At 39.7% G+C, this 144,179-nt stretch overlaps 1 protein-coding gene across 1 annotated transcript; it reads right to left on the reverse strand.

The window, feature by feature from the left end:
* Window positions 1-74,029: 74,029 nt before the first annotated feature.
* On the reverse strand, window positions 74,030-118,165 carry LOC137255990 (uncharacterized). The gene is made up of 3 exons (XM_067793626.1): window positions 117,314-118,165; window positions 83,127-83,239; window positions 74,030-75,361 (listed from the first exon to the last, which is right to left on the reverse strand). Exons 1-3 carry the CDS (start codon window positions 117,375-117,377, stop codon window positions 75,092-75,094), a joined length of 447 nt encoding a protein of 148 aa, XP_067649727.1. The 5' UTR covers window positions 117,378-118,165; the 3' UTR covers window positions 74,030-75,091.
* Between the last annotated feature and the right edge of the window lie 26,014 nt (window positions 118,166-144,179).

The raw sequence follows: 144,179 nt of genomic DNA on the forward strand, positions 1-144,179 counted from the left end.
ATGCTACCGAAAAAGAAAGACTACGCTTTAAACTATCCATCGAATAACCTATTTTTGTGCTTCATTCTTAGCTACCAACGTGCATAAGGTGACAGTTTCCTTTTCGGCATTTCAATCCAACACACTCCCGTCATTCATTTCAGTCCATACATCTGAGTAGGTTGAAATTCCTTTTGCGACTTCTGCTTGTACTTCATTTAACTCGATCGTATGACTAATTACGGTTGTTTATCCGAAAAATACATTTAAAGCAGAAAAATCAAGGGCAGACAAATCCAACCCTACTCCATCATTTTTCAAGAGGGTCATTAAGGCCGTTGGGTCACACAAAATGTTATTGAGGAGGTAGAAAAGGATAACGCATGTCCAATTAGTGCGCACTGAGAAGTCAGATTCGGTCTCCGGGTGTTTGATCTGTACCTGATTAGTCGTGTTTGAGGCGCAGCCATCAGAATGTCAAGTCCCCGGTTTGAACAGGATAAATATCAAGGACAAAAAGCTCTTGTATGAAATGGGCGAAAGTTCCCGAGTGGATGATTTGAAAGGCTTGTTACTTGGACACCGTGATTATTAAGAATGCTGAAAACAGAGCTTGCATTACTAAACACATGCACTTGGAAACCGTCTATCAAGAGCCTGATTGCTGGGTCAGACTACTCTAAAACTGGGCCAAGATGCAATCTGGCGGGATAAAGGCTCCCAAAGTTTGCTAATTTAAAGTGCTGTCAATAGGAAGACCCCCTAATGATATTTGGTAACAGCGAGAGTTTGGAAACGAAAATAAGTAAAATCCGTGTCGCCAAATGACCATCTATTTTCTTGTCAGTCATGAATCCATATTCCAATGTCGTCATTCGTCACAAGAACGATGAGGGATTCCCGAGGTGAAGAATAAAACAGATGAGGGATCATTAACCGAAAGTGCCTTTAAGCCTTCAGAATATGATGCTACAAAACCAAAGAACAATTTGTGTGGAATATCTGTTTAAACACATTTCTCGACAGAAATAATCGTGTTTCTTATTAGCCCGTTATTGTTTGACTAATTTTAATAAAAAAATGTTCTAAAAGTAGAGTCGATCATAGCATTCCAACCTTATTGTGAGTAGGTGGTTTTGAATCACTTTCAAATAATGGGAAAACCCGATGTTCTCAAAACAGTGGTCCCATCGGTTGTACAGATCACAAACACATCCACGTACGAACAATGGTTCAGCAAGAAAACATCCAGGGAACATCCTGTTTGTTGCTTGTGAGACAAATAAGGATTTTCTTCTACGAATGTCAAGATTAAGTACTAGGCTTCAAAATTACGAAACACAAAGTCATCAGATGCAATGTTAAATACAGTGAAGGTTGTATTTTCACTTTGAAAAACATCTCTGACATCATATATTTGTTTCCGCAATCTATATGTTTTTTCTCATTTGATGTCAGTTTCAAAAGCATGCAATCTTGAATGAAAATTTCTGTTATGAAGATATGAAATTGACGGAACACTTTTTCCAGTTTGCCACTGATGTGGACGATGTGAAATTATATTTGAAAAGAGGTGACGCCAGCTTGTCGTGATTCCCTATGGCATGAGGACGTGTATAAGTTGATTCGAGCTACTTGCAGCACATGATGGAATGGCAGGAAATTAACAATTATTTTCCTTCTTTTGCCCCACCCCCCCAAAAAAAACAACAAAAAACAAAAACAAAACAACAAAACAAACAAACTGCACAACAGTTTTTAATAGAGCATAAAATAAACGGGAAATTTATCAACTTTAATGGTGATGTATTTCAAAGTCGTCATAGGACTTTTTCTTACTTATCAACAGTGTTAGGTATTTTACGTAGGTCTGTCAATCTTTTATTACACATTTCTAACACCTGTCGCAATAGTGTTAGACCTTGCTTGACTCGCAGAAGGCTGAGTGTCAACACTCGCTGCAGTATTTAGGAAAGAAGTACTTTGATCGATACTATTTTGTTAATGTTGGGCGAGCAATAAATAAAATACTAAACAATGTCCCGTGTAATACCACATTTATGAAACTCGTGAATGGTATTGGTAATTATCTAATCCGCTGTCGCTTGTTAGATACTGAGAAAGTGCTCTTTCTCACCATTAAGAACCCTTAAAACATAATAAAATAATAGTTAAAGATGAGGAGTCGCTAATGTAGATTTTACAGTTTATTCTGGAAGTGTGACATAGGTTACACACAGACCCGACTTTTGTAGGTCTTCGCAGCTAAGGAAACTACGTCAGCAGACTCAGTTAAGTTATTTATAATTTAGACATTTAACTTAACAATTAAACCTAACTACATGCTTTTGTTAAACAATGGCATGGAGAACTATGAAATAATACTAATTAATTGAATTGGTGGTTGACAAGGTGAGCTATATTAAATACAAGCTGTTTACCTGGCAACTACATGTTGTTAGATGAATAATAACCTGCCAAGCTTGAAACTTATGTTACAATAAAAGTGGACAATATAAATATATACGTAAATTATATTAAATATTACAGTAAAATACTCTAAAATACGTGTGTGTAAAATATGAATAAAGGTACACATTTTGTCACTGGGACAATATCAAACAATTCACATTTTTCATGAATATGGTATTACACGAGACATCGTTTAGTATTCTACATTTCAACAATGTTACAGCTGTACGACATTGTTTCATACACAATATGACTACACAGTCCTGTGAATGTCACCGTGTGATACAATGACAGAGAATGAGTTTGTGAATCACATTGGAATACATCAATACGTTATTGTCCATGATTTATTAATCAGTCGGCACGTAATCTACAATCTATATCCCTTTGTCCAGTAGTCTAGTATCACATTAAATCGTGTCTTTAGAGGTTGATATATAGTCCGGAATATCAACTTTCTCGAGTTCCGTTGTCATGATTTACCACTCTGGATTTTCGTAACAACGAAGGGCAAGTAACTCTAAAGTCAAGCAACGATAACTCTAATTTCACAACGACAGTGGCTCAGATTACAAAATTGTACAAATGACAATGTCTTCAGTTGACTAACCCGTCAATCACCGCCACAGGTCAATTGACCTTTTCACGAAGCTTTGGCAATCAGCTGCACATGAAAATACGAGGTAGAATAGGCTTTCAGCAACCATAAAAGGCGACTGTTCTTAAAGCTTGTCGTAAGAAACCACTAACAGGATCGGGTGGTCAGGCTTTCTGACTTGGTTGACACATGTCATCGGTGATGTTGTTGATCACTGGATTGTTTGGTCCAGACGCAATTATTTACAGACCGCTGCCATATAGGTGGAATATTGTTGAGTGCGGCATAAAACTACACTCACTGCACATGCAGCAATGGGTTCAGCTCTCTGTCGTTGGACCCATTGACAAGCAATCATTTAGCATGACTGTTGTAACCCAGTGCTATATGTGAAAACATCTGCTTTTTAAAACAAACCTCCTTTGAAGTCCCAAGAGTCGGTATTTTTTCAAAAGATGAGCATGTGACATGTCCTTGGACGTGTTTGTTGACAGTGGCAACCATATACGCAGGATACGTTTCAGCATTGGGCGGACATATGATTTCGTCACTATTTGATACTCGTTTATAAACGTGTTTCTTAATTAGTAGGGATCGTGCTTGAGATTTCAAGTGATCACGGAAACAATGTTGCTGCTTTGACTGATTGAAGATCCCCTTATATTGAACTGCGGAAACATAAACTCTATTTGTGAAGTTGTGAACGCGCCTGAAGTATTGCTATATTCTCCACATAAACTTATTTTCTTTTCCCAAGACATTTCAAGGTAAAATCCAATTACTGGCTTTATCTATTGTGCACTTTGTACAACGCGTTCTCTTTATCCTTTCTTCATCTCATCAGCAGCTCAATTTAGAGACACAACTTTGTGAGGAATTTGTGTTCTGATGAAACTGATTGTCCATGACCTGAAATGGATCGCCTTGTGAACACTACTGCCATCAATGTCCCATCAATGCACTGATCCATCCTCCTTGTGGATTCTAGTATCATGTCTTGCTGAATGATTAACCAGCAGAACATTGAGATCATTTGCTCGCAAGGAGCTTACATTTTATGGCCTGATTGATTAGAAGTTGTGAATTGAGAGAGACAACAACGATAGTGTTGGTTAAATCGATCAACTTTACAAGATGTTTTAATGCAGTCATCAACTTCATGACGTCATAGCAATTTCTGGGCATTGTACAAAATGTACTGTCAAAATTCGACAGATCCAAATTACTAATAGTCAGATTTATGTCAGTGATTCAAAATAGCTATGTTAACGACATTCTGGTTTTATTTTCAGGTACAATTTATACTGCCGGGCAAAAGAAAGTTCGCACAGCTTATCTGACCAAAAATGTACAAAAGTTGTCAAAACAGTACAAGCTGAAGACAGCGTCAAACCCAATGGAATATGTTTCACAATAGTACTTCAATGTCCGTTTCTGATTTATCACCATCTAACAACAATAGGTTAAATATAAGTACTATATACTTTCCTTTTGCGGACAGGGGGCGACATGTCTCACGAGCACCACTTGATTATTGATGCCATGGTTTAGTCGTCCACTAACACAAACACAGTGTTTGTAATCTCCACCTACACGCATAGCAGTGCAAGGCGGTACATCTTGGAGCGGATTACATTCCGAACTGTGATGGTGTAAGTCCAACTAGGGTCCGTGCAAGTAGCTAAGTTATTGTAAGTCCCCATGGTCCACAGTATGGTGATCTACCGTCGGTTGTTGGCGATCTATAGCCTGATTTCATATTGTATTGTCCGAATAGTGATATTAGTTTTAACTTTCCTCGCTAGTTTTAATGATAATTGTGATATTCTAGTTGTTTTACTGTCCTTTGTCGACAGGTTTTTATAGTAGACATATATTTCATTTCAGTATTAAATGCTCTCGTCACGATATGGCTGCGATATTGCCGAAGTGACGTTAAATATTAACTCACTTGAGTATTATGGAGCCATGGATAACTCTCTGATGGAAGCATTCACGAGGCCTCCCGAGGTGGGGGATTGCATTATAATTAACATAGGGTATACAATTAGAAAACACTTCCAGTAATTTCACCGGCGCCTGTATTCCTAAGGAGCAATAACTCGATGTTTTCTGGGTACGACTCATTAACTGGCCATAAGTTTGGAGTTCAGCCTTGGACAGTAGTTTTTCCACTTTATCCTGGCGGTTTGTAGCTAACTGACCATGACAACAAACTTGTGCTGATATTCTGAACACGCTATGCCATCGGTGTGCGATCCCCCTAAGAAATGATGACAACACACACTCTTGAAATGTAACCATATATCTGACACTCACTCACTCACTCACTCACTCACTCACTCACTCACTCATAGTTTACTTTAAGGACGTCAGTACAGGTTTTATTGTGCATGTCAACTTGACATTCCATGGCGACATGCTACATTACCATGCCATATTTTCACAAACTACTTTCTTCAACTTTACGCTAACAACGCCTATGCATCTGCACGTATTTCAAAGAATTTTGCTTCTGATGCTGACTATTACGTCAGGTTTACATTTTCAGTTCTTTAAACAGTTGCCGATTCAAACCAAAATATAGACCAGCGTCTTAAGTGTCACATTTAATAAACCCATTAAGTGAAGAATGTTTGAAAGCAATTTAGTTTTTTGAAGCCAAATTGAGGAAAATGCCTACTGCTCACATTAAAGAATTCCTTTGAGGGATAAAAAGAACATTTCTATCAATTTGCGTCGAGACGTTCTAATGCCTAACAGCGGTAGACGTCTGTTTTGTGATCAATATCACGTATTTTTAAAACTACTGGCAGATGATTTGTGCCTCAACACGAATACTGAAAACTTTCGGTGAATTTTGACTTCTGATTAATTGTGATCAATATCACGTATTTTAAAAACTACTGGCAGATGATTTGTGCCCCGACACGAATACTGAAAACGTTCGGTGAATTTAGACTTCTGTTTCAGTGTGAGCTGTATGAGTGAGTGAATTTAGTTTTACGCCGCACGCAGCAAGTTCCCATCTATATGGCGGTCGTCTGTAAATAATCGAGTCTGGACCAGACAATCCAGTGATCAGCAAAATGAGCATCGATCTGGGGATTTGGGATTGGAATTGGAACCGATGACATGAGTCAACCAAGTCATCGAGTCTGACCACCCGATCCAGTTAGTCGCCTCTTACGACAAGCATAGTCACCTTTTATCATGGCAAGCATGGGTTGCTGAGGGCCTATTCTACCCTGGGACCTTCCCGGGTCGTGAGCTGTATGATAAAACCTCTGATGTCTGAAACATATTTAAGCTGTTTTTCTTGAGGAATATTTGTAGCTGCTAACAATAGACTTGTATGTGTGTCCCTTTTCGCCTCGATTGTCATGATGTTCATGAGGATTTGGGGGTTGAAGTGGTGGCAAATACAGGATTGATGTATTCAGATTATCAGTAATACAGAAAGGAATGATCATCTTCGATCATGCAGTGTATCTCCATCTTGATGTTTTCAATACCACGAATACCTCTTACAACAAAAGCACGGGACAACGGTCAATAATACAGTAAAGGTGGACCGTCTTCGATAATATAAGCGTATTATTTCAACCATGGCTTTTTGAATACCCTCATCCTTTCGGTACATGAGCTAGGGTAGGAGGTGACTTCTACAGAGGTGAAAACATTGGATCATTTCGACACCATAAATTGGGATAACAGAATGCTAATACAATAAAGGTAGACCATCTTCGATAGTGCAGTGTATTATGTCCATCATGTTTACTGGAATACCCTGGATCCTTTCCACACAATAAGCTGATGTACAAGGTTACTAATACAATAAGGGTGGACCATCTTCGATAGTGCAGTGTATTATGTCAACCTTGATTATTGGAATACCCTGGATCCTTTCCACACAATAAGCTGATGTACAAGGTTACTAATACAATAAGGGTGGATCATCTTCGATAGTGCAGTGTATTATGTCAACCTTGATTATTGGAATACCCTGGATCCTTTCCACACAATAAGCTGATGTACAAGGTTACTAATACAATAAGGGTGGACCATCTTCGATAGTGCAGTGTAGTATGTCTACCATGATTATTGGAATACCCTGGATCCTTTCCACACAATAAGCTATGGACATCAATCAACGCAATTGTCAAAAAAGTCAGCAAAACTAACCACCCCATCCCGAATTCAGGAAATAGTGATTAATTATATGTTCAGTTTGAAATTGTTTAAAGTCGTCTGAGATTTCGGTAGCGATTGTATCAAAAGTATATTGTATCACAGGAAATTAGTCTCCTCCCATTCAGATGATTAAGTGTCATTTGGTTTTGTCATTAGAAAACGAACAGCATATTGTATTCAGAATTAGTTGTCTAATGTTTGTCAAATGATAATACGAAGTTCAGTGAGAATTTAACATTTACAAGAGGAGATTATAACAAGGTATATCTACTCAAATATACGTGATAAGACGAGAATACTAATTTCCGGTTAGAATTCTTAGCCTGGATATTGATAACGATGCTATGTTTGTGTGTAAGTTGATACTAACGCATTGTCCCGGCGTGTAGAGACTGTTCGATGAGTCAAGTGTTGATGTCGCTGTAGACATCGTTGTCGACGTAATGAAGACCCTGAAGACGTATGCAAGTGATAGATGTTAATTAAATCAAAGAGTGCGAGTTTGTCTCGCAAATCGTTGAGGTTGTACTGGTTACCTGACACGACTACAGAAGTATTTGTTAATCTCTTCCACCTATCATTACATGCACGGATCCCGCTAATAACTTTTAATGTTTGGCACAGTCAATAATTACTTAAGTTTGTAGTCGAATTCTGAGAATGGTGTGTGGTACCGGTCAGGTAGCACATGTTGAGCCAACTCTTGTCCCATCACTGGTTCAATCACATATTATCATTTTCTGTCTACAGTCAAGATTGGCTACTCCCTCGTTGTGTTAAGGTTGTATGTTTATATTGATTGATGATGATGATGATGATGCTGATGATGATGAATACTGTCAGACTGATTGTTATCATGGTAACGAAGACGTTATGATATCAAAACGATCAGGCTGTCTTATAGTTAAATGTATTAGTCTTACTCCGTACCCATATACCAAGATTATGTTAATCCACATTTCAATAACGAATTATTCCATCTGAGCATGTTGACATAACTTAATCTGGCCAACACATCGCCTTTGCCCCTATGTATCGCCTTACCGATAACAGATCAGATGCTTGATATAACATAGACCTATTGTTGCCATGCTACATCGGGGCCTTGTACAGTGTACTCTGACGTTTAAGCTGTCTAGTAATGCCACTGCATGTGAAGCAGGAAACAACCCTTCTCTTGAGTGTGTTTTATCGATCACTTCCGTGTAATGCAGATTTTTGAGACCCTTGTGGATATGGAACTCGTCACATTCCTGTACGTAGTTGGTTTTGGAAATGAATAAATGGACGAAGATGCCAATGATCAAGGTGATGATTATGCTTTTGATACTTCTTCCTCTGGTGATAAGGATGCTTCCTACTAGACAATCATTTTCGACTACAGTGTTCAAATTCGTGGCATTTTGTAAAGAATATGGTGAATTCGAGACTTCCATTATGGAACATGAAGTACTCTTGAACACATTGGTGATGTAGCTCGTGTTCGTTCCTTTGTGACCTGTGGCCTTCAAACAACAGTCCAACTGAAAAACACGAGCAAATACTATTATAAGTAACAGCGTCAATTTCGATAAACAAATGTTTGACAATCTAATATACTGAATCTGAACAAACATCGCCTCTGTCCAAATGTCACCGTGATCGATCAACGTCTGCTGTAATGGCGTGTGTAATGTCTTACGCAACGCATTTCTTCAATCGGATTCATGAGCTTTTCTGATAATTTTTGAATGTTACTTCAAAACCTGTGCATGTCGTTCACAATAAGCAACTCACCCTTTCAGTCTGCTGTGATGACAAAACTTACAATATATTTACTGAAGTGGAAATACTTGCGGGGGTGGTGGTGCACTTCCTCTAATCACAGAAAGATAAACGCGTGTAATATAATTTAACCCTCAGTAAAGCAAATTTGTCCCTTAGGGTAAACTCTAACATTTCCCAGACACCCTTATAACTTCACGCCAGCCGTAACGATCATGAGCATCTTTCACTGACAGGTATTGTAACATAAGGCTGTTGGATACTTCCACTGATGGGGAGATTATGCAGACTTGATTTTCTCTGACAGGTACACGAGGCTGTTGGACAGTTACATCGACGGAGAGATTTTGTAGGCCTTCTCCGATAGGTACACAAGGCTGTTGGACAGTTACATCAACGGATATTTTGTTAGACTGTATCATTGGTAGACCTTCTCTGGTAGATACAAGACCTTTCTTACAGTGCTGTACCGGTAGAACTTCCCCGACATATACATGATGATCTGATAGTATTCTACTGCCAGGCTGTATCAGAAAGATACAGAGCGTGTTGTAATAGTAGAGTTACGCACGCCAATATCCCAATTTATCTCATGTCAATAGACTCTATCAAAAATATGAGAACGACTCACGTACTCACTTACTCAGTGTCTCCTTAGGTGCAATGTTGACATTTCAACATATATTAAAGTCTTAAATTAAAGTTTACATCTTAACCAAACTCTCAAACACTTCAGTGTCTTAGAGATATTAAGAAAACCTATATCGATGCGCTGTAGAAAATGCCCATTGTCAGAGAGTCCTGATAGATCAGTGTCTAACACAGACAGGAGGTCGCTTTGCTAACTCATTCCTCGATAGCCATTTGGTTTGGGAACAGGCTTGGCTAACTGACGCTGATACCGGTTCAAATCTCAATTGAAATCAGTATCCCTGATCAGCTGCCAACGGTACGACACTTTGATGTCATCCCATCTAATGAGACATTCTGACTGACACCGACTAGACGAATTGTGTCCTTGACCTGTTCCTGACCCTATTGTGATCGCGTTCCTCTAATTCTGCAGCCAACTGACCGACTCCTGATTGCATTATCCAAGTATGTACTTAATCAGCAGGGATGCTCTTAACTTGCAAGACATGGGCGGGGAACTGATGAGTGTTAATCAACCTGCTGCGTTTTCATTATCCAGGCCAGCATATTTTCATAATGAGTTGTGTGCAATCCCTGGGGTCAAGGTCAGAGACGTATTTACAGTATAACAACGTCAAAGTTAAAGCGACCTACCCAAATAAACACAACGTGACGGTTCATGCGTTTTGAATCAAAGTTCAAGAGTAATAAACGCTTATAAGAGTTATTATATATATGGAACCAAAAATAACTTCTACAGATGATTAACAGGATTTACATCTCTACAGTGACATCTTCACTATAAATGTCATCCGTATCATCGAACTCATTTTTATTTACATAATACAACATTTGACGTAGTGTCGTATTTAGGTGTACTTACATCTTACACTAATCTGCATATGAATGAAAGGGTGACTTCGATTTTGACAGAATATCGGTAGCAAAGACTGATTCTCTTAAAGCTATGCAGGAAAGACAATGACGTTGGCAAAGCCTTCAATGTTGAAGGGTTCATGTTTGATAATGTCCTTGCTCGCGTGGATACAATTACATGTGCCTTTTGAAGTCTGGTTCACGATGATGGGAGTCAAATACAGGTATTTAGCTTACTTCAAATACCCTCAATAGCACATGGACTTATGACAGTAGACACGAAGGTGCCGTTTGGTGTCTAAACTCGATGTAATTGATTTTGGTGGACCTTGATCAAAGTATCGGTTTGAATGGCTTACTACACGTATCACTGCTGCAAACTGGAGACGTGTCAAGCTCAAAGGGCATGCTGTCCTAAACCAGTTTTCAAGAATGATTTATGCCCTGAGGTTGCGGTGATGATCAATCATTACTTTACAGTTGATGTGGAGATTTCCTGGTGCCGTCCAACCTGGACATATACAAATCAAGCTGACAAATGCACAGTAGAATCTGGCCTGATCAGACTTCAGCACAGCTTCCTGAAGTTAGATATAGAGGATATTGTAATGACCCAGACATTGGACTGGTCGGACTTGACCTTTAGCAACCTGTTGTGGGAGACCGGCTCACTTAGTTGTAACAGTTGCATGTCTTGGTACCCCATCTGCGTAGATCGAATATCATGATACCCGTCTAGTATCGGTACCATTTGTTATGTCTTATTATTTACCTAGGTATTAACATGGAATCTGTCCATATGTGCGTGCCTGCGTCCGTTGCCACACATTCGTCTCTTCAAGAGCAGAACATTGAAGTCATCCAATATTTCTTTGACCAATGACGCACATATATAGATCTGTTAATGAACTGATGTCGTTAGGTGCGTTTGGGATTTCTGAAGAAAAGATGTTTTGCATTCCAATGTCAAGGATTGAAATCGGTGGTTGTGCTTCTTAAAAAACCTTTAAATACTCGACACTTCCACTCTGTGGACATACAACCTAATGACATTAATCAACAGTAACGTTATATTTCAAGCATTAACATAACTGAGACACATATCAAAAGCTGGAAGCACTCGGGCAGTCTGTTGTTCATACAAGCACGCTAGGATATGAACAGTTTACATATTTATCATTGATTAGATCAATGTGAAGAAGAAAGTTTGTATTGTCTTACAGATTTGGATTTATGTGTACATGAAGACACAATTTGCCATAACCTGTTCACATATTCATGAAGAGTATTTCATCACTGCAGGTGAAATTGATGACATTTTGTGAAGGTAGTCATTTTACATGAAGAGAATATTCCCGACTGTGGTACTTTACTGTAAACGGGTTTAAATACTGGGCAAGGCTATAAAAACATTCTGTAAACTTGTGTGGACGTTCGCGGATCGGAACCTCTATATTATGTCATCACATTCCAGATCGGGAAGTTCCTCTCTTAAACGACCTTTAACCATGAACGTAATCCAATCCCAAGAACAGTCTGACCTTCATACATACCTCCTACAGCGTCTACTCATGGATCGATTTGACAGCGGAAGTTTTACAACATAGCCCCGGTACGCAGTCAACGTCTGCTATTACAAAACGTAGATTGGGTAAGAGAAGTCTTTCTGAGAACCCCTGAGAGTCACCGACACACAATAATGTCATGTGGCATTTGACTCCCTCAACACTAAACAGACAATCTGAGATACGTTCCCTAATTTGAGAAAGGTCAAACCTTCCCTTCAGCGAAGAATAATAACAGCGCTAGATCTACTCTTACTGTGTAATCAGTCATCTGACACGTAACGCTTAACGTGGGCGTACTGACATCATTGTGATTTAGCTGACGTCGTCGCTGTTTCGTGGAGATTGATGTAAACCTTACATGTAGCGTGTGGTTGGAGTTATGGACTTTTCTTTCTTGACTATTTGAAGTTGGTGTGATATCTAAATGATTTTATAAATAATTTTATATTAAATTTATTTTTATTATTGTGACCAACAGTATGCCAGGATCTGTTGGAACACTCGTTGATAATATCATCCATGTTAGTGATTAAACAACCGCAGAAACTTCAATAACAATTAAGGCATTTCACATTTTCAATATTACCAGTAATCACCCAAATAAAACGATAGAACATGTGGCCAGTTGCACCACTACTCACGGAAGTACAGGTAGATATTAGCAACAAAGCCGTTTTCGCATATTTACATGACTAAATTAACTCCACTTCACCTTATACAAGTTAAAATCACATTTGGATTTCTTACTAGTCTATGATTTTCACCAACAATATTAATTTCCAGAGACACAGTCATAAACTATGTATTTAAAATTATAATCCTAATTGTCACTCCATGTCTGCATGCCATCATCAAATAACAATTTTTGCCGCTATATTAAATCTATGATAGTATATACTAAACAATGCAGTGAAATAAATTGCAATGCATTGGTACATGGGTGGGAATGAATGTGTGGCTCCCATTTGGTTCTATATCATTTCATGGAATGCTGAACTGTATGCGACACTTGCAATGTGTTCACTTACTTCACGGAACTGTCATCCACTACAGTCAAAGCGGGAGACCAACCAACTGGCCTGCCTTCAGTCATGATTCCCGCATGGCGATAGGGCGGTAAATGAATAGGGTGGTACAACTAGCGTGTGTGAAGTCCAATATGTCTGACATTAAAATGAAAATCACTTCAAGAACAGCAAATATTGCTCTTGAATCCTTTACGACAGGCAATGCCGGTTGTCCAAACTACTTGATAGTTCCTAATACGTAAATATCCTTGAAGTACATAACACTGTCGAAAAGGTTACTTTTTTCGTGAAACAATAGTAAAGATACGTTGCTTCTGTGCCATATTGGAGATGTTGTATGGCTTGGGAAAACGTTTGACTTCAAAAGCATTATGTTTAAACACTGTTGAAAAAGGCTCTTGGTCTTGAAAAGAAATGAAGCAACATCGGAACAGACATGAAAAAACAACAACATTAAATTGGAATGATATTCATATTTACATAATTTAAATACTATTAAACCCGAGCAGAAAAATCCTGGCTGGCTAATTCTAAAGGAACATAGACCATGGGTGTTGAGAAGGACTGAAGTCTGTCCAGCTCTGTTACTCGTTCGCAGTCATCTTAGGAGTATCTACTTGACAGTATTCAAGAACTGACGGGGACTGGTAAGGTGGCCGAGAGGCACGATACGAAGGAGTGAAATGCCAAGGTAGTCACAACAGACCATTTTGCCGATATCGACTTCGGGAATATTTTCTATGTATCTCCCATATAGATTCAATGCGTTTGTGGGAACGAAAAATGACCTCCTAAAAAACAAATTGGGAGGTATAAATAAATGTACTGGTAGCAGTGTGGTGTATGCAAGGTCTGTCAAAGACATCGATGTCACGGTTTGCATTCAGTTAAAAGTTTCCGACTGAGCTTACCGAGCAGTAACGCTATATCACCGTTCTGACCTCAGAGTAGTTGAATGTGTTTAAAGCCATTAGTTTTAAAGTCACATCGGCAATATTTCAGCCATATCGTGACCTCCTCAAACAGACGACCTTATCAATTCCAACGACACCATTCTTCAAACAAGGTTAAGTTGGTGGGGTGGCCAATGACCTGGTTCGATTCCCCACATTGGGTACAGTGTGTAAAGCTCATGTCTGCTGTCCCCTGCCGTGATATTGCTGGGTTGCTGTTAAAAGCGGCGTAAAGCCAAACTCTCACACTCATTCAAATAAGGTTATATAATTTGACCATATTATTCTATAAGGCAAAATGGTTTTTTCTTGGAATGTTTACAGATGACGTAACTTCATGGTAACTATTATCCAGACATTTAACTATGCAACTCCATAAAGTCAGCTTAATGCCAGTGCCATTTTGAATGGAGCCAACGAAAGCATTTCATGATCATTTTTTGTTCGAAAAACCTAATCATAAATCATTATTCCTTAAAAGAAGTTATGGCGAACGTGAAATGGACGCGTTACAATAAAATGTCTGCGCCCAGTAACAAGTTGACGCTCAGTCTCTGAATATAAATACATTTGACAGAAACAATTAGTTCGTTGTAAACTGAAAGGAGCCACAGTGAGGTGGGAGATTCAGGACCTGATACCTTAAAGTTTCGGGATTTAGCATTGCAGAAAGTGAAATCCAGTAGGAAAACATGTGCTGCCCAGTATGTGTGACAGGCCGACTGGAAATGTGAACACATAAATCTTGAATAATTCTATCTTCACCTTATCAATGCCAAGGAAAATATATTCTACACTAGTTATATTCTTTTCGTGAAATGCCAAAGTTACTGAAACTATACCACCATTCTTCAAGAACGTTATAAAAGACTGGTGATGTTATACAGTAAGGAAACGGATTATTTCTTGAAATATTGACGATCAAGGACCTTTACGTTACTTTAAGGTAATGAATCTCTAAAACTTGAAAATCCTTAAAGGCAAAATCAGCTTAATACTAATACCGAAGTCCCACTAAAATGCATCTCAATGCCATCTTTACCCAGAGCTCTTTATAAATCAATCAGTATTTCTTCTAGGAAGCTATTGTGAATGTAAGATGGCCTCGCCAAAGTACCTGCATGTAGTGACATACTGTAGGATGGATACAATGACTATTCAACTCATTGGAGATATTTAAGAAAAAAAGTAACATCGACTCACGCTATGTCCATGGTTGAAAGAAAACCAAGTATCTGAAGTGTCTAGCTTCTAACGCGAGGTCGAAATTAGTAATACACTGGAGTTGTGGTATATCTCTTATAATACCGCTGGTAAACTCCGTTTCTGTTTTGAGGCTCTTCCTCTAACGCAGTACTGGGGCCAGCATTTCGTACCCGGCTGAGGATAATATTATTGAAGCTGTTCCCGAAACTCGCTTATAAAGAAATTTCTGGAGAAGCATGATATTGAACGAATGAGAGAATGAATGTGTTGTGACTTGAGATAATTGTTTAGCGCAACCTTTCAAAAAGAAAACATTCACTTTCTGTGTTATGGTATGCCCTGACTTAAATACAGGAAGAGGACTATCTGTCGTGTGCTAAGAAAATCGTTCAGTACAACGTATATTCAACACCTACTGTCTATGGCTATTGGTTTGTTTTCTAATAATATTATAATATCTTTCATTTCCAAGGTTCTATTCCGATAAAAATACACGTACTCCAAGGTCATGAACTTTTCTCATTAAGAATCATCCACAAGAAAGAGACATCAAAGTTGCTTTCTAACAATCGATAAATGCTATCTACATCAGATCTCACAACAAATATTTCGCCTCTATTCTTAAGCGTACTGATGGACATTTCCGATCAAGACAGACCCTGGACGCTTGCTGCATTTTCCTACAGTCTACAGAGAGATGTTCTGGAGCAGACAGAGTCATACGTTTTTGAACAGACGGAAGTTAATGACTGAAAGTGTTTCAAATTTACTCCTTTCATACCCTTGATCTCCAGTATTGCCAGCGATTTCGTGTCTCTTTTTAAGAAAATACACTAATGATGTTTTGCTACTTTCGGACTTTCTTGTCTGGAATGGCTAGGTTGAGTGACTCTGCCTTTCGTTCCTGAGAGGAAGGACCCCTGAGGATCTTCTAGGATTGGAATCCCTTTGCCAATCACAGATCAGTCTTCACTCAGGAAGACATATCATTCAGACTGTACTACGCCCAAAAGTAACTTATTCCATATCATTATCCAAATTGAAAAGTTGACCTGTCTTTTAGGTGCTGATCCAATATGAAAAACAATGCAGTCTCTTTCATTCTCAATTATGTTTCCCCTTCAACTACTTGGGACTGTTTTTATCGCCACTGCCTGTGTGTTATAATCATACTTGTGACTCTCATGGACTCCTGAAGTGTTAACGTCAACATCTCCGGTCACGTTTGTCTGCTGGCATTAATAGTCTTGGTGTTGTCAGAGCCATGTAAATGCTCTTAATAATCTTCTACACCGTAGTGTTATTGGTATACTTACATAACTACGGAGAGCAATGTGTCAATACTGTTGATAGAAATTACATATGACAAGAAGCTAAAAACATATTACTATGGCTAATCCTTTTCCTCTTGGCAAAACTAACCAGCATGACATTACAAATTTTAGGTGCTCTTCAACATAATTTTATAATGCAATAAAAAGGAATAAAGAATATAACTCAAACCTGAGTGTAGCTGAACCCCAAATCCGCATCACACACTCCCTTGACATGTTCAGATCAATACTAATTGCCTGGAATACCTTAATGAAATATGGCCATGTTTCACAGAATATACACAGACTAGTAAATCATACGCGCCCCTTCCAATTTGCCTGTAATTGAATCCCGCATCATTGCGGCAAATGGACAACGGGGAGAGTCACGACGTAACCCCTATTTTTCTGACGATGCCATCGCAAGTCTAATACAAAGGATACCGGTTGCCTGACACTGGCAGGCCTTGTCAATGATAAAAAATCTTGTGTCTGGTCAGTTTGTTTTGTTTTTTTTTCTTTGTGAACTGATGAAGGTGTAGTTCTTCAATGCTGAAGACATGGGTCACGTCAATATGTAAAAATAATAAAACATTTGTAAATATAATATAACATATATATATATATATATATATATATATATGCTGCGCTTACACTAGCCAACGACAAGCCACAGTTGTGACGATCCGAAGCGAAAATAATATCGTAGTAGATATCTTCATGATCATTGAACGTTGTGCTTCATTTCCCCTTTCTTGACGATCATTTACGGTTTCATATGTTCTGCTTGGATCTGATACCCATTCTTACGACTGGACGTCCGATCAGTTACACTTCATGAAGATGCGAATATTTGACGATAGGTAGCGAATGTTTCTATAATTACTGTTAGAGTAGATGATCTATCTCTTGATACGTTCTTAACAATCTGTTACCTTCCGTCTAGGGCGATTACACACGACTGCGGCACTCTTCTCAGCCAACATGAGATACTTTGGATCCTTTTCCTTTGTCCTTGACCTCTTTCGTTACATCTCTTACGTTCTACAATGAAAATGACGAGAAAATACTCTGATACGGATTGCAGTTGAATCACAATGAATTTCCTCTGGCAGCGTGACACAATTTAAAGGAAGACACATCACACGCCTCAGAACGTGTCTCAGCACAAGGGAGCTTAGTAGATCGCTGGCGATAATCGTATGAAGTTCAAAGAAATTCATTGACTCGTATTATATCGCGATAGATTTAGTATAATGTGACAAAGTGCAGGACATCTAAAGAGAATCATAATAGATAATAATTAATTTGTAACAGAATAGCAACAGATCTTGGTAGAATCGTGGGTCAATGGAGACTTACATCTCACACTCGTCATTACGATGTATTACAATCAAGCTCCATTGCGCTTTTCCACTCTTTCTCGTGTTTTTATACGATTTGTTCACATGCCCACACTCGAGTATGGAGTTATACGTTCTCAAACTATAGCTCAAAAAGGCATGATGATCGAGGCAAAATGTTTGTGGATGGGAATGTCTGTCAAACACGTAACTAGTCACACACAAGCGTGTTCTCAGGTCTCACGTTTTGTTTCCATATCCCTACCAGTTATAATTAGACGCTTGCAACCACCTACAGATTTCTGTAATAACTGATACGGTGATGTAGAGTTTGCGTAGAGTGAGTGAGTGTATGTGTGAGTTTAGTTTTAAGCAACTTTTAACAACACTGCAGCAATATCACGGCGGAGGGACATAACAAAATTGGACACAGGGACGGTTTAAAAAATTCCCAGTGGAAATAGTACCAGTCTTTAATGCGATAACTTGTTTTCAGAACGCTTCTCTGTCACCCTCTCTTAAATGTCTGCATTATCTAAGCTTCGCTGAGGTTTTACCCAACGCATTTGAAGTCAAGCAATGTCAGCTGAATGGATTGGAAACACTGTCTCCGTAAAGGCAGCCCATGTCTCCAGGTAAACTGTTCCGTGTCTACGCCATTATAGAACTCTGACAATATGTGCATTTAGTGAAAGAGGCTTTCACGGCTCAAAACGCAATCGCAGCAGTAAAGAAGATCGACTGAAGTCTTTTTACAGTGATACGAAACATCCCCATACATGAGGTATGTCTCAATGAATGATTATCTTGCAATGATGTTGCCACGTGTTCGGAAAAAGGTGACAAAATTCATGTATGCATTGTGGTTTTGTACTGAGCAATACTGAATGTGAAAATACGTTTTCTATATTTTTTCTAGTTTTCTTTTTTAATTACCCAAAGGCACGTTAGCATGACCTTATTCCTAGTATGTCAAAATCCCCATTATGACAATCAGGATTAAGATCGAGGTATAAAATCAATTCCAAATATATTTCTTGCACTTCATCGCTTTACGCTATTAAATTGCAACTTTCTTGAGACAGTTGACTGATGCTTATGGTAGAATCTGTATTCGATTACATCAAGAACGGATGTGTCAACACGAGTTATTCTGTGATCAGATCAACAAAGGTCTTTGTACAGGGTTGCTGTTTATTTCTGTAAAGTAGAGTTCTAGGTTAGTTTATTATGTACTATAGTACATGGCGTTCTGCCTAAACAATTCACCCATGATCAGATACAACGGTGCTTCCACATACACTGATGTCCAAAATAAAGTTGAAAATACTAGTCTACTAAATTATTATATACGCAGTAATACTAAAACCTGACTTAGGTGCCTAATAAAAGCGACAAAGAAAAGCCTCAAGACCTTCCTTCTGACAGCACATTGTACGATTCCGGATGTTTCTATATCTTCATGAATCCCTACAGGTTTTAATCACATGTGTTTTGTTAGAAACGTCGGTCAGTTGTTTAACATTTGTTACTCTAATTTTTTCATTCACTCAACCTGAACTTCAAACTGAACAACATAAAGGACTTTTATCAGTGTTGGTCGTTTGAAACGGTTACGAGAATAGAGCAAGACAAATCGTAATTAAATATTGCACTATGCTTCGAGACCAGAAAAGAGAGTTGACCTTTTCTCATACAGTGAGATGACCAGACGGTATGATATTAAAAAGATCGAGTGGCCTTGTTTCATCCGTATATTCTTTCAGCATAACTGATAATTCCTTCTGGCTTACTGATTTTTTGAGTGAGTGAGTATAGTTTTACACCGCAGTCAGCAATGTTCCGGTTATATGGCAGCGGTCTGCAAATATCCGAGTGTGGACCACACAATCCAGTGATCAGCAACATGAGCATCGATCTATGCACTTGGGATACGTGTCAACCAATACTGATTTTTTGTGCCTAAGTCCGTCTACATTCTCTCACAGAAAGGCTGTAGGTTCCACCGGTTCTCTTTGGCAGAAAAACGCGATTGTTGCTGCAGAAAATAATTATTGATTTCTAATTCCCAATATTTCATCCTTCTCAAACTGAATAAAAACGTTTTCACATGAGGATGTAATTGGATAGAATGCAACACATGTGGTCAGATGTATTGAACTGAAAATCAAAATTCCAAGACCACTGTTCTTCAGAAACACATCTTTGTCAGCGTTCAGTGGACCCTGTGAGCGTTCAGTGAACCTTTTTATTGAAGGTATTACACGACTACAAGAGTAATTCACCGTGACACTTTTCCGAGTTGCGTTACAAAAAGATTTTTCCGAGGAAATCGATAGAAATAGCTGTGGCACTGACCCAAAGGTCATGGAGTCCTCAGTTTATCTGAAGATACCGAAGATGTTCGACCGCAGCCTTTTTATAACGTATTAGTTTAATGAAGCCTCTAAACAGATTCTTGTGACATTTTCCCTCTATAAAGTAACAATGCCTTCTTATTGATTCAGTGAGTCTTTGCTGATCTCTTGCCGTTACTGCTGTAATTGTGAATGAACTAAAGGAGACATGTGCTGGAAAGGCGATAATGAATTAACAAGACCTTCCTTATTTTCGCTCTTTCGAGGCGGTCGATTATAACGTAATCGTGGCTCTAATTTTTAATGTGATAGAGGAAACCGAAGGACTGAAGAAAATCTCACTGGCTTCAGCAGCTGGATTCCACTTTTTAACTGCAAAAATAAAAAAAAAATCACTTGTCACAAACCTTTGTCTCCATGTGTTTATGATGACTGTCACTGATGAGGCAGGACATGCTCATAGTTTCACAACTGTATCAGCTCCATTCATTGTGGTTTAGGAACAAGTGATATAACGTCCATCACCGTTTGTCGTTATCCCAGTGTCAAATGTTTCTCGCTTAATCAAGACAGGATATTTTTATTGGCAGGCTGGTGCAGAATAAACGAAACCCGATTGTAGTTTAGAATGAAAATATATTCACAATCCATCTGTATGTCGTAGTGATAAGCTGAGATGACACGCTTTCTGGAAGTTATTATTGTACCGTTCATGATGTCCATGTTGGCAGCTTAAACACGACGCTGACAGCCTACCCCAATTGCGTGATAGCATCAAGCAGCATTGAGTGGATCGGAGAGTAGCATACAGAATCAGCGTTGGGTCAAAAAGTCAAGTTCAGAGGTGGCATTGCACAAGTGAATAGCTAATGAAAGTGGTGCGTAGGAACATTAGAGAGGATTGTCTGAGTAGCGGCATGTGGGGTGTGGTGAAATGGAGTGTGGGGAAGTTGATTGTTTTTAACAAGGAGTGGGATGAGGTTTATCAAATACATGGGTCTGTGTTTCTGGCCTGCACCAGTAAACAGAAGGTGTCACGCAATTATTCTGAAGTGGAAACTTATCAGGAAAATCATTTTTGCTGCAATTGCTTATGGAAACTGGATTTGACGAAGAACATATATATACTACAGTCAATATATTATCTCTGAACTTTTCAGTGATAATGAAACCGAAAACGTTAGCTGAAAAACAAACAAACAAACAGTAAAACCAGAGATAAAAAGAAATCAAAACAAAGCAAAATAGTTGCTGTTGATAATCAGTAAAGCACTTATGTTTGCATAAAAGCAGAACTGTATTAATGCCACCTTTATTAGAGAATTTGATTAACCGGACGGACCTACTCGAAATATTATAGCAATTACCCAATCAGAGCTGACGCTAAGTATCTTAGATACCTTGAGTGCTGATGTATTATGCTGATGTGAGTTAAATGGTTAACCACAGTATACTTCGACACAAATCCCTTGGCATAAGAAGCACTCAGATCCACTCGGCTTATTCCGTTAACAAGATAACACTGCCAACACCGGAATAGTGATACATACTCTGACTGGAGCCACTTAACCACAAGATATTTGAGCTGAGTGTATGTATGCATAAAGGAAAAGGAAACCATGTACTGACAGTTTTGTTACACAGAGTCGCAATTGCAGGTGAGTGAAACCTGTTGTAAGCAATACGTTTATGGGCAGCAAGCTAAAAATAGTCGGGGCTAACCTGGACTCCAAAGCAGGTTTGCGCCATGCCTTATGGGTACAGCTTTATCAACACACACACACACACACACACTAACACACACACACACACACACCAAAAACAAATCTAAAAAGCAACCCCAATAAAAAAGAAAGAGAAAAAAGAAAAAAGACTAAAGAAAACAAACAAGCAAACTAAACCCAACAAAAAACAGAAAATAAAAATAAAAAAAAGAAAAAGAGAAAAAAAACCCAACAAAATGAAACAGAAAAAACTCCAAAACATTCAGTTTGATGGAAGTTAAAATGTATAAAGAAACATTTACTTATTTACAAGATTTTGCAAGGGTAATATCTGACGTAGCGATTAGTAATATTGACCGTATTTGCCGTGTGAATGGTGTGCCCAAAATATTGTTGAATAGATTGTTTTGTCCTACGAACGAACAATCTGACTTAACCATTGTCTATGTCACATTGCGCAGCGCTACATGCATACCGGTATGTGGACGCTTACGTAGTATTCTCCTGGGGATAGAGCAAGTGGCATTCAAGTGGTAAAATGTATGGAGGCATCAAAGAAATAAGGCGACATGATCGATAACCGGGCAATTACGCACACATCCATCAATATGGAAGGTATTTTAAAGGTATCAAAAGTATCAAACTTAATATTCTCCATATTTGAGAGGTGTGTAGGTGGCACATATACAGGCTCCCCGTGGAGATGTATTTGTTGGTTGATATTAAATCGCCAAAGACCGAGATGTATGTCATGTTACGTGACAGCATGATCATTGAATCAATCTACAATGTTGATCCAAGGAATCACGTCTACAAGGAATCTGCACCAGAGCAGCACTCTAAAGCTGAGTATGAGATGCATCTCAAACCATCAAATATAAATCTAAAAGCTTATGGGGGATACCCCATCAAATAGTTTGGAACATGACATTGTGAAATGAACTGTTATTATAGAGATAAGTCAGCACAGTGTGAATTCCACGTGACAGAAGCCAAAGGAAAGACAATGCTTGGACTACGAACGGATTGTGATTGTGAAACTGAACTGTGAACATTCTCATTGCAACACAGGTCATGGAACTAGCAACATTTCAGAGGTTCATAGTGACACAAAGTATGGCAAAAAATGTCTATTCTTTGGGAACAAGACTGGAGATCCAAAACAGGATATGTTGGATAAGTTTGCAAAATGTTTTCAAGGAGTTGGAATATTTCCAGGTGACTATCACATTAAGTTATGAGCTGATGCGGAACTAGTTATTCATCCTCCAAGACGCGTTCTAGAATCACTCAAACCCTGACAAATGTCAAGTGAAACAGGATAGTGTGATTTTTTCGGCAATGTGATCAGGAATGATGGTCTGAAGCCAGATCCGGACACACTCTCATCAATTATGAATGTGGATGCCCCGAAATCGGTCAGCGAATTGCAGTCATTCTTAGGTACAGTAAACTACCTAAGCCGTTTCACACCAAACCTCGCAACCATCACAGCACCATTTCGTGACCTCATAAAACAGGACATAGAGTTCATTTGGGGTCCAGAACACCAAAAAGCATTCCAGAACCTGAAAGATATTCTTCTTTCCACTGATGTATTGACCCACTTCGATAAACTAAAACCAGTAGTTCTACAATCAGATACAAGCAAACGAGGACTCGGAGATGCTATGTTCCAAAATGGACGACCAGTAGCATATGCCAGCAACAGTCTGTAACAGAAAGCAACTATTGCAACACTGGGAGAGAAGTGCTTGCAAATGTGTTTGGACTAGAACGCTTTCACCAATATGTTTATGGCAGACATGTGGTGATCGAATCGGATCATAAACCCTTTGAAACCATAAGGAACAAATGCTTGGCAAACGCTCCTCCAAGACTGATGAGGATGCTGCTACGCATACAGAGATATGACTTTGAGGTGAAGTATGTTCCTGGCAAGGACATACCAATTGCTGACACTCTATCAAGGATTTCTGTCAGCGGGGTGGAAATACCAGATATTACCATCCGTGAAGTGGTCAATGTCTCCCGGTCAAAACTGCAACAAATCAGAGAATGTAGTGGCCAGGACTCAACACTCGTAGCTTGGAAGAAAACTGTTATGGCTGGATGGCCAGCATCAAGGAATCAGTGTAGTGCTGACACACAAAAGTTCTGGAACTGTCGTGACGAAATCGGTATCTATGATGGCATCATTCTGAAAGGCGACCGGGTTATCATACCAAACCAACAACAGTCAGAAGTTCCTGATAGAATACATGCTGGTCACCAAGGCATTGAGAAGTGTCGACTGATGGCTCGAGCGTCAGTAGTTTGGAACTGTATTAATTCTGACATTGACATGATGGTCAAGAAGTGTTCTGTTTGCCAATGTAATCAGATATCACAACAAAAGGAACCACTGATTCGAATTGACGCAGCACAACCATGGACAACTGCTGGTTCTGACCTCTTTGCCTTGAATCGAACCAATTATTTGTTGCTCGTCGACTACTACAGCTCTTTCCCTATCATTCGCAAGCTGAATTCCACTACCTCAACAAGTGCCATCAGTCACATGAAATCTATTTTCTCAGAATATGGAGTGCCAAACGTACTCATTAGCGACAATGGACCGCAATATACTTCCAAAGACTTTGCCAGTTTCAGTCAAGCATATGGCTTCAAACATGGGACAAGTAGCCGTCATCATCTTCCAAGCCAATGGTAAGCCTGAACGTTATGGTGAGGTAATAAAACATACCCTACAGAAAGCACTAGAAGCTGTAGAAGATCAGCACATGACTATTCTATGTATACGTACAACTCCACTCGCTCCAGGAATTCCATCTCCAGCTGAACTGTTTTTCAATCGAAAACTGCAGTCAAACCTGCCGGTGGTGAACAGACAAGAAAAGAATGAAAACACAGTCCAAAATTGTCAACAACGGAGAGATAAAAGTACTTGCTAACCATGATACTGCATGCGGTCTTATGTCCGAACGCAGACCTGGGCAAAGTGTAAGGATACAGGATTTCGCGCTAAAACATGGAAGTGTAACCTGGCTACGAAGATTAATAGATTACGTTTGATGGAATTCAGCTTATCATTTAAACAAGGACGAATTACACAAAATCAGGTCGTTTCCTCCACGTCTTGTTCATTAAATGATTAATTAAGTTTACAACAAGCTGTTATGATGCAAGTCCTTAAAAATAGCACCTTCCTGTCAATTTGTATAAAACAAAATGAAACATCCTCTAAAACACAAGTTTGTTTTGTGTTCTTTGCTATCGCAAAACACTTGAAACCAAAACAAAACTTTCATCACTTTTTAAATTTGTCAACACAGAACACTTTCATAGGGCCTGGTTTTCTCAACAGGTCTTAGTCACTCAACGTCGGGTCGTGTACTGATCGTCTGTGCAGTTCTCAAAGTCGTCGTTCGAGTCACCTTCCCCGGACAGTCGACTTGTATTTGGTGTTGTGTGTTGGGCTGTAGATCTCTATAAGTTCCCTCTGAAAAAGAGAAAGATCCAAGTGAGTGTACTGGAACATTCTTGTTCCTCCAACAAGAAGAGGAATATTTATCGTTTTAATATGTGTAGAATCGTGCTGACAATGTTCAGTAGTGTTCCATTTATATCATGGATACGACTGTATACCTTTGTAATTGCACTGTGGAACGTGTGGCCTAAAATACGGAATATACTTGACATTTAATCGTGTAAATAGAAGGAGGGAGAAATCCCAAAGCGATGCAGGTCTCTAGGCTGACAAACCAACAGACACTGGAGAACTGGGATTCGAACTGAAGATCATAGGTTTCTTGCGTGTCCAGACAATACAAACTACAGAAAGGAGTGTTAAATTGATTATGACTGCATGAAATGTTTAAATGAAAAAAGTCATATAATGACTGGTTTCGAGAAATTCTATCACGGATCCGTCGAGGATTATGAAACCCATGGGTCCTTCAATTTTGGAGTGCGAAAACAGAGAAGGAGATTAAAAAGCCTTTGTACTGGCGGTTGTAACGATGACAAAACCCGGTGGAAAACATAAGAGACTCATGAGCTATGTTATCCTATCAATATTCATGTTTCTGACAATCATGCTGCATGTTCTTATACACGTGAGTCATTTCTTCAGCTTTAAAGAACTACATCTTCAGCTGTTGAAAAAACCCTTGTTTTTCCAGTTATTGTTCTCACGTGAGCAATTACAAAACACATGCAATTCGTCACTGACAAGGCCTGGCTGGGTCAGGCAACTGAATAAGGTATCCCTGGTACCAGACATGCGATGGCATCGTCAGATTGACAGAGGTTATGTCATGGCACCCCCTGTGGTCCCGTGATGGTGCGGATTCAATTACAGACAACTTGGAAAGGTCATGTGTGATTTATTAGTCTGTGTATTATATAATGTTTAACATGGAGATGTTTCATTATGCTGTGCCGGGCAGCTTTTCAATTAGTATTGATCTGAACGCATAAATCTGTCATGGGTGACTGTGATGAGTTTTTGGGGTTTAATCACACTTTAGGAACACCTGGAATTTCAATATTATAAAGGTTTGGCAAAGATTACGTATAGTGATATGCTTTTGGCTTCTTTTCTTGCCTCTTTTATTGACAACAGTCAAATATGACTGAGGATGTTCACGTCAATACTTGAGTTCAGTAAAGTGAGAGAATACAATGCACAGGCGATGGGAATGACAACAGACCCAAGTAGATGATGCCACTACCAAAATTAGACCTCTAAAAACTGCATGCTTTCATCACAAAACTTCCGTAACTGTTAATTTGGTACATGTACCTGCTAAGCAGTAACAGTAATTTACCCTGAATTTTTTCGTCTGAAGGATGTACATGAAACGTGAAAGCCGTAATCATGACACTGAACTTAATCAATCCAATTATGGCTACGCGCATTTAGGCACACGATGAATAATTACATCGGATTGGTTCCTCTTGGGCGAATACAGCTTCCCAAAACAATACTCAAAATCTAGTAACAGTTCTCACCTACATAAGGGTATTATATATCAAAATTATATAAGTTACATCGGTTCAAGGGCCTAGTGGTGACACTGAAGTAGAAGTTTTCCTCAAGGACCTAAGAGGTACTTGAGAGGCGACAAATGGATCTAGGTCTGTGGGTCGTTGTTGGCTGGACACACGAAATAAGTGCGTGCGTGCGTGCGTGCGTGCATGCATGCATGCATGCATGCATGTGTGCTATATCGATATGTATTACGAGCTAAAACGGGACAAGGAAGGCCGTGTTCCCTCGGAGGCTGTACTTTGTTGCTCAGGCTTGTGTCCCTTGGGTGTGCTGGAGACATTTTGTTTCTGAGTTGGAATCCAGTCTAGATCTGGTAATGATTCTGAGCTCTTCAGCACCACCCCCAACTCGTGGCTTCCACCTAAGGCACAAACATTTAAGAACTGTTCCTCTCCTAGACCTGCCTACCTAGCTATTTTTGACGTACTCTGTACGATTTTTCAAGTATTGAATTACGATTATTGAATACGAGTGTACACCCACATAGCAAATTGTTCGCCAGTCGAGTTATATTCATCAAAAATAGTTTCATTCCATTCTATAGTTCAACGTTTAGTAATAACCATAGTTGAGAACGTCCTTGTCTGTTTTCCATCACTGTTTATGAATGCCATCAACAAGCATTTCTGATTCCTACCGATATACCCCGACTGCTTACGAATGGGTGCAGCATGACTGACCGAGCCACTGAGAATTCTAACCAGCGAGTCCCTTTGGTAAGAAGTTTATTGAGAAATACACTTCCATCTGCGGAATAAACAGGCCAACGATAAAGTATGTTTATTGTAAATATTACCGTGCAGTTCATATTGCGCGTTCGGGAGACATTCTGAGTGGAGTCAGATTCTATTCCTTATAAGAGTGTACACTTTACATCTCAAAATACACGTTTTAGCCACAACCAATACACTTTGAAAGCAAGTGGGGTAGGCAGGTCTGCTCTTTACCCATCAAGGTTATTGGATGTGCTTTCCAAAGCGTAGACTGACCTATGATTGGTGAAGGGTGTCCAAGTTTAGAGTTTCCTTGCGGGTCCTTCCGCTCCGGAAAGGCAGATGAACTCAGCTTTCCATTCGAGTCAAGAACCTTCAAGACTGGCAAAGCATCGTTTCCGTACTTCCTCTTAAAAGAGACATTACACCGCTGGCATTACTGGAGATCAAGGACATTAAAGGTTTAGATTTGAAAAGCTCCCAGTCATTGACTTCCTATATACCGTAAGGTTCTGTATACTCCAGAACATCTCTCTATAGATTGTAGCAAACTATAGCGAGCATAAAGGATCTGCCACGATCAGAAATATCCATCTATACGTTTAGTAGTAGGGGCGACATGTTTCTTGTGGTGCTAGATGTAGATAGGCGGTATCGATTCTTAGGAAGGAGCTTTTACTTCTCGTTGTGGATATCTTTTTTCAATGAGAAAAGTTCATGACCTTTGAATAGGATTGTTGTCTAAATTGAACTAGGATAATAACAGTTACATTAATAGGATAAGTAACCGCGGAATAGAACTGGTTCCATACACTGCATACTACAATATGCTTTCTTTTCGCATCTGGCACCAGATGACCCGTGAAGGTCCCGGGGCAGAATAGGCCTTCAGCAACCCATGCTTGCCATGAAAGGCGACTGTGCATGTAACAGGCGAGTAACGGGATCGGGTGGTCAGGCTCGCTGACTTGGTTGACACATGTAGATCGATGCTCATGTTGTTGATCACTGGATTGTCGGGTCCAGACTCACTCGCTCACTCACTCTGGCACTAGATACGTATTGCATTTACGTCTTTGGCATAATCTTGTTACTAAACGTATTACAAAATTAATGCATTATAAAGTGATAGTATATTAGCTTAAAAACTGATTTTGTTTGGACCATAAAGGCTTGTCCGTCAGTACATAGAATAATTTTGAGAGGCCTTGGAACCCACAATTAACATTACAAGATTAATAGATGTCATTCTGGGATGTGATTAAAACGTATCGGTATGCCAAACTCACAAGCTGACACCAATCTCACCACGTCTAATGACAAAAGCTAACTTCTTCGTAACCACCAGGGGAGATGAAAGTTGACCTTTTTTCGCGGGACGAGTAAACACAAAACTATCCCAGAACCATAATTTAAATCTCTGAACGCATTAATACACATTTCCATGGACGTTAAAACATTTAATTAAAGTGGTGTTATTGCATACTGACTTTCCATCTGATGTTCCCTGCACTACTCTACATGTGGAGGATGACACATGCTGACTGAAATAGAAAACAAAGAACGTTTAAAATGAAACGTCACTGACTGTGCGCATGGACAATCCTGATCTACTCAAGGACTGTGAATAGACATTTGTGATCTGATCCCGGGGAGTGAACAGGCAGCCGGGATCTAAACCTGCGGTTTAAGTTCCCCAGAACACAATATTGTGACCTGAACGATCTACACATTTCTAAACAATCAGTCATTTGTACAGTGATTTCGTTTTGAATGGAAACATGTCCTCTGACCCACAAGTATTTGTCTGAATATCCAAGTCCCAAGAGAAGTTTCTTTTTTTATTTTTGAAGACTTTCGGAGACAGATCATAATCGCTACTCCCCTCTTCAAGGGGATACAAAGTACTGATCCCATTACTGCAATAAAGATACGTCAAAGAAAATAATAACTACATTTCAAAGAAACGCTGTTTCCCTGTCAACTATCTTGACATTGTTAACTGTCTTGTTAGAATTAGGACACTCCGATCCAAGTTTTATCAAATGTTGACTTGACGTAAGAAGCTGCCAAGCAGACACTTCATATACATGGCTTTCTTTCAACCACGGACATAGAGTGAATCGATGTTTTCTTTTTTGTGTTTTTTCCCAGATGTCTCCAAGGAGGTGAATAGTAATTGTATCCAGTCTATACAGTATGTCACTGCATGCAATCAGGTTGGCGGGGCCACGTCGTATTCACGGTAGCTTCCTTTGAGAAATAATTAGTGATATATAATTAGCTTTGGGTAAACATGATCATTATTCCCAAGTTTCCTTTCAACCATGGACAAAGAGTGAATCGATGTTTTCTTTCTTTGTGTTTGTTTTTCATTCAAATATCTCCAAGGAGTTGAATAGTAATTGTATCCAGTCTACAGAATGTTACTGCACGCAGACATTTTGGCGAACGCATCTCGACTTCACAACAGCTTCTTCAAGCGAAAACGATAAGTGATTAGTTTTTGTAAAAACAATGATCATGAGATGCTTCTTTTGAGGGGCCTTCGGTATTAAGCTGCTTTGCTTTCAGGGAGATACATAGTTTTGTGTCATTACAGACTAATTACCATAACATGGCATTAAGATCGCCAGTCGTAAATATTCAGAGAAATAATACGTTGCCTTATTGAATCAGATCATCATTTTTTAGAATCCTATTTGGACAATGGCGTCGTAGTCCCAGTAAAATTGACAGTTGTGTAAAGGAAAGCTGAAGCAGAATTGATTTTGCTGCTCATTGATAAGGTTAGTGTAGAAGTATTTAACATTATTTATTAATGTGTTCACGTAGCCAGGTAGTCTGTCTCCCAGTCCTTGAACCATGTGTTCCCTTCTGGAGACATCTTTGTACAAGGTTAAGAGAAAAAGTATGTTTGGTTTCAAAGTAAATGTTGCCTGACTTTCAGTCTTCCGACATTATGACAAAATATGAGTAATACCAGTCATTGTCTTACCACACACATAAAAGTCTCATTTTGAATGGCTGAGCGCTCCTCTATTATTTGCATTGTGCCCTGCGATGCACCCATGGGTTGATGTACCCTCGATGTCTGTTTATGTTCCAACAGAACATAAACAAACGTTGAGGGTATGTCAATCCATGGTCCCCTCGTGACCATTTAACACCTTATATTGACTTTACATGGTACTCTGCTATCTATAATTCATTCACGACTTAATATCACCAGGAAATAGTAAATGTTGATCAGTAAGATTTCGGACACATAAGAAGCGTAATAAAGATACTCTCGTGTAAATTATTTAGGGCGAGAGACGTTCTTTGCCTGCAGGATCTGGTAATACCCCACAATAACCTCAATGGAAATATCAGAAGATAAGAGGAAGTTGAGACAGTGTTCATATCAGTTCGCTCACGTCGTGGAATGTTTCGTTGGCGATGTTCAAATAGCTGAAAACAACAAAACTAAGGTTAGAACATTTGTTTTCAGTTTAGATTTCATTATGCATTTTCGATATTGTGTATCCAGTGGATGCAAAATACATCTTGACTTCAAACAGTATCATCCTTAACTCAATATATATAGTTAATTATACAATGGATCGTAACACTCCATCCAGATAGCTAGAAACGGGTCATTATTATCTGTGGTTGTAGAAAGCGGCATTTTGGTTCGATTCCTCAAATATATGTATATGCTCTATGCGAGTCTTTTTCTTGTAGTAAGCGGCTTTCGTTCTCTGTTGTTTAACACTGTACTCAACAATGACTATAGCGATATGGCGGTGGTATGCAAATAATCGAATCTGGAGCAGGCAATAAAGTAATCAACGTTATAAGCATCGGTCTACGCAGTTGAGATATGATGGCATACATATATATCACAAAGTCAGCGAGTCTTACTATGTAATCCGTAAGTCGCCTCGCACAACAAACATGGGCTACTAAGGACCATTTCTAACAATTACTACCCCGCGGGACTGGAATGCGACTGAAAACGTCGCAGAACGTCCCTCCTCTACTCTATACATGACTTTCCACTAAGCTTTCGGATTTTTTTACTGTATGATATATCCTTGCTGGGAGTAGCTTATTAGATCATGTAGGTACAATTTATTATTGATGACAAGCCATTGTCGCATAAATTAAGGATGTGGGTATGAAAAAAACATCAGGACTCTCAAAAGAGAACCGACCGACGCAACAGTGGTACCAATCTGTTTGTGGACAGACCCATTCATACTGCGTCTTAAGGCTTAATCGCGAACGAGATGAATGCAAATACTGACATTAACGTCTAAGCTGAAGCCTTTTATGCATCACGCCTCTTCCACTCTGCCTACCAATGCAAATATTTTGTCTACTCAATTCGTATTGGGATTTGCTAGTGATTGTAAACTGTTCATTTTGGCCCTTAACACGCATTACGCATGTATCATACCACGAATCGTTTCAAAGTAGGGAACTTTCGTTCCCACAAACACATTGAATCTATCTGGGATTACATCTGAAGTGTCCCTGACGTTTCGATGTTATCTATTGTGATTAACTAACATTTCATTCCATCTTGCCGTGCCTGGCAGTCGCATTGGACACTCCTAGGATGAAAGTGCTCGACCAACAGTTCTGGACAGATTTCAGACATTCTCAACACACATGGTCTATATCCCTTCAGAACAATTCAGCTATTTTGTTGACATTTCTATGTACTTCAGGTACATTTACGTATTTGGATAATTTTCAATGCCTGCCGTGAAAGGATTCAGTAATTGCTGCTTTTGGAGTGTTTTTTTTATGTCAGAGATATTGGCAAACGAACGTGCTGATGTCGTGCCGACAAATTGATTATCAACCTCACGCATGTTGGGGATTGATCGAGCGTGAAGGGGGACAGTTCAACACCAGGCCGCGTGGTTCGCCTACCGCTTTGACTGTTGTGGATGATATTTCCATGAAATAATAACCACATCGCAAGACTGTCATACCAATAGTATCTCATTAAATGGTCTGGCACCTAATGGGAGCCACACATTCACTTCACTGGTGTACTTTTGGAAATAGACAAAAAAACTTTTTTAGTCTGTTACTCTGGATTCTTAAATTTTACGTAACTGCAAATAGCTTATGTCGCAATAACCCATAACAGGCAATAAAGCCTGCATGCTTGCAAAATCTGTCCTGAATAAATATCAGTTGTACTGGCACAGGAAGAAACTCTTGAACCAAGAACGGTTCCTTTGCTCGTTTTCATTTGATTAATTATATGTAGTAACATTCATTTATAATTCTTATATTGTTTTTGTTGGTCATTGGTAATATTGTTAATTGACACAGATTCGATTGTAAATATTGATAATTTGAAATGATTCGACTTTATATTCGTCAAGTTAATGCCTACGCACAGACATTTGACGGCTCCGATTGTTTAATTTGTGTAATATCCCTATGATAAGAATCCATAGGGCTCAAATGCAACATTTGCATCAAAATGTCTTGAGTCGTTCAGTTGTTATGGTTAATGATTTGCCTTGACAAACGGTATAAGAAATCCCCTATAAACCAGAAAGATATAACACTGGCAAGTCTAAAATATTCAATAGTATATATTGGCCAAAGAGCAACATACAATGATTCACAATACAGGTTTCTAGTACAATGCAGCTGAGTCAAATCTAAAGTAATTGGTCACAACATATAATATCATCTTGATTTTTAGTGAAACAACTATACTAAATGTTACACGGAGAGCGGTTTGTCTAGGTTGTAGGTCGATGTTGATAATCAGACGAAGAGGTAGACCGATGTAGATAGGCCGAATGATGACACAACTCCAGTATAACTCTGAGGGTAGATCCGTGTGTGTGTCCCATCAACACAACAACCAACCTTTATATACACAGTCACTGATTCTTGAGCATTCCAGCCATGTATGGAACCTTCGCGATCGGTCTCATGTTTACCAACAGTCAAAGCAAACACCAGAGGGAGGCAAGTCTAAAGCGCTACCTTAGAGGTGTTAGAGGCAGAAGAGCGCCCAAAGGGAGGCAAATCTAAAGCGCTGGCTTAAAAGGCGTGCCGCTAAGACACTACTGCCGTGATACGAAATGTGACCCATAATATCAATTACTCAAAACTCTAAACATTGTGACCTAATAATAACTATCACTTAATCAATAACAATACAACGTACAGAAAATACACTCTCGTAACACAGTAGAAATAACTAATGACACCGAAAGAACCAAAAGTTAGGTGCTGTGCTCTACTAACAATAATATATTTTATGATGAAAAAGCAATTCAAATGGTGTACCGACATGTAGTAAACTGAGAAAGTAGAGTCGTTGTACATTTCCCCCTCATGCATTAGTCTCCACGACACTGCTACAATGCCAGGTAAAACGCAACGACGTCTGTACGTCCACGTCAAGCGTTACGTGTCAGATGACTGATCACACAGTACGAGTAGTCATCTAGCACTGTTACTGTTGTACGCTGAAGGGAAGGTGTGACCTTTCTCAGAAAAGGAACATATCTCAGATTGCGTTACGTGTCAGATGACTGATCACACAGTACGAGTAGTCATCTAGCACTGTTACTGTTGTACGCTGAAGGGAAGGTGTGACCTTTCTCAGAAAAGGAACATATCTCAGATTGCGTTACGTGTCAGATGACTGATCACACAGTACGAGTAGTCATCTAGCACTGTTACTGTTGTACGCTGAAGGGAAGGTGTGACCTTTCTCAGAAAAGGAACATATCTCAGATTGCGTTACGTGTCAGATGACTGATCACAAAGTACGAGTAGTCATCTAGCACTGTTACTGTTGTACGCTGAAGGGAAGGTGTGACCTTTCTCAGAAAAGGAACATATCTCAGATTGCGTTACGTGTCAGATGACTGATCACAAAGTACGAGTAGTCATCTAGCACTGTTACTGTTGTACGCTGAAGGGAAGGTGTGACCTTTCTCAGAAAAGGAACATATCTCAGATTGCGTTACGTGTCAGATGACTGATCACACAGTACGAGTAGTCATCTAGCACTGTTACTGTTGTACGCTGAAGGGAAGGTGTGACCTTTCTCAGAAAAGGAACATATCTCAGATTGCGTTACGTGTCAGATGACTGATCACACAGTACGAGTAGTCATCTAGCACTGTTACTGTTGTACGCTGAAGGGAAGGTGTGACCTTTCTCAGAAAAGGAACATATCTCAGATTGCGTTACGTGTCAGATGACTGATCACACAGTACGAGTAGTCATCTAGCACTGTTACTGTTGTACGCTGAAGGGAAGGTGTGACCTTTCTCAGAAAAGGAACATATCTCAGATTGCGTTACGTGTCAGATGACTGATCACACAGTACGAGTAGTCATCTAGCACTGTTACTGTTGTACGCTGAAGGGAAGGTGTGACCTTTCTCAGAAAAGGAACATATCTGAGACTGCGTCAGATGACTGATCACACAGTACGAGTAGTCATCTAGCACTGTTACTGTTGTACGCTGAAGGGAAGGTGTGACCTTTCTCAGAAAAGGAACATATCTCAGATTGCGTTACGTGTCAGATGACTGATCACACAGTACGAGTAGTCATCTAGCACTGTTACTGTTGTACGCTGAAGGGAAGGTGTGACCTTTCTCAGAAAAGGAACATATCTGAGACTGCGTCAGATGACTGATCACACAGTACGAGTAGTCATCTAGCACTGTTACTGTTGTACGCTGAAGGGAAGGTGTGACCTTTCTCAGAAAAGGAACATATCTCAGATTGCGTTACGTGTCAGATGACTGATCACACAGTACGAGTAGTCATCTAGCACTGTTACTGTTGTACGCTGAAGGGAAGGTGTGACCTTTCTCAGAAAAGGAACATATCTCAGATTGCGTTACGTGTCAGATGACTGATCACACAGTACGAGTAGTCATCTAGCACTGTTACTGTTGTACGCTGAAGGGAAGGTGTGACCTTTCTCAGAAAAGGAACATATCTCAGATTGCGTTACGTGTCAGATGACTGATCACACAGTACGAGTAGTCATCTAGCACTGTTACTGTTGTACGCTGAAGGGAAGGTGTGACCTTTCTCAGAAAAGGAACATATCTCAGATTGCGTTACGTGTCAGATGACTGATCACACAGTACGAGTAGTCATCTAGCACTGTTACTGTTGTACGCTGAAGGGAAGGTGTGACCTTTCTCAGAAAAGGAACATATCTGAGACTGCGTCAGATGACTGATCACACAGTACGAGTAGTCATCTAGCACTGTTACTGTTGTACGCTGAAGGGAAGGTGTGACCTTTCTCAGAAAAGGAACATATCTCAGATTGCGTTACGTGTCAGATGACTGATCACACAGTACGAGTAGTCATCTAGCACTGTTACTGTTGTACGCTGAAGGGAAGGTGTGACCTTTCTCAGAAAAGGAACATATCTGAGACTGCGTCAGATGACTGATCACACAGTACGAGTAGTCATCTAGCACTGTTACTGTTGTACGCTGAAGGGAAGGTGTGACCTTTCTCAGAAAAGGAACATATCTCAGATTGCGTTACGTGTCAGATGACTGATCACACAGTACGAGTAGTCATCTAGCACTGTTACTGTTGTACGCTGAAGGGAAGGTGTGACCTTTCTCAGAAAAGGAACATATCTCAGATTGCGTTACGTGTCAGATGACTGATCACACAGTACGAGTAGTCATCTAGCACTGTTACTGTTGTACGCTGAAGGGAAGGTGTGACCTTTCTCAGAAAAGGAACATATCTCAGATTGCGTTACGTGTCAGATGACTGATCACACAGTACGAGTAGTCATCTAGCACTGTTACTGTTGTACGCTGAAGGGAAGGTGTGACCTTTCTCAGAAAAGGAACATATCTCAGATTGCGTTACGTGTCAGATGACTGATCACACAGTACGAGTAGTCATCTAGCACTGTTACTGTTGTACGCTGAAGGGAAGGTGTGACCTTTCTCAGAAAAGGAACATATCTCAGATTGCCTGATCAGTGAAGAGGGAGTCTGTGACATTATTGTGTGTCAGTGACTCACTGGGGTTTGTGGGACTGCAGTAACCCAATCCACGTATTGTAATTCTAGACGTTGATTGTGAACCGTGGTCGTGTTGTAAAATTTCTGATGTCAAATCGATCTATGAATAAACCCAGAACTATGTGAAGGTCAGATTGTCCATGAGGCAGTTCTTTCGTGTTTAGAGGTCGTTTTAGAGAGTAAGATCTTGGTCTTAAATGTGATCAGTGTTTTGTGCACATGTTGTAGATTCATCCGAAAGTAAGGTGTTCTCTGATTGCCTCTATTTCTTGTGTTAATGCATACCTGTCTTCTCTTCATCATAATCATCATCAAAACTTCGGAATCAAAGCATTAGGAGTAAGCATTAAGTTCTGATTTTATGTATGTAAAAATCCTTCTTAAAGGATTACAGATTCGACTTATTCCAATTATCTCTCGATCCTCATAAAGGATTGCTTGGTTTTTATGGTTTTTAACTACCCAGACAAAGGATAAACGGATTCTGTTATAGTCGTATCTAGTATGAAACATCTTCACAACATTACTGGAATGACATATTATATGTACGTGCACAAATGGTTATTGATTTGTAGAAAAAAAGGTTCAGTTTGTACCTTACTACTCGAAAATATATCTTTGTAGTTGTTTAACGCCGAACATGACAACGTTCACGGTATATAAAGACATAAAATCGAGTCTAGTCCAGGTACACCAGTGATCTAAATCATGAATTTATATTTGCTACATCGGGATGCCATGACATGCAACAACCAAGTACGCTATCCTCTCACAATAGGCATGGGTTGCTGAAGATGACGTCGGATCATCAAGGGCCTTATGCGAGGTCACCATGCAGTAAATGTATGTTACCTGAATGTACGTATTCCAATCTGTATCTGACTTTATAAAGGGGAACTGGAGGCATGACTCTCTTTGTACGTACCTTAACAAAGGAATCCGATGTCTGGGCCAGTCTTATCTGCATACATACAACCTCAATAAATGCTATCGACGTCTGGCCTGGCCAGATTCAACAGTAAATTCATCAGCACGTCCAGGTTGGAGGGCACTAGGGAATCCAAACGTCGGCTGTTAGGTATGATTGATCATCACCACAACCTCACAGCCTAAATCATTCTTCAAAATTGGATCTTGACAGAAGCCATTTGAGTTCAAGTTTGCAACGGGGATATGTGTTGTAAGCCATTCAAAACGATACTTTGATCATGGTCCACCGAAGACAATTACGTCAAATTTAGACATCAAACGGCACCTTCATGTCTACTCTCATGCGTCCTTTGCCGCTGGGATATTTGAAGTAATATAAAAACCAGTATCTGACTCCCCACATTGTCAAGCAGCTTTGTTCGCGACTTCCAAATGTATCAGTCTCTATTACATGTAATTGCATACACGCTAGGTAGGATGCAAGTGAACGTGAATCCGTCAACATCTCAGACGTTGCCCAAGACGTTGCTTTTCTTGCTTTGACGATCGCAAATGACATAATTGGTGTTAAAACTGATTCCGTCTTTCTCCAATACAATGTGAGAGACTTGTGAAATCAGCCTATGTTCTTCATGCAATGTGGACATTATTTGCTTCTTATCTGTTTAGTACCCGTGAAGGTCCCAGGGTAGAATAGGTCTTCAACAACCCATGCCTGCCACGAAAGGCGTCTAACGGGATCGGGTGGTCAGGCTCGCTGATTTGGTTGACACATGTCATCGGTTCCCACTTGCGCAGATCGATGCTCATGTTGTTGATAACTGGATTGTCTGGTCCCGACTCGATTTACAGACCGCCGCCACATAGCTGGAATATTGCTGAGCGCGGCGTAAAACTAAACTCACGCACTCAGTCACGTATCTGTTTAGATCAATCCTTTCTGGCTGACATTTTCCTTTGGCTTTCCGGGGTGCTAATATTGCTACCGACTTTAAGTGTCGTTATTTAATTTGTTTATTCCAGGTTTAGAAGAATCAGTATTCCCTACAGATTTTCTGTCAGAATCAAAGTCACCCTTCATTCACGAGCAACGTAGTGTAAGATTTTTGGACACTGAAATAGGACAAATATGTCAAATGTTGTTTTACTCAAATCAAGTTCAGTTAAAAATGCAGATGGTATTTAATTGAACTCGAAATATGTATGTTTGTCATTTTAACTTCGACACAGGGGTGTTTTATTATGAATGTGTCTCTGACCCTGACCCCGGGGATTCCAAATAACTCAATAAGAGAATATGCGTGCTTGTATAATGAAAGTACAGCAAGTTGATTAACACTCATCAGTTCTTCATCCATGTCTCACACGCTGAAAGCATTCCCCATAAAATATACATACATGGATAATGCAGTCAGAACTCGGTCAACTGGCTGCTGCATTAGAGGAACGTGATCAAAAGGTCAGGGAGAGGTCAAGGACGCACGTCGTCTAGTCGGTGTCAATCAGAATACCTCATTAGACAAGATGACATCACGCTGACACCTCGTTGACGGCTGATCGGGGATACCGATTTCGTTGAGATTTGAACCGTTATTAACGTCAGTTAGCCAAGTCGGTGCCCAAACTAAATGGTTATGAGGAATGAGTGAGCAACGTGACCTCCTGTCTGTGTTAGATACTGATCTCTAATGGATCTCTGTCGACTGGTATTGTTTATAGCGCAGAGATGTATTAGGTTTGAACATACTGACTTGAATTAAGTCGTGGACCTTCATTGAAGATGTTAATAAAAGTTTAACTGATAAATATTAGACTTTGAGGAGGAGGATTCTAGCGAATCACAGAAATATCTAGTGAATTGGGATAAAATAGGGTATACGCATATATAACTATTATAACAGCGCGTATAGCGCGTGTCTCATTCTGTGGTTAGAGAACAAACTTACCACCACCCCGCAAGTATTTACACGTCAGTAATATATATTGTAAGCTCTGTTGATTATCGCGGACTTCATGTACGGAGTTTTGAAGAAACATTTCCAAATGGTCAGAAAAGGTCATAAATTCGTTTGAAAAAATGCTTTGCCTAAGACACTGCAAAGTCTGTTTCAGTAGTCAGTCTACCGGGAATGGTGCTGTGTGCCCAGAACCAGCGTGTGCACAGCTTCATTTGTATTGTCCGGGTTTTTTTCAAATAGGTCAATAGTAAATCTCTGTTTCATACAATTTCTGCTTCGGGTTACCCAAAATGAATTGGCCACAATGTATTATGTATCAGAATGTGGAGTAATTCCTCGTGTATGACAGTGTTGTGTGAAGCTCAAAGGTCATACAAAACCGTTACGAAAAAAACCGCGATAAAATAGCTACATCACCCGGGACAAAAGATCTCATCTTTCGCAATTGCAATCTCGACTTCAGCCTATCTTTTACAAATTGTTATTACTTTGATTAATATGTTTCATGTATTTGTAAAAACACTCAATACGGAAATGATCGTCTTGCAGGAAATACTGTGAAACAAATAGAATCGATTTTTGGAATAATTAGATATATTTATGGAGTATGAAAGAAACCGAATTTCGGTCGAAGACGCATTCAGGGACTTACAGTTCTCGACAATATATTAATTGCTACTCATAACGTTTGCTCGAAGCATGGGCAGCGATTCTAAAATCTCCCGGCATTACATGTAGTGACATGACATGTTGTCCCGACATGTTCTTCAACATTACATTGATATACAGGTTGTGTGTCAGTGAAGTCACGCCCGGCCTTGTTATGAAGACTCTGCTGTATCTTCGGAGAACTAAACTGTCATATCATCATCAGTACCCTCCTCCTTCTCACTGCCTTAACTTCATCTTCTTCTTTATCATCTAAATCATGAACAATGTGATATATCTAAGTATTTATTTCAAATAGGAACATCCTACAGGAATGTGACGAGTGGCCATACTAATTAAGGTCTCATGAATCTACATTACACGGAAATGATCGATATAACACAAAGGGCAGATTCTTTTCTACCTCAAAATCAATGGCATTACAAGACAGCTAAAGTACACTGTACACGACCCAGGTGTTGTGAACCAGGCGTTGGAGCTGCGCTGCATTAGATCATCTGCCATGCGATGAACATTGTGACAATAAATCGATTACCAATCAGTTGACCTGTGATCGTTGTTTCATTACGTCAGGTAATAGGTAGGGTCATGAATGGGTCACATTCAAAGGCGTCATGTTGGTCAGGTTAAGATATGTTGAGTTGAGTTGGATTTTATATGACAGCAATATTCCAGCCATATAGTGACGAGGTCAAGTTTGCATTCATGAGCTCGGAAGCCATTATCCCGCCAGATTGCATCTTGGCCCAGTTTTACATTAGCGTAGCCTGCTGCTGCAAGCAGGCACTTGAGACGGGTTTTTCGTTCTAAATGCATGCGTTTAATAATGCAAGCGCCTTTTTCAGTGTTCGCAATAAACGCGGTGTCCAAAAAATGGTCTTCGCGAGAACTTTCTCCCATTTGCTACAAGAGCTATTTTGTTCTGATTATTCATGCTGTTCACATTGATGACCTGGCACTCTGAAGACTGAGTCTCCAACACAACTATTCAGACACAAATCAAACACCCGGAGACTGAATCCAACTTCTCAGATCGCACTAATTGGACAGGCGGTATAATTTTTCTGCCTCTTCAATAACACTTTGTGGGACCCAACTGCCTTAATGGCCCTTAAAGAGATGTAGCAGGGTTGGAGTTGTCTGTCCTTGATTTGTCTGCTTATTATAATACGTTTTCGGTTACACAACCGTAATCAGTCGCAAGATTCCTGTTACATGATGTGCAAATGGGAGTCTCAGAATGGTCTAATCCAACTTACATGTCAGGACTAAAATGAAAGATGGCAATCTATTGGGTTAAACTGCCGAAAACGGAACTATACCCCTTTGCATATTGATAACTAAACCAAGAGAAATGTGATGGATATTTTCAAAGGGGATCATGTTTTACATTTATCCCAATAACTATGTTGAAATTCAAAATCAAAGTTTTTTTTCCATTTAGCGTAGTGCAGTAATGTGTTAGGTAGGTGTAATACTATGGGTGCTCTGCATTTGACAGCGTTAACGCGACTAGAAACGTTTTTGACATTAAGACCGAGTGAAATCCAACCCGAGTGAAATCCAACCCACCGGGATAACCAACGCTTTCAACAGGTGTGATGCCCATTATTACATGCAGATTTGTGATCATTCCATCCAATTTCTTGGGGAGTCGTGTCTCAGAAATTAACATACTTTGCAGAAAATCCGGACCTGAAACAGAAACCAAACAAACACCTTCCTCATTTTCAACCTGAACCTGTGGTAATCTGGAGTTGCAGCATATTCTGCACTTCAAGAGGGTATGTTAGATATACATATATATACACATACAATAAAATACACATTTTTGTGAGTTTAATAGACACTTCAAACGACTTGTTGGCAGTGATGCAACTGATTCAATATTCGTTGAGTTTGAGTGAAATGAAACATTGTCAAAACATTGAAAAACAAGGGTGTTGAAACACGCCAGCACCCTGTTTGATTGAAATGTCCAAACACACGAGACTAGTGCTTGTCGATACCAGACAAATCATCAGTTCAGTGACTCACATTATCAACATTGAATTTGGTTTGCGATGATACTGATTAACTCAGCAAAACCACACACCCCAATCTGTTAATCCCTTCTAAAAAGACCGCGTTCCTGAAAGTTCGAGCTTGGAGATCCGCGTGTATGGATTACATTTCAATTTTGTACTTTCTGACATCTAATCTTGCACTTTCAGGAACGCTATTTCATACACGATGTCTATAACTGTCGCGAAAGACATTTTGGTTGCTGGATCCAGGTCTGTAAATATAGGCAGTCGATATTCTGGTTCATATTCCAAATGGAGCCGTTATCAAATTGAAACCCTTCTCTCAGGCTCTCTGATATAATTAACATTAAAGAATCCATCCAAACGGCGACCAAACCAAAATACATCAGCAATGAAAATGAAATTCGGTCTTCTTGTGCTTTAATAAACCTGAAATTAAGCCTCAGAAGAGATATATTAATAGATATTGGTGCGTTCTGCCAACGGCCTTGTAGCTAATTACACGGAACAATAGCCTGAGAATTGAGTCTCAATGAGAGACAGACTCTGAATCCAGTACGAACAGTCCACCGTCAGGCTGTAATACCTCACTGGAGCACGCAAGTATAGATGATGACATACCATACACGTGACAAGGAAATGTCAAGAGTCTTGATTCTTTGGAACAACAAGCATTAATGGTTATTCTGTCTCCTTTGGGTAGTTTAGAAATTATGATTCAACGTTCAGGGATAAAACGATGTGAGGTCCAATATTCTCATCCTTTCGAACACATGTCCACACGACATGACAAGAGATCCTCTGAAAACCCACGTTTGCCATAAGACTGTAGGGATCGTATGGTGAGGTTCGTTGCCGTGGTTCAAACAGTCATGCCATCATATTTCAACTTCATCTGTTGAAGATCATGGTGTTGATTAATGGATTGTCTGGGCTAAACCCAATTCTATGTTGCTGCAATGTTGCTGGGCCCGACGATAAACAACAAACAAAAGAGAACTTAAGAGGGGAGGCTTCAACTTCAACCTTCAATCATAGATTTGATAAATGATTTCTAAACAGCTACATATTTGATGATTGGAAGTTTGAATTAGTAACCGAGATGGTTACTGGCTGTATCCTCGAAGGGGGCTAAAGTATCGTGAACGTATTGTCCCCAAACTTTCAAAGCTAGATTTAAACTCACCAGAGTTTCAAAACATAATATTTTTGTTCTTTTAATTTTGGTTCATATTATTTTTTTGTTACAATCGCCAGCAGCTGAAGGGCTGGTGGTTCGTAGTATCTAGATCTACTTCCCGTTGTTGGCTATCTATAGCCTGTTTGTATACTGTATTGTCCAAGTTGTGCTATTAGATTTAACTTTCCACGCTAGTTTTACTTCTTATTGTGATATTCCAGTTGTTTCTTACTGTCCTTCAGGTTTTTATACCATTCATTTTTTCCATTAGTATGTTTTATATGTTCTCGTCACACGACGTTAAATATTAACTCACTCACTCACCTTTAAACAGTTAACTCCATCATCTAGCGACTTTGGGTCTTCACTTTACAACTGTATCGTGGAGCATGCTCTCTTCCGATGGTTTCAACATTTGCCTTGCCGATCGTAATGGTGATCTGTACTCTTTTACACTGCCTTTATTTCAGCAATATCTCGACTGGAATCCAGAAATGAGTTTCACTTATTGTACTCTTGCTTGGAATTGAACCCTGTCTTTGGTGTGACGAGTGAGCGGTTCAAATGCAGAGCTCAGCTGCCGCTCTACGACATAAAAAATTGTTTCATAAACAGCAATCAAGGTCACAGCAAACCTTTCGAAAAGTGCTCATGGAAAACATGTAATGTAATCTCTAGACAAATCAAGTACTAAAGTAGCATCTGATACAATCCCAAGATAAAAATATAGCCACCCTGTCAGTTTGATCTCATTTGGTAACTGAAGACACCTGCACTATGTTGCACGGAGAATTAAATATCATACATTCTACCCTTGCAATGGGTTTGTAAATCCGGCGGTTTTCAGTACAGCGTTACAACAGTAAACCTTACAGTTGTCTCAAATGCACAGTAAACCTTACAGTTGTCACAACTGCAATCAAAATATGTCGATGAAACGTTTAGGCTTTAGATCAAGACCGTCACTACTATCATAGAAGAACATGAAACTATTCTAGTCTAGCCATAATTTGATATTGGCTTCCAGGGACGTTGTCTGTGTCGATTTTGTAATGAATGAAGACTTACAAATGTTTTGTATTAGTAATCTCGTTTTTTCAAAAGAAATCTGACATTTGCTATAGTGTACTACCGAGATCCTGGATATGACTCAGACACCTGTGTTTGGTAATCCGCTGCAAGCATGAATATTGACGTCAGTCTTGAGAAAGGCTTTGTGACATGAGCAAAACTGAACCTAAAAAATGTCTGTGATACATGCTGGATGATTTGACTCCGATGCCAAATCTAATGAGAAAGAAGTACCACGACACTGAGAATCTCTCTTGAAATAAGAGCCAGATAGTTGAGGCAGTAGATGTCTCATTGGGTCTGGTCAAATGCGTAACGCAACTTGCACCTTCGTAGACGTGGGAATGTTCTATACCTTCACGACTGGCCTCAGTGACTATGGAGATAGAAGTACAACGACGCTATAACAACTTCTTGTTTCCACTTGCTTGATCGATCTGTTGCTTTCCTCAAAAACAATTAACGTATTGACGACTGATAGATCAATGTTCTTCCAGGTCGCTTCCATTGGGATGTGTTTTACCAGTTTCTCTCAGATGGAATCAAGGATGTTCTTGGTTGCCCAATAACAAGTCTTCGAGGATGCAATTACAATTTACATCATTATCTACACGTAGTACTTTGGACATTTTACCTTCAAATATTGTGTGGTGTTTTTCATGCCACACACAATCGGGAATCTTTGAAAGACGTTGTGAGTGTTATCTGGAGAGAAAACATCCCTTCATTGTTGTGCAGAACTGCAATCATTCATATTCCGTCTATATGGCGGAAATCCATGATCAGACAGTTCATTGGTTGACATCACTACGTAAAGAAATCGATCAACTGAGGAAATTGAGACGAAATAACATGCATCGACCTAGATAGCGAGTCTCATCACCCTACAATATTTGTCTTCTCTTGCAACTGAGACAAGCATGGTTGGTGAAGGTCAGTAATGGACATGGTGGGTAGTGGCCAGTTTGCGTTTGTTGGTGGAGTTGGATTACAAAGTTTTGCTACATTTTTCCTTTTAGTGGAAAGGACCATGCAGCCATTTACAAAAGCTAAAACGTGTTACCGCTCAAAGGGGATATTACTGTATACAGCAGGGATTCTACGTGCCAACCGTTTTTACCCACCAACAGAAAGTATATTAACTGCACAAATGTGGAATGACAGGTGTCTATTATTTGTGTCGATGAAATCTGGAGCCGTCCCCGAATCCCGTACTTCACAATGTCAATTATTACCACCAACAGAAATTGAAAAGGGGTTACACGCATCATCCCAGCTTGCATATTAGCACACGTGAATACACGCTTTAGCGTCAATTTTGTCAATTCAAAATGTCTTTTGGCATCCAAAATCAAAAGCCACAACATTGGTCAAGCTATAATTAGCGTGACCATATTTTCTATCCAAAGATGCAGGTGAAGATTTTGGCAATGAGATCAAAACCAAGTCCAGGGCCTATGTATATCAAGTGTGGGAATGAAGAAAAGGTCGCTGTACATTCACTGCTTCCAGTCAAGCCTCCAGCGTCCGAGAGCAGGCCTGTAAACGAAGATATGTGACAGAAAAGTAGACAGGTACTAAATAGGTTTAACCGGTTTTGCATGAACGAAATGATGCTGTTCCAATGGCAGATATAAATTTCAAGGTACCGACCCTTTGACTTGGGTTACAATGTCATGCACTGTAGCATTGCTTTATTATCGGTTAGTTGGTGTGCTTTGTACCTTCATAATCTGGTTTGAAATACTGAAAGTCAGCATATGTCACCGCACTCGATGGGGAGTAAATGGGCGCTGAATATTTCACTGCCTGCATCTGTTTATAGTGTTGCCACGTATAGAAGTTATTGGTCCAATATTCAAGGGCATGCCTTTGGGACCGTCAGTTTATGCAGACCCAGCGTTTTATCTGAGCGTGTGGAGAGTGTCATTTGTTAATGCAAAACATCTGGTAGTATAACACATCACAGAACTCCAATAGACAAAAGAGTGTTCTTTAATAATATCAATGTACAAGAAACTTGTAACTGGAAACTTGTTGATGTATCTGGCCCCGATTTCTCGAAACAAACTTGAGTCTGAATTTTGAGTTAAGTTCAAGTTTTGCTCAGATCTGAGAAAACGCAAGAACATGCTTTTTGCAAAATGAACGGAAATTGGCACCAAACGCAAACTTAGTAGACAGTTTGTGTTTGGTGGACATATTTTTTTAGTTGTTTGGACTTTTTTATTTAAACAAATGCGACTGAATTGAAAAGTCAGCTGTTTCAGATTCTCAAACTCAGTTTGAGATTTGAGTGAAAGCTAAAGTTTGTTTCGAGAAATCGGGGCCTGGTCACTAAATGCCAGTTGTTAACATCAACCCTTCTTTAATGTACACAAATGTAGATTCTATCAGGACGTTTTGCTTCAAAGGTCTCAAAGTGACATTCGTTTACTTCGCATGTGCCTTTAATGAATTTTGAAGCGTTCAGGTAAGTGACAAGTTTTAATCAAACGTTGTCTTGAATCTCTTGTGTGAGAAGGTGTGTACACCAAAGGGCTACTGGGCACTTAGAGGGGTTATTTATCTGTCCATAAACCAGGTGTCTGATTTGTTTTGATAATGTGTATGGAACGGCGTGTGTGTAAGTAGCTATGAGAAACCATGAGTGAATTGAGCTTTTTTTCACACTCTGTAATATTATAATTGAAAGGCTCTAGATGATTGAGACAATGCAGTGATCATTAAAATGTTACATCAGTGATTCGTTACATCGGATGTGAACTTCATAGGGACGGAATGCCGAACGCGGGTGTCAGACCTTTACAGCTATGGCGAAACGGGAATGAGACTCACAAAACCTAGAAACACATACTTGAATTTTCATAACCACTTAATTTGTATTCACCGGTACGTGGCTTAGTAAGCTAGGACTGGAAACAAAAGAAACCCAAAACGTTTGCTGAAAAAATACCTTCCCAAAGGAAATTGATACGAAACAACACAAACCAGGCAAAATAAAGACAAAAAGAACCAATAATATACAACAGGAACTTGAACTACTTTGCATAAGAATGTCAGTCCAGTTCTGTCTTCTATTTCCTCGCATTGAATGCAGTGATTTCTGTTTTATGCGATGTATGTTTGTAATTGTAGTTCTCATTTTAATCGTAGTTCTCAATGAATGACATATATATATATCCAAGACGAGTCAGTCACCATGCCTGTACTGTTTGACATACATCAGGTACAGTGTTTGTGGATCAAGACAGAAATGAATAAATGTCAACTATACAAGAGAATTTGATTGACGTTGACAGATCCTGTCGTAATATTATCGTAATTATTGACTCAGAACTGCTCCTGACTAGAGGTCTTAAGCGCTGAGAGTTTAATGGTTTGAGGGTGGGCAACAACTTATGACGATACTATGATAGATCCTCATCTTATTGGCTGTGAGCATGGTGTGACATAGGACGTCAGAGCAAGTATCATGCAAAATCATTCATAGTTTTCCCTGCGAATGCTCAGTCTCCAAGAAATCTGTCACATTTCACACTGCAGCATATCAAACATGAATATCAATATCTAGAATGTCTCACTTCTGTTCGATTCAAGAAGTAGCTCTGAAATGTGGCAAAATAGAATAAACGAAGTTGTTAATGTAATAAAGTGTCATGTATCCACAGTTATACAGTCTAGAAGTAAGAATGATGTTTGATAATCTATCATTCATTTTATTAACGAACTGAATATGTGTGCATCAACTGAACTAAAACTGATGGAACGTATAAAAATGTGAATATTAATTGCAACGCAAAGAGCCTGATATGGCGCAGGGTTTATTATAATTTGTAGTGACTTCATGATATGGATCAGTAGAACATTTAATGATTCAAACTTCGCACTCCATCTCCGACAATGTATGATATTCTTCATATAACGAGCTTCTAGAACTGATGGTTTTTGAATCTGGGGAACGAAAATAAGTGTTTTGTGCATGTTAGAAGAACCACAGCCTTAGATTGCAACGATATCATTCTACTCAATATCCTCCTTGACATTGTACTTTCTTTAAATCATTTATTGCTGATGTTAAGAAATTCAAATAGTTTCCGTTTCCGAAGTCGTTAGTAATGAGTGAGTGAGTGAGTTTAGTTTTACGCCGCTTTTAACAATATTCCAGCAATATCACGGCGGGGGACACCAGGAAATGGGCTCCACACATTGTGCCCATGTGGGGAATTGAACACGGGTCTTCCGCGTGACGAGCGAACGCTTTGACCACTAGGTTACCCCACCGCCCAAGTCGTTAGTAAACTATGTAGTAAATTACCAAGAAATAAATTAGAGTTCTGTAAAAAATTATCCCACATTTGTCTCAGTAGGTATAAAAACATATGACCATCTTCTGAAACACATGTCAAGTTCGTCATGTTATCTTAATAGACAATGAAACATACACACGAGAAATTTCTCAACACAGAACACTTTAATCAAGACACTCGATGACTTTGTTCATAGACAACAAAATTAAATGCAACTTTCCATATGTTAAAGACAGTCATCGCAATGTCATCACTGCATAGAAAAGACCACTGAGGAGAGTACGCAAGCTGTCATCTACGTACGATATCCATTCGCCGTATTACACAGGTCCTGGTCATGACAACAGTTCTTAGTCACGCAACCTGTACTGATCGTCTATGCAGTTTTCGAAGTAGTCGTGAGAGTCCCATTCCCCGGTACAGCTTCGAACTGTTGACTTGTACTTTGTGTTGTCTGTAAGGCTGTGCATGTCGAAAATCACCTTCTGAAATAGACTGAAATCCAAGTCAGTTTACTCCAACGTTTCCAGAAGAGGTTCCGAATAACCAGCATAACAAACTGATATGATATCCATACAATCCTGACTGCGATGTTTTCAGTGTTTTTTTCAAGGAGAAGATCCCAAATCGATATAGTCTCTGATATGTACAACTTTCCTGAAACACACGAGCACAGTTATGGTCACGACAAACATGGAAACACGATCGGGAAGAACTGGGATTCGAACTTACCATCTTTGGTTTCTGGCAGGCTGAGATTCCAACGTCACAAAGAATTAAGTTGATTATGACTATATAAGATATTTAATTAATGAAGTTATCTAATGGTTTGTGTCGATCAATTCTATCAAAGATCCTTTCAAGAAAAGCCTAAATGTGGATTTAAAAGGGGATGAGTATGGATTTCGGAGCTATGTAATCATGGGGCTCCTTTCACAAAGCAAGCTTTACTAAGGTTAACCTTACGTTGCATTCTTTAACACTGCATTAAGGTTACGTTAGGCTTAGCTGCTTTGTGAAAGGAGCCCCTGAATAATATCCACGTTCCCGAGAATACGACAGCTACGTATTGATGTGAATTGCATTTTCAGCGGTTCAAAACATATATTTGTTTTCCACTTATTGTTCCCCCTTGTGCTATTAATAAAACAAATGCAATTTGTCACTGACTACCTATCCAGACATGCAATGGCATCATCAGGATAATAGCGTTTTGTTCATGGCACTCCCCGTGGTCCCGAGATGGTGCAGTATTCAATTACAGGCATCAGGGAAAGGTCATGTATGATGTATTATTCTCATTATATAATACCGTGTATGATGTATTATTCTCATTATATAATATGGGATTCAACATGACCATATTTCATTATGGTGTACCAGGCAACCAGTCGATTTGTATTATTCAGGATACATAAAACTGTCATTGGAATTCGTGATTGATCTTTTAGGTTTCAATTGTTGCATTGTCGATTATTTCCTATTGTATGAATACGTCATAAGTTAAAAAGCCACCTGATGGTTTAAGACTGTTACGATGGCTATAGAGAATTCGCTGCAGTAATAGCGAATCCCGTGTCTTTAACTAATCTTCTTTTCATATTTATCTTTGATAATTATAGAAGAATAGGCAAACGTATACCAGTGACCTCCTTATTGTGATAATAGTTATGAATATATATAACACTGGCAACAGTAGCAATAAGTGTATAAACGACGGCAGTCCAAAGCAGCAGAGGATTATATGTTTCACATGTATCAATACTCATGAAGTAGCCATATGTTTCGGTACTGATGAAGTAGTCATATGTTTCAGTACTCATGAAGTAGCCATATGTTTCAGTACTCATGAAGTAGCCATATGTTTCAGTCCTCATGAAGTAGCCATATGTTTGAGTACTCATGAAGTAGCCATATTTTCAGTACTCATGAAGTAGCCATATGTTTCAGCACTCATGAATTAGCCATACGTTTCAGTGCTCATGAAGTAGCCATATGTTTCAGTCCTCATGGAGTAGCCATATGTTTCAGGACTCATGAAGTAGCCATATTTTCAGTACTCATGAAGTAGCCATATGTTTCAGCACTCATGAATTAGCCATATGTTTCAGTGCTCATGAAGTAGCCATATATTTCAGTGCTCTTGAAGTAGCCATATGCTTCAATACTCATGAAGTAGTCACATGTCTCAGTCCTCATGCAGTAGCCATATGTTTCAGTGCTCATGAAGTAGCCATATTTTCAGTACTCATAAAGTAGCCATGCTTCAATACTCATGAAGTAGCCATATGCTTCAATACTCATGAAGTAGCCATATGTTTCAGTACTCATGAAACAGCCATATGTTTCGGTACTCATGAATTAGCCATATTTTCAGTACTCATGAAGTAGCCATATGTTTCAATACTCATGAAGTAGCCATATGTTTCAGTGCTCATGAAGTAGCCATATGTTTAAGTCCTCATAAAATAGTCATAGGTTCCAGTACTCATGAAGTAGCCATATTTTTCGGTACTCATGAATTAGCCATATTTTCAGTACTCAAGAAGTAGCCATATGCTTCAATACTCATGAAGTAGCCATATGTTTAAGTCCTCATAAAATAGTCATAGGTTCCAGTACTCATGAAGTAGCCATATTTTTCGGTACTCATGAATTAGCCATATTTTCAGTACTCATGAAGGAGCCATATGTTTCAGTATTCATGAAGGAGCCATATGTTTCAGTACTCATGAAGTAGCCATATGCTTCAAAACTCATGAAGTAGCCCTATGTTTCAGTACTCATGAAGTAGTCATATGTTTCGGTACTCATGCAGTAGCCATATGTTTCGGTACTCATGAAGTAGCCATATTTTCAGTACTCATGAAGGAGCCATATGTTTCAGCACTCATAAAGTAGCCATTATTTCAGTACTCATGAAGTAGGCATATGTTTCAGTGCTCATGAAGTAGCCATATTTTCAGTACTCATGAAGTAGCCATATGTTTCAGTACTCATGAAGTAGCCATATGTTTCAGTGCTCATGAAGTAGCCATATTTTCAGTACTCATGAAGTAGGCATATGATTCAGTACTCATGAAGTAGCCATATGTTTGAGTACTCATGAAGTAGCCATATGTTTGAGTACTCATGAAGTAGCCGTATTTTCAGTACTCATGAAGTAGCCATATGTTTGAGTACTCATGAAGAAGCCATATTTTCAGTACTCATGAAGTAGGCATATGTTTGAGTATTCATGAAGTAGCCATATGTTTGAGTACTCATGAAGTAGCCATATTTTCAGTACTCATGAAGTAGCCATATGTTTCAGTACTCATGAAGTAGCAGTATTTTCAGTACTCATGAAGCAGCCATATGCTTCAGTACTCATGAAGTAGCCATATGTTTCTAAATGTCTTTGCCCTGTCTTGTTTTTGACTTCCTTTCCATTTGCATTGACGCACTGTGATAAACCTGACATGCACAGATTTGCTTGTCACAGCTGACACACATGTGACACATTCTACGTCGTACGTCACATCAACGGCCTCGGGAATACATTTCTGCTTGATGACATGAATCAGTGAGTGAGAGTGATTTATCGTCGTTTTGAGAAGTATTCTAGTGACGTGACTGTGATTTCGTGTTTTCATACGTCGCAATTACGTAGGGAGTATTTTAAACATACATTTCTTTCTGAAAGGATGAGTATGACATGTCAGCTGACCCACATGACATTATTTCTCTGAATACCCAGCATGTCAAGTGACTTCTTTTTTCGTTGACATTATAGGGCAGACTATAACAACCCTACCCTCATCTAGTCTTATTAAAACACAATCCAAAAACCCCCTAAAGACCCCATTGTTACATTTCCCTGAAATTCCGTTTCCCTAATCCCTCAGGATTTCAACTGTTGTTATTTGGCATATGAGAAATACCGTAACGCAAATACAAGAAATGACTTGACTTCAGAAGCTATCAGCATTTATATACATGGTTTCCCATCAATATCACAGCGAGTGGGTGTTTTGTTTTCTTCGAAATATCTCCAAAGAGTTGATTAATACTTTTATCCAGTCTACAGTATGCTACTCCATGCACACATTTTGTTGAAGTCATCTCACACTTTCAATAGCTTGTTAGTTATAATGATTAATTTTTAGGTTTTTGCAAAAGCATTATCATGAAATGCTTCTGTTGGTGGGTTTATCAATCAAAATGTCTCCGATATCAAGCTGATTGGGCCTTAAGGGAGTTTCACAGTTCACACTCATTAGAGATGCATTACCATAAAGTCACATCACGGGTCGCCAATCATAAATATCCCAGGAAATAATCCGCTTCCTTGATGAATAATATCAACAATTTTTATAACCAAGAGGAAGAATTATTCAAGCATTATTTGTCAATATGAGTTCGGATTCCCAGTTGGTCTGTGTCCATGAACCACATGGTCCATTCGTCAATGCAATTTGTGCGGTGCTAAAGGGCAAAACTTTCGAAATCTCCAATCTCACTTTGGATCCTTTATAATTAAAAATGAACTATAAGTTGTGAACCTTCTAAGAAATAATTCTTTGCGTTATTGCAATCTCACTGTGGTATTATATCTATCTATCTATCTATCTATCTATCTATCTATGTGTGTGTATGTATACATGTGTATGTATACATGTGTATGTATACACACACACACACACACACACACATATATATATATCTTTACAAAGATATGTAAATACAAATTGTGTGGATCATATTAAGGAAGTTAGATCAAAACGTCAATAAAAAAGCAAACAAACCAGGAACATGTTATTTTATAGTTTCATGTCGATTTGTAAAGAAAAAACAATTTTAGAAGAAATAATATAACGTGGTTCAAGTCATGCTCTGATGTTTTACTTAAGTGCAATAAGTTGTACGATCATAGTGGGAAGTAGTACATAGTCGGCCAACATTGCCATGGAGATCTGTCAACAGTGATGGACATGTTACCATTACGAATCATTATGAGATCTAACCTGAGCACTCCTTTGTACTTTCCCTCCATTAAACCAGCCTACTCAGATACTAAAAAATAATGTATGTTGAATTTCTAAAAAGAGCACCTCTGTTGACTATTTTTTCATTATTTTTTTCAATATCACTAAATATCAGGAAACTCATATGATTTAAATGAATAACTAAAATAGAGTTTAGAAATACTTTTTTTCCAAAAGGTGATCGTTAAAAATAATTGAACTCTGTTGAATAAATAATTTATCATACTTGGGGAATTGCATAATTATGTTCTTAAATCTCATTTTGATGTGCCTTTTACCCTCATAGGAAGGTTCTATTTTCCAGAACACATGTTTTTTTTCACTTTTTTAGAGGGGACCTCTGTTGATTTTTTGGTTTATTTATTGGTGAAATATCATTAAGAATTATGTTTATTAAATGATTAATTTAGGCTTTTCCTCAAACCCTCATATGGTACTATGAATTGTGCTTCTCCTTTCTTGAAAACGCACCTTGTTTGATTTTTCAAAAATTGAATTATTTGTTAAATCATAAAATAGAAGTAAATGTATATTAATGAATAAATTTTAAGAGAGTCTTTTTAGATGAAATACGGATATATCTAATTTCCTCAAATAGTCAGAAATCCTTCATCATGATCTTTACATAAGAACATAATAAACTTATTTACCATATCATCTTGTTTTGTCTGTTTTTCTTTTGTCTGTTTTTTTTGTTTTGTTTTGTTTGGGTTTTTTTAGATGTACCGAATATTCCTCGTTAGCACATTGGTCAGTGTGTTTTGCTTGGAGCCATGTCTTCGATTAGAGTTATAAACTGGAAACTGTGTTGCCTGTGTCAGCTGGACAAGACCAGTGACGTACTGCAGATTCTTAAACAAGAGGGACTTTAGGAATGTGAATCTTGCGAGAGATCTACAGGATTTAATATCTGTAAGTGACAATGCTCTTCCTGCTGGTATCAATATCACAATAAGTCAACATTCTGTTCGAGGACAGAGATGTGATTCAGCTTTAGACATACTGCTCTTTGCGCTCAGTCTAGAACCAAGCTTAAAGGAATGCAAACAGTTATATTTATGTCCATGCTAAAGTCTTGTATGCATGACATTGCTTCCACAAAGCCCACCAATGTAAATATTTTCACAGCCCAATTCGTCTTGTGCTTCTCCAATGCCCATAAACAGTTCAATTTGGCGCTTATCGCGCATTGCACATGCATCCGACCACAAATTGTTTTCAAAGCGGTGAAGCTCCTATTTCCTCAAACGCGTTGGATCTATCTGGGAAATACATGGAACTTATTCCTAAAGTCGCTATCGGCAGTATTCAAATGATCAGCTGGGCCTTTCGCTCAATCTTTATTGTGCCCAGCAGTCATCTCGCCTTTGGCCCAGTGTTTGAAAACTGTCGCACAGGTTATTCCTTCCATGACTGCGCGCAGCGCTGGACAGATCTCAGTTCTTGTTCACGCAAATGTTACGTTGTTTTGGAATGAAAGCGTTCAGTTAGAACGTTTCTGGTTGGGTTTTCGAATACGTAGCAGCACAATTATGAATATTGATATGATAATTCCAGTTTCAAATATGTTGGTCTTGATATGTTCCGATGATTCTTCATTTTGTTTAAGGACCAACATGTATTTTCAACAATTTTTCATTTTTCAACATTTATTTTCAACAATGCTAATGCCAACGCCAGATTGATAACTATCGTACCTCTTATATTTATCAAGGTACAAAGTTGAAATAAAATATGCTTTCTTACGTTTTCACACATGAAAAATGCAATGCAATACTCAATTTCATGATTTAAACTGTAGAAAAAATTCTTTATTTGTACATCTTTAGAATACATTTTTCGTTCAGTTAATAATATCATCCATAAGATTGATATGTCCTGCAATGATGTATAACATGTGTGCAGATTTGTTTGTCACTGCACATAGATATACGCTCAGTAGTGATAGTCTGTCCTGGAATATTTGGCTTTCGAAACTTTTTACATGATAACTTTGCAAACGACCTTGCAAAAACTCTTTATGTGGTATGGCTGATTTACCAGTGGCTAAAAACATAACCGAAAGCACAAATCAAACTCGAAAAAGGCTAATTCACTGGCAACACAATTATGCATTGTTTGCCAGAAAGAGAGCAAGCAAGAGCTCATGACAGTCAGCAGTGATGGTCATCGGCCAGTCATTGCTATTAGACAATTAATAAATTACAATATGACAATGTCGGTGAAGTAACTGATCGACTCACGCAAATACTCCAAATGAACTCACCTCAGTCAATCTTATGGCATAAGGACTGTCGATCTAGTTACGTGAGTAAATCAAAAGTCGAAAGGCTGTGTAACGCTGCATTGAGAGAAGCAAACAGCGAACCCAGTGTGGTTCCTCGAAGCAAAACATCCGCCACTGATTGGAAGAAGTGTATCTTTTGTCAAAGGAAAGAGTCACTTCATCTCAAACAAGAATCCAAAGCATCAGAGTACTGGAAGTAGCAAAATATGACCAGTCATTTAGTGTTCAACTGGCTTGTGTAAAATGTTACAGCTGCGGATGGAGCTTATTCGGACGCAAAACCAAGCAGATGGGTGAGGTGTCCCCACAAGGCACAGATATGGTCTTATTCTGGCTTTGTCAAGAATTTCAGTAATTAGCAAAACATGCTGATATCGTTGATCTCATAGATGCATGGAACAGGCAGTGTTGCTGAGTGTGGCGTAAAACTAAACTCACTCACTCAAAAAGAATGCTTTATACAGCGGATTGTCCCACAACAAAAAGGGCACACACAGCTGACTTGACCTTCATTGTGTCCAGGCCATCTCATATACCAATGCCCACATGGACATTCTACAGTCAAAAGGCAAGTGGAGCCAAACAAGAGAAAAATACAGTGGGTTCCGTATCTATCATATAGGCTCCTGCACCTGACCTGGATACCTTGAACACAGTTGTTAAGCGAATAATCCATGTAGCCAAGTCTGTGGGGCAGCAGCCGAGTCTGTGGGGCAGCAGCATGTTGTTCAGACTGTGGACGAGGTCCTTTATCCGCAGCTGTTGGAACTGAAGTGGTCGGTAGAAGAGTATAAGAACATGCTCATACCTTGCCTTGGAGGACTTCACATTGCCAGGAACTTTTTTTCAGTATAATTGGACGACAAATGATTGGGTGCGGTCTCTCCGAGTTAAGGATAGAATGTGATGTATTGGGAACCACTGCTGTTCAACATGTCATGTGAGGAAAGGGATATCCACGTGCCATTCGCATGCACAAACTTACTTTCCAAGCTCTTTGGCTAATAATCCAGCACAGACTAGTACTCCTGCCTACATGGAAGAGGTAGACGCAGCTGTGACAAGTGAGCTCGCCGATCTGTTTATGTCCTTTGATACTAGTCACATTGCTGATATGGTTGACAAACTAACTACAGACAGATTTCAACAGCCTCTGAAAGAAGTGCACATCTTGTAACTGAATGTTGCTTTCTGGTGGGAGTTTCAGACGGACAACTTTGTTGTCAAACGAACTGACCGACGTTTCAGTCAAGTTTCAGCAGACCGAAGTAGGGTTCTTTGAGGCGTAGAGATGAACACTTGGGTGAATATTGTATGAATCAATAAGTCCAAAATAACTAACAAAAGTTTAGACATGCCTTGCTGTACTGACAATAAATAATACTTATGACAGAGAAAACCCATGTATTGTACCAGTTCGCAGTTAAATCGAGAAAGTAGAATTATCATCCCATATGTTAGGCATATAATAATCTCTATCATACTGAGACAACACCTGGCAAAACACAAGGAAGTCCGAATGCCAATGACAAGCATTACCTGGCAGATGACTGACCACACAGTACAAGCAAAAATCTAGCTCTGCTTCTGTTATACGCCGAAGGGAAGGTGTGACCTTTCTCAGAAAAGGAAGTTGTCTCAGATTGCCATATTAGTGTAGATGGAGTCGAATGTCACATGACATCTTTGTGTGTCGGTGACTCTCTGGGGCTTGTAAGGATGCAGTTACCCAATCCACAGAGTGTAATGCCAGACGTTGACAGCGTACGGCGGCCATGTTGTAAATCTTCCGCAGTCAAATCGATCTATGAATAGACGCAGTGGGAACTTTTTATGAAGGTCAGATAGCTCATGGGATTGCATTTCGTCCGTTCTTAAAGGTCGTTTTAGAAAGTAAGATCTTAATCTTAAATGTGAGGTGAATAAATTGTAGCTTCCGGTCCGAGCAGGTTCGTGTGGATAAAACACTGCAAACTTCCGAACGTCGTAGGCGTAATGTGTTTATTTGGGAGTTCGCAAATTCAGATCACATTGTCTCTATATTTAGTTGTGTGTATGACTTAATAAACGATAAATGATTTCAGTGGCATTTTCGCTGAATTTTATTTGCATTAAAACATCGATCTTGTCACCGTTATCAAAACTTCCGAATCAAAGCATTAGCGTCAAGATTATATTTGTTAAATGTAGCTTTAATCTACGATGAAAGGCATGCAGAAGGATTGCTGTCATGTAATTTCAGTGTCTATCCTCTTAAAGGATTACAGGATTTAATTATGCTTTTATATATCTTCCAAACAGAAGTCCAGATTCTCTTATAGCATTATCTTATCTAGTATTCAACCACCTTTACATCGGATCACTGGAGTGTGGATAACCTCATAATGTACTATTCCTATCATATCTTCCTTGATTTTGAGAAAAGTTTGATTGGGTAAAATCGATAGCGTTCACGTTTTAACAGATGGCGTTCTGTAAATAATCGAGTCTGTGCGAAACAATCCAGTAATCAACATCATGAGCATCGATCTACACATCGATGACCAAATCCAGATCTTCAATGACCAAGGCGCCCGATGTCTAGGTCAGTCCAGTCGCGATAATATCTAACCACAGTAGGCACTGCCGAGGTCTCATGAGGAGAGACTCTACAGTACATTTATCAAAAACGTTTGTATGTGTCCGGGTTGGACGGCGCCAGGAAATCCCAACATCAGGTGTAACGTCTGATTGATCATCAGAACCTCACAGACTAAATCATTCTTGAAAATTGGTTCTTGACAGAAACCCTTTGAGTTTGAAAAGTCTCCAGTCTGCAGCGGGGATAGTAGTAAGCCATTTAACCCGATACTTTGATCACGGTCCACATAAGACAATTACGTCAAATTTAGACATCAAATGGTACTTTCGTGTCCACTCTCACACTTTCTTTCGCAGTTGGGGCATTTGATGTAAGGCAGAAACTGGTATCTGACTCCCATCGTCGTGAAGCATGTTCGTTTGATCGCCATGAAATTGTGTCCACGCTAGGTGTGATGTAAACGAACATGCTGACGTTGCCAAAGTCGTTGCATTCCTTTGTTTTGGCGATTGCAAGTGACATAATTGCTTTACAAACCTATCCTGTTCCAAAGTAAAAGCTGATTCCTGTCGCTCTCGTGTACAATGTGAGTGCCTTATCAAATCGGGTTATGTTCTTCATGCGATGTTTTCATTGTTAGCTTTTAATGCTTGCAGGTCAGTTTCCCTTCCGGTTGACACTCTCCTCTCCTTTGGCGCTCCGTTTTCCTCAGTGCCATTGTACAAGTCATCTCTGCGCCCTAACTGATCTATGCCTTCCTTTGGCGCTACGTTTTCCCCAGTGCGTTTGTACAAGTCATCTTGGCGGCCTGACGGTTCTAAGCCTGTGTTTAGGTATCTGTTTTACTTAAGGCTTTGTTTGGGTATTTGTTATAGATCTGTGTTCAGGTGCTAAACGGCGCTCTGCAGCGTAACTAAGATGAATTATGAACAAATGTTGACAAATTCCACTGTTCACACGCGCGTGCGAAATGACAGATCTTATTATCAACCCAATCTGTGGAACAGCTACAGCTTGTTGTCTTTCTCAGTTTATTGTGGAACACACAACAAGGCAAGTAGAGTGGAAATCGTGTGCTATATAGTTCGGTTATGCCTGTCAGTGCATTTCTTGGTGGCCCGTATATAGTTGTCTTGTTTGTAATACCAATGAAATAACTGCCCATAGTTGCCCTTTGTTTTAAGAAGTAAGAGGCTAATTCCTTATGTATCGTCTAGAGTGTCCCGACATGTTTAATGTACGTGTGGAAATACGTCTTCCTTTCAGACTGTGGTTCCAAACGTTAAATTAATTCGGCATGTAATCGAACCGAGTAAACTAAACGTCTTCATTACTGAAAATATAACGATACCAGTGTTAGCGGTTTCATTCCGTTATCGACCATGACATTTATTTGAAGGGCACCTGGCACAGCGAAAGAAAGTGCAGGAAAGGATGAAGTAAATGCAGAAAGGATGCCAGCTGTCAGCTTTAACTGCCGTTTATTCTAGTCTTCAAAGGATCAATATTTCTAATGGACAGTAACTTCCGTTATTTAATTTTGTTTATTCTAGCTCCAGAAGAATCACTATTTCCTACCGATTTTCTGTCAAAATCAAAGTCACCCCTTCATTCACAGGGAACGTAGTGTAAGATTTGTGAACACTGAAATACGACACTCATTATCAAATGTTGTTTTATATCAATCAAGTTGAATTCGATAATACAGATGACATTTATAGTGCAGGGTAGAGATGTAAATCCTGTCAGTTATCAGTGTAAGGCTTTTTTTGTGTGTGTGGAATTCAAACAGAATGCTTTTAAACTTCAACTTTTGAGTTTTAATCAGAAACGCCTGATTCGTCATTGATGCCCTTGTTCATTAATTTGTACAATTAACCTTCCCCAATGCATGCGTTATTAAATTCTTTCCTTGAAAATATGTCTTGAAAATATGAGGCACATATTTTGTTTGTGTGGTGCACTCAGTACTCAGAGTTTGGACCAGAAAATCCAGTAATCAACAAAATTGAGATCGATCTTTGCAATTGGGATTCGACGGCATGTACCAACCAAGTCAGGGAACCCGACCATCGGATCCTGTTAGTTGCCTTCTACGACAGGCATGGGTTGGTGACCAATTCCATCTCGTAGGTTTTTTTTACATATAAACACCCGTTAGAGACGCAATTCTGAAAGGCAATTTGTTGGATCCCAAGATCCAAGATTACTCATTGAAATATTGTGTGTCTGTGGGTAGAAGAGTAAGTGCTGATTATATGCGCTCACTAACTATATGCAGGTGGAAGCATCCCATTACACGATGTCGGTGGTGATGATGCAACATAATTTATCATACTCAGATTAGCCACAGATTCTATTACTCTGGAAGACTTAGCACACTTTGACCGACACCTGTTCGCCAACTCACAAAGTCATCGATAAAACAACCAAGCGAAAACCGCTTCCACAAACCTATAGTCTTAGATCATGTAGTTTGCGCATCCCTCTGTGAGGAGCAAATGTTTAACGATAATGACAGGTTACTTGGCAGCACTTGTTGGCTTGACACACCTTCTTAGTGGCCTTATAGTTCTCCGAGGGGGTCATGTCGCAGTTGTCCGCGAAGGAAACTTTAACATTACCGTATAACATGTAAAGTATGTTTCTTGTCAATATTCGCACTCACGCATGCATGATACTTACACTCACAACCTCACAAGTCTATCCATTATAAAACGCAAATACATTCCGAGCATTTATGCTAACTAATTTGTTCTTCAAGATCCAGTATCTCGTTTATATGAAACGAGTGGTTTTTTATTCACGTTTTCATACCAGCATACATCTCAAGGCATTCCAATAAACATCCGCCGTTTTGCAAAGGCCAATATGGAATAACTCCACCATTCAAATGTTTTAATTTTCTTGGACCTAGGTTAGGCCCAAATCTGATTCAGTGTAAAATATTGCTTGCATGCTTTATTTTGTGCCCATTAATGTGTTAGAATATTAACTGATGCCATCAAGTAGTGGACGGTACTGCTAATGTCGTCGGTGTACAGTAAAACCTTGAGACATTTTTGTCCGTATGTGAGATTAAACGACAGTGTGGACAGCAATTATATTCAGGTGTGTCAGCTGTATGTAGGATTAAAGCCCAAAGTGATGTACTTCGGGGTTGAATTCCACTTTAGTAGAGCCTTCTTCCTGACAGATCATGTTAAAAGTCGGGCCAAACCTTTTCACGAAACTGCCCTATGGTTTGCCTTTGAGTAAAATCCACGATGACGTAAGTTCCACCCATTCCTCCCAAAAACTAGATAGTCCGACCCTTTTAGACGAGCACTGAGTATGTGAAATCTACATATTTTTTTAAAAAAAACTTAAGTTGTCATGAACCCAAACCTGGATATTTTTGTTTGAGAAACTGCAATAATCTAAACTTGTAAATAGATTATAGTCGCATTAGCTGCACTGGATTCATTTGTTTCGGGATTTGTTTGACAGACTATGTTTTACCTGATAACGTATTTCATTAGCGTCGAAACTGCCATCAGTCTTAGTTATTTTCTTTTGTTAATCCGAATCTTCAAAGAGTGTGACAATTGCGGTTTACTGAAGACCAATTCTTACAACATCTACATGATATGCCAATTAATCAGGCACCGATATGGGCGGGAAGCTCACCCCTTGTGTTATTGTCCATTCATTCATTCATTCACTCATTCATTCAACAAACCTCTCCATACTGAGAAGTTGTGACATTTCTACATATGATCAGAAATGGTCATGGATTCGTTGGCCGAAGTGCTTTAAGTAAAAAATTACTACCGCTATTCCAGTAGATAGTTTATCGACTACGGTCATGCCATGCGTTTGCAGACCCAATGCTTGTACAGGTTCATGTGTATTTTCTCAGTTATGCTTTTTGCAAACTGTAACTGTCCAACAGCCTTGTGTACCTAGCAGAGAACGTCTACGGGATCTTTCCATCGACGTAACAGTCCAGTAGCCGTTTATACCTCTCACAGAAAGCTTGGCGATATGTCATAATGGCTGGTGTGAAGTAGGTATACGAATGTCTGGAATCTGCTGGAGTTTACCAGAAGGGGCACTATTACTGGACTGGGGATTACACATGTTTGTCATCCTGTGATCCTTTGATTGGAATACAAACTTATCGTTAGGTATTCCCCAGGCGACTGCACCGCGAACCCCGCACATCTGCCCAGAACCCACGGGTATGCATAAAACATATAAATCTCTGTCTCATAACGTTTCTCATGCGGGCTACTTGAAATGAATTGGCTGCCATGAATCATGTAACTGAATCATTGATACAGAGTAATTCCTCGTGTTTGGCAGTTTGAGTGTCTTGTGAAGGCAAAGGTCATACACAAAGAATTAACACAATAAAAAAGGTATATCATCCGGGATGATCCCACAATAATATTTAAAAAAATATTTCCACTTCGATACTTAATATCTCGAGGGCACCAGACCTGTTTCAAAGTGAATCCTGAATTCGACTGATATACTTGATATATTTGTGAAAACACTCAAGCCGGAAATTATTGTCTTGCAGGAAAGTGTGAAAAAGTCGAATCAGTTCAAAGAATAATCAATAATTATGAAAGCTTATTTAAGTATGAAATAAGGTCAATTCAGGTCAAAGACCATGCTACTCATAACCACAACACGGGCACCAAACTTAAAAAATTCTGGCATTACATGTAGTGTGTTGACATGTTCTGTCGACATGTTGTTTATTACTCGCCCATGGAAGATACTGCAGTGTAATAATATTACGGCAATATTCGACTAGTGTAATACCGCTAGCCGCATGACGTCATAACGCTTCACAGGGTATGGACCCGTGAAGGTCCTGGGGTAGAATAAGCCTTCAGTAACCCATGCTTGCCACAAAAGGTGACTAACGGAATCGAGTGGTCAGGCTCGCTGACTTGGTTGACACATGCCATCAGTTCCCAATTTCACATATCGATGCTCATGCTGTTGATCACTGGATTGTCTGGTCTAGACTCGATTATTTTCAGACCGCCGCCATATAGCTGGAATATTGCTGACTGCGGCGAAACACTAAACTCACTCACAGGGTATGACCTCACAATGCTAATGACGCTGTCACAATGGCACTTGACCTTGCGTGACTCGTAAAGATGGGAGTCTTCAACCAGTTGCTTTCCGATCATGTTGGCAAGCAATAAACAGAGTACTCCTGTGAAATACCATTTAATTAAACTCATGAAAGATTTAGTATCAAACTCGGTTTGGCCCGTTTGATACCAAATCAATAACTCTTTTAGTAATATTGGTATTACACGGACTGACGTTTAGTATCCTTTATTTAGTATTACAGTGATATACGTGCTGTGTGTCAGTGAAGTCACACCTGGTCTTGTTATGCAGACACTGCGCGCTGTATCTTTAGAGAGCGAACCTGTCAGTGAAGACCTTGAAATGTAAAGCACAACTGACAAGTCAATAGAAATAGTTATTACATGATTTCATATTACATGATTCAACATTGGTCAAATTTGTGCTTCTCCATCTGTCATTTTTAGCTGGAAGTATCATCGAGGGCATCGTCGAAAGCATCACCATCATCGTCTTCCAACACTACATCATCTCCACGTCATCATCAATATTCTCATTATTGTCATCGTTATCCTATTCAAACAGTCCCTCATCTTCACCTTCTAATTCATCAACTTTAACATCAACTACATTGTGAAAAGCATTTCTGCTTTATCACAATCGCCATCTTCAGGATTTATTCTGAAACAGAGTAATCGTCATCTCGTTGTCGTTTGCAGCCAATAATAATGTATTCATTCAAATACGAACATCCGACCGGAACATTATAGAGTTCCATAAATCATAAATCTACATCACAAGGAAATGATCGATGCAATACAACCAAAGGAAGGATTCTTTTCTATTTCACAATCAAAGGTATTACCAGACATCTTATTTGTCAGAACATGATCCAGGTGTTTGTGACCCTGGCGTTTGAGGTCTGCAGCAATAGATAATCTGCCAGGCGATGTATCATTGTGGCAATAGATCAGTCACCAAGGAACTGATCTGTTATCGTCGTTTTATCACGTAAGATGAGTAGGGCCATAGACGGGTCACATTGAACTGCGCTGTATTTACTAGATTAAACTATGTCATGACTCTTATCGAGGGCATCGTCGAAAGCATTACCATCATCGTCGTCGTCTTCCATCACTGCATCATCTCCATACGAAACACTATTGAATTGTGGATGGAGATAGTCTTGGTTAACTGCGTCCATGGATGTGGAGTATGTGTGTATTTGTTTGCAATACCTTTCAACCACTTTGACAATATAATTATTTTCTTCAGCATTCATCATAACCCTCAACATAAACATGCAACCGCAATCCATAAGAATATCCTGTGTTAAATATGGGCAGAAAAATTTGCATCGTGGGTAAATGTGCAAACTAGCTTTTGAAAATGTATGATTGAACTAGTAATGAGAGATGGCTTGGTAAACATGTCCTACCTGAATGGTACGCGCCATTCTTACACTAGTTATTGATCGTACCACTCTTGTAAAATAATTTACGGGATCTGTACATGTGATGAAGGGGGAATGGATCAACAAATACCTGTAGTCGTGTCAGCTGATACAATCGGAACGATTTGCGAGACAGAGTCGCACTCACGGATAAACTTAAGATCAGATATCACGCACGTCTTTAGGGACTTCATTACGTCGACAACGATGTCTACTGCGACATCAACCCTTCACTCCTTGAACAATCATTACACTCCGGGACAATGTCTTAGCGTTATGTTGCCCTCATAAGTATCATCCTTATCAATATCCGGAAGCTGAGAATTCTAACCGGAAATAATTATTCAGATGTTATCACGAATATGTGAGTAGATATATCATTTTGTAATCCCCATTTATAAATGTCAGTCCCGTATTGACCTTTGTATTCTTATTTGAGAACTAAGAGAGAACTCATTCTGAATTCATTATTCTGCTCTTTCTTAAATGACAAAACAAAATGACATTTAGACATATGAATGGAATGAAGCCAATTAATTGAGAAAAAAACCGAAATGATAGATTTCCACCTAAATAATTTCAAAATGGGTTCCATTCAGTCTATGAGCATTACAATATAATCACACATATCATTCCTCACACTTTACTGAATTCAGGACCGGGTTAGAATTGGTCTGCATCAATCCATGCTTGTCGTAAGAGTCGACTTGGTTGACAATTGCGTAGATCAATGTTCATGCTGTTTTCTGGATTCAGACTCAATTATTTACAAATTGACAGACATATTTTTCAAGCCATTCTTCAGTCGGTGTGACAAATGCACGATTTTAGAAGCTTGTCTACAATTCTATCGGCAGTTGTTTTAAGAACTGAGAATGTAAGTCTAACGTATCAGAAACAATGGGGAGTGAGTGATTGTCAATTGTCAAAGGGCATATTTCAAGCGAGTGAAGCTTGCACGTCAGTCTTCATCAGTTTTCAGTATAGGCGTACACCAGTGGCATAGCATACTCAGAATATCAACCCCAGGTTTGTGTTGCTAAGGTCAGCTAGTTCCATACCGTCAGGATAAAGTTGAAACACGACTGGTCGAGGCTGAACACGAAACCTCTGACCGGTTAAGAAGCCGTATCCAGATATTTAATGAATTGTTGCAGTCGTCTGACCAACACAGCGTCGAGTTATTGCCCCTTCGGGATACAGGCGCTGGTGAAATTACTTGTATTATTTTCTCTTTCCAAAAGTTAATGATAATCCTTTACCCCATGTGAGAAGTGGATGGTGTGATGTGAGGGTTGGGGGAGGGGGCGTCAAGAATGCAAAACGAATGCGTAATGCGGGGAGGCATATTACTCATATCTGGAGAGGTCGATATTCCCAAAGTGAGTTATCATTAACATTCTTCGGTGTCGTCTTTGGCTCAATTTGGAATGTAATCCACTCTAATTGTAAATATACAGCCTTGCATTGCCAATATGTGTGTTCAGAGATTACAAACAGCGTTAGTGGACGAACAAAAACGGCATAATTAATCCTGAAGCAAGACTCTAGAGACATGTCCTTAAGTAGTTCCATTCGTCAATATTCCACCCTCTGGATAGGTTTATGCCAATCAAGCAATTTCGTGGATGTATAACCATTTCTTGCCTGTTTCATATTTTGCCTACTTCAGCCGTGGGTGCGTGCGCTCTTTGGTCTTGCAGTTTATTACAACTGTGGTTCTGTTAAATTTGCGCAAGACATGAAGGCCTGTTTCACATCAAGATAACTTCAATCATTCTCAGAATAAAGTTATTTATGCGTCCTTCTCAATAAAACCACACAGAGAGAATCCCCAGTTAGAATTTGTGGTTGATCAGTTTTGTATTTGGGATGCCTCTGTGGAAATTACAAGGACCATGGTATTTGCTTCAATCACATATCATCTCACAAAGAGCACGCTGTCCACTATGCAAGAGGGTTTGTTCTCTAAATGAAATCAGATCGTTTTGGTAATCATTGAACTCTGTGTGTGTATGTTTAGTGATTAGAATTGAAGGTGGCATCGACTGTTCTGCAAATAATTTCCTGTACTCACATGAGCTTACAGACTTAACTGCAGGTCGTGACGATCATGTTCTGAAGCGTTAGTATGAAGACGTTTCATCTCTGGTCGTCCTAGATGCCAATTTGGTGGCGGTATCTTGATCGTCAACGTCATGCAAAATAAAGTCGTTCCGGGCATCTTCGAAGGCAGCTCTGTTGGCAAGGTTTTGCAAGCTCTTGCAGTTCTTGATGTTCCAGTAATACCACGACGGTCACACAAGTCTGTCTGTCTATACACCGAACCCACACAAAGGGAATAAACTGTAACTACAGTGTAAGGAGTAAAGTTTGATCTGAAAAGATCCTTCTCCTAATGGGTATCATCCCAACCTCAGCAGTCTGTACGTGAACTATATTGCAAATATCACGACGGTCACACAAGTTTGTCTGTCTGTACATCGAACCCACACAAAGGGAATAAACTGTAACTACAGTGTAAGGAGTAAAGTTTGATCTGAAAAGATCCTTCTCCTAATGGGTATCATCCCAACCTCAGCAGTCTGTACGTGAACTATATTGCAAATATCACGACGGTCACACAAGTTTGTCTGTCTGTACACCGAACTCACACAAAGGGAATAAACTGTAACTACAGTGTAAGGAGTAAAGTTTGATCTGAAAAGATCCTCCTCCTAATGGGTATCATCCCAACCTCAGTAGTCTGTACGTGAACTATATTGCAAATACCACGACGGTCACACAAGTCTGTCTGTCTATACATCGAACCCACACAAAGGGAATAAACTGTAACTACAGTGTAAGGAGTAAAGTTTGATCTGAAAAGATCCTCCTCCTAATGGGTATCATCCCAACCTCAGTAGTCTGTACGTGAACTATATTGCAAATATCACGACGGTCACACAAGTCTGTCTGTCTGTACACCGAACCCACACAAAGGGAATAAACTGTAACTACAGTGTAAGGAGTAAAGTTTGATCTGAAAAGATCCTCCTCCTAATGGGTATCATCCCAACCTCAGTAGTCTGTACGTGAACTATATTGCAAATATCACGACGGTCACACAAGTTTGTCTGTCTGTACACCGAACCCACACAAAGGGAATAAACTGTAACTACAATGTAAGGAGTAAAGTTTGATCTGAAAAGATCCTCCTCCTAATGGGTATCATCCCAACCTCAGTAGTCTGTACGTGAACTATATTGCAAATATCACGACGGTCACACAAGTTTGTCTGTCTGTACACCGAACCCACACACAGGTAATAAAACGTATCTACTGTTTAAAGAGCTGGAATAACCACCTGTCCTTCTCTCGATGGTATGGTTGACATCCCAATCACAGCTTTCTGTGCTCTATTATTGACATTGTCAGGTAGATGTGCCCAAAGTACAATATTGTAAACAATCAACCTAAGGCCATGAAACGTCAGATCCATGATATCGATGTTCTTGTGACCAATCTTTCAAGATGATATGCCACTGGAATCGACAAGCTGGATGGATCAGTGCATTGATGTGACATTGATGACAGTAGGGTTGTCAAGGTGATCTGTTTCAGGTCATGGACAAAGAGTTTCAGCCGGAGGCAAGTTCCTTTGAAATGTGTGTCTTTAAATTGAGCTGCTGATAAGATGAAGAGGTAATGATGAGACCTCTTTGTACAAAGTGCTCAACAGAGAAGGTCAACAATGTGATTCTAACTTGCAATGTCTTGCAAATATGAAATAAGATTCTGCACGGAAAGTAGCAATATTTCAAACGCCTTCACAGCTTTACAAAGAGATCGTAGGACAGGTATTTTCCCACAGTTCAATAAAAGCGACCAAAGTCTAAGGTTCGATTCCCCACATGTTTGCAGCCCAGTTCAGATGCTTCCCACTGTGATTTTACTGGAATATTGCTACAATTGGCGTACGGTTAACTCAATCAAAGCAGTATAACTCCAAAGCGGTATAATTGTAAGGGATAGTGACATCCTAAACGGGCAATCCATCAACATGTTGTTCAGTATGATTGGTAGTATAGAGAACTAAACTTGGATGTGTAAGAGCTTTTCTTTGTTGCACTTTTCTTATCACAGGAAATAATGTTGCATTTCAAAAGCGTCTTAACAAATTCCAAGCTGACAAACTAGTAAAATAATCAAAGATGAACTTTATCATAAGAACGTAAGGACTTGCAAACTTCGAAAAAGGGTACCAAGATTATTAAAACTGTGTAAGGCTGAACAGTAAAAAGACAGAACGACCCATGGCGATGTAAAACTGCACCATCATAAAGGAACTGTATCTTGTTTGTTCCATGTTCCATCAAACACTGCTGTACACTTTTTGGAGGCAAAAAGACGGCTCCAGGAAAATAATAGTTAATTTCCTGCCTTTCCATTATGTGCTGCGAGTAGCTGAGACCAACGTGTACACGTCCGAATGTCATACGATAGGGAATCCAGATCTAGACAAGCTGTCGCCAAATCTTTTCCAACATAATTTCACGTCGTCCACGTCAGTGGCAAATCGGAAAAAAAGTCTTCCGTCAATTTCATATTTTTATAAATGAAATTTTCATTTAGGTTTCCATGCATGAAACACTGACAACCAACGGTAAAAGTTATTGATCTCTAAAACAAATATATGACGTCAGAAGTGTATTTCAATGTGAAAATACATCTTTCGCTGTAGTAGCTGTATTTAATCATCATATCCGATGACTCTGAGTTTGGCGATGTATTTTAAGTCCGACTGAAAAAAAAATTAACAGGACGCTCTTGGAAAAAATCCTGATTTGTCTGATAGTAACAAAACAAATCACTTGTTCTTGATGTTTCCTTGTTTTATCGGTGCACAATTGACTTGTATCTGCATGTGTTTGTGATCTGTATAACCAGTGGGGCAGGGCACACATGTTTTGGTATCATATTTATTTCACTAAAGGTCGGAATGCTATGATCGACTCTACATTTAGCAGATATCTATTATACAATTGTTGATACCAGTACACTAATTGCAGCCATTGTCTGGTAAACATTAGTTTAACAATCATGATTACACAATACATGATTATTTTTGGATAGAAATATATTTCAATAGACATTGCACGCAAATTGTTTTTTGGCATTGGCAGTAATTTTTATATATATCCTCAGTGATAATCACTACTTGAAAGCAGTTTATGTTAATGATCTCCCACTTTGATCTTCATCTCTTCAAGTCCACATCTCTGTTGTTGAATCGGACTGAGACATTGGATATGGATTTTTCTTGACAAGAAAACTGATAGCCATTTGGAGACACAGTTCCTTCATGGAATCGGTTCCAATCCCAAATAGCAATAGAGATCCTTCCCATTGACTGCACTTTAAATTACGCAACTTGTCGCTGTTCAATAGCCATTATCCCGCCAGAGAGCATCTTGGCCCAGTTGTACTCAAGAGTATCCTGCCCCTGCAATCAGGCTCTTGAGAGAGGGGTTTTGTTTCAACTGCACAATAATGCAAGCGCCGTTTACAGTATTCTCAATAATAACCGTGTCCAAGTAACAGGCCCTTCAAATGATCGTCATGAGAACTTTCTCCCATTTGGTACAAGAACTTTTTCTCCTTGATATTTATCCTGTTCAAAAAGACGACCTCGCATTCTGACGGCTGCGTCTTCAACACGACTAATCAGACACAAGTCAAACACCCGGAAACCCATTCTAACTTCTCTGTGGGCAATAACTGGACAGACAGTAACATTTTTCTACCTCCTCAATAACACTTTGTGTGACCCAACTTCCTTAATGACCCTCGCAAAGATGATTGAGTAGGTTTCGAGTTGTCTGCCTTTGATTGGTCTGCTCTAAATGTAAATTGCACATAAACAACAACTCAGTCGTATGATCGAGTTAAATGAAATACAAATAGGAGACTCAGAATGGTATTAACCTGCTTAGAAGGGTGGAGTGATTTGGATTGAACTGCACACAACATAACAACACCATATGCATGTTAGTAGCTAAACGTGAAACAAACAAAACATGGATTGTTATTTCTAAAGGGAATTGTTGTAAGTTTAGCGATAATTCAATAAATAGCTTTTTTGCAAATTTACAAAAAAGCAAGGAAAAAACCGAAAAATACCCATACAAATCCCTTATGTTTGTAAGCAGAATCTTTCTTTATTGTGGTAGATATTTGAAATAACATGGGTGACAATGGATACGGGCATCGTACTCCTGCTTTGCACAGTAATTTGGCATCGTGTGCGACTAGGATCATTTTCATATTACATCTGCGTGAAATCCAGCCCGCTGGGAAGACCTGCACTTTCGACAAATATGAACCTCATGATCCAATGAAGCTTTGTGTTCATTTAGTCCAACTTCGTGTCTCAGAAATTAACATACTTTACAATTAAAAACCGGACATGAACTATATCGAATAAAGTGAAACGGCGTCCAAACACTCTCTGGATTTTGAGCCTGAATCTGTGGTAATCTTGTATCGCCACATATTCTAGACTTGCATGGGCTAAATTTGCTGTATATGTTTTAGAGTCTGTTTTATAGACTATCCATAATGTTTCATTGGATTGGGTGGGAATTTTATTTCATGAATGAAAACCCCCGAATGAATGACGAGATACATTGCGCCCCAGAAACGGATACATATTTAACATGCTTAACTTGTACATATTCAAGGCTCGCAGCCAATGCCATAAGAAATACGACTTCACACACTGTATCTGTGTGGGGAACAAACCCAGGCGTTATGTCCAATCAACGAACGCTTTAATCACCATGCCTCCTTTAACGCCCAAACCTCATACTCCCGAGCAGTAATGTTCTCACATTAATTTTGTATCATTTTTTTCCTTTTCAGATTCTTGTAAGAATTTCATAGAATGATCAAGTGCCCCAGTGATTGACACCATCAGCAGCGGTCTGCCCATTTGGTTTACGATGACATTCATTTTCCAAGTTCGGGAACCAGAAAACCCGACCTGCTTCTATCAATACAGAAATGCTAAAGATACGGAACTGGATTTTTCATGTCTTATTGAACAATATTGGGATCTGCAGTTATATGCTCTGGAATTGAATGAGGCAAGGAATACTATATTATACAAGTAGTCTATAAATGTTGTGCACATGCAACATTTTATAACTGCAAATGATTTTATAATTTTATAATTGTCCAATGACATGTTCGATACAGGCCTGTAAATATAGTAGTCGATATTGTGGTTCATATTCCAAATGGAGCCGTTATCAAACTGAATCCCTTCCCCCACGCTTCCTCCTCTGATATGATTAGCATTGAAGAATCCATCCAAACGGCGTCAAACGAAAATATAATTCGGTCTGCATGTGCTTTTAACAAACCCAAAACTAAGCCTCAAAAGAGATGCTAATAGACGTTGATGGGCTCTGCAATCACCCTGTAGCGAATTACACGGAACAATAGCCTGAGAATTGAGTTTGGATACCAGATAGGCAGCCCCTGCTTCGAGGATGAACAGCCCACCGTCAGACTGTATTGACTCACTGGAACACTTCCAGTCGATCACGTTCCATGGACATGATACGTTGATTCCAAGGGTCTTGGTGCACTTCTTTTATTGGATAATGCGACTGAATAAACTACAGTAATTGTTAATCTGTGATCTGTCTGGATGCGAGGACTGGTCAAAAGGTTCTAGGGCGACATAATTTCTTAGACTGGTGACACCAACTAATCTTATGAATGTTGCTGGACAGTGTTCTTCATCAGCACTTCCAGTTATTTTACCAGATAGATCAACTAGTTCGAAAGCAACAGATCTTTGAAACATACTGCGGCATACACACGAGTACAGCAGATTTGAGCTCATCATTACCGCATAGCGTTTTCCACAGAGATGTTCCTTCAGTTTCGGAAGGTGAAAGTCGCTTGTGGTCAGGTCAGGTGGATATGGAGGAAGAATAAGTTCTTCGAAGCCATATTGGTGTACTGCAGACTTTGCCAGTTGAGAGGTATGAGACGAAGCATTTTCATGTAAAATCAGAACTCCAGCCCTCAGCATCTCTCAGATTGTACACGTATGTATACCTCAGTATGCTTCAAGGACCTGAAGTAGTTCTCAGGGAATGCTGAGTTCATGTGCAGAGATTCTGCAGAATACGTGCTCAGAAAGAGACCATTTTTTCACAACACAAATCTGGATGTCAAGTAACGGGTAATTTTTTTCAATCTATTCTGTGCAGCATGGTAATTTGTATGGGTTAGTGTAAATGATATTCAAACCGTGACTTTTTATCGTCTGTGATCGTGCATTAACTGACGGAATGAAGCACCACCAGAGAGTTACGAAACTCCTTCATAATGTGTCATGCTGACGGAACGACTGTTTGTCCAGCGAGTTTACAGCCAGCGAAGTCCGCCCGGAAAGTAGCAGGGAATGCATGTGTATATGAATGTAGCCATCTGTCCAGGCGACAGACAACTAACATTATGTGATTTTACTGCTTCGTGACAATTATAGTAGTGAGCATGAGTTATTGTCGCTTTTTGAAATATTCCAATGACATGTCTGTAATGAAGACCGGAAATTAGTTTCGTACATCGTAATCACTTTGGCATTATAACGATTCATTCATTTTCTTAACGAACTGAATACGTGTACATTAATTGAACTAAAACTGCTGGAAAACACCAACAAATTGTGAATATTCATAGCGTGCTTACTCCGTTTTCGCCTCTGAAATATGTTAACACAATAAAATAAATCGTTATCAGTTATGATGTGCCATGCGTGCCTAGTTGCACGGCTATAAGCAAGAATCGCGTTTTATAACCCATCATTCGTTTTATTAGCGAACTAAGTATGTGTACACCAAGTGAACTAAAACTGATGGAAAGTGAAAAAAACAATGTGTATATTGACTGCAACACAGTTAACCCGGAAATATCACCGTTTAGTAAGCATATGAAATAGACACTTTGCTGAAAATAACAGCGTTATGATTAAACAAGGTTCTGCTAGGCTCCAATTCTGAAGCTATTCCATCAATCCATTGTCAGCTATAGTGCAGGATATAAGGTTATTTGTGGTAACTTAATGATATGAATAATGTACACTTAATGACTCGAACTAAACACTCCATCACCGATATAATTCATGTCTCAACATGTTCTCCATATACGGAGTCTCTAAATCTGATGGCTCTAGAATCCTGATAACAAGCATAAGTGTACTACACATGTTACAGGAACCGCAGCATTGCAACGATCACATTCTATTCAATATCTTCCATAATTGTGTTTTTTTTTCTCAGTCATGATTATGTATGGTTGATGTTTGAATTCAAGGAATTTGTCTTTTCCTCCACGTGTTGTTCATGAGTAAGATAAAATGTAATCAAACCAGCAATTAATGAAAGTCCTGTAAAAAATATCCCGCATTTCTGTCACTGAGTATAAAACATATGAACATCCAGAAACACAAGTTTGTTTTGTGCTGTTAATAGAGGTATTTCAAGACACTTGAAACCAACACATATGTTTCATCACAATTTGTCAACACCGAACACTTTAATGAAGACACTTGATGACTTTTTTTTCACTGTGAGAAAACTCATACAAGCTTCCATGAGTTCACACCAGTCATCGCAGTGTCACCACTGCATGTATAGAAAAGGCCACGGAGGAGAGTACGCAAGCTGTCATCCACGTACTGTACGTACGATACGCATTCGCCGTATTACAAAGGTCCTGGTTATCACAGCAGGTCTTAGTCACACAACCTCGGGTCGTGTACTGATCGTCTGTGCAGTTCTCGAAGTCGTCGTGCGAGTCGCATTCCCCGGCACAGCTCCGAACTGTCGACTTGTATTTAGTGTTGTCTGTTGGGCTGTACATCTCGAAAATCACCTTCTGAAACAGAGAAAAATCCAAGTCAGTGTACTGTAACGTTTCCAAAAGAGGTTCCGAATCCGAATGCTAAACATATGGATAACCACGCAATCCTGACAACGACGTTATCGGTGGTTTATTTTTACCGTCTATCAGCCCTAGCAAAGGAGAAGATCCCAAACTGATAGAGTCTTAGATATTTACAACTTCTTTGCACCCCACGAGCACAGGTGTGGTGCCGACAACCCCGGAAACATGATGAGGAAGCACTGGGATTCAAACTCACCATCACTGGTTTCTGAGAGACTGAGATACGAACGGTAGAAAGAATTAAACTGATTACAATTAAAGATATTTATTTGATTCAGTTATCTAACGACATATGTCGAGTAATTCTATCGAAATTCCTTTGAGTGATAAGTCCCTAAATGCGAATCTGAGAGAGAATGAATATGGACTCTGGAGCTGTGTTATCCTGAAAGATATCCATGTTCCCGAGAACAGACATACAATTGGTCACTGACAAGCTATTCAGACATGCAATGGCATCATCAGGTTAATCGAGTTTTCTTCATGGCGCTCCCCATGGTCCGAGATGGTGCAGCAGTCAATTACAGGCATCAGAGAAAAGTCATATATAAAGCATTATTCTCATTATATAATATAGGACTGGACATGGTCATATTTCATTATGGTGTATCAGGCAATGTGTCAATGTGTATTGTTCAGGTTACATAAAACTGCCATAGGAATCTGTGAAAGGGTTTTGGGGTTTCGATTTTGAGGAAGTTGCACTGCAGATTCTTTGCTAATGCAATGAATGTGTCATAAGTTACAGAGTCTCCTGATGTTGTCAAGCCATAAAGGATTTGCAGTAGGGATATCAAAATATCATATGCTTTTAACTTGTTTTCTTTACATACGTATTTTTTATGACAGTATATAGAAGAATTGAAGAATCGGCACATTGCTTGGCACCGTTTCTTTATATATGTAGGTGCAAGGATACAATTGCCCATTGATCATAATAGTTATGGTTATGTTTGACACTGTCGGTATTAATATAATGCCCATGAAGGTCCGGGGTACAATAGAAATCATGCTGACCATTGTCAGCGCGGCGTAAACTCACTCACTCACTCACTCACTCAATCACTCACCCGGTACATTAACGTTTCACAATCATGAAGCACCCGAAGTAAGTTTAATCGTCTAAGATCTGTAGACAGATTTCTTCCCCTTTACACTGAAGTCCCGGGCAAAAAAATGATACGCACGGATTTCCTTCTACTCACAGCTGACAGTCTAGGACGTGAAGAAATGTTGTCAAGTAGTTGTCCATTTCACACACGGAGACACTTGTCTTTACTTCTAACGTCACATTAATAAATTAATATATACAGAAAAAGAAAGACAGAATGAAAAAAATCCTCACCAGTCTGACAAACCGTATAATTTATGCAAGAATGCAAGTTAAGTAAAAACAAAACAACATTTTTTAAATAACAGCCTACAATGACCAGTGCCCTAGCAGCTCTTACCCTTTACTAACAACACTACCAAACCTCGCTGTCCTGTTAACACTTGCAATCCTCGCTTTTCTGCTGCAGCTTTTACAATGTTCGGTATCTTAACAACCCAAATTATCATAGCTTTCATTACAACCCTTACAATCTTCGCTACCCTAAGAGATGGTGATGATGTGATAAACCTATCGGGACCCACCAACCCACCAACGTTATTGTAGTAGTATTCTGTTTGAGGACAGAACGGCGATACAGCTCTTTAAGCTCAGTCGTGAACTCCGAAATGAATGTTAAAACTGGCATTTATGTCCAAGCTAGGCCCTGTATGCTTCACATAGTTTCCACTAAGTCCACAAGTGTAAATATTTACACTGCCCAATTCGTATTGTGCTCCACAACAGCTTGTAAAGAGGTTAACTTGGCGCTTATCATGCATTGCACATTTATCAGATGGCAAGCTTTTATATTCTCAAACGCATTGAATCTGCCTGGGAAATATATAGAACTTATTCCCGAAATCGCTATCGGCAATATTCATATGATCTGTTGTGATTAACTGGGCATTTCACACCAACTTTATTATGCCTAGCAGCCACCAATGCTTTGCCCCTCAGCGTTTGAATGTGAATACTGTCTCACTCTCTGCTGGACTGCACGCCACCAGCACTTCTGGAAAGACTTCAGTGTCTATTAACACTCATAGGCTATGTCCTTTTAGAATGAAGGTTTTCGGCTACAAGGTTTCTAGTTGGATGTCTGAATATTTTGCACTAGAATTATGAATATAATATTATTTCCAGTTTCTGATGATTCTTCATTTGGTTTCAGGAACAAAGTATATGTACAACAGTGTTAAAAAACCATGCTTTTGGAATGAAAAAATCTTTGTCAAAGTCATAAAATAAAACCATTGTGCGATTCCGACTCTTTCGGATGGAACATGCTGCGACGGTTCATGAATAGTGTAAGAATTGTCCATTGGTTAGGATTGCTTGTTGTAGGATTAAAAGTTGAAAGTAAGTCTGTTTGTTTGTTTGTTTGTTTGTTTTTGAGTTTGTTTGTTTTGCCAGATTTGTATTCAAAGATCATGGCGATATCGACATGTTTATCTACTCCACAGAAGAACCGAGATACAGGTTAGATCAAAACACAGGCCACTTGGCACATCTTCCTCTTGGACTGTATTGGATGGCAATTTCATAGATAAAGATCTCATACTCATCAGCAGCTCACGAAATGACGGGGAACCAAATGTACTATTGTTAGTTTACAACATTTTTTATTGTAATTATTGGGTTATTAGTTGACATTGTGATAAACTGAAATGCTATTTTGCATTTTAATATTGAGACGCTAGACCGCTCCGATTGTTTTAGCTGTAATACATCCAGGCTCGAATATCTATGCAGTAGGAATCTATGAGGCGTAGAAAGCAACATGAATATGAATCAATTAGTGAAACCAACTAATGACACAGATTGTTCTGAAGGGTTAGGCATGTTCACCTCTACTGACAATAATGTATTTTAAAACAAAAAAACCCCACAACAACAAAAAAAACAAACAAAAAAAACCCAATCTAAATATTGTACCGATTTGCAGTTAAATCGAGAAAGTAGATTCATCATCATACATGTTAGATTTATTTTAATCCTCACGACACTGCGACGACGCAAACCGACGTCAGTACGCCCACGTCAAGCGTTACGTGTCAGATGACTGATCACACAATACGAGTAGGCATCTAGCACTGTTACCATTGTACGCTGAAGGGAAGGCGTGACCTTTCCCAGAAAAGGAAGTTATCTCAGATTGCCAGGTTAACGTGGATGTCAAATGTCACATGACATCTTTGTGTGTCGGCGACTCTCTGGGGCGTGTACGGATGCAGTTACCCAATCCACAGAGTATAATGTCAGACGTTGACAGCGTACGGCGGCCATGTTGTAAAACTTCCGCTTTTAAATCGATGTATGAATAGATGCAGAGGGAAGTATTTATGAAGGTCAGATTCTTCATCAGAGTGCATTTCGTTCGTGCTTAAAGGTCGTTTTAGAAAGTAAGATCTTGATCTTAAACGTGATTTGTGGGTTTTTTGTGAATAGATTATAGCTTCCGGTTCGTGCAGGTTCATGTGTATAAAACATTGCAAACTTCCGAATGTCGTAAGCGTAATGTGTTTATTTGGGAGTTCACAAATTCAGATCACATTGTCTCTATATTTAGCTGTGTGTATGACTTAATGAACGATAAATCATTTTTCAATAGCATTTTCACTGATTTTTATATGTACTAAAACACATCGATGTTTTCATCGTTATAAAAAATTCAGAATCAAAGCATATTTGCTAAATTTACCTTTAATCATCGAAGAAAGGCATGCTGAAGGATGTCTCTTGTAATAATATTCCAGTACGTATCTATCCTCTTAAAGGATTACAGGATTAATTATGGTTTTATATCTTCCCAAAAGATAACCGGTTCTCGTATAGCTTTCTGGTATTCAACCACCTTCACAACGGATCACTGGAGTGTGGAATAGCCTGATCATGTAATTTTCCTATCCTATCTTCCTTCACAAATGTGAACTGATTTTAATAAAAGATTGATTTGATAACGTCGATAGCGCTCAGGCTTTAACAGATGTAAACAATTGAGACAATCCACTAATCAACATCATGAACAACGATCTATGCATTTGGGTTCTCATGACATGCAACAACCAAGCAAGCTAGCCTCTCACGTCGAATCCAGATCTTCATGAGTCCTTCACAGAGCACTACTGCAGCACTGATCTAGTTATTTCCCTGGGTTAAATACTCCAATATCTAAGTCAACCTCTATAAAGGGGTACTGAAAGCACATTATTCTGTTAATATCTGGTACCGTAACAAAGGAATCCGATATCTGCCTTAACAAAGAAGTCTTATATCTACATTACCAAAGGCATCCGCTGTCTGAGTCGGCCCAGCTACGACTTTATCTAACCTCAGTAAGCTCTGCTGAAGTCTAATCAGGCCAGATTCTATTGTGCATTTGTCAGCATGATTTGTATATGTCCAGGTTGGACGGCACCTGGAAATCCCCACATAAGCTGTTAGGTTTGATGTATCATCACCGCAACCTCACAGTCTAAATCATTCTTGAAAATGGGTTCATGACAGCAAGCCATCTGAGCATGAAACGTCTCCCATTGACATCATGGAAAATAGTAAGCCATTCAAAGCGAAAGGTTGATCACTGTCCACCAAAAACAATTACATCGAATTTAGACTTCAAACGGCACTTTCGTGTCTACTCTCATAAGTCCTTTTGCTGTTGGGGTATTTGAAGTAAGCTAAATACCAGGATCTGTCTCCCATCATCGTCAAGCAGTCTTGTGTGATCTCCATCGCATGAAATCCACGCTCGGTGGGACGTCAATGAACATGAAAGTGTCAATATTGGTGTCGTTGCTTAAGCCGTTGCGTTTCTTGCTCTGGTGATCGCAAATGATATAATTGCCCTACGAACCTTGTATGTTTTCAAGTTAAAGCTGATCCCTGTCACCCTCTAGTTCAGTGTGAGTGACTTGGGAAATCGGCTTATGTTCTTCATGCTATGTTTTCAGATATTAGCTTTTGATCCGTTTGGATCAATTTTCCCTCACGGTGGCATTTTCCTGTCCCTTGTTCCGTTTTCCTAGGTGCTGTTGTACACGCCAGCCTTGCTACTCTGACTGTCGTAAATGTGTATTTGGGCATGCGTCGTTAGCATGTGTTTAAGCATGTGTCATAACTCTGTGTGTGGGCAGCGGTAGTTAAGTATGTGTTAAGATATGTGTCACTAACTCTGTTAGGACGTGTGTCCAGGTCTGTGCCGGAGCATGTGTTGTAAATTTGTCTTTAGGCATGTGTTGTAAATCTGTCTTTGGGAATATACCGTATGTTGGTGTTTGGACATGTGTTGTAAATCTATATTTGGGCGTGTGTAGTAAGTCTGTGTCTGTGCGGTTTACTCCCATTACGCAGGCCTCCCAAAGCGTAGGCCTTCCAAAATGCAGACAGAAATAACACAGTAAATATTTGTGTCATGCTGGTCACCCAGAATTAACGAATGGGCAGGTCCACACTTTAGTATATATGGAGAACTGCAAGGAGCTAAGGGGACGTCCATGTCTAACACCAGTGAAGCATTAAAAAATATCAATTAGGTTATCGCCTTCGCCGACTACTACAGCAGACTTCACATAGTCATGTAAATAGTTTTTTTTATGGATACCAGTTCTATAAAAACATAAATAATTTGGGTTAAAAATGTCGAAGACTTTCTTCTAAGCCATGAAAGTGCAAGAAGAATCTACCTTTTCTGCCAACTTTGCTTTTGAACAATAGCTTGAAGAAAGAATATGTTGTCAACTGTTGAATGATGTTTTGAGTTGTTTTAACGGGCCTACGTTTTTGGAGGTCTGCGGTTAGGGAGAATACAGTCTGAGCATGTGTCGTAAATCGGTCTTTGGGCATATGCTGTAAGTCTATGGTTGGGAATGTGTCGGAAGTCTTTATTTGGGTATGTGTTGTAAGTCTGTGTTAGGGGGCGATCTGTGGCATAACTAAGATGTTAAAATATAGAAATATATGGACAAATGCAAGTTTAGAACTCTTCAGACGCGCCCACACCATGAGTGACCTTATTACTTCAGTCAGTGGAACAGCCGTCTTCCTTGTTTTCTTTCTGAGCTGAATCACACAACGAGGCAGGTAGAGAGAAAGACAGGTGCTTTTAAGTTTAGTTATGCTTGTCAATGCATTAATATGAACATCTTAGTGGTTATAATATGGGTTTCGTGATTGCAATACCAATCAAATAATTACACATAACTGCCCTTAAGGTAAGAAGGGAGAGCTTCTTTCTTGTCACAAGTGCCCCAACAATAGGTTCTGTGTAAGTGTGGAAATGTGTTGGCATTTCAGACTATGGTAACATTTCTGACAGAAGATGTCAACAAAACGTTACATCGTTTCGTAATCGAACCGACCAGGCCTCATTGCTTAAAACATAATGACACCAATGTTAACGGTTCTATACCGGGAACGACTATGACATTGATTTGAGGGGCACTTGTCACAGCGAAAGAATCTGCAGTGAAGGACGAGAAAGGCTTCAGCTTCTGCTGTCTCATTTGTTTATTCAAGTCGTGGGCGAATCAATATTTCTAACCGACTTTAACTTTCGTTATTCAATTTATATATTCTGGCTCCAGAAGAATCAATATTTCCAACCGATTTTCTGTCAAAATCAAAGCCACTCTTTCATTCATAAGCAACGTACTGTAAGATGTGTGAACACTGAAATACGACACACTATATCAAATGTTGTTTAATATAAATCAAGCTGAATACCATAATTCAGAAACGTTTAGTAGTGCAGATGTCAGAGTGGAGATGGCAACCACAATCAGTACAGATCGTTGAGTGGGGGTTCATATAAGAACCCTTCTAAACTTGAACACTTGAATTGTAATCAGAAACACCCGATTAGTCATTGATGCCTTTGTTCATTCATTTGTGCAGTTAACTTTCTCCAGTGGATACATGATTAAATTCTTTGCCTCAACATATGCTATAAATACATTAATCACATGTTTTGTTTGTTTGGAGCAGTCAGCAATCGGCGGTCAATAAATGATAGAGTCTGGACCAGACAATCCACTGATCAACAACATGGATATCGATCTTGGCAATTGGGAGAAGATGACATGAATAAACAAAGTCAGCTAGTCCGGCCGCCCGACCCCGATAGTTGTCTTCTAGGACAAGCATGGCTTGCTGATGACCAATTCCATCCCGGAGTTCACGGGTTTTATTGGCATATAATCACACATACGGGACGCACCTCTCAAACGCAATTTGCTGGATCCCATACAACAAGGTTAACCATTGAAAAGTTGTGTGTCTGTGGTTATAGCAGCTGACTGCATGTCCTCACCAACTATTTATTGGTAAACGCATCCCCTTACATGGTGTCAGTGGTGATGACGTAACATAACATATCATATTGGGGTTAGATTCTTTCCGATTACCCACAGATTGTAGTTCTCTTAGGGATTCGGAGCATCAGGATTCGATTCAACACTTTGACAGGCACCTGTTCGCCAGTCCACAAAGTTATTGATCTAACAATCTAAAAGTGGCTCCGACAAACCGGTAGTTTTATATCTTGTAGTTTGTACACTCTCTCTGAAATGGAAATCTTTAATGATTACGATAATGATAGGTTACCTGGCAGCACTGGTTGGGTTGACACACCTTCTTTGTGGCCTTGTAGTTCTCCGAGGGGTTCATGTCGCAGTTGTCTGCGATGCAGTGCCAACACTGGAGGGCCACTACCATGTCTGAAAATACGAAGTACACTTTACCATTACCGTATGACATTTTATGTATGTTTCTTATCAATATTCGCACGTACGCATACATCATATAAACGCAAATACATTGCGATTATTTGTGCTAGGTTTGTTATTTAAACTCCGGCAGCTCGCTGATACTAAACTGAAGTCATCAGCGTACGTTCTAACGATATTTGTAGAGTATGTGATTTTTCATTTACGGTTTAGTACCAGCACACAAGACAATAGCGCATTCCAATAAACATCCGTCGTTTTCCAAAGGCCAGTATGGAATAACTCGACTGTTCAAATGTTTTAATTTTCTTGGAAATACGTCTAGCCAAAATCTAATTCAGCGTAAAGTATTGCTTGCATGCTTTATTACGTTTTTCCTAACTCATCAATGTGTGGTAACATGTTAGGATATTAACTGATGCCATCTAGTAATGAAAGGTATTGCTGAAGTCGTCGGTGTACAGTAAAACTTTGAGACATTTTTGAAATACAAGCCAAAATTGATCTCAGTGCAGGGTTTTGCTTGCCTGCTTTATTATGCTTTTTCTCAGATGTTAGCCTAATATCATCAAGTAGTGCATGGGATAGCTGAAGTCGTCGGTGTACTGTAAAACCTTGAGACATTTTTGTCAGTATGTGAGCTTGAACGAAAGTGTGTATAGCAATCAGATTCAGGTGTGTCAGCTATATGTAGGATTAAAGCCTGAAGTGATGCAGTCCGTCGGGTTGAATTCCATTTTGGTAGACCCTTGTTCTTGACGGATCCAGTTTACAATCGGACCAAAACTTTTCACAAAAGTGTCTTGTGCTTTTACATTTGACTAAAGTTCGCGATGACCGAATTACCCTCATTCCTCCCCAAAACTAGATGGTTCGGTCCTTCTAGACTACCATGTAGTCTTTGACATAAACATATTTAAAAACAACTTAAATTGTCTAAATGAAATATAATGAAAAGGAACCCAGATTTCGATTATAAAGCTGTAGTAATCTTGACTTGCCAAACAGCTTATTCTCGCATGAGCTGCACTGGGTGCATTTGTTCCTAGGTCTATTTGCCAGACTACGTTTTCTCCCAGTATAATATCTTACTTATTTTTTGCTGATTCTAATCCGGATGTTCACAAACAGACAATTGCGGCTTATCAACGACCATCTGATATCAACGACCATCTGATATTCATTCATCCATTTGCGAACGTGTTTAGAAGCCCGGGCCTAGTTGCACGTAGTACCATCCAAGGTAATTAAATCGGGAGGGGTTAATTTAGTTCTTGTGGCTATTTAAAGCAGTGCAGTTGAACCTGGTATTCCTTGCAGTTTGTGCGTTACCAAGGAAACAGGTACCACGCCTCCGCTTTTTATAGCAATGCCTATCATTTGAAATACTGTCTGTTTGTGATGTCCTGTCTTTATTTTCAGTACCAACGCCCATACCCTATACACATAAATTACTATGAATCTCCACGAAGGGTTTCTATAGTTGAGTTGTTCCTTTATGTAAGATGTTGACCTTGTAATAGCCGTGACTCATCTGTTTACTTATAATGGTGTAAGCTGCTTCCTACTTTGGTAAGGGGGTGGGACAGTCTATTGATTGATTCTCAGCATGGTTACAATGTATGAAGCCATTGATGATGTCACTGTCATGGTGTTGATGGAGTATTTCTTAAATCAGTGTGAGTCACTCACCCTTTCTAACTTTGCCTTTCCAGTATTAAAGTTGTGTTTCGTTTGCCTAGCTCTCGTCTTCACAAGACCAAATGCAATACCACACTAAAGCTCATGTGCCCTCAGAAGGGACACAATATCTGGATCACGACCCTCTGGCTTCAGGAACCAGGACTAGTCATCAGCGACGATGGGTCATTAAGTGAGTGAGGGCAGTGTCGTATTCCAATTGTTATATCGTTTAACGACATGAGGAAAAAAGACATACTGGTGTATGCCATGCGAACTTTCATGTTCTAACATACTGGGTATCGATCAGTGAACCTCTGTCAGTGAAATGTTATTCGATTGCTTAATATCTCTATGAGGAAATACACGGAGAAAATCCATTGCAAGACCTGTAAAGTTTGTATCAGAAAACGTCGACCAATGATAAAAACTAACGGAATCGCGTATACATATTTTCGTCTATGTAACTGTCAAGCAGCCTTGTGTACCTATCAGAGAAAGTCTACGGAATCTCTCCATCGACGTAGCAGTCCAAATGCCTTATATACCTATCAGAGAAAGCTTGGCGATATGTCATAATACTGGCTGGTGTGAAGTAGGTATACGAATGTCTGGAATCTGCTGGAGGGACCAGAAGGGACACCATTACTAGACTGGGGGTTATATTATATCACACGTTTGTCATCCTGTGATCCTTTGATTAGAATACAAACTTACCGTTAGGTGTTCCCAAGGCGACTGCACCGACACCCCCGCAAGCCTGCCAAGAACCGATGCTTATACATAATAATTGTAAGCCTCTGTTTCCTAAAGTTTCTGATGCTGGCTACTTAAAATGAATTGGTAGCCATGAATCATGTAACTGAATCATAAATATAGAGTAATTCCTCGTGTTTGACAGTTAGAGAGTTGTGTGAAGCTAACAGGTCATACACAAAGAACGGAAACGATAAAGAGAGTATATCATTCGGGATGATCTCACAATAATATTAAAAAATATTTCCACTTCCAAACTCAAAATCTGGAAAACACCACATCTTTTGCAAAGTGAATCCTGAATTCGACTGATATACTTGATATATTTGTGAAAACACTCAAGCGGGAAATTATTGTCTTGCAGGAACGTGTGACAAAGTCGAATCAGTTCAAAGAATAATCAAGTTTAATTATAAAGTATGAAATAAGGTCAATTCAGGTCAAAGACCATGCTACTCATAAGTTTAGATCGAAACACGGGCACCAACCTGAACATCTCTCAATAACATTAAAGAATATTTCATCTTCCATAATGAATATCTCGAGTTTACCATATATGTTACCAAATGTCATGAATTTGACTGATATATTTGACATATTTGTGAAAGCACTGCTGCATAAAATTATTGTCTTGCAGGAAACAGTGTGAAAAAGTCGAATCAGTTCCAGAAAAATCAAGCTCAGTTATAAGGATAATCACAACAGATTACGTGCTGCTAATAACCTTTGCTGGGAACATGGGCACCAAATCTAAATATTAAATATCTTCGTCGTCGTCGTCGTCATCAGCATCATCATCATCAGCAGCAGCATCATCAGCATCACCACCACCATCACCACCACCACCATCATCATCATCATCATCATCATCATCATTGTCGTCGTCGACGTCGCCATCAGCATCATCAGCATCATCACCATCATCGTCGTCGTCATCGTCATCATCATCATCATCATTGTTGTCGTCGTCATCAGCATTATCAGCAGCATCATCAGCATCAGCATCGTCGTCGTCATCATCATCAGCATCGTCGTCGTCGTGGTCATCATCATCATCATCGTCATCATCATCGTCATCATCATCATCATCGTCAATATTTATAGTGTGTATGTATTAAATGTTTGGTAAATGTGATATACATTGTGTGTCCATACTCAGTATAACGTGCACGTTACCTGTCGGGTACAGATTGATTGTTTGGTGAAGGTTGCACTGATTGAACGTGCATACAGAATGTTATGTAAAAGCTGTGTGGTTTGAACGTGCATACAGAATGTTATGTAAAGGCTGTGTGGTTTGAACGTGCATACAGAATGTTATGTAAAGGCTGTGTGGTTTGAACGTGCATACAGAATGTTATGTAAAAGCTGTGTGGTTTGAACGTGCATACAGAATGTTATGTAAAAGCTGTGTGGTTTGAACGTGCATACAGAATGTTATGTAAAGGCTGTGTGGTTTGAACGTGCATACAGAATATTATGTAAAAGCTGTGTGGTTTGAACGTGCATACAGAATGTTATGTAAAGGCTGTGTGGTTTGAACGTGCATACAGAATGTTATGTAAAGGCTGTGTGGTTTGAACGTGCTTACTGAATGTTATGTAAAGGCTGTGTGGTTTGACAATGCTTATGGAATGTTATGTAAAGGTTGTGTGGTTTGACTGTGCTTACTGAATGTTATGTAAAGGCTGTGTGGTTTGACTGTGCTTACTGAATGTTATGTAAAGACTGTGTGGTTAGACTGTGTTTATTGCATGTTATGTAAAGGTTGTGTGGTTTGAACGTGCTTACTGAATGTTATGTATAGGTTGTGTGGTTTGACTGTGTTTATTGAATGTTATGTAAAGGTTGTGTGGTTTGACTGTGTTTATTGAATGTTATGTAAAGGCTGTCATCGCTATCCTTTGAAAACAGTGCCTCGTGATCACCTTCTAATACATCACCTTTAAACTCAATATCAATACATCTCTATTTTATCATCCATAACTATCTACAGCATATTCTTCAGAAGTAGAATAATCATCACTTCATGCTCCTCCATTTATTCATTTAAAGCAAGAACACCCTGCTGGAATATGATTCTCATAAAGGTCTCATAAATCTACCTCACACGGAAATGATTGATGCAACACAGCCAAGGGAAAGATTCATTTCAGCTTCACAATCAATGGTATGACCAGACATCTTAAACGTCAGAACAAGATCCAGGTGTTTGTGGCCCTGGCGTTTGAGCTGCGCAGCACTAGATCATCTACCAGGCGATGTGTCATTGCGGCGACAAATCGATTATCAGGGAACTGATCTGTTATCGTCGTTTTATCACGTAAGCTGATAAGTAGGGCCACAGATCGGTCACATTCAATTCCGCCATATGTGCTAGATTAAACTATGTCAGCATGCTTACATGTATTAAGGTACGTTATAAAATTGTGAATTAACATAGCCTTGGTTAACTGAGCCCACGGATACGGAGTAATGTATATTATATATTTGTTTGTTTGTTAACACCTATCTGATCATATTCGTCTTCACTGCTGCCATAAATGCCACTTTGACAATATAATTATTTCCTTCATCGTTGCCATCACAACTCTCAGTATAAGCATGCAGCCTCAATACATAAGAATACCCGTCTTGACTATAGGCAGAAAAAGGTACAGTCTGGATTAATGAGCAGGGTAGCATTTGAAAATATATGACTAATGGGACGATGGTGATCTAAAACTGTCCTACCTGACTGGTACCACTCGTATGTCTCACAATTTGACAAACTGAGTTATTTATTGATCGTGCCAAATATTTAAAAATATTAACGGGGTCTGTGTGTGTAATGAAGGAGGGTGGGGTGGGGTGGGGTGGATAAACCAATACTTTTCTAGGTAACTGATACAACCCGAACGATTTGCGATACAAACTCGCACTCCAGGAGAGACTAATTAGTATCTATCACTCATGTCTTCAGTGACATCATTGCGTCGACATCGATGTCTACAGCAACATGAAGACTTCACTCGATGAGCAATCGCTAGACTCTGGGACAATGTACAAGTTTCAACTTGCACACAAATATAGCACCCTTATCAATATCCGAAAGCTGAGAATTCTAACCGGAAATTAATGTTCGTGTCTAATCCCGTATATTTCAGGACATACCTAATTTTGTAATCTCCTTTGATAAATGTCAAGTATTTATTGAACTTTGTATTCTCATTTGACAAAGATAGAACAATTTCTTTTTAGAATATGCAGCTCTTATTCAAATGACAAAAGAAAATGACATTTAGTCATCTGGATGAAATGAAACCAATTAATCGAGAAACAATATATCTATGACACGATTTCCTCCTCCCTCCCTCTCTCTCTCTCTCTCTCTCATTGGTCTTCAGCAATCTATGCTTGCCGTAAGAGGCGACTTGGCAGACAATTGTTCAATGTGAGACATACACATGTGTCACTACTTTGGTATTAAAAACAAACTAAAAAAACTGCAACAAAACAGTCTCCAATCAGTAGGGAAAAGAACGTACGATTTTAGACGCTAGTCTATAGAATTGTTTCTATCGGCAATTGTCAGTGGTTACATTTCAAGAGGGTGCAGCTTGCAAGTGTTTTTTCATCAATGTTCGTTTTTCTTCGGTATGATCGTAGCGCGATGTCATTGCGTGCTCAGTATATCAAGCTGCGTGGATACCGCCAGGATAAAGTTGGAACACTACAATCTTAGGCTGAACACGAAACATCTGGCTTGCAGTAGCCAGACAAACAAAACATCGAGTTATTGCCCCTTAGGGATACAGGCGCCGCTGAAATTAGTGTTCTCTATCCAATAGCTAATTATAACCCAGTACGTTCATGAATGTTAACTACATCAGACCGAGATCCAGAGCGGCATAATACTCATGCCTGGAGAGGTCAATATCCTTCAAGTGAGTGATCATTAATACCCTGTGATGTCGTCTTTGACACGAACAGGAATGTAATCCACTCTAATTGTGCATATACTGCCTTGCACTCCGTCCGTGTGTATAGAGATTACAAACACTTCGTTAGTGGATGACTAAACCATGGCACCCATCATCCAGAATCAGGACTCGAGGGACATGTTGCTCCTTATCGGCCAAAAGAAAGTGTCTACCCATGTTTAACTCACCATTAGATGGCGATGGATTGGATATCGCAGGGGCTTCGTGAACGTATTCCTTATTTCGCGACTGTTTTCGCTTGCACTGCTTTGACAACTTTTGTACATTTTTGGTCTATTAAATTGTAAGTGCGAAGCTCTTTTGCCCGGTAGTTTAAATTCCACCTGGAATCAAAAGAGGAATTTCGATTACGTAGATATTGTGAATGGCAGGCATAGATCTGGTTATTATTAATGTGGGTTTTGTGAGGACAGAAACAAAATAACTACCGTTTACACAGAGTGTTTTAGTCCGTTCTTAGATGCTCAAGCAGCTCCATGTAATCCAGACCTCACACCTTGAACACGGTTTCTATGCCAATCGTAATTATATAACCATTTCTTTCGCTACCTTCAAACGTGAGTGTATACGGTCCTTTGTCTTGGAACTTATTACAACTGATGTATTGTTGAATTTGTCCTGTTAGCATGAAAATATCGATCTTCAATCTTTTTCAAGAATTTACCATCTCAAAACGTTTTCGAAATGAATCGACTTTTTAAAAGTCCATTTGGGGCATCAATCTCCAGACACCATTTCAGGTTACCTGACAACGTAGCAGGACATTCGTATCCAGACGACCCACTGAAGTTCTGTCTATTGTGAGGTCTATCGTTTATCTATTTCAGGTCATGGACACATCAAGACTTATATATGTATATGAAAACATCATGTCCAGATATCCATTACAAGAATGATGTCAAAAAGATGATTTCACGCTTCAGTGTCGAGAGGTCTTTGCAGGTCGTGACGATCATGTTCTGAAGCCCCAGTGTCAAGACGTTTCATCTCAGGCTGTCCAATTCAAGATGCAAATTTCGTGGCGATGTCTTTATCGTCAACGTCATTTCCAAATAAAGTGGTTTCGGGCATCCACAAAAAGAGCTTTGTTGGCAAAACTTTGCAGGCTGTTGCAGTTCTTGATGTTCCAGTAATATCACAGTTTGTCTGTCTATACATCGAACCCACACAAAGAGAATAAATCGTATCTACGGTGTAAAGAACGAGGGTTTTATCTGAAAAGACCATCTGTCATTCTCCTGATGGGTGACATTCCGACCTGATCAAACAGAAAAAATATCGATTTTCTCGGAGTTCAACAATCTCTGGAGATCAGGAGATGATCTAACATTCCATCTTTATAATGAGCTTTTGTGTGAATAGTCATGTTCCACTCCTGTAACTGATCTTGCACGTCTACGTCTTGTAAAGATGATCGGTTTCACCAACACGATGTCGCTGATTCTTTCTCTCAGTCCACAACCTATTAAACAACTGAACCCAGGCCATGTAAGTTAGGCTCCATACAAACACAAGCTCTCAATGTTCAACAAGACATGAAATCGACAAGGTGGATGGATCAGTACATTAATGTTACATTAGTGACAGTAGTGTTGGCAAGGCTATCTATTTCAGGTCATGGACAATAAGTTTCATGAGGAGACAAATTCCTCTGAAATATGTGTCTCTAAATTGAGCTGCTGATGGGATGATGAGGTGATGAAGAGAACTCTTTGTACAAAGTGCACAACAGCGAAGGTAAATATTGTGATTCTATCGTTAAATGTCTTGAGAACACATAATAAGATTCTGCAGGGAAAGTAGTAATATTTGAAATGTCTGCACAACTTCCCAAAGAGGTGGTAGGACAGATATTTTCCCAACAAAATCCACCGTTCGATTCCCTGGATGGCTATAGTGTTTGCAGCCCAGTTCAGATGCTCCCCGCTGTGATATTACAGGAATATTACTAAATGTCGTATGTCATGAGAACATACGGACTTGTATCAAAGGGCACCAACATTATTAAAACTGTACTAAGCAAAAGACGGAAAATAATAAATAATTTCCTGCCTTTCCATCATGTGCTGCAAACAGCTCAGAGCAACAGACCAACGAGTACACGTCCTCATGTCATACGATAGGGAATCCAGTCAAGCTGTCGTCCACGTCAGTGGCAAATCGGAAAAAGTATTCACGTCGATTTCATATTTTTATAATTGAAATTTTCATTTAGGTTTGCATGCGTGAACAACTGACAAGCAATGGTAAAAGCTTATTGATCTCAAAAACAAAGACAGGACGTTAGAAGTGGATTTCAATGTCAAAAATGTGCTGTCACTGTAGTAACTATTCTGTCATCATATGTGATGACTCTGAGTTTGACGCTTTTATGTACGATCCATAAAAGCCTAACTGGACACCATGTGAGACTCCTGTATGTCTCAAAGTAACAGACATCACTTGTGTAGGATGTTTCCGTGTGTTGTCGGTCAACAAGTCACTCGTATTTGCACCTGTTTGTGATCTGCACAACCAACAGGGCATGGCATGTGTACGCGTTTTCGAGATTGCATGGCATAAAAATCATTTCACAGAGTGATTCACAAACGCCTACAGATGATAACCTCGGAATACTATCATCGACTACATTTTGCAGATATCTATTATGAAGATGTAATTTGTTGGTGTTCTCCTTTACAATTGTTGATGCCAATACACTAATTGTAACCATTATACAGTTTCGCAAGCATTCTTTTCACAATTATGAGCTTACACGACAAATAATTATTTCTCCTTAGATAATGTTTTTAATAGATAATCCACACAAATTCTTCTTTGGTATTGGGATTTTATATTGTCAGTGATAACAACGACTTGAAAGCAAGTTCTGTTAATGATTTCTCATTTGTTTTAATTTTCATCGCGGCAAGTCTACATCTTTGTTGGTGAATCAAATTGAGGCATTAGGAGATGAATTAATAATTGATACGAAAATGGATCGTCATCTGGAGACACATTTCCTTCATGGAATCGGTTCAAATCCCATAGTGACGCCAAATACCATTAGAGGTCCTTCTTATTGACTGCACTTTAAATTACGCAACTTGTCGGAGTTCGGGAGCCATTATCCCGCCAGACTGCATCTTGGCCTAATGCTACACTAGAGTAGCCTGTCCCTACAATCAGGCACTTGAGAGAGGTTTTTTTTTTCATTCCAACTGCATGTGTTTAATAATGCAAGCGTCGTTTTCAGTATTCTCAATAATCACGGTGTCCAAGTAACAAGCCCTTCAAATGAGAACTTTCATTCTGTACAAGAACCTTTTTGTCCTTGATATTTATCCTGACGACCTGACATACTGACGGCTGCGTCTCCAACACGACTAATCAGACACAAATCAAACACCCGTAGACCGAATCTAACTTCTCCGTGCACACTAATTGGACAGGAGGTGTCATGTTCTACCTCCTCAATAACACTTAGTGTGACCCAACTGCCTTAATGACACTCGTAAAGATGATGGATTAGCGTTGGAGATGACTGCTCTTGATTTGACTGCTATAAATGTATTTTTCATATAAATAACCGTATTCCGTCGTAAGACTGACTTCTATAAAGTACAAATAGGAGACTCGGAATAGTTTTAACCTACTTATAAAGACTGAATGAGAGATTGAACTGCCCAAAACGAAACGATACCCTATGCATGTTGGTAACTAAACATGAAGCAAACAATAAACAGGCCATTCGGCGGATTGTTATTTTCAAAATATCATCGTTAAATTTTGCAATTGATTTCAATAACTCTTCCCAAATTTAAGTACAAAAATACGTTTGCAAAGGTAGTCTTTCTTTTATCCGGTAGTGTAGTACGGTATTGTGGTAGATACTTGTAATGACATAGGTGCGGGGACAGTACTCCTGTGTTAATTTTGCAGCTTTAAGGCGGCTTGGAACATTTCGATACTGCATGAGAATGAAGTCCATCCCACTGGGAGGACCAACGCTTTCGACAAATAGCAATCCAACTTTGCACTTTGCAAATGAATGAGGCATTTTACTGGCATCTAACCTTGTACTTGTAAAGAATGTTATTTTTATGTAAGTAGCATATAACTGTCGTCCACATGCAACATGCTGTAATAATGTCATGCTCGATCCAGGTCTGTAATTATCGGTAGTCGATATTTTGGTTCACATTCCAAATGGAACCGGTATCCTATCACTTCTCTCAGACGCGATGATATGGTATGCACTGCAGAACCCATCCAAACGGCGACCGAACAATATTATACTAGCAACGAAAACGAAATTCGGTCTACATGTGTTTTAATGAAAACGAAATTACACCTCAATGCGTTCTGCCAACTGCCCCATAGCTAATTACACGGAACAATAGCCTGAGAACTGAGTTTCGATAACAAATAAGCAGATAGTTGTCGAGGACGAACGGTAACCCGTCAGGCTGTATTACCTCACTGGCCACTTACAATCAAGTACAAACTATGACTTACCAATCACTTGACAATAAGAGCACAAGGTTGACTTCCTTTATTGCATAATGCTGCATGTTTCAGCCATGAATAAACTAACGTTGATAATCCACGAATTTTAGAATTTTATCTCAACAACAAAGTCAAAGAAAATACGAAAGGTTCAGTGGCACTATATCGACTCCTCTTCAGTATGATGGGGAAACCTAATGCGTCATCTCTACCATCCGGGGAAAGCGATCTTGAAATATCGGAAAATTCATCATCTTATTTCAACAGAATTCAGACTATCCGTTCAAAGCTTGACCAAGGAAGTTATGCACTACGTCCCTACAAGAACCTTTGCTAATGACCCTCTCACAATATTCCAGACCTTCTGTGATAAAGATATTCTTTCTCGCTTGGAGAAAGTCAAACATACCTTCTGCGCACTCGATCCAATCCCCACTCAACTCGTGTACGACAATGTGGATATTCTGCTGCCTCCTATCTCCAAAATTGCCAACCTGTCGATAACTGTTGTTTCTATGTCTCAAGGCCTCAAGACAACTATAGGCGAGCCCTTATTGATGAAACCTTGTCCTGACATAGGAAATATGAAGAACCATACACCATTCTCCAATCTGTCTTTTGTATCAAAATTTGTTGAGAAGGCTGTGAGCTGTCGTCTTTCTGAACACCTCAGCAGGCACAATCTCCATGACCCTTTACCGTTGGCTTACAGACCTCGCCAGAGCACTGAAACTGCCTAGCTGAAAGTTTTGAATGGCATACGGTTTGGTGTGGACAGTGGTGACGGTGCTCTTCTAATTCTCCTTGATCTGTGTGCAGCTTTTGACGAAACCGATCACAGCAACTTTCTGACACGTCTTAACTCGGAAGAAGGAATCAGGGGATCGGCACTGAGTAGGATTCTGTCCTACTTAACAGAGAGATCACAGAAAGTGGTCATCAATGGAATTTCACCCAGTTCAACTTCAATATACGGCGCCCAACAAGAGTCGGTTTGGGGACCCACACTGTTCAGGCTCTACACCAGACCACTTGGCAAAATGAACTGCAAACATGATCTTCTACACCATTTATACGCTAATGACACTCAGCTGTGTAATATTCCACCACAATTCCTCCTGCTGTTACCATGGCCATTTCCTGAACACCGGATTGCTGAGATGAAATCCAACTTTGGATGACCAACAAAAAGCTACAGCTGAATGCCGAGAAACATGAAGCAGTTCTCATTGATTCATTGCAGAAGCGTCGGAAGTGCCATATTCACTCCATTAGAGTGAACATTTCCACCATACCTCCGTCATCCCATGTGCAAAGACCTCAAGGTTGTCATAGATCTGCACAGGTAAATGAGTCACCTCTCTGCAATCTACAATTAAGGAACATCGACAAGATCACCAAAAGGCGCATCACAAATCCGCAATACAATGCAGCTGAACAAAAAAATTAATTTATATCTTGATCTGTGACATGTCTAGTTTGGATATATTAGAAATTGTGTGTCGAACATTGTCGTTTTCGTGACAAGTGAACGCTTCATGTACTGAGTTATCCTACATCTCATGCCAATTTGTTAACAAACTTTAAGGCCACGACGAAAATTTTTATAATTGTCATGATGGACTTGCGGAGAACATGCACAATTCGGACGAATCTATGCCACAAATTATATCTTATACAATCAGAAGTTGAAACCTACAGCAACCTCCAACAGCGACTAAAGACATTGGTACTACCTTTGATGGTGAACTCCGGAGGAGTTCACTGACTGCATTAAATGGAAGCCGTGAACAGTACAACTGTCTTCCATGTGTTGGAAAAAAATCTGTGCTCTTGTTTCTGATTACTTTGCGGCATGCCAATCTAGTCTATAGCAACAATCTAATATATTTCTCATAAAACTCGGCAGTGATGGTGCGTGGAAACGTGCACCGACAGCAGACATGACTGCACATTACAAAATCCATTCCATTTTCGTAGAAATGTAAAAAGATCACAAGTCGATGAACAACGGAGACAACTTAAACGTAATTTGTGCGAAATTGTCATACAAGTTCCTCATTGTTTTAAAGCATACACCTTTACATATTTAATTCAGTTCTACATCAATCTGACAAAACAATGTATAAAGTTGGACATTGAAATGAAACAAATAATCGCAAATGCTATCAAAATCTGGGCACTGCTACTTGAGATCGAAAACACAATTATTGTACCGAGCACATCGCCAACAACATCAACTATCGAGTAAATCATCACTGCATTAGATTTCTTCGTTTCAGGAGCCATCACACTTTTACATGTGATTTCTTTTGCCCGGAAGTTATTTCATTTTGATGATATGTTATTCCATCAGTATACACACAGCTGACAGACAGCAGCCTGACATTTGTTATTGTTGTAAATATACACCTTTACATATTTAATCCAATTCTACATCAATCTGACAAAACAATGTATAAAGTTGGACATTGAAATGAAACAAATAATCGCAACTGCTACTTGAGATCGAAAACACAATTATTGTACCGAGCACATCGCCGACAACATCAACTATCGAGTAAATCACCACTGCATTAGAATTCTTCGTTTCAGGAGCCATCACACTTTTACATGTGATTTCTTTTGCCCGGAAGTTATTTCATTTTGATGATATGTTATTCCATCAGTATACACACAGCTGACAGACAGCAGCCTGACATTTGTTATTGTTGTAAATATACACCTTTACATATTTAATCCAATTCTACATCAATCTGACAAAACAATGTATAAAGTTGGACATTGAAATGAAACAAATAATCGCAACTGCTACTTGAGATCGAAAACACAATTATTGTACCGAGCACATCGCCGACAACATCAACTATCGAGTAAATCACCACTGCATTAGAATTCTTCGTTTCAGGAGCCATCACACTTTTACATGTGATTTCTTTTGCCCGGAAGTTATTTCATTTTGATGATATGTTATTCCATCAGTATACACACAGCTGACAGACAGCAGCCTGACATTTGTTATTGTTGTAAATATACACCTTTACATATTTAATCCAATTCTACATCAATCTGACAAAACAATGTATAAAGTTGGACATTGAAATGAAACAAATAATCGCAACTGCTACTTGAGATCGAAAACACAATTATTGTACCGAGCACATCGCCGACAACATCAACTATCGAGTAAATCACCACTGCATTAGAATTCTTCGTTTCAGGAGCCATCACACTTTTACATGTGATTTCTTTTGCCCGGAAGTTATTTCATTTTGATGATATGTTATTCCATCAGTATACACACAGCTGACAGACAGCAGGCTGACATTTGTTATTGTTGTAAATGTACACAAAAATCCAGTGACTGGATTCCATTGTTTAAATTTCTACGCCGTTTTGTAACGAATGAGCATACATATGTTTTGTGTTAGCAATAGTTTTTAGCAGTTCTCTTCTGTTTACTGCAGACTAGAACACGTCGGTCTTGAGAACAGCATTGCTGTGGGCGCAAATCTTGACATAGGATTCTGTGGAATAACCGGTGAGCAATTTGACCCCAACGCCAAATCCCAGTTGACAAAGTACCACGTCAGTGAAGCTCATTCCTAAAATGAGTACGAAGCAGTTGAGGCAGTTGACGTTTCAACTGATTCTGATTAAATAACACGACGTATATCTGACAGTGGGAATATTGCCTGTAGGGAGTTAAAACAATCAGTCATGTGTTTGTGGATACAAAACGTCTCGCTACAGTCTTGGATGGCAATTTGCCCAGTGAGATAGCCTTTGATATAATCACTTTTATCTATGTCTGGGTAGTGTTTGGCATGATGGGAATATAATGCGTCCATGCCAGAGAGGAACAATCCATTATGACTGAAAGGCGAGTCCTCAACGACCACATGCAAGGTGTTTCTTGTTCTCTTCACTTCAATTACGCAGGCTGGAAAACTGCTGTAAAATATGCATTGTAGGTTTCGAGTAGAATCACCTTCTACAAACTGAAACTTGACGAATTCTATTAAACTTCAGACGTAAGTCTGTATTATTACGATAAATCCATTTAAGGGCCTGAAACGGGTTCACTCGGTAACAACGGCGACATGGCCGTTCCAGTGCTGACAACATGGTGGGTGTGGTGATGGAGCCCTGAAACGCAGGAAGAAATTGCCATGCAGGCATGTACAGAGGACACGTCTCTTCATGGTAAACTGTGTCATCTTCAGGACTCGTCCTGGTGACTATGGAGATATTAGGACAAACTCGGTATAAGAACTGATTGTCTTCACCTGCTGATCGATCTATTGCATTCCTGTCTCAAAGACAATTAAGGCATTAAGGCAATTATGACTTATAGATCAATAATCGTTCAGGCCGTTTTTCCTTGGGATGCGTCTTACAAGTAGATCTGAGATGGAATCTTGCATGATCTGGTGGGAAAATAACCAGTTTTCCTTTGTGTTTTGTCAGTACTAGAGATGCAAGTAGAGAAAGTTATACCTAAAGCTTCAAATAGTAGTTTTGACATGTTGTTCACTGCTTTCACGCTGCACACATCCGACGAATCGTTTGAAGATATCTTTTGTGTTACCTCTGAGGAAAACATTCTTTCACTTAAGGGCGTTACATGTCGATACTACATGTTGTCGTTTCGTTCTGTTGTTCAGAATCACTGTCAGCAATATCCTACTACTCTGGACCAGAACATCCAGTGATTGACATCATGAGCAGATTAGATACAATACAAACAAAGCAAGGATACTGACCCCCCGATCCCGCTACTCTTACGAGTGGCATGTGTTCCTGAAGACCAATCCTGGCCCGGGTCGTCAAGAGAAGCACGAGATGTGATGACCAGTTTGGGTTCGCTACTGGAGAATGCCGAGTAGGATAACAGCTCAAGCCGTAAGGTATACCTGTGTCACCGAATTAACGTGTAACGTATTAAACTAATGACAAAAGCATTTTCTTTCAATTTTGCTTTTAATGAAATAGTTTTACACCGTTTTAGCAACAGTCTATCAATATCACGTCGAGGGACACGTAAAAATGGCCTTCACACATTGCACCCATGTGGGGAAGCAAACCCGGGTCTTCGGCCTGACGAGCAAATGTTTCGATCACTAGGTTATCCCACGGCCCCTTTAAATGAAATAATTACTTTCTTTCACTCTGTATAAATAACGTCTCTCTATTTTCTGAACTTATGTTGTCGGTTTATTGTATTCAGACATTAGTGATGTCCTTATATTTTGTGTCATGTATCTGAACGAACAAAAAAATATTAATAACTCGTAATAAAAGAAAGCATACGCACATATGTGATGATAACTGTGATGAATTCAGGCTGAATAGTTACTGTTTGGCCTCAAACAGAGGGCACTGGGCAATAGCGCAATATTTATTGGATTATCCAAATCGCGACAATACGGTGTGTGTTTCTCCAAGTCTCATAGGAAACAACTTTTGAAAAAAATGGTTAAACTTAAAATGCCCACGAAAGAGTGGTTGAAACCTATATCTATCCACTGGGTTCACAATTCAGTTCAGAATTAATCTAAGATGACTCATCCCACCCTTTTCTCTCTAAGCATTATAAGGAGAGACTTTAGGTAGACCTCATCCAGTGCAGCCAGCGACTTCATCAAGTAGGTCCACACAATCCGCGATACGCTGATGGCAGACCGCGATGCGCAGATTGAGCATCACATGCTATTGCTGTTGTTTCTCCCCCACAAGAAAGTAATATCTGTTATCAAAGAAACCTTGGTGCTGACGAAATATCAGCTCGTTTGCCTTCATACCTTTTGAAATCTGTTTGAGCATGCACAGAGACAGCCAAGAGAAGGTTGTAATTCATCCACGATTACTTGAAAAAAGGCTTATAAGTGCTCAAGGGAATTGCTTTCAAAAAGGATTACTTTCGCTGCTTTGAAATTACGGTAAATCTCATGGTGATTAAGCGTGTTACTGTAATCCAGCTGTAATATTTCCTGCCATGAAAGCACGATATTGCCCGTGATTTGTAACACAGTGTAACAATAATATTAACCTGGTATCAGTTAGGACTGATATTACAAAGATAATACGAGTGATATTGACGGCAGTGTCAAAGCACATGCCCACACAAGATCATTCCGCAAGTGTGTGTGTGTGAAAAATAAAAAGAATGTGGGGCACTACGTCAACAAATGTACCCCAGTTGTGGGTTTCATTTTAGCAGGAAACATTCATCATTGCTAGAGCGTTTCACCTCAGCACCCACTTGCTTGTGCTTGAACAGCTAAGGCTTGGGGTGCCTCAAGCTTCCCTCACACATCCAGCTGACCTGTCGTGATGTAACTGAAATGCTGTAAAATGAAACGCAATGTTCAAGCAACATCACGGCGTGGGACACCAGAAAAGGGTTTCACACGTTGTACCCAGTGTAAATACAACCCGGGTCTTCCTCAAGACGAGCGAACGCTTTAACTACTTGGCTATCCTACCCCCAACACACACACACACACACACACACACACACACACACACACACACACACACACACACACACACACACACACACACACACACACACACACACACACACACACACACACACACACACACACACACACACATTTACTTCACCCTTGTATAAGAACTGTCCGAATAAACGTTTACCGTCAGATTATATCTGAATTAAACGAAATGTTTTTATACTGTAGTTTTTAAACAATAACATATCGATCGTACCGTTCAGTTAGGTGTTCTTCTAACATGCAAACATTTTTCGGAAGCAACAGCCAAGAAATAAATTTACACGTTTTATAAGGTTAATCTTCTCCTGGTTTCCCAAAGCTCTCATTACACGCAGGATGATCGTCATGTCTGTCACAGCATTCGGATATTACCATCCCACGGGACAACATCCAGGTGACCACCCCATATTTGCCATGGATTATCCAAGGAACAGAGGGGGCACCTTCCAGACAGTAGATCGATCTGAATTATTCATCTTCAGAAGATGTCGTGCAAAGGAGTTTGTAAATCATTGTCTTCTTGTCATTAACCGCACGCTCGTTGTCCCTCGTGTCCATACGATACCAATTAGGTAATTATATTGGGCAGTATCGAAAGCGGACGGTCACAAAACAAACCTTGCCTGACCCACTCTCGTCACACGCGTGGAAGGACCTGTCATTACTCGGACAGGGCAATGGGGGAGTCCAGGGGTTGTTTCTGCGTTATTCCGGTCATTACAGTAATCTCATGTTATGTGTCAATCTGCAGTGTTCGGTAGAAGGAAATGTGTGATTAATGGGAACCGAAGGATTAATGTTGTATCCTGTGATCAATGTAAATTCAACAATAACTGCTGAGGAGTGGGCATTGCGAGTTGTAGACTGCTGAATAGTGGGTATTGTGTGATCTATGTGATGTGTAGAGTTGCTGCTGTATAGTGAGATCTATGTAAAGTGTAGACGGACTGCTGCATGGTGTGATCTATGTGATGTGTAGATTAACGCTGTATAGTGAGATCTATGTGTGTTGCGGTGTAAATGTTTAATTACCTGGCGGTGTAAGGCTGAGGCTTACTTCTGAGTATTGTGGTCAATGGGAGTTGTCATGCACATATTGTGCAGGTTACAGGGGCTTGGGACTTGTGAATTGGGTGAATATGGCTTTTTCCCCGCTTCTAGTAGCATTCCAGAAATATCACACGTGCGTCTTCAGAAATGGGGTCTACACATTGTACACATGAGGAGAATCAAACCAGGATCCATGACATGACGAGCGAGCTCCGTACCCACCGTCTTAACCCCATTCAGTAACAGTGACTCCGCACAGACTAGTATTTGCTATAGCTCCTAATGGCCAACACGAATAACACGTATTTTGAAGTGTTGAATGTTGACATACTTTATGGATAACAGCTTTTGATTTATCAGAATTGGATTACCCAGCGTCTAACATGTCACGCAAAGACGGCATGTTGAAGCGAGATCGAGCTGTCGATCTTAGGTATCCATTGGACCATAAAGGATGGTCAGCACTCAGAAAATGTGTGTGTCGTCAGGCAGTGGCCAAAATCATTCTCTATCTTTCAAAAAGCCATTGGGTCGGATCTGTCTACGGATCTGTCCGTCCACATTACATTACCAACACCACATCAGTCACTCTGTGGGATCAATCTTTATCATCGAATAGACCATTGGGTCGGATCAGATTGTATTACATCAGCAACATCACATAGACCATTGTGTAAAATCAGTCTGTATTATATTAGCAACATCACATAGACCACAGGGTCAGATCAGACTGTATCACATCAGCAAGATCCCACAGACCATAGGGTCAGATCAGACTGTATCACATCAGCAAGATCCCACAGACCATAGGGTCAGATCAGTCTGTATCACATCAGCAAGATCCCACAGACCATAGGATCAGATCAGTCTGTATCACATCAGAAACGTCCCACAGAACACAGGGTCAGATCGGTCTGTATCACATCAGCAACGTCCCACAGACCATAGGGTCAGATCAGTCTGTATCACATCAGCAAGATCCCACAGACCATAGGGTCAGATCAGTCTGTATCACATCAGCAAGATCCCACAGACCATAGGGTCAGATCAGACTGTATCACATCAGCAAGATCCCACAGACCATAGGGTCAGATCAGTCTGTATCACATCAGCAAGATCCCACAGACCATAGGGTCAGATCAGTCTGTATCACATCAGCAACGTCACATAGACCATAGGGTCAGATCAGACCGTATCACATCAGCAACGTCACATAGACCATAGGGTCAGATCAGACCGTATCACATCAGCAAGATCCCACAGACCATAGGGTCAGATCAGTCTGTATCATATCAGCAAGATCCCACAGACCATAGGGTCAGATCAGACCGTATCACATCAGCAAGATCCCACAGACCATAGGGTCAGATCAGTCTGTATCACATCAGCAAGATACCACAGACCATAGGGTCAGATCGGTCTGTATCACATCAGCAACGTCCCACAGACCACAGGGTCAGATCAGTCTGTATCACATCAGCAACGTCCCACAGACCATTGTGTCCTATCAGTCTGTATTAGATTAGGAACATCCAATAGATCACATCGCATTCAACGCATGCCAGAAACTGCATTAACGGACCCATCTGAATGTGCCCCATGATTACATATTGTGTACAATGAAGTGAATCAGAACACAGATGAGTCGTTGACTACAGCACAGACCCAATACCATTAAGAGGTAGATATTGGTTCGAACTTGAATATCCCTCCTAGTTACAACAAACTACCAAACCAACCGAAATCCTATTGCACTTTGCAACCACTGACTAGACTTTCATCTTAACTCAGTAAACGAATTATCGTTAAATATCACCATCCATCGCACAAAGCGGGGTTTTAGTCCACAAAACTAATTTAACACCGGCTACATCCTTTCTCCATTTTCATGTCGATGATAATCAGTGTGTTTGTTGTGGATCAGTGCCCGAGGTGTGTCTCTCGCTCTGCGAGAGAGGGGAAAGCTATTCCAAGACACTATTGTTTATTCCATGTGAGTTGCAGCGACAATTGGGTTCTCTCTATCGAGGGAGTCCTGTATACACAATGAACGGTTAATGACAGTCCCCCTCCGGACATTCAACATGAACTGTACTGCCTGTGAAACTTTTCAGTCTGGATCGAATATAACCGGACGCTTTGAAATGGAACGATTCTGTGTGGGAGGAAACAGATGGATTGTTTTGCAGTTTTATAATTTCATGGTGAGCGTCTTGATATCTGGATGAAAATGTGTTTGTTTAACATTCAGTGAAATAAAGTGATGTTTCCAATCACTCTAAGGTTCGTTTCTGAATAAGATGGGTTTCATTTTCATATACGAAGATGATCAAAACACTCCACATGAAAATCATTGATGCACTGTTCTAAAGAATACATTTATACGCTAACTATATGCTACAACCTACAGCCTTCTTTGCCAGTTCGAGACAAAGGGGTAAATTTGTACTTGCAAGGGCATTTGGGTACCCTACAGTGGGTTCGACATGACCGAGAATTCGGCACATCTAGTTCGAGACATCAGGTAAAACATAATGTAGACGTAAGGAAATCGACCAGGACCGAGAGAAGAACCCTTGGAGAAGTACCAGGTACGTTGAACAATTCGAACGCGGCGTTAATGCGATCACGGCGCGATTTTACCAGTTCTTTACGCGACCAGGCTCCGATTTCTTGAAACAAACTTAAGTTTCCACTGAAATCTCAAACTGAGTTTGACAATTCGAAACAGATGAACTTTTAACTCACCTGCGTTTTAAGAACGTACAAACGTCTTTAGAAATTTGTCCAACTAAGTCAGACTGTCTACTAAATCTGAGTGTGATACCGATGTCCGTTCATTCTGCGATGCATGTCCAAGCGTTTAAAACCTCGAACCTTGATTTTGTCAGACCTACGTACACAAGGTAACCAGACCTTGATCATGACTTGTGCATACAACATGACCAGACATTAATTTTGTCAGACCCGCGTACAAAACGTGACGAGTCCTTGCTTTTGTCAGACCTGGGTATACAACGTGAGTAGATATTGATTTTGTCAGGCCTGCGTATACAACGTGACCAGTCCTTGGTTTTGTCAGACCTGCAAATACAGTCACTGTGACAAGACCATGATTTTGTCAGATCTGCGTATACATCATGACCGGTCCTTGATTTTGTCAGACCTAGGTATACAACGTGACCAGATCTTATTTTGGCACATGTGCGTATACAACGTGGCCAGTCCTTGGTTTTGTCAGACCTGTGTACACTGGGTGACCAGATCGTGATTTTGTCAGACCTGCAAATACAATAACAAGACCATGATTTTTGCCAGATTTGCGTATACAACGTGACCAGTCCTTAATTTTGTCAGACCTGCGTACACAACGGGACTTGATCGTGATTTTGCCAGGTCTGCGTATACAACGTGACCAGGCAGCGATTTCATAAGACCTACACAAACAACGCGACGGGTAAGCTTTTTTATTGTTACACAAAGCGGCTACACAGTGATTATGATATTCCAAAACGCGACCAGAACACGATTTTAGCAGTACGACGAACCTTCCCCAAAGTGAGTCGCAAGAGGTTTGCCTATTTATACAAACATATATACACCACTGGAGCAGAGAGCATGTTTTATATGCACCACCTCTGTAAAAGAGAGTCATGTATTCCTACACTGTCCCATGCATTCCTACACTGTCCAAGTTTGCAGACATCAGATACCAGCTACTATCTCACATAAGTGAAACACTGGTGGATAGCTTCCCTGTACGCCAGGATACTGACAATGTGGATTTTATATTATCAATGCCTGTGATATGTTGCTGCCAAAACTTGCATCGATATTTTTAAAACGTAGGAGATCATGTTCATGTATATATACATGTAATATTTACGATTGTTTTGTACTTTAATAATTTTGGTATTCCTTGTATATGACACACTGCCCAAACATGTTTTGTCTGGAACAGGGTTCAACACAAAAACACCCACTCAAAAGACGCTGAATGACACAATGAACTGCCACACACGCCGTATCGGATAATGGGCTTCAGTGTACTCAGATATTATCATCCTTCTGAAACTGAGCAGATGTAGCAAAAAATTGATTGATGTTCCAAACTGGATTGTATGCCTATACACGAGAGAATGTTTTGATATATTTCAAGTGGTATACAATAGATTAGCCTGGTCTCGGCGGACGCGTGAGTAGGTTATCTCATAGTCTGAGACGAACATGTTCAATGTTGGCAAGGAATTACATGTCAGGGACATATAAAACTTGCCTGCACATGGAAGTATTGTATTTTCATTTGATTGGACATACAGAACTGATATTCTCGTTGGAGAATAGTCTGGTATGAAGGTCATTCCGTTCTTCAGAAGTTCTTATCAGGAGTTACGGTCATGAGAGTTGGTACATTTGTGGTCTGAGTGTGAGGTGGAGTGCGTTCTTAAATGACTTGTGAGAATGCGACCAGAAAAAAAACAAACTGTTTGAAGAGCCAACTAAACCTTATTTGGAAATGCCAATGAAAGGGTGTATAACGTTACGACAATGGAGACTAATTGTTTGTGACATAATTTTGGGATCGAGTTATTGGGTTTGAAACCCGTCAGGGACCACTGACTCAAAGCTGCCTTTGCGCTAAGGTAATCGTGACGCCTACATTTCAATAAATCCCATTTATATGAACACATAAGTCCTGTAAAATGTCCAGAAAACTTTTTTGTCCACACCAATAACCAGTTCCACACTGACAACCACAAAGATACCAACAACCAGTCGCTGTTACAACATCCAAACCTAAAACACCATCCGAGCCTACCGCAACACATATCACAACCGTCAATGTTACTACATCCTAAAAACAAGAAACAACCACAACATACATGCATTACCACACACCATCACCAACAATCCAAACAACAGCCCTAGCCAGTACTCACTACCACTTCAAAAGCTACAACCTGAACAACTGAACCAGCAACCAACAGACGTTATCACACCCAGACCTACAACAACCAAACATCATCCATTATCACTTCCACATCAACAATAGAAACAACCACAGACAATCAGAACAAACATCCTTCCACACGCAAGCACAAAGACGAAACAACAAAAGTCCGAACAACAAAACGCCATTACCGCATTCAAACCTACAACATCCGCAAACAACACACATTACAACTTCCACACGTGCAAGAGAAACAACCACAAACAACCATAAACAACCATATCAAACATAATTTGCCACAACCACAGGAACAACAGCAGCGATCAAAACAGCAGCCAACAGCCGGTGTGCACATCCACGCCGACAACAACAGCCATCACAACAGCAACCATCACCCGTTGCCACATCCGCACCGAAAACAAAAGAATACACCCGCCACCAGCCCCACTATTTATAACATTCACACCGTGAATCGTTACCTAACATACACACATGGATCAGTCCTTTCCAAGTCTTTCCGTCACAGAGCAATAAGGCAAAATGAAGTAAAATGTGAAAATGTAAAAGTGAAATGTGTCCATTGACGCGTCACTTTTATTTGTGAGCGTAACAATTTACATTGCCATTTAAATCGTTTGGATTTAGCCACGTCCCGATATCCCATTTGTCCACTATAAGAATACGTGTCTATAAGAACGAGCGTGACTCAATCTACTACTAATTAACACATGATTCCAAAGTTGTATTTCTGAAAGAACAAAAATAAAAACGTGTTCCTCTCGCGTCATTTGCTTTCCTATCAAACCTTTAATCAACAAATACTACCTCTCTCGTCACTTTTGAAAAATAGCGAGAAACATTTATATATTTTTAATGCAGCCTAAGGTAATCTTAGTGCAATGTCTAAAGAATGTTAGTTGAAGTTAACCTTCGTACAGTTTGCTTCGTGAAAGGTGCCACGGATTACTAGAAGTGCAGGTCGCTCGAGGAAACCTCAGAACATCCCTCAATCAACGTCCATGCTGTACTACGACTTCTGGCTATCACGGCGATAGATCTACTCTTCCACACAGTCTCACGAGTAAGTGAACAATTGGTTTTACACTGAGATAATTATTCACAAAAACGCTCAATATCTAAAATGTCTAGGACTCAATTACTACCACAAGCCTCTACACCCAACACCACATTGCCAGTCGAAATCGTCGACTCCACATCGTCAGACCGATTCAGCACCAAGACTACTTGTCATTGTAACCCCACGGGGTATTGACACAGTTCGGTTTGTTTTAACAAGACAGCGTCCGCATGTTCCACACTGTATAAAACCCACATGTCTCGAATTCCAGTGACGTGCGGCTATAACAAACGCAAAGGTACAACTAATTGTTGTTCGTTATAGGTAATGTTCGTCACAGGGCTAAACTCTACTGAGAACGACTGGGGCAGTTGAACAGTCCGTTTATTCGTATGCATGAATTTCGATTGAAAAGGTGAGTTTAATTTTATGCCGAACTCAGCACTAAAACAGCTATATGGTGGCAGTCACTGAATTATCGAGTCTCAACCAGACAAGCCAGAGATCAACAGTATGAGCATCGGTCTGCGCAGTTTGTCAACCAAGTCAGCGATCCTAGTCACCCGATCCTGCAGTCGCATCGTACGACAAGCATGGGTTGTTGAAGACCAGTTGTAATCTTCCCTTGTCGATAAATTTCGAAATGATATGACTTGATATATAAAATATTGAAATAATGCTTCCGACCTTCATGGAACTTATAATTATATGTTAGCAATTGACGATCTATGAAACAGTTTCGAATCTATTTAGAGCAAACGAAACAAAATGAGCAAGACAAATTCTATCCTCCTCAAAGAAGGATGATTACATGTTTAGATAAACGGATGGATGTGCTATTCCTAATATTCCATGTATTAACATCTCACGCAACAATTGTACTTTGCCGCAGATGTTCTGCATGTGCACATGGTTTTAGGTTAACTTCGAAAGGACAGTATTTGCGTTTGTATTTGCAATCTTACTGTGCACATTTAGAGGTGTCACCCTTATCCATAATGCATCGGATCGGAGTGCGTAAAGTCGATGGCTGAATCCTCTGAGAAACCGGTGGCATGTTGTTACCGTCCCTGACTCATGGCAGTGAGGAGTTTAAACGTGGACAGGTCAAGTGGGAGGTATTATATGTTTGTGGGTTAGCACTGAAAATCGGCAGAAGGCCCGGCAGTATAACTATACGAGACTGACAAATAGCCACCTTAGGGAAAATATAATATATCTAAAAAATCTAAATTCCAAACAGAGCCCAAACCGATCTATGAAGTTGGGGAAATCTAGATTTACTAAAACTGTCCAGACTTTACTATCGAACCTGTTTGATTAAGTCTCTAAGGTCCGGGGGATAGAAGAATAGCAAATCCGCAATAAATACTCGATTAACTTGAAATACCATTTCACTCCAACCGTATCAAAAGCACATCGAAATGACGAAGAAATTCCGATTTATCATTAACCTCTGATTTTCTTCAAAAAATTCCAGATTTGCTTGGCATATTCTTAAAGATATATGCGCAAATTGTTACATACCATGACATAGCAGCAAAGTCCTATACTTTCTGGAATCATATAAAAATCGAATTTACAAAAGTCCATATTCACCTTAACCATCACATCCGTATTACACTATCAAACACAAGGTGACACGGAATATTATGTTGTTCATTTTATGACTAGGCCGCCGTATTACTGACGTACTATTTGTAGCTGCGGTAAAATAAAATAACCTCCACATATGCCATAACACTAAACTCTTGTTCTATTTTTCAACCTAATAAAAAGTATGAAGACCGCAGGTGTGCAAGCTTGCGTTTGAAGTGTCTTTCATCTTTCTGTATCATTATCTCACACACGTGTTGTTACATGTCTAGCCGACGGGCACTTAAGTAATAGGCTGGCGTAAGATATCGACGATGTCTGGTGTTCTTTAGAATATAGGTAGTACATTGTCATTTAAGCTCTGAGGAAAGAGAAAGCATTGAGTACTTGCTAGGCTGGGTAGAGTAAAACAAATAAATCCATTTCCTTAATGCCCCGACCTTTTCCTTGTAGAGAGACATAAACTGGGTCTACGACGTGATGAATACATACCTCATTTATGAGGTATTAACAGACACAAGGATGTAAGGACCTAATACCTAATGCATTTCCCGTCTACAATACTCTATAGACGAAAACAGTTCTCATCGGTCATGTCTTCCTTAAAGATAGATCGTTTTTAGCAAATATACTCTTGAAAAAAGTAGGGGAACCTGAAATTTGAAGTCTGGTAGAAAGAAACCCACTGAGGAATGATGCAATGATATTCATCTTGTGCATCATTTCACGTTATCACCACACGCAAACACAATACATGGGAACCACGTGCACAATGTGGAAACCTCCTGCACGTACATTGGGTGTCATTATGAATCTTGACGTTTCTCAGGCAGGTCGATAAATCAGTACAGACCATTCTTTCCGATAATTTTCTTGCAACTGTGCATGGTCAGGGTTTTCAGGGTCAAATCACACACTACTGACTGAAAATTGTAAACCTGAAATTTTCATGTCATACTCCAGTCACCTCACAAGGGGGATAACTGAACGAACAGTTTTGCTTTCAGTGAATCCATGTATTGATACATTCTCAAAACATCCATTATTATTGTAGCAACATTGATTCAATCCCATATATCTCCCAATTCCAACAATCGTACATTGACAGTAGAGTTCCCCTACTGAAGTGTATATAAACGTGCGTTTGTACCGCCGGGTAAGCAGGGATGTCGTACTCTTTGTGAATATACCATTTCCATCATATACAAAGATTTTACCAAACTCGTTTCCGCCAACAATGTACAACTTCCCACGCCAAGTGATGTAGATGGATCTAGTGCTAATGCATTACAGAGATGCAGTTATTGAAATGATTCATTGAAAGGATATCGTGTATCTCATATCTTATTGTTCGTGTTTCTATATTGTAAATACCAAATGAATAAAATCTATATTATACGAGCCTTTAGCGAGTATAATATGTATTTATCATTCCTAAAGTATGATAGGTTGCGATTCGGAAACTCACGAGACTACTATTATCGTTACATTTATGTTGTAATTCTCAAAATAATCGATATCTGAGATATTATTTCTTTACATAAACAGTTTTAGAAGTCGCGAATAAATATAGCTACCGTTTCCTGTGCAATGTAGAATTATTTGGCGTTTTATATGTCCACAGACTCCCCGACGAGAAGGAAACATGTTTCTAAAATTATACAGAGTTCGTCAATAGCTTATCGATCACATGGATACTGTATCGCTTTATGGCGCTTAAATGTAGTTCCTTTAGGTGATCATTTACATAATTGCAATTTTATCGGAAAGTATCCTCATCGATATGACTATTCATGATAGGATAAAGGTTTATGTTGTTGCACTTTGCTGAAGGCCGATCCGTGACAGTATTATCAATGTATTTGACACATCCATGGATGTACGATGAACTGTCACCAGGTTCAAAGAGCCTGAGCATAACGAAGGTGGTTCTGTTCGATATAATCTAAAGTATGGGTTGGAGACATAGGCGGATCCACAGAGTGGATGAGGGTGGGTGGGGAATGGATGGGATGGAGGTGTGCAATCCTCCTTTACTTTTCTTACATGACCATTGAAACTCGGATAAAAATTGATACTGGTTTCCTGTTAGGTCTGGTATTGGAAACCGGAAGATCTTGGTTCGAGATCTATTGGGCACCTACTGATCCATATTTGGAAGCCCAAATTAGATTCTCTCTATTGATTCCAGGATTGCTGGTGATCAGGGCGTCAACGCCTCTCCTTCATAATAATAATTCGATGATGGGTGACGTGGTAATTTTGCGTTTGTTTCATGGTGAAGGACTGGGTTTAATCTTCATTTATGATGTATGTTGGTGGTCTGCAATTATGTCGCAAACAAACACAAACATATACAATGTACTATGTAAACAATATATATCCCTCTCATATAGTTTTCGCACGCATTTATACACATAATTAATGAGTGATTGAGTGATTTTTTATTTTACGACGCTTTTAGTAATATATGTAGCAGCAATATCACTTCTTGGGACATCAGGATTGGGCTTCTCACATTGTACTCATGTGGTGAATAGAATCCGGGTCTTCGGCTACCCCACCGCCCAATGCACATGATTGAACACACTAGAGTGTTCAAAAGAATGTGAGTTCGTAAGTGTACAGTATTGTGTCAAAGAGTGCAGCAATGTGGCAAAGCGTACAGCAATGAGTCAATGTGTACAGCATGTTTTCAAAATGCACAGTAGTGTGTCAAATTGTACAGCAATATGTCAAAGTGTACAGTTTGTCAAATATGTAGCAGCGTGTCAAAGTGTACACCATTGCTTCAAAGTGTACAGCAATGTGTCACAATATACAGCAATGAGTCAAAGTGTGCAGCATTGTGTCAAAGTGTACACCACTGTGCCAAAGTATACAACAATATGTCAAAGTGTACACCATTGTGTCAAAATGCACATCAATATATCAGTGTGCACAGCAATTGTGGCAAGGTGTACAAGAATGTCTCAAATTGAACAGAAATGTGCCAAAGTGTACAACAATGTATCAAGACGGATAGCAATATGTCAAAGTGAATAAAAATGTGTCAAAGTGTACAACAATGTGTCAAAGTGCAGAACAATGTGTTAAACTGTACATGAATGAGTCAGACTATGCAACACTGTGTGAAAGTGGGCAGCAATGTGAAAAAAGTGAAAAGCAATGTGTCAAAGTGTCGTACAATGTGTCAAAGTGTACAGCAATATATCAAAGTGTACAACAGTTTGTCAAAGTGCATAGTAACGTGTCAAAGTGAACAGCAATGTGTTAAACTGTACAGCAATGAGTCAAACGGTACAGCAAGGAGTCAAAATATACAGTAATGAGTAGAACCATGCAGCAATGTGTGAAAATGTGCAGGAATGTGTCAAAGTATAGAGCAATGTGTCCAAAAGACCATCATTGTATCAAAGTGAACATCACCATTCAAACAATGCCTTAAACCCTTAACAATGTAACTTGTAACCTATAACATGTAATCAAACAGCAGGGGACTAAGATGGATTACTTACTAAGGTCTCTTCGACTCCAGTGTGTTGGTTTTACGCGCTGTTATTTACTCGCCTTCTGGGACCAAGCCTTCATTATTAGAGAGATCTTAAAATGGTATTTGATCAAGTCCCTAAAAGCCCATTTGGGTGAAATCATGGCTTCCGTACGCCCTTGCTGACAAATTGCTTTGGGTCAAAGCTGGACATTATTCAAGATTCTAAAGAATCCACATCGGATCTTCCTGCTAATGCCTTCCTGATGAAGACGCATTCTGGCAGAGAAGTAAAGAGTTGTTTGATGGGAGCATGGTGATCAAGCTATTGTGGCAAGATGGCTGCAAAAGAAACATTAATCTGTCACATGTTTAAAAAACACGTTGGATGTGGTTTGCTGTGTTTTTTCATGACCACGAACACAATTGCTAACGAAGCTTTAATCTTATCTTAAACTATTTATTCTAGAGTTTATTAATTGTTATGACGTATATGATATTGGTCCCTTGGGCAACGTTTCTAAGGTCTCAATAATAATACCTGGTATCCGTTCTTCAGTCATCCATTATTTTTTTAATTATTATTTTATGCCAAATATACTATTTCCTCTTGAAACTGAGACAGGTTATTGTCTGGCATTGACGTGTTCTATTTTTAATATATACACATGCGCACTAAAAGAGTTAATAGTGCTTGAATTATTCATTTTTACAAGTTTACTTCAGTAATACTAGAACATATTTATCTTTACCCTCATTAAAATGTCATTTAGGGTACCAACTGTGCGATTAATTGATTAGTCGATCGTGATACACGAACCCTGTCACTTGATCACTGATAACAATATGTCGCTTCCATATCGAATATCACAAAAAATGTTATTTTGTTATTCAGTTAATTTTGTCTCGTGTAGCCATATAGAAGGGAGCAAAGAACGACGTTACATTAATTTACTTGTGATGTGGATTTCTTCACTTTCTAGTATTCCTCTGTACCTGTTTATCAACGTATATATCCATCAAACATGAAGTAATGCGATCATAAATCATTTGTTGTTCCTAACTACATTAAGTGTCAGTACCATTCAAGACCATCATGAGTTGTATATTTATATTGGCATACATATATTCATAGCAAAAATTATTATTATTTTTTATTTGAAGATGCTTATTACACTAGAGGTAGCAATTTGCTTATGATATTGTAATAGGATTCTCTGCCCAGTGACAACAGAAGTTGGCTGTTGTATGGTGTAGGACCTTGCGTTGTGTACTTTATGATGTTAAAGTAGCCAGCTTGAAGTAGGTTCTATGAATCAGACCTTTGCTGGTAAAAACGTATCGCAGCCTAACATCCTAACCTAATCTCCAACAACCTAGCCTAACCTATTCCTAACAATTTAGCCTAACCCGAAACCCTAACAAGACATGGCTCTGATTTCAGAGCCTATCTCCCAAACAAATAAATATTTTAATGTCCTGTGTAAACAAAATCCTGTCTATCCTGTACAAAATAAGATAAGGATATTGAGATTTGTATGACTGGTATTTCATCAGGTTGTCAAAGAATGAATTCATCATTATTCATAATTTCAAGAGTTACATATTTAACTATTAACTATTTTTGTCCAGTATTCTTGGCCTGGAATACCAGGACTCAAGCAGCTGAAATAAATGTCCTCAACTCATGCGAAAAACTGGACTAAAGACGAGGAGTGCTGTGAAGCTACTCCCTTTAAGGGCTGGAGGCAGAGTGCATGAGCTGCACAATTGACAAACAGTCCACACCAACCTGCCGGATGTGTTGTGGCTATTCACAACAGCACAGCCAAGAACACCCTAACAACCCATGTTATATTAACATATCAAACTATCAATAAACTATCCTAAAATACCACGGAATCATTTTCGAAAGGTCTGGTTTGAAAGTTAGTCGCCACAGTTTGATTCCTTCATCAACTTAATATCTTTTGCTGCTGTGTCAGGCAACACAGCCGTTGTTGATCTGCATCAAGTCAAGAACGGCGTGTTCAGTGTCTCATGAAGAACCGCGCCTGCATCTGTCTCCAAGCAAGAACATCGACGACATACGTAGCGTCTATTTAAGACCGTTGACTAGGTATTTTTCGTCCATCGAAGAACATCATCTCAGTATATTAGTTTTATCTTCGAGCAACGGACCCTACATATTGTTACTTTAAGAACATCAGCTTTGTATAAAAGGACCGTCGAAGAAACATCGACTTCTATAAACTGTCATTCTAAGACCAACATCAACTGAGTGTATGAGTATGTATGGAACATCAGCTATGTTCACAGTTCCTATCGACGAACAACGACATTGAGTACATCGTACAACCAAAGTCAGTGTCTGTTGGTAGCAACCAGCCAAGAACGACTATGCAACAGGTATGAATGAGTGAGTTTAGTTTTACGCCGCACTAAGCAATACTCCAGCTATATGACGACTCAAGATTTATGAACAAAACAACAACAAACAATGAACACCAACCATGTTCAGTATACAAACAAACACTCAGCGTATAACCTGCAACGGGAAATACGTGAGCTTCATGTAAACAGGGTGTTGTTTTTTCGCCCATGAAGCCCAAAGACTTCGTAGCGTTAAGTGAATGGTTTTGGCTGCACCTACACATACATCAAAGGTCACCAACATTTAATACATACAGTTGTTATGCCAAGAACATCAGTGTGTACATAAGATCAAACTGTATGCATTATTAATCGCACAGCATCATCTGACTTTTATCACTAGACTGTCTGGCGAGTTCTCCTAATAATCCCAGCATCAGCACATTCACGTCACTAAAGCTTTCTCTAATTGGCCTTTGCGGACGTTTCCAGGGCATTGATTGTATTTAGTTTGCTGATTGAACATCATTTGGCATTAATATCATGCTCAATATGGGCTGGTTATGAAAACAACTAAGCCCTTAGCAAGATTAATCAGTAGAAATCAATTGTAATACACTAGGTTACCACGGGACACGTAAATGAAGGCAATCGCTCTCGGGCGAATATGTTTCTGTCTGTGCAATAAGATAACGCCATTAAACTCATTTTTTTCAAATAATGAGCTTAGAATTCCTTTGAGTTGGCTGATAAAAAACTAAAATATTTTCTCCTTGACCTTTCCTAAAGCTGTTTTAAAGGGTCTCAAGAGTGAGACATTTTCATACACTTTTTGTAAGTTTTAAAGATAATTTCGTGCTTCATATGTGAATGAATATAATGTTATATAGTATCGAGTTAATTTTGATCAATAAAAACAAGTGTATGATTTCGGCGCTCTCAAGATCAATATCGGCGTGCAAGATCTCTTAACATATTTAGAGGGTGAACGAAACGGCCCAACGGGGAAAACATATGAAATCAATCATAACAAATATAATGGCTCTATTGGTGGGTTGGGTTCGAACCCATCTATGAGTATTGTCCTGTGTCACAGAGGTTTAACAATACAAAATGTTCCATTCCCTTGAAAATTAACTTGAAAAAAGGAATATTTACACTTTTATACTTATAACGCAGTAAAATGTCATAATTAGACTCGGCAATACAAGAAGAGAGATAGACGCTTCTTTAAGAATCCATCCCTTAGCACCGAAGGAGTCAGAACTCATTTCCAAATGAGATTGGTTAAGCGACACGTGCGTTCTGCTTAACTGGTGTTTGATACCTGTCGTGACAAATGATGTTTGATACCTGTGTTTTCAATGCAATTTGATGTTTGTCTTTTCAAATGGCATTTAATGCATGATGCAATATGAACTTTATGTTGTTAAAAAATCTGTATGATACAAGAAAAGATAACTTCATGATTACGCTCTAATTATATCCATCATTAGCGTTGGAGAACACACATGCGGTATCTTGTTTATAACAACTGTTCCAATCTTTCATGTGTAAACCCTGTCAGAACAGTTCAATCAACGTCTGAGAGAAATTGTTCTATCTGACATAGATAATGAACATTTGTTCTTTACTTCCGCCTATTTTCGTTTTTAAGCATGCACCCAATCACACAGAGACACACACACTCTCACACTCACTCACACACTCACTCTCTCTCTCTCACACACACACATACACACTCACACACACGCACAGACACACACACACACACACACACTCACAGAAGCTTGATACACTGCCGGAGAAAACTATACCTGTGGAATTTTGATGGATCCAAATTACAGACATTATAAAAAAAGTTATAGAATGAAAAACAATGCACACACACTCGACACATAACCATATTCAAATGCAACAACATAACCAGTGTATGTTTGTTTGATTGATAGCAACTACCCTCAGTGGTGTGTACTTTATTTTCTCCAACAGCTTATGCACTATTTAGTACACTTCTGAAAGTGATAAACAACACCTGGTGCACTTCCGTACATTCTCCATGGTGTTTATATCGTGTGCAAATATTTCTAAACACTCACCTGCCAAAACCCCTGTAATGATGAAAGTAACAAATATCCAGTCAACTCCTGACACTGTCTTCATGGTTCATCCCGTATCCATGAACACTATTCCAGATATCCGTTACGAGTTTGCTGCGGAGTTTGCAATGACATGCACTATTGACTATCTGTGTCCTGCCAACAATTGTGTGTCAACGCACATCAAAGAGCTACTGTCTGATGAAGCTTGTATTTTATCTCCAACACCTGGCACGTTAGATAAGGCGTGGCGTGTGCCCCAGGGTTGGTGAAGAATACATCGTGTCCCGACGCTGAGTAAATACACAGATGAATGCAGGCTCATCGATCTCCTCCCCGAAGGACTTCATTGACCCGCATCTCGTCTACAACACTGTTGTTATCAAGTTTCCAGGTGAAGGTAATCAAATAGTTCTAGGTACATATAGATTTATAAATCAACACAAACTTCCTTCCTGGGTGGACACCCGGAACACTGATATAAATAATACAACACAATCCTTGAGGACGTTTAGAGTAAAGTTACTTGATGCCGAACCTCAACCTCTGTACTTCTGTAAGTGTCAATATATTTACAATACTCCTTTGTCGCAGCATCAGTGAGGGCGGTCCGCGAGTCACAACGCCCGCTTCATTATATTCCCAAACCTCCACTGAGCCGAGAAAACATCCTCTTCTATTTCGGACAGTCCAGCCCCTGGTCAAGATGGACAAACAGGTATCTAAGCTCTTTCAGTTCACCTACGGCCGCAATTGTCTTTAATGTCTTTTTCCGTCAACAGCCCCTCTAACGGTAATCTCGCGCCGACCTGAATAACACAGCCACGTTCGTCTTCGGGCAGTTGATCGACTGATTGCCGATGTACAGAACAGGCCTGAAGACCAGACGCATTGAAGGAATGAGATAGTTAGTGGCGAAAACATGGTCTGGCCATTGGAGGGTAATCAACCATTCATATCGCGAGGAATATTAACAGCCTATAAGAAGACCATAGGGGTTGCTTGGGTTGGAGAATGTCGGATGACTTGTCATTTGGGCAGAGGGCAGTGTCATCATTTAGAGTGCTGTATCTATGAGCTGGAACTTGTACTTGTAACAGTAGCAGGACAATTTCACTTTACAAAGAAAACACAGTCACTCTGTTTTATGAGTTGGAAAACAACTTACATAAATGTATAAATGTTTCTATAGTTATTTCAGACAGAAAATGTTTAGAATCTAAGTAAGTATATGTTTATGTTTTTCATTTTTTGTGTCTTAAGTAATTAATATAAACTGAAAATGAAAGTGTCGCTTTGGTAGTTTATATATTTTTCTGCTGTTTGCACTTCAGCAACGATCAACTGGTAAAAAAGAAATGCTTTTGATCCTTTGTCCACTATGTCGTTATAATTCCCATATTTAGTCAGGATACAGAATAAAAAAGTTTTTTATGAACTATGATGCTGGAGACACGTAAAACACGCTTGTCTTTACTTGAGAAGTGTCAACACGTTAATTTTCAGTGATATAATCAGATATTGTTTTCATCTCAAGTTTACCTCTTTACATGTGAAATTCTTTTCATCGAATAATCGAGACTGGTTACTCTCTCTCTCTCTCTCTCTGTCTCTCTCTGATGTTTAATGCTGCATCATGCTTAGAGTAATACATACATCTACAGAGTTTTCACTCCAAGCTGAGAACACACCAACGTTGTTATAGGTATTAACAGTTACTGAGGAAACGGGTATATTGTTAGTTAATTATGTGTGTGTGCGTGTGTGCTGACAGACAGACAAATAGATGTGAACACGGAATATTTCGTTCATTTCTTGGTAATTAGGGTAGTCATTCTTTGTTCGGAGACTTCTGTCCAGTGTTAAGACAACTTAGCACTACACAACATGTTCCGAGGCTAAAACCTCGGAGATGATATTGTCATGCTGCTTTGTTACATTTCACAGGTCATTTATTAAATTATGTTTGAAACGTTTTAAAATGACACAATATCGATTTCTTTGTAATGTTACTCTATGATGCGGATCTAGAACATGGGCTTTTAATGTGGAAAACCTGCTCGCCAAATGAGGACAGAGTTGTGTTTGAAATGATTAATCTGAACCGAAAGATCAAGGGGCATGGTTAGTGTCAAGAAGACTCTTGATGCTATGGTTCTTCAAAAGCAGTATTCAGGTTCATACGTGATCCGGAATGAATGCATGAAAGAATGAATGACAGAACGGATGCATGCATACATGTTTGTATGTATGTATGTATGTATGAAATGTATGAATGAATGAATGAATGAATGAATGACTGGATGACATGAGAGGAAACCGATGCTCACCTCACGCTTTCTTTCCGAGTTTCTGTCGTTCTCAAGGGACGCAAACCTGCGAAACGATCGCGACACTGATGATTAGGCTACCGATGATCCCAGGCATTAATCAGTTATTGTCAATATAATGAACGCTTATAAGTGAAGTCCGAAAATGGCGACCATTGACATAAAGGTACATAGATGGATATTACTCGCTGTTAGAGTGGCATACAATGTATGTTACCTTACATAACACAATGTCATACATGTCGTTTTCTGATTGGCTAAGCGCTCTTCTATTATTTTCAATGTTCAATGAGGAATGGTTAAGTGTACCAACTGCCAGTGGCAGCTCATTCGGTACTTCGTGGTAGTACTTCTTTATCTCGAATAACATTGAATCAAGTGTGATGAACGGAAATTACCGATGTTTCTCGCATGCAAATCGATGGAACAAAGATAACCCTAAATCTGTTGTTCTTGTTTTGTCTGCAAAGTCAAGCAGTGGCTACGAAAAGATTTGCCTCGCATTCCAATAAAGAATTCTACCGAAACTTTCAAATGCAGTTCCTGTGAATATTAAGAAGGGAAATTACATCACGGGCACTTTACTTAGACAATACCTGCCGGAAAACCAGCAAGATGCAAGATTCGAATCGTTTGATTCACACAGGTTGGCTGAAGTGTATGATCCAATACCCATGTGTCAATCAAGTCAAAATCAACACTGAGGTGTTAGGTAAGATAAATACGTTGTTCCCTGGTCTTTCGGAGCCCGTGGGTTGAAGTACCCTCGATCTTGTTTATGTTCCCCTCCCCCTTCAGCCCATACCCTCCTCGTGACCAGTGAACAGTTTATAATGTCGACCGTGAAGGTGCGAGTTAGATTTGATCTTCACTGACCCACGCTTTTCGTGAGAGGCGATTAACTGGAACAGGTGGTTGGACTCGCCGACTTGGTTGACACATGTCACCGTATCACAATTGCGTAGATCGATGCTGATGCTATTGGTCACTGGTTTGTTTCAGACTTGATTATGTACCAACCGCCGCCCTCATAGGTGGAATCTTGTTGAGTGCGACGTAAAACAAAACAAACTCACGCACTAGTGCAATGTCTTAAGACGGCATGAGTTTCCTTCCTACTGATATTTGTCTGTCTATTTTGCTTTATAGGAGATTGTAGCAAGACTGTAGGTGTATAGTGGTATTTGTACTTCGGTTTATGCCATTATGTCAATAATGTCCTCACCTTTTTGCATATAAACGCTACAGACACAGAAAACTGAAATGTAAAATTTTTGCAATGTTCAGACGACAGATTTGTGTGCATGGATGCATGATACTCCGTCGGCATGGTAACCATGTTGTCAGTAAAATAAAATATGATACCTCCGAAAATCAGTCGCTGTGATTCCATTTATTCGACTTGGCAACAAGAAACTGCCTGATGCCTCTCACGGGAACGAAAACCTCTTCCCATTATATGTTGAACATTAGACCAAGCTTTACGCCTAACGTTAACACCTCATGATGGGGATGTCCGACGGACGGAATCAGAACCCCGGGGTAGGGCCAATCAGCTCTCGATGAACGATACAACATTATCTTGGTTAGTCATGAATAGTTCATGAGGTAAAACCGCCGCAAGAAATCACCATAAAAGCCACTTTATCACAGATCTAAGCGTTATGGACCTATAAACGCCGCGACTACAGGGCATCCAGAATAAACGTCAACAAAGGGAGGTAAGTGATGTTGGGAGTAACGTCACTTCGAAACCAGTGATGTCTTTTAATGGCGTATAGTCCAGGTAGATTTTATTTTTATTAGCGTCTGGCATTTGCTCACAACAGTTACAAAGGTGATATGGATGTTTGCTGGTTAAATGTCAGTTCACAAGGGGGAAAGATAACGCTAACTGTGGACTTCGTGTATCGAATGGAAGCATTGATCAAGGTCACACGACAGACGTTTGGCGTTGAGAGGATGAACAGAAAGTGCGTTTTGTTCCGTTGTGTGTGTGTGTGTGTGTGTGTGTGTGTGTGTGTGTGTGTGTGTGTGTGTGTATGTGTGTATACCTTGACCTACGTATTGTCGTGTTTCTCGATTCTTCTTTCTATATTTACTAGTGTTGTTTCCGCGCATGCTTACAGTAAGAGGCAACTAACGGGATCGGGTGGTCAGGCTCGCTGACTTGCTGACTTGGTTGGCACTTTTCGTCGTATTCCTCTTGCGTAGATCTATGGTACCGTTCTTGATCACTTGACTGTCTGGTCCAGATTTGATTATTTATAGACTTATACCTGGAATATTGCTGAATGCCGCCGCCATATATATAGCTGGAATATTGCTGAATGCCGCCGCCATAGAGCTGCAATATTGCTGAGTACGGCTTAAAACAACAACCAACAAACCACCAATAGGCCAGACCTTTCTAACACTTGGATGACTAATCTGCCTACTCCGGATAGCTGAAATGTGGAAAGATGTAAAAGCCCGCAGTGAGTGTTAAGTAATAATTAACAATTCATTTATACAGCGCCCAGTATCCATCTGACTAGAGACACTCCTGAGTGAAGCTGGCAAACGCAGTCTCCCTCCCGAAGACTCTCAGTGCCCGACTTAGCTTAACCGCAAAGGATTTGAAACTTGGTGTAGGACTACACACCACCTCGATTACATTCCGTTAAGAAAGTCATACACGCAAACCACGTTGAAATCCATGCAAAATAATATCTCCAAGGACTATTCATTAATCCGTATTAAGAAAAAGGAAAGACAAATGCACGAAATCAGTGACAGGTGTCCCCATTATAATGCAACAATCAAGAAATACAAATCCGTTATTGGGGGCTTTTGTTAGTTCATGGAGAGAGGAAAATTAAAATCTTCGGTAACATTTCTAAGCCATGGAGTGACTCCTAGTTTCTTCACAAACATGCCCAACAACAATAATTGTCGCGTCATTGGTGTCCGTATTAAGGGCGTGTAACTGGCAGGATCGCATGCCGTCAGCAATATAAAGACGAAGATAACAACAGCAAGTTCAGTTACGATACCCCCGGGGGCAGTTCCGTTGCTTTACCTCCAGGGGCATATTCCGCACCCTCTTCACCACCAGCCGGGGATGGACGGATATCTGTTCAAGAGTCCCAAGCTATTTTCCCACGCCACGTTTGTCTGTGTAAATACCACGCAGTTGCTTACGTCTCAATATACGTTTCAAAATATGGAGCGGTGGGGTAGCCTAGTGATTAAAGCGTTCGCTCGTCCCGCCGAAGACCCGAGTTCGATTCCCCACAAGGGTATAATGTGTGAGGCCCATTTTCTGGTGTCCCCGTGATATCGCTGGAATATTGCTGAAAGAGGTGTAAAACCAAACGCACTCACTCGCTGTCAAAATAAAAGAAAATTAATAGAATTATTGGGTTTATTTTTCAACAATTGTGATTTTGCAAGTAAAAAGTTATCGTTCAGGGCAGTTGGGTATATTTCCTCATGCGTCATCTCCAAACCCGTTCGAATTTGTATCTTTGTCCTCTCTGAGACGATCAGTGTCGTTTAACCTAATCTGGGAATATATTTAATAATTTATATATTTTATTGTGTCATAGTACGCTCCGAATGTAAGTCTACTTGTCATATGATTGAACCACCATCATATTTATTACTGTTTTTCTAGGCCATGCTTACCCTTGTCGCAAACACCTGATGTCATAACTGATTTCCAATTATTCATTCGTATTTGCACTGCTATTTGACCCTTTGCACAAATTGGAATCTATTCCTTAGGATTATTGAGCCTTTTTAGCCTCATAGTTGAAGTTTTATTATACTTCTATTATGCGTTCAACCATGCTCCCCACCCACTATTCGTATCTAATCATCTAACCATCATACATAATGCATTATGGAAAATTGTGTATTAAGACAGAGGATATTGTAAACACCTTCAAGGTTTGGCGTCTTTTCGGAGGTAAATGAATAAAGATACAGTGGCTGCCAGCGCAGCGTCTCCACACGACCTTTGTCTGTCAAATGATGCAGCTGTTTTTCATCATCGGCGACAGCGATCCGTCATTTCCAACAACAACCATTGTGCTATATTTGCAGGGTGAAGGACGCGCGACGTGAATACCGCTGCGTAATTACACCCACGTGTAGTTTAAAGGTCAGCGCTTTCTACGAATTCAAGGCTCGGACTGTCGTAAGGCTATGTTAGGTATGGGGATGAGTGAGAGAGTGAGTTTAGTTTTTCGCCGCACTCAACAATATTATGGCTATATGGCGACGGTCTGTAAATAATCGAGTCTGGACAATCAAGTGATCAACGTCATGACCATCGGTCTCCGCAACTTACGACCAGTATGGGCTACCGAAGATCAGTTCAAACCTGGATCTGCGCAAGTCGTTGAGAATTACCGTCACCTTAGCGTTTAAGTCGCTTTGCAAAATGACAACCAGTGCCCGTTTTCACAAACCGATCGTAGCGTCTACGACTGTCGTAAGTCAACATATAAAGTATGGTAGTTACATTCTTTGTACGTGGCACTAAGATCGTTTTATAAAATTTGGCCTTGTTCGACAATGACTGAAATTCATCCCACAAGGCGATCGTGGCGTGTGCGACTGTCGTAAGTCAATATATAAAGTATGGTAGACTAAGTTACATTCTTTGTACGTGGCACTAAGATCGTTTTATAAAATTTGGCCATGTTCGACAATGACTGAAATCCATCCCACAAGGCGATCGTGGCGTGTACGACTGTCGTAAGTCAATATATAAAGTAAGGTAGACTAAGTTACATTCTTCGTACGTAGCACTAAGATCGTTTTATAAAATTTGGCCTAGGTCGACAATGACTGAAATCCATCCCGCAGGGCGATCGTGGCGTCTACGACTGTCGTAAGTCAATATATAAAGTATGGTAGTTACCGTAGCGCTACTGTCGCAGGTCGATGTTAAAGTATCGTAGTTACGATCGTCGTACCTAGCGCTAAGATCGTCGCTCGGGTGAATCCCCAGTTAAGCAAATATTCATTCATATCACTCAAATACTATTTTCATTGTAAACTAAAATGAGAATATATTTATTGATCAATCGTTTTTTAAAGTGTTTGTTCATTTGTCGCTTAAACTCACTTTCGGTATCTGTAAATGTCCAGGTCCTGGACCAGCTAATCCAGTTATTGAGCTGAGTTTTACCTCGCATCGGCAATTTTGTCAGCCACAGAGCGACGAGCTCCAATGACTGACATGATGAGTACGGATCTACGGAAGTGCAGTATGATTACTTAATCTACCGTGTCAACGAGGATGAACAGCCGATATTGCGAGTCCCACCTCTCGACAAGTTAGTGTGTTTTGTTTTGTTTAGCGCCGCACCCTGCTACAAGATCCACACAATACAGTGATCAAGCGCATGAGCATGGATGTATGTATTTTGGATACGATAACATGCGTCAATCAAATCATTGAGTCTGACCACCCGATCCCGTTAGTCACCTGTTTTTCTGAGGTCCAGTTTTCAGCGAGATCTTCATTCCGGGAAACCTGTTCATGATTGGGCCAGGAATTCGGAGGGACGTTAAAATGGGGTTTAACGTGGTACTTAAGAACATTTCGACAAAGAATATATATGAAGATGTTCATGCCCCCCCCCCCCCCCCCTCTCTCTCTCTCTCTCTCTCTCTCTGTGTGTGTGTGTGGCTGCTTATATTAACCCAGACTGACGCTGGTTTTATAGCGCTAGCTCATTGAGATACCATGCTGCAGTTAAGCATGAATACCCAATTCCGTCATAATTAAACTGAATCCGAGCTGACCAGTCCTTGTTGTACTCATTAATGCCGAACACCAGGCAGGGACAACCAAGTACCATTTTTTAACATCTTTTGGTATGACGCGAACGGGATCGAACGATCACTCTAACCACTACGCCACGGAGACGGCGCAAGAACTCAGTTTGACTGTATTTCACGAAGTCTTCGACGGAGACTAAAATCTAAACTCCTTGACAATTCGCCCAAATGTATGTGATCTTGTGAAAACACCCACCGACACCCGATAAATATTCTGTGAATAAACACTCAATCATACCTTCATTTAAACAACTCGTGACGTACACATACGTGTCACGGAAATACGTTTGTTTTTCAATGAAAATTGTTCACAACCCTGCTTGGAGATACCAGTGTTAACGTTGTTTAAAAGAATTGAAAAAGGTGTTTATTTTTTTCTTTGACTCGAGACAAATTTCGATGTGACAGCTGATCCATCGAGCGAAAAAGATTCTTCATCTATAACTGTGCTCGGGAGCTAGCGTGGGATGGAGTCGTGGGAGTGCACGATGTTGTAAATTATTTGCAAGTGATTCCCACTTAGCTGATTGGTTAACCATGGTTGAGTGAGTGAATTTAGTTTTACGCCACTTTTAGTAATATTCCAGCAACATCACAGAACACCATCACAGGACACCATCACAGGACACCATCACAGGACACCAGAAATGGGCTTCACACACTGTGCCCATGTGAGAAATCGAGCCGGGTTTTCGGCGTGACTAGCGAACACTTTAGCCACTGGACCACCCCTTCTTCTCAATAGCTCAATAACTAATCAATAAGAACATCAGAAAACGCATATACATACGTCATATCATTGGACAGTATTGTTCTCTGATTGGCTGATAAAGAATTGAGCGCGTTTGCGCTGTCTGATATAAGGATTGCTCTGATCTGATTGGTTCGTGTTGGCTTCCCGACCTGTCCGTGTGTTGAAAATTAAATTAGCAGTATTTCATCTCATTATCTTTACTTTTATTCAATTCGAATGTTTTCAAATGACAGTATTTGCATTTGCCAAAGCTAGTGTCAACTACGGCGATTTACGCATCTTCTTTAAGCTTTCCAAAAACGCACAAAAAATATTCTTTAATACTTCCAAACAGGATTATCTTCCTCCAGATTGAAAACGATTGAAGCTCGTGTTTGACACGGAAGCTCCCGTGTCACCCATAACCAACTGGATCAGCAAAAGAAAGGTCATTTCGAAAAACGAACTCGTAAATAACATAACAGTTCCATTTTTCATCCTGTTATTTACGATGTGTGGGCTTATTTCCCTCCCTGGTTTTGTTTCATTTACATCCATCGTGTTTCGGGGCGATCCGGTTGCAGATTATAGGGATGGGTTCTTGTAGAGAGCTCCGAGGCCGTGGAGAAGAACTGCTCCATGGCGTTTATTTGTCCTGGTGGTAGTGTTAGGTAAATCGTCAAATACTTTGAATAATGTGAAATCTCGATAGCGTATCATTCACGTTTCCATGGCAACAATCAGTTGAAATCAGTTCTGATTCACATACTAATGCACAAAACCGAAGCCTCATGGTTAAAGAGTTTACTCGTCATGTTGAAGACCCGGGTTCGATTCCCCACATGAGAATAATGTGTGAAACCCAATTGTGGTGTCAACCGCCGAGATATTGCTGGAATATTGCAAAAAGCGGTGTAAAACCGTACTCATTTACAAGAAAACAATTATGGTACTTTTGAGACTAATACGTCTGAATTAGTCACAAAAGCCCCGATCTCTACACATATGTTACATTTGATCTGAAATTTACTGATGTGTCTGTGTGTTCTGTTTTTTGGAATGTTTCAATGTGAATTTTAAATAAAAGATTAAATTCTCAAGCTTTGGATTAGCACGTTTTTGCACAAACTTAATAAACCCCAGAATTAATTTGAGATGTCATTTGACTACACCAGACAGACAGATCGCACGGTAAAATCACTTCATGTATATGTCACAGATTATTTATTGGGAACACGCGTACTGTCCGATTCCCAACTTGGGTATCATTGCATGTTAGATTAGGTAAATTCTGTATTCAATACAATATCAGCAAAGTCATATCATTTTCATAATGTACATAGCCCGTGAGATGCATCAGCTAAGGATGAACCGTGACTAACAAATGCATATAACCCCTCAGATATATGGACCAACGGTGTATGTAACTAGCGGAACATATGAGCTAACGATGAATATAACCTGTGAGATATATGTGCTAATGATCTATATAACCCGTGAGATATACGAGCTATTTACGTAATACTATCTAAACCGTGGAATATATGCACTAAAGATGTATATAACCCGTGAGATGTATGGGCTAACGATGGATATAACCTGTGAGATGTATGGGCTAACGATGCATATAACCCGTGACATGTATGGGCTAACGATGTATATAACGTGTGAGATGTATGGGCTAACGATGTATATAACCCGTGAGTGAGTGAGTGAGTGAGTTAATATTTATCGTCACATCGGCAGTATCTCAGCCATATCGTGACGAGAACAATACAAAAAAACATGATATATATCAATAATACTTGAAACAATCTAAAATCTGTTGATAAAGAACAGCAAAATCACTAGTATATCACAGACATTCATTTAAATCTAGTAATGATATCTAAAACAGTTTAATTACTGAGAACACTACAAAATAAAAACGGGCTATAGATTGCCAACAACTGAAGGTAGATCACCATACTAGGGACCATGGGGACTTACAGTACTTTTGCTACCTGCATGGACCCTAGCTGGATTTACATCATCCCTTCAGCCGTTAGCAATTTCGTCATATCTAGCCATATATTAAAACTGCACGTATGCTACGAGTAAAACAGTGGAGAGCTTTAATTTACTTCGAATGTTATGGGGCTTACGTACCCTCTCGGGAGGACAATAAGTTTACTGTACTTTAACCCCCCTTGAGGATACTGCCACTAACAATGTCAGTTACTAATTGAAACTTCCAGTCGTAAAATATTTATCTATTTACAGCTCAGACAACAAATCTAACTCTTTTAAAAAAGCAATAATTAAATGAGAACTATGATTAATAAAAAGATCCTGCAAAGTTCGTGATGTAAAATATTTATCCCTTGTGATGGAATACTCAACACAGTCAAGCAAGAGTTGCTTGACTGATTCGTTCATCACAAGGGATACAAAACGGAGGATCTTCACCTTTCAATAGGTATTGATGTGTATACCTGGTGTGGCCAATACGGCATCGTCGGATGATGACCTCCTCAAATCTGGATTGACAACCCAAGTAGGTGTAACCAACATAGGGTTTTACCGCATGTAATTTATTGATACCTACTTGAGTGTCCCACCTCTTCTGCATGATATCCCGGATATAAGATCTGATAAAAGCTTAATAATCAGAGTAGGGGATAAGAAGTGGTGTCACAGATTTGTTGAGTGCTACCTTCGCAGCACGATCGGCCATTGTGTTCCCAGTAATACCAACGTGGCTGGGTAACCAACAAAAGACGATGTCGTACTGGCCAGTAGCAAGATCATTATATAATTCAATAATTTCTATTAAAAGTGGATGTTTACATGATACGTTTTTAATCGCCTCAAGGCAAGAAAGAGAGTCTGAATAGATTATATATTGTTGATGTTTAGGGTGTCTTTGAATATATTTAAGAGCCATCAATATGGCGTTTGCTTCAGCCGTGAAAATTGAACTGCTATCGGGTAATCTAGAAGATATTGTTTTAGATCCAATGACAGTAGCACAAGCCACTGCGCCACCGTCCTTGGATCCATCTGTAAATAAGGATTTGTAATTGCAATATTTATTTTTTAGTTGATTATATTCTTGTTTATATTGTAATTCATTAGTGTCTGATTTTTTAAATGTAGTCATTGTAAGGTCTACCTGTGGCCTAACCAACTGCCAAGGAGGAGAGGAAGTCAGACGGGAGGGAGCTATGTTGTCTAGCGCTATGCCAGCAGCAGAAAGGAAAGGTTTCACTCTTAGTCCAAGAGGCGGAACAAGGGAAGACTTCTTGTTATACAAATCCTCATACAGAGGTTTAAAGACACAGTTAAATGCAGGGTTTGACTCGTTGGAATATAATTTGGTTATATACTGTAAAGATAATTTTATACGGCGTTGTTTAAGAGATGGTTCATCAGCCTCAACGTACAGGCTGTCGACGGGTGAAGTTCGAAATGAGCCAAGACAAAGTCTTAGACCTTGATTGTGAACAGAATCTAAAAGTTTTAGGTTGCTTTTGCAGGCTGCGCCATAGACGATGCAGCCGTAATCAAGTTTTGAACGTATCAAAGTTCGATAAAGTTGCAGGAGAGTAGCTTGATCCACTCCCCACTTACAATTAGAAATGACTTTCAACAAGTCAAGGGCCTTCAGGCATTTAGTTTTAAGGGACTTAATATGCGGTAAAAAGGTTAAATGCGAGTCAAAAACTATACCTAAGAACTTAGCTTCCTTTACCACTTTGATGGGAGTGCCATTGAGAAACAGTTCAGGGTCTTGTCTGTCATTTAAAAAGTTGGAAATAAATTGAGGCAATCGGCCTCGCAGTCCAAAGTCATGCAAATCTTTCAAAATGCCATATTTCCATGTAGTGTCATAGGCTTTTTCTAAATCAAAAAATATAGAGACTGCATGTTGTTTATTAATTATAGCGTTTTTGACAAATGATTCTAAACGCACTAAGTGATCAATGGTACTTCTGTTTTTACGAAAACCACACTGAATATCTGTTACGAGGTTATTGGTCTCTAAGTACCAAACTAGTCTATTGTTTATCATTCGTTCCATGGTTTTGCTTGTGAGAGAAATTGGTCGATAATTTGAAGGATCCGTATGATCACGTCCAGGTTTAGGGATTGGGACTTAGTTGCGGAGGACTTAGGGATACACCCATTGGCTATGTTGTTCACCTCATCAGTAAAACACTTTATAGCGTCAGCAACATCAGTGAAAAGTTCAGGTTTAAGTTTGTCAGCACAGAGAGCTTCATATAAAGGCCAGTTAGCCTTCTTAAAATTCCATCTGGATGACGGAGGAACATCAGAAGGGGTTACAGATGTTAGAACTGTAGGAAAGTGATCACTTCCACAAAGGTCGTCATGGACGGACCATTCAAATTCATTCAGGAGGATTGAGTCAGTGACAGATAAATCAAGACTAGAATAAGTACCATTCCCAGGATGTAGATAAGTGTGAGAGCCATAGATGCATAAATCATTATTTGAAATGAACTCTTCAAGTAACCTTCCTTTATTGCTTGTATGCACACTACCCCATAGTGGGTTATGACCATTGAGATCACCCATAATGATGCAGGGCTTTGGAAGTTGGTCGTAAAGTGCTTGAAGATCAGTTAATTGAAGCAACGATGTTGGGGGAATGTAAACAGAGCACAAAGTAAAAACAATGTGCAGCGTTATTCTAACTGCAACAGCCTGAAGATTGGTATGAAGTAAAACAGGGCTATGAATCACACCCTGTCGAACTAAAATTGAAGATCCACCAGTAGCTTTAGTCCCTGGTGGTGAGAAGGAATTGTAGGTACTGTACTGACGTAAATCAAAGTTATCAGTTTCTTTAAGGTAAGTCTCCTGCAGACATATTGCTGATGGCTTATAATCTTGTATCAATAAATGCAAATCATTGAGATTGGTCCTAAGACCTCTGCAATTCCATTGAATAATTGAACTAGAAACGCTCATGTTAAAGGTGGTTGTACAGGGGATCTGTGTTTCCCTTTTCTAGGCGACTTACTGGTGGTGCGCCGATGAGGGAGAGGAGATACATCCATGTCCTCTAAGGTTTGAAAACGATTCTGTATCCGTACAGGGTCACGCTGACCCTTTGGAATACGATCAGAACGATTAGAATGGTAAGATTTTTTGGTTGTCGTTTTCAAATCAGACGATGGTTTCGGTACCGACTGCAGGTTCACTGTTGAAGTCATCGGCGAGTGTGAGACAACTGTAGATGGATCATCCGTTTGAGATGAAGAACTAGATGACTGTCGAGGAGATGAAGTGAGGATCGGAGCAGAGGATTCCATCCATGTATAATCAGTTTGACAACATACGGACTGATATGAAACCGATCTAGAAGTTGGAACTGAGACTGAAACAGCAGCTGCATAAGATGGGCCTGGTTCTTCAAGAGCTAGTACAAGTTTCCTTGCTTCTAGGAAAGAGACATTTCGTTCATGTTTTATTTTCGAAATTTTTGACTGGAGTTCCCATGTAGGGCATGTTCTGGACGACGAAGGATGATTTCCAGAGCAGTTTACACACGCTGGAGGTTTATCACAGAGTTTGCCATCTTCACAGGTGCCTCCACATCGATGACAAGCAGTCGGACTACGGCATGATTTAGAACCATGGCCATATTTCTGACATCTGTAGCACCTCAGGGGATTTGGGATGTAAGTATTAACCCTTAAGTGACAATAACCAGCCTTCAATGATTCCGGACGTGTTGGAAGACCAAATGTAAATAAATAGGTACTGGTCTTTACGATGTCATTTTCTCTTTTGTAAGTGAACCGCTTAACAGCAGTTACACCTTGTGAGCGCAATTCTGAAATGATGTCACTCTCATCCATATCTGAAAGGCAACGTCCCACATCACGGACAATGCCTTTACAACTATTGAGTGTTCTGTGAGGGGACACCTCCACAGGAACATTAGCCAGTGATTTGGTTGAAAGAAGTATTTGTGACTGGCTTTTCTTTTTACACTCGATCAGAAGAGATCCAGAACGTAGCTTCTTGATTTCTTTGACATCGCCAGCTAAACCTTCTATACCTTAGAAATGGCAAAAGGATTCAATTTCAGTGGACCATTCATTTGGTGCTGACATGACCAAAAAGCGTGACCAATGATCAGGATTTGGGAGAACTGGTATTGAATATGATTCACCCTCCTAGCTCCCCACCCACAACAGAGTGTCAACGAGGACAATGCCTACTGTATGCGGGTCTCCAGCACACGGCACCAAGGATACTAGGAGGGTATACTCAAGCAGGAAAATATCCCAAAAAGATAAATCCTACCAGACTGGCCCATGAGCCATCGCCTTCTGGGCATGTAAGACTCTAGGCAAATTTATATGTGACATATTTCTACTCAAGTAAAGTTTGACAAATAAAAAGAGTCGAATCCTAAAAGTAACAATACAGTTCATTCAGAATATAAGTTTTTTGTGCAATTACAAGTAATGCACAGGGCTCGACATGACCAGCCGATTGGTTGAACCGGGCCCATTCAACCACCCGTCTAGGCGAAGTCAGGGCCAAAGTTGTGTATTGAGGTTACAGGTCCCTATTGCCCTCAACCACCAGGATCCCCTCCTCCGCCGACACAGGGCCGCAACCCACGGCAAACGGGTTGGTGGACCAAATATCCCCCCCGGGTCCACTACGGGGGTGTCGGCGAGCTCTTAGCGTTACCCAGCACCCACCACGAGGAGGTGGCTCGCCACGGGTGCCATATAACCCGTGAGATATATTAGTTAACGATATAAATATACCGTTTCACATATGCACTAACGATGTAAGCGAATTCGTATGATGTCAAGAAGTGAGATATAAGGGGCAGCGCGATGTAAAGTTATACATGTACCCAGATTGTTGAATATTAATACACGCATAGAGACATATGAGATACAAAGAGCCATTAAAGGATATAGAGGACCATGAGATATGGAGATGAGTGAGACACAGATGTAGCTGAGTTATAGACGTTTACAAGACATGCAGATCCGAAGAGACCAGGAGATTAGCAGAACTTTGAGTGAGTGAGTGAGTGAATGAGTTTAGTTTTACGCCGCACTCAGCAATATTCCAGCTCTATGGTGGAGGTCTGTAAGTAATCGAGACCAGACATTTCAGTGATCAACAGCATGAGCATCGATCTGTGCAAATGTGGACCAGTGACATGTGTCAACCAACTCAGGGAGCCTGACCACCACATCCCGTTACTCGGCTCTTACGACAAGCATAGTCGTGCTTTATGACAAACACGGGATGCTGGAGGACCTTCAGGGCAGAAACTATGAGAAATTCAGATATTTATACTTGCTGTGAAATATACGTATTGTGCTTAACACCAACACTGACAAGGCATCGACTTATCAGATCGTTCCGTGTAGTACCTGAATACTTGGGTGATGGGGTAGCCTAGTGGTTAAAGCATTCGTTCGTCACGCCAAAGGGTTCGATTCCCCACGGGGTACAATGTGTGAAGCTCATTCCTGGCGTCATTTTGCTAGAAAATTGCTAAAAGCGGCGTAAAAACCAAGTTACTCACTCACCCCTAAATACTGTAGCTGCAGTAATGTTCTATTAACGTTTATCGTGCAACCAATATTAGTGCCGAACTGCAACCCACACCCCCTTCCAATCCCATCAATATGTATCATCTAAAATCCTAGCTTCAGCAGCTAGGCGAACCCAATCAAAAAGAAATATCTCAGACAGGGAACTGAGGCACACGCAGAGGAAACACCCCGCACTTGCCCGGGGTGGGAGTTAATATCGGGGAATGGCGCCACTGTGTAATTGCATCTAATGAACCAGGATATCCTCGGGGCACTGATAGTATAATCTATCTTCTGTAGGCCTCAGTGTGTTAACGATGAGTATCTACAGGCTATTGGCCTTGACGTCCATGCTGGTCAGGGCAATATATACTGGCTGATAAACGGCGCAAGTATGTTGTCCTTGTGGTCAACCCTACATAGGATACAAAAACAATATTGTGGTTAAGGTGTTAGAAAATGTCACCGCTTCCAACTGCAGGCAAATACCGCTCGCATTGACAATTTAAAAATCAAATTGATCGGGTTTTTATTCAGATAGAGAATTCTTTAAGGATTTTAGGAGGATGGAGTTTGGAAGCGTGAAGATTAATATTCAGTTTCATTGAAAGAAGTGTGGTTCCCAAGACAAAATGCAAATTTAATCCCTAGTCGGTGAAAGAATAATATTTTTACAGAATGTCCCATACATTACATTTGCCGTGAAAATTACTCAATTAACATGTTTTTTATAAGTTACAGAAACACCATGGTTTGCTAGGACTGAAGTCCTGAAAAGGTCAGCCTTCATCGATTAGAGTATGTGGCAAGTCAGGTCATCCGTGTGGTCAATATACATGCGCCCAAAGAGGAAAAGGTTCCTGGTTGAATCCCTCTCCATAAGAGATCATGTGCCGTTAACTGGTGGTACTTGTTGGTCGGATCGGAGTAAGCAAAAAGTGTGTAAGTGTGGAGTTCATGTCGACTCCGTACCAATTATGCATACACACACGCTCATGCACACACATGTACGTGCACGAGCACGCATACACTCACACATACACAAACGTGTATGAAGATTACAAGAGATGACGTTCATTATCTTAAAGAGGCGGTTGGGTAGCCTAGTGGTTAAAGCGTCCGCTCGTCACGCTGCAGATGTAATGTGCAGCCCATTTGCTGTGTTCCACGGAGTGATATTGCTGGAACATTTCTAAAACCATACTCGCTCACTCATGTACTATAATTTCATAATAATCGACGGTTTACCTGTCTCATCAAGTCCATAAATTCATTTGCTCGATAAAATTGTAGCACCGATTTCGATGGAGCTATGACTGAGCACGGGGTTTTAACAGAAACGTCATTGCCATGACGACACTAGCAGAGCGTCTTTAGAGAAATGGGAGTCAAACGAGTCCTCTGATCTCTGTCATCATCTTGCTTCTGAGTTAGTTCGCTTTGGTTGACGCCTATTGGAACAATTGTCTATTTATTGATATCAGGGTTTGTCAGCATGGATGGGGCAGAATGGTGTTGCTGGTCTTAAATTTCACAACTATCAAAACACTGAAATAAGCAAGGCTATTGTGCTGGTGTTAACTTCGCACTGAAGACCATTGCGATTTTATTGTGTGTGTATGTGCGTGAGTTCGTGCGTGCGTGCTTGCGTGTGTGTGTGTGTGTGCATGTGCATGTGTGCATGTGTCTGCACTAAGTCTATAGTACGTCCGCGCCTGCACGTGTATAAGTTTGAAAGCAGTTTTCAATTATAGAGTGCAAGGCAGCATAACATTGGAACGTATCACCTTTACACCGAGCGCCATCAATTACCTTCCTTCAAAGTTATTCGGTGTGATATAGCCAGGGAATCGAGCCACTCACACTCACACTCTCTGGACACCTCTGTTCACTTGATAAAAGTGAAGTCGGAATATGGCTGTGCCCCACATACATATATAATCAAGATAAATAAATATCTGGCAGACAACTGACCGTCATGACAGAGGGGGATATGTCAAGTGCCAAGGACCTTACATATGGTGTTCCGCAGGGATCCGTACTAGGTCCTCACCTCTTCACAATGTACACTACCTCTCTTGGTGCTATTGTGAGATCTTACACTCTGGGTCTGCACTTGTATCCTGATGACACACAGATTTACATGGCATTTAAACCACTGGACAAGTCATCTGTCACACTCACTTCTGAGTCAGATCAGCAGTGCGTCGGTAGCATCAAGATGTAGATGACTTCTAACCTCCTGAGACTGAGTTCCACAATGGTGATTGTACGATCTCTGTAAGCAGGGAAGCCCGGAATCTGGGTGTAGTATTAGACTCATGCCTGAACATGGAATCGCATATCAATAGCGTCTGCAATCGTGCGTATTTCCATATTCATAACATCAGCATGATTAGGAGGTATCTCGATATAAAGGCCACCTCGCCTGTTATCTAAGCCTTAATCACGGGAAGACTTGATTACTGCAACTCGCTGTTGTTTGGAACATCAGAGCATCTACTTGGCAAGCTTCAACGCGTGCAGAACACTGCACCATGAGTGATAACACGTCACCAGAAATATGAACACATGACACCTGTATTCCACCGTCTACACTGGTTGCCAGTCAGATAGAGGATCCAGTACAAAATACTGTTGTTTGTTTTCAAGTGCATGAAAGGACTTGCCCCCAGCTGCCTTTCAAATCTGCTTAAAAAACACTACCCTCCTAGATCCTTACGGTTTGGTTCCCAGTATTTACTGGAGGAACCAACCGCCCGAACAAAGACATTAGACCATCACTCATTCGCAAAAGCCGGTCCATTAATGTGGAACAGTCTACCAGTGCACCTCGGATCGCAGGGGAAATCCAACATTTAAGTCACAAGTGAAAAGTCATTTTCTCAGTGCTGCCTACCGAATTGGACTAATGTCTTTCCAGACTCATTTCAAGCACTTTCGAGTGGCACATGCCAGAAACTGGCGCTAAATAAATTTGTGTATGTTTAAACATGTTTGCTTTTCTTTGTATAACGCTGCACAAAAGTCCAGCTACATTCAGCGACGGTCTTTAAAAAAGCGGGTCTGCACCAGACAATCCAATGATAAATAGTGTGACCATCAGTATACATGACTAAGGGAAGCAACTACGCCACTATCATGGGTGTTTAAAATGACAGAAGTCGTAGTGCATTTTCTTACTAGTTATGATTTTTATTGGGATACAACATATCGTAATCGTGCGCGTTCGTCCCATCGCCAGAGGATCTTTGCATACATGACAGCATTCCGAACCCGTTGTCATTAAACCCTTGCCCAGGTTCCCCGTACACGAAAACCTCAGGGATCAACATTATGCTGCAAATGCAGTGTTCATGGAAATAATCTCCCAGCATGGATATCATGAACGTACATCGAACACTTAATGAAATTTAACAAATGACACTAAATGGGTTTTTGACCACCCAGTGCACATAGGTTTGTGCTAATTCGTTACAAACCAAACCTGCATTCAGAGAAAACGTCCATCACCCCGTATCACTTGACAGAGATTGAAATATTCAGTCTCTACATCAGCCATTATTTTCTATCCCGGCGACGCCATTGTGCTGAAACTCAATTTTATCGGTTCCCAGGGGACCTGCTCGCAGGTAATGGCTATACATAAACACATTTGTTCCCTTAAAGGATTTTATTTCATCGAAATTTCTTCAGTTGATGCCGGAGATTCTAAAAATTGTTTGAAAATTCAATTTGCGATGGCATAAAAACTGTAATCAATCTGCTATGGTTTCACAAAAGTAAAAATCGATTGGAAATTTAAAAAAAGCCTTTACAAAGGAACGCGTTTAATCGATTACGTTCGTTGCATAAAGACCTATTGGATATTTCCCTCTGATCCTGTATTTGGGAAACTTAATATGTTGCCTTAAAACGTTTTACGTGACGTAGTGTTTGATAAGACACGGTTGTCGTTATTTGCGTCTTTGAAAGGTGAGGCAGTATTTAACAATACATTCTAGCATCTGACCGAAGTAAAGCTGAACACGTTGTTAAAACGGTTTTATCTTCCTGTAGCTTCAAAGTATTGGCTTTTGCGAAGCTATGTGTGGAACTGAAATTATTTCAAGTAAATTGAAATGTAAAGTCACTTCATTTCTGTAACATTTATGTGGAAACTCAACTGCAAGTCCACCGTGTATAAAGGTACAGTGTCTTACTATTTATTATGCGAATAGGTCGTACCCGCATCTGTCAGAAAGTAAACGTTTTTAAGGCATTGTGTTTTTTTCAATTATGGTAAGAAAATTATTCGTTTTCGCCTCTTGCCAGTTCAACAGTTATATACACGCACCAGAACCTCTAGTGGGTGCATTTTTCGTGTAACCACGGGTTGTCCGTCGCACTTGTTGCGTGAATGCCAGTAAACTTACACTAACTACCGTCGACTTCGTCTTCCTTTCAACATCACTAAGAGCATATAGGGTCTGATGTACTTTCGGTAAGATTTCCGCCCGTATCCACCCTAAATTAAAACGACGAGGAAGTATTTCTTTGAGTGGTATCTCAGAAGTTGAATATACCTTTGTGTTTGTTCAGATACAATGAAAGAAACATGATAAACTAATCTTTATCAGATGAGGAAAATACATTCAGGTGATATATAATTTGGCAGGAATGAAGTTCAAGTGGGGATACGGGCGCAAATCTTCCGGTACTGTGACATTAGGCAGCATAAAAAATTAAATGTTTCTCGGGCACATTTTTTTCAAAAGTGACGAGGGCGGGCGGACATTTAAACAATTTTGATAGAGAAAAGTGACGGGGAGGAACACAGCTTGGGATGTTTAGCACCTCTTATTGAGTTGTAGATTCACTCACACTCGTTCTTACAGACATTCATTTTTTTAGAAGACAAATAGATGATCGGGACGCGGCAAAGTCAATTTTAATGGCAATAAAAATTGTGACGCGCACAAATAAAAGTGATGCACCAGTCATTTGACGTTACTTTGTGTGCGCCTATTGTGACGTTCACGTTTGATGTGGCGCAATGTGATATTTTCTACGCTGTGATATTTGTTCGCATCAGAATGCAGGATAAAACCAAAGCTGTATCAGTCTGACACGTGCAGTGTCGTCTGTTTCCTAGAGCCTTCATTATTTGCAGTATGAGCGTAGACCTCAATTCTGTCGATCAATTATACATGGACTAACACCTGGCCACAGAAATCACATACCACTCTGTGGACACAGGCGTTCCTTTTCACACTCATGCACCGAAACAAATAACAATATGTTACCACAGGTAGCATATGTTTCATCTATAATTATAAAGTCTGAAGTTTCAGGTCAGATCTGGTCTCCAGCAAAGCCCGGAAAAAGGAACAAAACATCACACTGCACAATTCTACTAAATTATTGGTTATCATGAAAAGTATGCCCATATTTCTCTGATCCAACACCCATGAATACGTGGTTAAAATGAGCGCATTTTCATTCACTATCAGTCAATGTTCAGCTTGTGCAGATTTCACGACAATTGACTTGCCGTTGCATGTGTTTATGATGGGTGTCAGGATACCCTCGCCTTTTCTGGAACACATGGTGTCATTACTGTTTGACTGATATATAGATATCCCACTATAGTGGCTTATCACATTTTTCATATTAGCTCATATACAGCTATCCCAATATAGTTGCTTAACAGGTTCTAACCTAGTGGTTTTGTTCGTTTTAACTCTTCTTACAACCATAATACTAGACGACGTATTGAGTGAACTATGTTTCCTTAATTAAGTGTTTAAATTTTAACGGCTAGATGACCAAATAATGTACCATTGCATGTTGCCGTGAGAGACATGTTTTCATAGGAATAGGCCTTCATCAGCCCATGTTTGCTATAAAAGGCGACTACGCTCGTCGTAAGAGGCGACTAAAGGGATCGGGTGATAAGCAAGACAGGAGCATACACGAATCTATTTTATGTAATTATAAATAATATTCATTCATTATGAGGGTGTTTCCTTAATTAAGTGTTAGGAGGACAACAGTTGTGTAGGAGTGTACAGCAGAGATTGTTGTACAATTTCGAGTAATCTATGACCGTCATCTCTGAGAATATTGTACAGCAGAACAACCCCCAAGCAAATATTGACATTTAATAACATGTAGAAGTAAGATAATGATGCAACTGTTTCTTTGTCTGATGAAAATCAGAAGGGTGTACAGTAGTGGTTTTAAAACTACTCTATACAGATAGATAACTTCCAGAACAAAAAAGGCTTACCCTGCATTAAATGAAACCTTCTGGAAGACTTTTAAGACTATGTAAGACTTGCGCTTGCTTCTGGCATTTCACACTGTATAGACCTGTGGTTGCATAAAGAGTGTTATTTTACCCTGGATGTCAAACCCGTTTCACTGCTGCATGAGCCGTGGGTTAGCTCAATGGGTAAATCATTCTCTCTTCATGGCCTGGGGTTCTATTTCCCGCATGGGTACGATGTGTGAAGCCCATTTATGGTACCTTCCACCGTGATGTTGTTGGAATATTTCAAGAAAAGCATAAACCATACTCACTCTCTGCCGTGTTACTCGATTAATACTGTTGTCACTGACCTTGTCACTATAACCACAGCAATATATTTTCCACTGACATTGTATTTACATTTACACACTGTCATTCTGTTGTGCAACGCGATGCAGTACGGCAAATATCTATAGGATGGAATTGTCAATTGGTATTCTTTCGTAAAATACCTCTGCGATGCCTTATTTTAGAAATAAGCCGAACAGGACTATCTGATGTTTCACCATCAAACTGGAATAAACTGGAACCAGTGTAATAAAACATTAGATATCTCTTTCATTCAAAACCTCGTCCAGTTATACTAATTTGTATACAGTATAATCCAGACTCTAGACACGTAATAGCTGCGAGTGAATCAGAAAAAAATGATAGGTATATTTCTCCCTCCAAGTCAGTGCTCTTGAGATTGCTGTAAGTTCTGCTGCAAATACCGAAATGCAACCAGGAAGCCTAAAGAAGGTAGGAGAACGATTTATCAGAGACTCTAGAAGAAGCCTTGCAGGGGTCAGTTGCAGTGTGTTAAGTGTGTAAAACAGTACAAAATCCTCAGAAATGTTATTACTGCATTTCGACACATATTCTTCTCAACAGTGGAACAGACGTCACTAGACAATCCAAGATCAGAGAGAAATGGCGAAGTTTGAGGAGGTGTGGGTAGATTGACTGGCTTAAGGTTGCTTGAGACGTTCAAGCTTTGTATTGCCAGTTTCTGAATATTACATCCAACGGAATTCTGCCAAGAAGAATATCGCATATGGCATATACATTTATACACAAAATCAGTATTAGCCGAGAACATCAAGTTCTTTTGTGGCATATTACAACACGGTCTGTTGTTGGGTAGGCCTGCGCAAGGCGGACAACAGTCATCAACTCTTGAAAATATGAAAATATAATTAATAGTATATAATATAATATTTAGATATATATGACGGATAATATTTAGATATATATGAATATTTAGATATATATGACGTAATATTTAGATATATATGACGAATAGGCCCCAATGGTCTGGAAACCCATGCCAAAGAATCATACAGACATACAGAGAAAGAGAGGAAAAGGCTTGGGAGGAGGTGGTTTTAAAAAGCTGTAAAGAGACTGCAATGTGTCAATTAAAACTCTGATGTATACATACGGATTATGGTCATCATCTGCGAGATGGTCATCCATCTTGATTGATGGCAATTGGATATTTTTAGACTCTAGTCGGAACACTTAAGCAAAACATCTTTGGATGGGTTCTTTAACAACTCAAAAGTTACCAAATAATCCTCCTCAGAACGAACATTCCCCTGCGCAGCATAGACATCAACGTGCAGTGACAAAGTTTATAATCATGACGTTAAACAAACCAGGACTGATTGCACGACACTGTTGAGTACTATTATCTACGGTTTGCAGATCAGAGTAATTACGTTTCTCGGTATGATCCTCCAGAAAAGAAAGAAAACTGAATCCATCAACGATTTACATCAAGCATTAGCAATCTGAAAGCACCTCTTGTATATCGTTATCAAAAAAAGCGCACATTACCTCGTGGAAATTCCTTTCTAAGCTTCTGCCTTCAGTCTTACGTAAAGATCATTCATGATAACAAAATGTTTCGAAATGTTGATTGGATTCTAGGTAAGAGCTCATCAAAACAATGAACCAGGAATTAATTTTCGTAATTGAAAGCCAAAGGAAATTAGACTGTAAGACGATGAGGGTTGTGTATTAGTTTTGGATACAAGTTTGATTAAGTCATGTCCTCAAGCCTTTTGGAACAGATCGCCCGCACACAATCCAGTGCCCACCATTACCTCCAAGAGCAGAATTAATCTTAAACATCAGATAGACCAAGTTTCCTCTGTGGGTGAGGAATTGTTAGCTACAGAACATGCCCTGCAAAGCTCATCATTTGCAAATAGTGCATTAAAATCTCAATCACCATCAGTCATCGACCATTAGATGTCAAAACTTAGCTTTGTTAGCATTGTTGCAAACCTGTAGTGTCGACAGGAATAGGAATTCTGTTATTTGTGCCAAGAATAAACTTTCTAATCAAAGTATACCTTGACCTGATCATTTTTTGTACAGATGAAAAATAGCCAGTTTGAAGGTTGGGTTTTAAAGAGGTGTTGGGTATGACACATACTATGATAAGCGCTTTCGGATGCAATGATTTGGAAACAATGTTATATAATTAATGACACTCACAACAACGTGGCCATTACAAATTCCACTGGAGACAGCATTGTCATCATTAACCATGTATTATTTGTTTATTACTCAGGAAAATGTGCCTGGTTAGCTTTTCCAACTGCCACCAAGAAACATATTAATCATTTATAAATGACGACTATCCTGAATTTCTTCAATAACCTTGGAATGATGACTTGAAACAGCACTACATTAAATTTTATAACCATCCCGTTTGAAAACCAAAGATAAAATTGCATTTTTATACGATAACTCTATCCAGCCTACACGATTTGTTCCGTTTATTGTCACCTTATGCAGCATTATTTTATCATGTTCGGATTATTAACAGATTGATCTTGCTTTGTCGGTTTCAACAGTGCTAAAAATGCGATGTGAATGTTGAATACTCAACACATTTCATGTAATCATTCACAGTAGGTTCTTCAGTGATGTAAACATTAACGTCTACGACGATGATCCTGGTTAGAATTGATCTTGAGTAGCACATGTTTGTCGGAAGAGGTGACTAACGGGATCAGGAGACTGATCAGGCTTGCAGACGTGGTTGACACATGTCATCGTACCCCAACTGCATAGGTCGATATCCATGCTGTGTTTCACTGGATCATCTTGGCAAGACTCGATCATTTGATAGACCGGAGCCATATATCTGGAATAAACTTGATACTATGACATTCAAGTTCTCACTATCATATATGTCCTCCTTGTTACGTTTAAAACCTTCTCTTGTTAACACACATGCACGTTTCTGGAAGTATACGTCATATTAAATATATTTAGCTTGATCCCCCGGAGATTTTAAATTAGGCAAAATGGTTATTCTGTCATAACCAAACTGGTACAATCATTGGTTCCTACTTACTTTCAGGCGACGTAAATGTTTTCTGGAAGCAAATAGTATCTGCAAACTGTTGAATGTAGATCATATATCTTTACCAATGTAAGATCGTAAGGAAAACGACAAGTTTCGTCATTTTTCGCAACAAACTTGCAAGACATTTCTTGGCACTTCTGGAAATATTTGAGTTTTTGCAATGAATAGCGTTTGGTAAATTTGCTCTTCGCTGCTAACAGTATTGGAAATTCTGGCAAAGCCTTGGAATAAAATTAGTCGAACTAGTGGAAGAGGAGTTGGGGCCAAGCAATAGTATCACCTGGTGCTGGGTTCGTTGAATGTGCTTCATATACTTGAACTATATGTAGGACAGAAGCATCTAAATCCAGCGACAGCCCCTAATGTTTACGACTGTTTCAGCGCTTTTCTATGAACATCTGATGACAGTGTGTTGAAGAGAAAAACCATGACTTATCAAGGGAAACGCATTGGAGGATGACGGAATTACCTTGACAGTTCAAGTATTTTAGATATTGGACAACATTAGCACTACAACTGTGTACAACTGTGTATGGGTACAATCAACACAACGCTGACATCGCTTTGTACAACGGGACACTGATCCTTTGGACATTACCCTTCTTTATATTTTCCCACCCTCTTGATTTAGACTCGTGTGTCTTCAACTCGGAACATTTCTCAGGGTCACATTCACCCATCACATCAGCCACAACTACATCTGCTGCAACACGTTGTACA

Source organism: Haliotis asinina, chromosome 11 (assembly GCF_037392515.1).
Source record: "Haliotis asinina isolate JCU_RB_2024 chromosome 11, JCU_Hal_asi_v2, whole genome shotgun sequence".
Taxonomy (NCBI): Eukaryota; Metazoa; Mollusca; class Gastropoda; order Lepetellida; family Haliotidae; genus Haliotis; species Haliotis asinina.

What these genes read in the sequence shown, in the direction of transcription:
- LOC137255990 (XM_067793626.1), bottom strand. Translation starts at nt 117,377, where the DNA reads ATGAAGACAGTGTCAGGAGTTGACTGGATATTTGTTACTTTCATCATT. An exon ending in CATTACAGGGGTTTTGGCAG is followed by an intron (nt 83,240 to 117,313) that starts GTGAGTGTTTAG and finishes TCGTATTTTCAG; the next exon opens with ACATGGTAGTGGCCCTCCAG. An exon ending in AACCCAACCAGTGCTGCCAG is followed by an intron (nt 75,362 to 83,126) that starts GTAACCTATCAT and finishes TCTCTGTTTCAG; the next exon opens with AAGGTGATTTTCGAGATGTA.